At 41.7% G+C, this 144,179-nt stretch overlaps 1 long non-coding RNA gene across 2 annotated transcripts; it reads left to right on the top strand.

Moving 5' to 3' along the window:
* Nucleotides 1-40,683: 40,683 nt before the first annotated feature.
* LOC114558442 (uncharacterized) lies at nucleotides 40,684-131,757 on the top strand. 2 transcript variants are annotated; one of them, XR_003692963.1, is made up of 5 exons: nucleotides 40,684-40,739; nucleotides 122,379-122,485; nucleotides 129,313-129,684; nucleotides 130,010-130,144; nucleotides 130,538-131,757. It is a non-coding gene; the product is annotated as an uncharacterized LOC114558442 (long non-coding RNA). The 2 variants fall into 2 exon arrangements; XR_003692962.1 differs by lacking the exon at nucleotides 130,538-131,757 and having other exon boundaries at nucleotides 130,010-130,371.
* The last annotated feature ends 12,422 nt before the right edge of the window (nucleotides 131,758-144,179 follow it).

Raw genomic sequence — 144,179 nt, 5'->3', positions numbered from 1 at the left:
ACCACGCAGGAGGGTGCTGGAATACACAGAGGAGACTTTCTGGAGTGGAGATGTGTGGATACACACAGTTCCTACTCATGTGATTACTTTTGCCCTCATAACATCCTCAGCTCAAACTACATTTATGACAATTAATGATCATAACAGGCACACAGTCACACACACCTCATTCAGTTCACAAAGCAGCACCACAGCCCTGGTTCTCACTTGAAACAATCGGCACACTCATATTATAAACTAATGCATTCATTACTTTGTCAGCTATTAACACACTGACTTTTTTTAAAAACTGTTTTGTGTCTTTTTTGGGGGGGATTTGTTGTGCCTTTCTCACAGACAGTAAAGTGAAACAGGGAATGAAGGGGAGAGAGATACTACAAAGGTCCCTGGCTGAACTAGAACTGGGTTGTTGCAGTTCATGGTCGGCAGCCTAATTCCATTCGCAAAGGGGGCGACCCCACAAATTGAACATTAAAGCTGACATCTGTTACTTTATGCACATGTGTCACCTTCTGCAGCTGCAAGAAGTGATTCAAATTATACCAACTACAGCAGAGTTGGCAGATTTTTTGTGGAAGTCTTGAAAGAGCCACTACAACATTTGTAAAATGTGATACTGCTGAGCTTATTCTTAATTTTGATGTCTGGTCAACTTGGTGTGAAATGCGTTGCTTTTATTCAATTTCATTCCCCTAAATTGTTTTATTTATTGTCCTGAATATTTTATAAGCATGTGTATGTGCAGTTAAAATTCTGAATGTGTTTTATATATTGATATTTTTAAGAAGTTATTACAATGATCAAATTATTTGAAACCTGACTTTTTTTTTATACATTTGTAATTGTATATAAATGTTTCCATAATTTAATATTACGTGAGGTTTTATTTTTCAAACAATACCGTAAGTAATTATGTTTTTTAATTATTTAAAACATTTTGGCCATGTGTTCCCTATTTACGCAAATTAGCATTCATTTTGAGTTGTGTTTGTGTTTACCTGATGAATGTAAGTCCAATATTTGCTACCCTTTTAGCTTTTTTTTTGGATTCTATCACCTCCCCGAGTGAAATACCTGTCTCTTTGGCTGCTAAATGCTTCACTATGTTCACCAGCTAGATTCTGTTTTGTTCGCCTGCAGTTTATTGCTGGGCATGAAGCTCACAGTGGTTTTGACAGAGCTTTTTCGCTGAAAACAGCTGCGTTCTGCGGCTGGAAAAGAGGTTGATGAAAGCGGTGAAACATGGCCAGAGTAAGCTGGACAAATTTTGTAAAGACCGGTTTGCATTTGTTGTGAGGGCCGAAATGTGGTGCCAGTCTACAGTCTTGAATCAGTTTACACCATATAAAGATAGGTGACACGTCTCCACTTCCTCCCACTGTACAAAAGTGCAGCCAAAATATCCTGGATACAGAAGCTGCCTGTTTTTGGGACTACAGTCAGCGCAGTAGTAATCGGGTGGTGGAGCCGCGCTATCGAAGTCCCGCCCATACACCCGCAAGTCAGTCACAGCTGTCAATCATGTCAACGTTTCACCCTGTTTTTATAGCATCAAATAACTAATTAAAACCAAACTTGACAGAAAAATGAACACTTGAACATACATCAGCATAATAAAAACTACCTAAAATGATTTGACGTGTACTTTTATTTTTGTGTGTAGCCCATGTCCCCCGCTAACATAGAGGGGCAGGGTTTTTGACCTGTACTGCAGCCAGACATCAGGGGTGATGGAGATGTGTTGGCTTCACTTTTGAAGACCTGTCAAGCCGTTCATCTTTATTTACAGTCTATGGCTCACACCACCAGATATTCTGGGATGTCTCTTTGTTATGCTGTGGGCTTTATTGTCTCCTAATACCCTGCAACTATGTTTCCCAGGAGCTGGGTGTCTGTCCTTTACCTCTTCATAGGTCTCTCCCCTCTCTCTGCCAGCCTGTCTAGAGGACATGATGCCTACTAAATACAGACTGATTGATTGTCTGACCAATTGATTGATTGGTGTCTAAGAAGCCTCTTTTTCATTGCAAACTGTAATGATTAGCTTTTCTCTCATTCTCATTCGATCTTTATGACCTCCTACCTTTACGGAAGCATCGGTCTGTCTCTCGTCTTTTTCTATCTCTTTCTCATTCACACAAACGCACACTTTCTCCCTCCTCTTGGTCTGTTACTGATTGTCTTCTATAGGTAGGGGGCTCTCAGTCTGCCTGGCTCCTGAAGGACGAGAGCAGTAGACAGGTACTTTTTTTTAATCTCCTCTCCATCTCTCTGCTTTTTTACTCCATTCTCTGCTGAAACATTTCATATTCTAATCGGCTCCTATGTGCATCACATCCCCTGCAGCACCTCTTAATACCTTTCTATAGATCCATCAAACTCACCAACAATCTGTTAAGTTTATTTAATTTTTTCCCCCCTTTTGCTTTTTTGTCACCTTCCCCCTTCCTACCTTCCTACCCAACCACCATTTTGTCCCTCCCTCCCTCCCTCCCCCCTTACCTCCTTTCTTTCCTTCATTCTTTGCCTGGAGGTTAGCGCTAAACGTGCATCATTCAGCGAAAAACAAAAGAAGTGAATTGATTGGGTTATCAGCTGCTGCTCTGGTGGACCCTTTGATCAGAACTGAAAAGCAGCGCTACATGTCAAAATTCTGCTTCAGCAGCTCTTTCTGAGTTTTACAATTACTACACGCCGCGGTCACATCCAAAGTTTCCCCTCCCTCTCTCCACACAGTCTTAGGGTTATGGCCTGCGGCGATGAGCGTTATCACGGCTTGTTCTGCTTTCTCCCTGCTGAGAAATGAGCTGAGAGATTGTGTTATGGGAAATACGCTGCTGTGGTAAGCTGCATGGCCGCAGTAGCGATGGTGCTACTGTATTTAGTGTTGGAGTGTGCTCGTTTGACAAGGGTGTCACACTGTCGCCCACACAGGGCTACCACACGGTGACCTGTACTTTAAGTGTCTAGTTGCGGAGATTCCCACTGTGCTCTGAGATATGGACAACAGTACAAACAAGTTCATAAACCTTGAACCAAGATACAGGAACTGTAAGAAACTTGCCAGTTCATTAATAACTAAGCAATGCGAGGCGAGGTCAACAGGTCAACGCGGAGCAGTGCTGTTTGCTACGTTCTACTTTTCTCAGGCTCTGACATAACCCGCAAGGTCAATGACAACAATAGAGAGGGAGAATGGTTCTATTTTGACCTGATGAGAGGCAGGAGTTCACACATCAGATTAATGTGCTCTGTATTACAGTAAATGTACATTTGAGGAAACCACTTTGGTAGAACAATGAAACAGAGCCTGACAAAAAAAAAAAAAAAAATAGAGGAAGTTCACTGAAAAAATAAACGCTCAGGATTTCAGATGAAACACACACACACACACACACACACACACACACACACACACACACACACACACACACACACACACACACATACAGAGAGGCATGCACGCGCTACAACAATAGGCTAGTTAATTTCTTTTCTTAACAGAGAGCCTAAGGGTTTAGGCTCCTAAACAGTCACCTCGCTTCCTCAGTAATTGGCTGGCTGGTACTTAAGGCCAACAGCTTTTAATAAGCAATAGAGGCAGGAGCCAAACTGACAATAACTGCTGCCCTACATCAATTATTGGATACATATCCATCACTTTCTGACTTATACGTGACCCCAGGCACCTGCCAGCTGAGGTATTGACTGGCCAGCTCTCCCCAGTGCAAGTGACAAGTTCCATTTGCAATCACATTTATTAAACGGCTGTTAGAATGAGTGAAAGTCTGGGCCAGCCCACGTTGCTCCACCAGCTGTAGCTCTGATTAATCTGAAAGAATGGATAAATGTCTGAAGCGGATAGCTATGAAGAAGTGTGTGATGGAATGTTTGGTTTCTTACTGTCTGTCCTACCTGCATCTTCAGTGCAGCATCATAACCAATAGTTTATCCACTGGTTCCCACACACAAAGTGAACTGCAGTTGCTTTCTTTCATTAATGTTATCCTCTTTGTGTGTCTTTCTGCTTCTGCATTTACTTAGACCCTTAAGTTGAAATATGAATGATACTCAAATTGTCCAGCTTGTACACATACAGCCCATGCCTGTATGTTTATATAAATGCACATATCCACTCTACCTTTTCAGGTTTTGCTGCCTTTTCCTCCGGCAGTGTTAGTAAAAGTGGTGTACATTATAAGTTTTGGGCTGTAGCAGAGGTTCACTTTATTAGGATATAAGCTTGTGCGTAAGTGTGTGGGTTAGTGTGTGCATTTAAATGTATAACTGATGGCTTGTTAACATGAGCAATACCATTATGTTTAATGGCATTTGTAAAGCCTTGTTGTTTGTGCAAGACCAGCAGGTCTTCTTGGGGTAGTGCCTTGACAGAAAAAAAGGGCTGGGTTCACTGGCCAAGTATCCATCCAAAAATCAAAAGAGAGAGGAAGACCTGGAAGGCCAGATTCAATTAAAAGGGTATAGAAACTGAAGTGAATGCATTTCAGTGGCTTATCAAAAGCATTACTAGGCTATAGGGATTTTGCAGTTCATTGAATATCAAGTTTGGGTTCAGTTTTAATAAATATAAAAACCACAACTCCTTACCCTCTCTTCCCCATAATCTGTTTTTAGTTAAGCATTACTTTTGTATCAGTTATTATTTTTAGTTAAGTAAAATTAGTCTATCTCCTTAGATAGATTAGATGACTCCAGGCCCAGAATAATCAGAATCAAGTTGTAAAAGACTCTAAATCTGGTCGTCTGAGTGACTAAGTGCAGGAATGAGGTCAAAGCAGGAAAATGATGAAGGGCCTGCTGAAAAGCAGTGTCCTCTCTTCTTTTCTCTTTCCTCCTCCTTCGCACAGCCCTCCTACTCCCTTCATTCCCTGCCCCATTGAATTATGCCTCTCCTAATTGGCTTCAGTGGCGCTTAAAGCAAACAGTTTAAATAAGTAAAAGGCACTTGGATGAGGAAGCAGGACCTTGCAATTATTGGAACTACATCAGTCAGGGTGCTGCTCTGTGCTGGGGTTGTTCTTTCCTTCTCTCTCATTGTCTCTCTCTCTCTCTTTCTCTCTTCTCACTCTCACCTATTCTCTCCTGCATGTGGATTTTTTGGTGTGGAGTTAGCAGAATAAAAGAAGATACTGTGAAGTCATATGTGTGCTTATGTGTGTGTGTGTTTGCAGACTTAGTTAGCCAAGGCAGCGCTGAGCTGGCCTGACGGGGGAGTGATAGGCAGCCCACAGGTACAGGATCCATTATCTAATGACCGTGCCGTTTAATCACACGTCTCACTGACATGTTTATAAGGCTGAACTTTGCGGCGCTATTAGAGATGAAGACGAGAGAGGGTGGCAGCCCCAGCCTCGGGGCCCCCAGGGCAGGCCTGGCCCTTTACCTCCTCTCCCACACCTATTATATGCTAATTACAGCCATTCCTAAACCACGCTTACAAGGAGTTAATTTAGTGGGCCATTACACCAGTCTATATTTCAGGGTGCTGTGTGTAGGGCCCTTGTGGGGCTTTGGGAAAGATGTGGAAGTGAGGATGAGAAGCTGGAGGAAATGGATGAAGGGTGCTTTATGTCTCGCAAGGGAGAAGGGAACAGAGGAGGGAAGAGTCTACTGGCTGTACTATTTGTCTGACTGGAATGAAAGAGCTGGCACATACACTTTGGGTCAAACGCTCAGTGATAGAGGGAGGACTGCGGACTAAAGGAAGGCAAAGCTGTAGCTGACACAGTTGTGGTGTATCTGCACAGTTATGATATATCAACTATGTACTGGGTATTACTGTTAATTAGTGTACAGGATCATTATTCAGCAGGACTACGGGAAAACTATTGGCCTGATTTTCATGAAACTTGGTGGAAGGGTGTAGCATGGGCCAAGGAAGAACCCATTACATGTTGGAGTGGATCCGAATAATGTGATGGATACACAATATTTTTCACTTTTGTTAACATTGCATAGGGCGTTTGTGCTGCATTCATGTGGTGTCAGAATAATAGGAAAAATTTGTTCCCGACTGGGAAAATTCACACTGCATTAAAATTTTGAGATAGGGCATGCTTTGGCGGAGGTCTGTGCTCCCCAGGTGCCCTTCTAGTTTATCATGGTATCCTACAAAAATCTGGTGTCAAATGTAATGGTCCCAAGCAAATTGTAGTGAAAAACTAACATTTGTTCCGATTTTTGTTTAATCTATGAAAAGGTTTGTCTGACATAATATACAGTATACAATATATAGTGAAATACATTTAATTCCATTGAACATGATAATCTTTTGGGCTGTCAGTCGATTAAAATATTTAATTGCGGCCCAGCTCTAGTGTGCACATTCCAACAGATCACTCACATTTTTTATTCATGTATTCTGAATTCTTTCAGGTACTTTTAGACTACTTTGCGACATCTGAGGCAAAATGATTTGAGGATTTGCTGCTAGCTGATTCTCTGAGAAGAGGAGAGGTAGAAACAGGCACGGGGGGATATGCAGTATATGGGAGCTGGGGAGGTATGGAGCAATGGGGACATGAAATCAAAAGGCAAAAGTTGTAGTTAAATCTTAGGGGACAGGGGGCCCTGTGGAGTGGCAGAGAGGAGCAACGGGAGTGCAGGAAAAAAAAAGAAGATGGAACGATGTGGAGACAGCATAGAAGGGATACAGATAAATGTAATAGCAGAGACGGAGTGGTGATAGAAAAGCAGGTCCTTGCTCAGGGGGGTAATTAAAAGGGTTTCTTCTTATCTCTGTTAGTGACACTCTGGCACAGCATCACATGTACAAAGGACACACGTACATGTGTACATCCCATACACTGAAAGCTTGTGTCGGTATCTGTTCGTATGTCTGTGGGCATTAAAAGATAGCGGCGTGTGTGTGATGTCTGTTTATTTGAGGCTCTGCTGTGGCTCTACCTCCAGCAGGCAGGAGGCTATAACTCCATCACCTCCCCGCCTATCGACTCCCTCTAAGGGGAATCGATACTGGAATGATGGCCCTCCTATGTCTTCCCCATCCATCCACTGGGCCATTGAGTGTATGTTAATGTTATGAATTATTGAGAGAACAGTTACTATTGATTGGCCGAGGATTATTGGTGGGCTGCATAGCGGGATGGGGAGGGCGAGGCTGGGGAATGGCGGGCCAGAAGGGAAGGACAGGTCAAAATCCTGCAGAAAGGTTTAAGTATCTACTAAGACTCCTGACCCCTAAAGAGTCCAGGTCAGAGGTGGCCTGGAGGGCAAGGCTGACTGTTTGTTTTCAACCTCCATCCTCCCACACCCACCCAACATACACCACTGAGCCTGTTCAGAACACTCTTTTTTTTCCCCATTTTCTACTTAGACACACATTTTCTCAATCTCTCTCTCTGCCCAACAGTTTCCTGAGCCTATCGTGGCTCACTGTGTGATTGTTTACAGTAGCATACATTAGTCAGATTTGAGACACAAATACCTGAGACAGATTATTTATATAAAGGGAAGGGTCCTTAAGTTTTGGAAACACACAGGTTGTCCTTTATTATTCAGAAATAGTTTTCTCTCTTTTTGTCTCTCTGGTCCGTTTTAATATGAACGATGCATGACTTGGAGAGAGAGTTAAAGAGGGAATGAGATTAAAGCCTGTACACCTGATACTGTCAAAACATAGACCTCCGCCCTTCTGGGAGGCAAAAAACTCAGACATACATTCATAGGCGCACACACACACACACACACACACACACACACACACACACACACACAATCACGCTTGCATACACTCACAATCTCCAGTTTGTATTGTTTGGAATTGCCCTGAGTTCTTACGGAGCCCAGGGGAGAAGAAAAAATACTTTCCCAGGTTAAATGCCGAGCTTATTCAGCTCAGGGAAATTCTGCAGACTGAGAGAAGTAGTGCCACTGTGGTCTGGGAAGAGAAAAACACTGTTATTCCACAGGTGGCCATCACATGAGTTCTATTAAAAGTCCACTTGAAAGGTAAAGTATGTCGCAAAATATAACAGATACCCTCAGGTAACAGGTATTTTCTCTGTGGCCTTGCAGTTGGATTATTCAGTGGGTTACCGTATCACTGCAATGATACATGTCTTTTTCTGTGTGTAGCAAACACTATAACTGCCAGTTTGTGATATACTGTAGAGAACTTTTTTCATCCCATTCAGCAGAGCACAAGTACAAGAGAAAACATTGTGCTTCAATCAGCTGAACCTTAATTTGAAGCTGCATTTTAAACACAAATATGTTTTCCCTCAACACTGTAGGTACACTGTCCGCTGCGATTAGAAGTCCGCATTTCACTTAGTAATTATTATTATACAGGATACACAGGTCTCTCTGTTAACTACTCATTATAGTCATCTACAGGGGGTAGACAAAATAATGTGAACACCGCATGGAAAAAAAACGATTCTGGTGTAACTTCATCACAAACATTGTGGTAACAACGGAGAGTCATATTGGCTTATTAAGCAGCATTTGTCACCTGGGAGTCCTGTGTTATCAGCCTTACATCGTGTTTACACCAGCACGTGCATGCCCGGTATACCTGAATGGTCGATGATATGCATTTTCAAGCGTGTTAGTATGGAGATTAGTTCTGACACAGTTGTGTGCTTGCGAGGACGGAGAACATTTTTATTTTGAAACAACATGTTTTAAAATTAAACCGTAGTAGTGTGGATGGAGCCTAAATCAGCTGTGTGGCAGCATGTGTGTCCATCACACACCTTTTGGAGATCATTGCAACAAAGATACTAAAATCTCCACGATGCTTTCAATTATCTGGACTGCTATGATATTAGGGTGACTATTACCATACAATATAATATTATTACCATATATATACAGTACAGGCCAAAAGTTTGGACACACCTTCTCATTCAATGTGTTCCTTTTTATTTTCATGACTATTTACATTGTAGATTCTCACTGAAGGCATCAAAACTATGAATGAACACATATGGAATTATGTACCTAACAAAAAAGTGTGAAATAACTGAAAATATGTCTTATAATTTAGATTCTTCAAAGTAGCCACCCTTTGCTTTTTTATTAATAAGGGGGAAAATTCCACTAATTAACCCTGACAAAGCACACCTGTGTTATGGTTTTGGTGTTGTCTTAGTTTGTTAGTCTGTTTTCTGTGTTGTCTTTTTGTTTGGTTTCCTGTTTTATTTTGAAGTCTCTGGTTTTCTGTCTTGTCCACTTTACTTCCTGTCTTGTGTTTCCCTCCTTTTTGATTGCTTTGCCCAGCCTAATGTGTTTCACCTGTTTCCCAGCCTTGTGTCACCTGTCTTGTGTTATCTCATTACCCTCTGTATTTAGTCTTTGTGTGCCCCTTGTCCAGTGTCAGATCATTTTGTGTGTTTTGTGTCTCCCAGTGTCAGCGCTCCCGGTTATTCTTGTTTTTGGATTCCCTTGGTTTTTTGATACCTTTTGTTTTTGGAATCGGTTTTTGCCTACTGCCGTTAACAGGACTCCCTTGGTTTGTTTGTGTTATATTAATAAATCCCCCTCTTCAAACGTTCTCCTGCCTGCCTGCCTGCTCTCTGCATTTTGGGTCCGCCATTCCCTACTCCTCCCTGCTACACCTGACAACCTGTGAAGTGAAAACCATTTCAGGTGACTACCTCATGAAGCTCATTGAGAGAACACCAAGGGTTTGCAGCTCTATCAAAAAAGCAAAGGGTGGCTACTTTGAGGAATCTAAAATATAAGACAGGTTTTCAGTTATTTCACACTTTTTTGTTAAGTACATAATTCCATATGTGTTCATTCATAGTTTTGATGCCTTCAGTGAGAATCTACAATGTAAATAGTCATGAAAATAAAAAGGAACACATTGAATGAGAAGGTGTGTCCAAACTTTTGGCCTGTACTGTATATATATGGTAATAATATTATATTGTATGGTAATAGTCACCCTAATATCATAGCAGTCCAGATAATTGAAAGCATCGTGGAGATTTTAGTGTCTTTGTTGCAATGATCTCCAAAAGGTGTGTGATGGACACACATGCTGCCACACAGCTGATTTAGGCTATATATATATATATATATATACATACATACATACATACATACATACATACATACACCTACTGGTATTGCGAAAGGTAGCCCTACACACTGCTGTAAATTCTTAAAGTTCCCTAGTTGTAAAGCAGTATTAGGTGTGTGTGGGTGTTTGTATGAGTCAATTAGAGGATGGTATTTTTTATTCTTTTTATTTATTCATTTATAGGTAGTTGGGAGAAGCTAGTAGAGAAGCTAGCAGTTAAAGAACAAAGGAACCTGAGCTGATGATGTAGAGCTTTTTCTAATATTGTTCCTTTTTTATGGTTTACTTAAGGTATTTTTGTATTGCTCCTGTGTATTTTTGAGCCTCTTACCAACTTTTTAATTTTTTTTTATTTAGTACGTATGAGACTACTGTACACCTAGTGTCCAAGGCATGGATTGAATTGATGATGAAGCTAATGAATGGCGATAGAAAGCCTTAATGATGTGCTCATTGTCGGCTTCTGTGCTGGATAATGTTTCCAAGTTCCAACCCACAATCCCAAAGAATCAACAATCTTCACACTGAAGCATGTTTCATCCCAATGAGTAAGTCTGTCCATCTAGTGACGGATAACAAAGCAGCAGCCTAAGGTTATAAAACTGGCATCCACCTTCAAGTGTTTTAAGATCAGCAATGGGAAGGCCATGAGGCAGGTGGATAGAAAATAACATATTTTGCATATTTTAATGAACATTTTTCAGACCTTCCATTAGAAACAAGCAGCATAATTGTTTTGGGACACATCATAAACTGTAAGACTGTGATGCAATACTATAAAAATGAAAACTAAAAATGCATTGTGCAAGATGGCAGAGGACGGGGTTGCTGAAAGTATCTCTAAGGCATTTATGTCTAAAGCATTCCCTACTTTAAAGTGTTCACCACTCTGAGCCTATAGACATTTACTGGCAATTGATCCTGTGTCTAAGTGTTAGTCATAAATTAACACCTCTCTGCTCTCCACCTACGCCTGACTGTATTCTCATCTAGTCCATCCAATCACTAGGCTACACACACACACACACTACACTTTTGCCTGACCTAAGCTATGACTCATTCAGCTTCAGTTATACTATAATTGTTTTGACTAAGCAGGAAAATTGTATGTAATAAGGTAGTTCAAAGAAAGACCTATGAGTGTATGCAATTGGAAACAGGTGTGATGTTGGTAATGGGGAAGATGATGATGCTGGCAACTACTATAGCTATGAATGGCGGCTATAATATGACCAAAGGATTGAAGTGAAAAACTTGAGAATGAAAGAGAATGCACAAATGCCTTCAGAGTGGACCAGAGCCTGGGGGACTGCACTGAAGGCTGCTGAGATGAATAAATATAACAGCATTGATCTTTTCTAATAGCAAAGGCCTATAGTCCCGGCCATGTGGTGGGCCGGGGGCAGTGCGTAAAGGCCTTGCCCAGGCTTGGTTAACTGTCTCCTGGTTCAGAGGAGAGGAGTAGCGTGGCCCTCCTCCCCCACCTGTTCCTGGAAAGAGATCACTGCACAGCGCCACCAGTATTTACAATGAATATTTAAAGAGGCCTCCTGATTGCTGTGTGAGAGCGATAATAAGAAAGGCATTAGTAAATCAGTGCTGTTATGAGCCCATACCTGATAGGTATGTTAGTCTTTTCTTGCATGTTGGGCTGGAAGATATGGTAGAAATCAGTAAAATATCAATTAATACAAAATATGTTTTCGATATACAATATTGATATATATTGTTTAATAATTAATTTACTGTATGCAAAATCACACACAACTAATCAAACTGATGTTCACTGCAATGACATGTTTTCCACGGTTATAATATACATTACATGACACAAAACACTTCACATAAAATTCACACGTTCCTACCATCATGACTGAATTCCATTGAAACACGATAAACGATTAAATCTGAAAGTGTTTGATGATTAATCAGTCGATCGATAGAAAATTAATTTTTGTTTCACTTTTCAAATAAAAATGCCAAAAATTTGCTGGTACTAGCTTCTTAAACATGAGAATTTTCTGCTTTTTGTCTGTTTTACTTCATTGTAACATTATGGTTTCTGGGAAATTGTAATGTAATTGATAAGGAAATAACCTTGAGTTGCAGCCCTATAAACAATATGTCTTGTACATGATAAGATAAACAAAACTAAACAGACGTATGGAAAACAGCTCAAATAAGATATATACTCCTCTCTTTTAAAATTGTTTGCCAGTTGGCTTAGAGTCTAAGAAAAAAAGCTACAAAACAAGATAATGTGGGAAGTAGTCAAATTTAGTTAGTTCATTACATTTCCAATAAAATGTAACTAACCACCAGTAAATAACACCAAACCAGTCTTTTAATAAGTTCATAAATAGTGAGCCACAGGAGACGGGGGTTCAACAGGGGGCTCCTAAATAAAAGTTGCTGCGTGGAAGGGCATATATCAGGATCTGGCTATAAAGCCTGCCCTTTAGGGTGGGGAGTAGTGGGAGTAGTTGACTCCTGTCTGTTGATAGGGAGCCCTATATCACTCAGTCCTCGGCCCTGCCAGTCTCTCACACACGCTCACACCCTCGTAAATGTCACCTGTTAATCTGGCCTCAAGTGCTGCTCCGTGCACTCACCCATCAACTACTGTACCTGGGCTTTTGAGAGTGATGCTTGGAGCATCAAGAGATTCAACTGAATGAGAGAAAACATGTTAGTGAAAGACACATACTGTACATAGAACATAATGTGAAATAAAATACAGTAGATAAATACCGTATAAGGATTTAAGCACAGAAAAACACAATTTAACAATGTTCAAGCTTCTACAGTTAAGTTCATAGGTCAAACAATCAGACTGCCATTGACATCCAAGTTAGTATAGCATCTTGTTTGCATTTTAGCTCTTTCTGGCGGACCTGCACTTAATAGATATACATTCAATGATCCAATACAAAAACATTATACATTTGTTTGATATAATAGAAGCAGAACTAAACAAATTGGTTATTTCCTAATTTTGTATTTCAAATACTGAACAAGAAAAACCCTAATTCTTAGGTCCTTATCCTCTGCTCCACCAATACAATTTTAGCCAGGCCCGGTGTTTTCACTAAAATGCTGCTGAGTGGGTATTGTTTACATCAGTTCCCAGGTCAACCTTCCTTGTATTTTCAGCTGTTTTGTCATATGTCAATGTAAATAAAACAACACATGCCTTAAGTAACAGTTCAGCCTTCAACTAGGAGAAGGTAGGGGCTATTTGGTAGTAGGGCTGGGAGATATAGAAAAAATCAAATATCACGATATTCTTGACCAAATACCTCAATATTGATATTGCGACGATATTGTATGGCTGACTATTGGTACTTTAAATAAATTTTATTTACACAATAAGATTTTTGATAAATAATCACGAGAAATGACTTAGTGGGTAAAGGTAAATAATAGAACAGCTAGAACAGTCTTGTAAGTTCAGAAAATTACATCACTTTACTGTAATGCAGCCTGTAAAACCAGGAAAAGACAAAACTTTATTATTACGATATTACGATATCCAAAATCTAAGACGATATCTAGTCTCATATCGTGATATCGATATAATATCGATATATTGCCCAGCCCTAGTTGGTAGCATTAGCTACTAAAGCTAGCATTAAGTTGCCAATGTTTGCTGTAACTTTGGGGAACCAACATCCTCACATTCCCTCCCACTTCACTCTGCCAGCTGTGCACATTAAAACAATTATCGCATCTCGCTTGTCTCTATGACGGCCATCTTTTCATTCCGCCTTCCAGTATGGCTGTTCGAAACAACAATAAACACATTTGATTTTCAACATGGTTGGACAACCAGCTTACCTTACTAACCCTCTCTCTGTAACTCTGTCGCCTTCTTTGATACAGTGGGGGAAATAAGTATTTGACCCCTTGCTGATTTTGCAGGTTTGCCCACTTACAAAGAATGCAAAAATCTACAATTGTAATCATATGTACATTCTAACAGTGAAAGACAGAATCCCAAAGAAAATTCCAGAAAATCACATCATATGAATTTATTAAAATTGATAACCATCTGATGAGGAAAAACAAGTATTTGACCCCCTGGACAAACAGCAAGTATTCTGGCTCCTACAAGCCAGTTAGTCTTTCTTTAAGAAACAGCCCCAATCCGAACCAATTATCTACATCAAATACACCTGCCTCACCTCGTTACCTGTATAAAAGACACCTGTCAACACCCAAACAACTAGCATCCAACATCACCACCATGGGCAAAACCAAAGAGCTTTCTACGGACATCAGGGACAAGATTGTTGATCTGCACAAGGCTGGGATGGGCTACAAGAGAATCGGAAAGCAACTTGGAGAGAAAAGATCAACTGTCGGTGCAGTTATCAGGAAATGGAAGAAGCACCACACCACCGCCAACCTCCCTCGGTCTGGGCCTCCACACAAGATCTTGCCTCGTGGGGTGTCCCTGATCAAGCTTAACGGTGAGGAATCATCCCAAAACCACAAGGGGGGAACTGATGAATCAACTGAAGGCAGCTGGGACCACAGTTACAAAAAGAAACGGTTGGTAACACACTACGCCGTCATGGATTGAAATCCTGCAGCGCACGCAAGGTCCCCCTGCTCAAGAAGAAACATGTACAGGCCCGCATGAAGTTCACCATTCACCACCTGGACGACTCAGAAGAGGCCTGGAAGAAGGTGATGTGGTCAGATGAGACCAAAATAGAACTTTTTGGCCTCAACTCAACTCGTCATGTTTGGAGGGCAAAGAACACCGAGTACAACCCAAAGAACACCATCCCCACCGTCAAGCATGGTGGTGGCAACATCATGCTTTGGGGGTGCTTTTCAGCCAAGGGGACGGGACAACTCCATCGTATTGAGGGGAGGATGGACGGGGCCATGTATCGTGGAATTCTGGACCGACATCTCCTTCCCTCAGTGAGAGAGCTGAAGATGGGTTGAGGATGGGTGTTTCAGCACGACAACGACCCTAAGCACACCGCCAAAGCAACAAAAGAGTGGCTGAAGAAGAAGCACATCAAGGTTCTGGAGTGGCCTAGCCAGTCTCCAGACCTGAATCCGATTGAAAATCTTTGGAGGGAGCTTAAAATTGAGTTGCCAGGCGACCACCTCGGAACCTGAATGATTTGGAGGCTGTCTGCAGGGAGGAGTGGGCCAACATCCCTGCCGAAATGTGCACAAACCTTGTCACCAACTATAAAAACCGTTTGACATCTGTGCTGGCCAATAATGGCTTTTCTACAAAATATTAACATGCTGTTTGTCCAGGGGGTCAAATACTTGTTTTTCCTCATCAGATGGTTATCAATTTTAATAAATTCATATGATGTGATTTTCTGGAATTTTCTTTGGGATTCTGTCTTTCACTGTTAGAATGTACATATGATTAAAATTGTAGATTTTTGCATTCTTTGTAAGTGGGCAAACCTGCAAAATCAGCAAGGGGTCAAATACTTATTTCCCCCACTGTAAGTAGCACTTTGTGGTACTTTTGGCGTGTTTTATGTGACCCCTGCACATTTTGAAGACTGATAGGACAATGTAAATGTCAGGCAGCATTGTATGTAGTAGTCCATATTTCTTTTAATAAGGGAAAGTTGTGGATGGCTTGAAGGACACACACACACACACACACACACACACACACACACACGCACATGCACACACACACACACTTCATACAGAATTTGTGTTGAATCTGTGGTTCCTGTTGAAACCAGCTCTTTGTTAGTGTGGAGTTTACATGTGAACTTTGACCTGAAAAAAGCTAACCAAAAGAAATGCTGCTACGGCCATGTCGACCTTGCCAATTCAAATGGGAGTCTCTAACCAAGGCTGATACTGTGTTGCCAGATTTGTCTCTTGTTAAAACTTGAACATTTGATAGTAAATTTACTGATAACCCTTTGGTATCTTTTCATGTTTTATGGGTTTATATGAAACAGGTAATGCCCTCAGTGATCATGTAATGTAAATCTTAATATGATTGTTTTAGGGGATTTTATTAAGCTGCAAATAGGTTCTACAAAGCTTAATCCTGAGGCATTTTTCTAAATAAAAAAATAGATATATTCTTCTCCTCTTAACATTACAAATATCTGATATGACAGTTAGAGGCATGTTTCTAAAGGACAAACTGGCTATAACGAATAACAAAGTTATATAGCATTACAATGTATTATAACTCTTTTGTTCTTGAAGTTGGTTATCTTGTGTATACTTACCAAACATACAGATCCTTGCCTATAAGCCACAGTTGTATCCCAAGTCCACCAACAAATGATTGTTGTTTCATCATTTATTAAAAAATAACAATTTACAGTTTGAGTTAAATTATACATATGTGTGCTTATGTGTGTCTGGGTAGCTGGATGGGTGGTTTAGTTGAGGAGAACCTACTCAAATGCACATGGCGATATGCAGTCACTTTACACGTGTGTGCGTGTGGTGGAGTGGCTCCGGGACTGCTGTGAAGCAGCCCTTGTCTCATTAGCATGTCAATTGACTCCATCTGCTTTGCACATGAAAGGGCCAGGATGTGTAGGAGGACAGGAGAAAGAAAGAACGAGGGATGTGAAGGGGGGTCGGGGATGGTTGTGTATTTATCTGCACCTTGTAGGAATTTGTATCATACACCGAGTGCACTTCTTAAGTATCACAGTGCGGTGTGCTCTCTCTCTCTCTCTATCCCCCACACTTTCTCTAACACAAACAAACTCAGGTACACACTCATATTACATGCGTGAAGTCGGCCACATCATATACCTTTGGTAATTATATCTCATGGTTTGCTGGGAGATATCCAGATGCCACCACTTTTGGTGGCAATGTAAAACAATAACAGTATTGTGTAAAATATATCACCAGCATATGTGAGCTCACGCTCAACCTTATGTTCTCTATGTCTCATAACTGCAAAATACACCAGTGACAACACTTCTCTCTCTCTGTCTTCACAGCGATGATGAGTCCCATAGCCAGGTTTAAGAGTACAAACCCTATCCAGCTGTTGTGAAGTAAACACAGACAAACAAACAAACAAACACTTTCAGAAACGTACAGAGACACCGCACGGGCTGTTGCTACTGAGAAGAGGAGGGAGGGTGATGACAGGAAAAAAGGAGAGGGTGAGAGACACAGAAAGAGGCCTGAGGGGAGGGCAAACAGCAGGTTTGTTTTTGCCTGACGAGCAGATCACGCACACCATAACTGTTCTCTCATTCTATCTGCACCTGTTACAGCATAGAGTATAAAGCATGCTGCTCTCAGCCTCCTTTATTTAAATGGTCTTTATTCACAGTTAGTGCGTTTACCCACACTTAAGTAGCCGGGTTATTGTCAGTTTTCTGCAGTAACTGAATTTCTTAGGGCGCTTACACACTAACACAGACAGTTGGTTGTGCTGCAGAGCGTCTGTGACTGGTCGTTTGTACAGTGTGTCCGGTACAGTTAGCACGAGTCAGCCCTATACTGAATCTGTTCAAATAAAAATTCTGAAACCTTTGCACAATAATGGTCGGGTTATGCTCGGACAAAACGAGTTTGTAAGACGGTTTGTTATAGTTGTTCCGAACGGCCAAACTTGAAGGCAGATTGAAAATATCATTAAAACATGGGGGATAGCAACATTCATAGTGTGGCCTTTGTTTACCAAATCATACCAAACTACTAATAATTGTGTAACACATTACAACCGAGAGCTAGAGAGAGAAGTTCAAAACGTGCTTACTTTCTCGCCTCCCCACAGCTGGCCAATCACGGCGTGAAGTGGGTATGAATATCAGATTGTTGCTACTGTATATGTAATAAGCCATCCTAGTTTAAAAATATGGTTGAGAAAAATGTGATTACAACAGGACTTACGATTATCAGGTTATTGCAGTGCATTATAATACATTCTTTGATTTCTTGCCTTAACCTGGTTTATACCTCTACCCTGCTTTCTTGCGTACATCTAAACATCCACCTCCTAAATCCCAAATAATCCACTTGAACTGACTATTGCAATGTAAATGACACTGATCACAATACAATTCTATGCTAACTAAAATTCCTAAGTGAGTGTCTCTGTTCAGCTTCCCAGTTCCTCCAGGATTAATCTATTCAATCCAGTCCATTAGGAAGTGTCTCATGTCCCAGGGAGATTCTGTCATTGAGGAATCGTGGCACACTGGCCTTAATGCATTGGGGACACTTGGCAGATACAGGATGAGCTTTCTTATCCTGTCCACATGGATTCTTAGCAGTCTACAGAGAGCTGCTGTATCCAGCCTTCAGTGGGACTCGGGCAGGCTAGAGGGTAAAAGAGGCAATTAGAGAGAGTTAGAGGCATTGGGGGGGAGGAAGAAACGGGAAGAATGGTGGACAACCGGGATGTAAGATGCAGGGATTTACTCCCTAACCACCAACAAGGGGATGGGTAAAGAGAGAGCATAAGATAGGTTACACTGGAGGAAGACATGGACAAAGACGCACCAACATCAAAGACTTTTTTTTTCCATCTTTCTCTGTCCCATACTCCCTTCCTTCATACTGTATCTACTCTTGCGTGTGCAGGCTGTGTGGCAGCAAGTGTACAAAAGGAAAGGTACATTTACACAAGAAGCTCTTAAAATCTGTGTCTGAGATCTGAGGATCCCTCTCTTCCTCACTTTCTCTCTTTCCTCCTGTCTTTCTTTTTTTTCTGTGAATCTGTCTCCCTTTATTTCCCATTTCATCAACTTGGCCAAATTATTCATACAAATACTTGCATCATTCTTATTGGACAATACTGCAATTCTCTTAAAAGCGGCAAGAGATAAAACTTTAAGTGCAAACTGAAGCTCCTATTCTGCATTAAGTATGTTTTTAAATAGCTTCTTAAATGTTTGCTTGATAAATGACTTAAATAATGCATTGATTACCAACATTAATTTTCTGTCAACTAATCAATTAATTGACTAATTGTTTAGCACTACATGTCACCATGAGCTCCAAGAAAAAGAAAGCTGCAATGCAGGTGTATTGCCCCCCTTTGTCCTTGCTGTTAAGTGTTGGCTATAAGTGCTTATAAATGAAGGTACTGTGCCCACTACAGAATTGTTTGGTGTCTACCTGTGTATGTTAGTATAATATATAATTGTCTATGAGGAGTGGATCTCCCATCCTCCTTATTTTGTGCATATCCCTGCAAAATATGTTTATATGTATACGTGTGCATGCAAATGTAGACAGACAAATTGGGAGTATGTGCTGATATGTGCATGAGCCAGACAAACTGATTCCTAAAACCGATAAAAACACTGCAAATGTAAACATAGTCTATAGTACGTTAGATCAAGCAGATAATCTTTAAGCCTATGTTTACTTGTTTGTGTGTGTGTGTGTGTGTGTGTGTGTGTGTGTGTGTGTGTGTGTGTGTGTGTGTGTGTGTGCGCGGGGGTTAATTATTTGGACAAGATGAGCATGTGTGGGTGTAGTTTAAAGAGACCAGCAGGGTGAAACTCATCAAGCCCAAACTGGAAACATATGAATGCATCTCATCATACATTTGGATCACCAGTTTGATGAAAGAATGTAGCACTAGAGGGTGATATAGTGGGAATAGTCATATGTACTGTTGGGACCACTCATCTTTTACTCATGGTGTGTTTACATTGTCAGCCTTAGACTCATCCATTGTTATGCAAAGTCAAATTTGAAACAGAAAATTAGATTTGACATGGGGGAGTGTGCAGATTCAGTTCAGTCTGTCTGTAGACTCACTGCTTGCTTGTCTGTCTGTCTTGTTTCAGTCCTAAGTGTAACCATACTAGTTGCAAAAAGCTGTTTCCTGGACTGGGCTGTGGCTCTGCCTGGAAAGCCGCTGTCTTGCCCTAAGTGGGGATCTTTGACGGACTCATGCATGCTGGTCTGAGTTTGCTGGAGGCAGCTGGCGAGCTGTGTGCTGTTTTTCCTGGTCTGGTTTGGTATGGTTGGGCTTGGTTTGGTCTGTACTAGTATGTTGTGACCACATCAGTGGTGCTTACAGTTCTTACTGAGGAAATGAACAGATGTATAACTGACTCAGCAGCACTAAGTTCTGGTTATGATCTTCACAGAAACACACACACACACACACACACGCGCGCATACACACGCATACACACTATTCTGTCTTGGTTACATAGCGTACTGTACTTACTCATACGCAGATGCACACTCAACTCATGCAGGCTCAGTGTGTGTATTCTGCTACAAAATACACACCACAGACTAACACACTCAGCAACCCTCTCTCTTTCCCTCGTTCTCTTGTCTTTGATCTTGCTCATACTCCAAAAAGGGCACAGATCTCCATGCCAGTCAAGTTAATTCTCCGGCACCATGATGTAGTCGTCCTCCTACTCAGCATTAGATCTCACTCACGCAGGTGTGGGATCTGCTGACCCGGCTGTCTGCCCTGTCCCAGTGGACCTGCAGGCTATGACCTAATGGTCATCTGATCCCCCCACCGCCACCGCTGCCATCGCTCTCTTCCTCCTTTTTCACCTTTCTCTGTGTTTCTCCATCCCTCAGCCACCCACCCTCTCTATTTCTCTTTCTCGCCCTCTGAGCTCTGGTGTCTGGTTTGATATAACCAGAATAGTCATGGTGATGTCATCAGCGTGAGTCAACAGGTAGGAGCTGCAGCGTCCAGCTGAGTTGGCATTCTCCGTTCATGGCAGGCTGGGAGGCAGCTCCATGTGACCACGGCTAAAGCCATCACATCTGCGTTTCACTGAGCAGTGACCCAGCCTGCGTCAGCACATCTTGATTTGACTTTTACGGTGTAAAACGGACATAGCTGTTATTTTAAATCATTTTATTAAACCTGTGGTGTTTTAGCTTATTTGAAGTTAGTGATGGAGCTGCAGTTGCAGTTGATGGTTGCAGTGTGTTTGTTATTCTCTCTTTGGGGTCTTTCCAAGTTCACATTCCAGTAAATGAGTGTATGAGCTTTGGTAGTTATGTTGTAATTCTCAGTGTCATAAACACTGCCGAGTGTGTGTGTGTGTGTGTGTGTGTGTGTGTAAAAGTCAAGAAAGGTGGAGTGACAGGGAGGGTGTATGTATGTGTGTATTGACGGGGGTCTTTTGACTTACCACTGAATGTGGACAAAAACATGTTACGCCACTCGAAATTTCCCCTCTGCTGTGGCACTTTTCCATAAACAAACTTTATTTTCCCAGACAAAACATCCACCCCAGTCCGGAGAACATTCCACATAGCCTCCGGCCACGTCGAAGACATGGGGTTCAATTATTCAATATCATTATATAGTTGTTTGGTGTATTTCATGCCTTAATAAACTTTTTTTTTATGTACTTAACTAGTGAGAAAATTTGTTGTTTTGATTGATCAAAATTTTAGATGAAACAATTATAATTCATTATAAAAAGGTAAAATAGATATGAAACATAAGTAGTAAGACCCTTGATTAGGAGTAATTTTATATGCATATTATGTCATCTGAATTGATGGAAAGAAACGCTCAGGGTTATGAGCCCCAGATGACACAGTGACACTAAAAGCTGATTCAGAGGGAAAGATGAATCAACTGTAACATCTGGTTCAGTTCAGTGAATCTGATGTAAATTTACTAAATGATTTCAGCAGAAACATTTATCATAATATTTTCTAACTTGCCAAACCTGATCCTGACATGTTTGTGACATCAAGCTATTGAGATGAATCTTAGGTTGACAACAAGTGCAGGGTAATGTTTTCACATGTGGGGTTGAGCCAGAGGAGTAAGTGTGAGAAACCTAATCCTCTCTGGGGTCGCAGTTTATTTGTTCACTTTGCACTCATTTGCTGTCTGACTAAGAACTTCACTCTCTCTCCCTCTTTCATTCACATTTTTGTTGTCCAGTCCAAGCAATTTGTTCTTTCTTCTTCCCCTCTTCCTCCCCCCTCTCCAAAGTACAATATTAGTACCTCCAAAAGTGTTCCTAATTACGCTCATGATCTGACCATATGGCTGTGCACTATTAGTGTCTGTGTGAGTTTGTGTTTGTGCACGCTGTGTGAAAAGATCCACAAGAGTACATTAAGGGCATACAGACACAAACATGCTCTCACACACACTTCAATCACTGAATCACACACTCTGCCTACTTAATTCCGGGAGATCACAGACCTTGTGTTCGTTTTGTTGTGGTCTTTTTATTCGCCTGCTGGTGCATGTCCATATTACACATAAACACAATTTGATGTTTGTGTGTGTGTGTGTGTGTGTGTGTGTGTGTGTGTTTACAGCTGGTGAGTGGGTTTTTCAGCTGCTACCTATTCCCCCTGGTCAGAAACCTGAACATGCACACACACACACACACACACACACACACACACACACACACGCACAATTTAAAAATAGTAAAGCTTGTGTTATGGCCAGCAATTTTAATTATTAAAAGTTAAAAAATGTTTTTTTCCATCATGGCAAATGGCTTTGACTACTACCATAATGAGTCTCAGCTGATCTTGCTGTTGCTGTTGAAGGCAGAGCTATACATTCAGGAAGCCACATTCATGTGATTCGGAACCAAACAATGCATCATAGTTGTTAAATCCGTTCAATTAATCTTACGTTGGCCCAGAACTTAAAGATTAAGCTGCTATTTGTAAAATCGGGTTTCTACTGTAGCCCAATCCATACTGGAATTGAATATGGATACTAATATATATGAATATGTGTATTTCTTCAGAGTTTCAAAAAATCTTACAATTATGTATCGGCTGATGTCAATTTTTTTACGTAAACACATAACAAAATCAAGCATTTAGGGATTTACATGGAGATACTTGCTTAATATAATACTTGTTACATAATTGATTACTAAAGGTCCAGACAAAGTAGATAAAAAGCGACAGGTCTTCTTATTCTGTCACTCCATTGTCAGTCTTCTCTCTCCATCATCTCAATGCAGATCAGTGCCTCCCTATCTTTTTCTCTTACTAGCTCCCTCTCACTATATCTCTTGCCATTACCTGGGAATGTATTCTTTCTGTCCAGACGACACACAGAGGCACATACACACATAAAGCACATATATGCACATACACACAGCATAATAACCTCAGGCCACTGGTTATTAGAATATCACCCAAACCTGTCGTCCCCTCCGTCATGGAAGAAAGGGGGAAGCTTTCCCAGCTATATTAAAGGAGAGGTAGTAGCCTCTGTCCCAGCTTCCCTTCATCTCTCCCCCGTTTATTCTAATCACACAGCGGCTGTCTCCTCTCCTGCCTTTATTTTGCTCTATTTTTCCATCTCTTTGTTTTGTTTTTCGCCTGACAGTGACTGGGTCTCTTCTGCCCCAGGGGAACAGAGTTATGAGCCTGATGTCCTTTCATAGTCAGTTGTATAATGTGGTGTGTGTGTGTGTGTGTGTGTGTGTGTGTGTGTGTGTGTGTGTGTGTGTGTGTCTGACATTTTGAAAAGAATGAGGGGAGAAATGCTTGAGAGAAAGTAGTGTGTATGCACGGCACTGACAGTTAGTCGCCCACTGAAAGCTTATATGCCAGCGTGGGTGCGTATTGTTTACAGATCATGTCCTTCGTTGTGGTATTTTGGTTGGGTCCTTCCAGGATGCTGCTATCATGCTGACCTCCTCTCTGTCCTGTCACACACTACTGGAAGTGCTGTAATGATATGTGCAGCACAGTCCTCCTCTACGTGGACATCCTCTCCCCATAGGCCCTTCTAACACTATGTACAATGCCATTTACTAATCGTCATATAAATGTGGTAAAATCACTCTCTACTTTTACCGGTACTCTATGTACTAATACGTTCTGGGTGTGTATGTAGTATTTGTGTTTGTCAGGTGTTAGTTAGCACAACACTGTTACACAATCTTAGATAAGAGTGATGTGTCAGTGCTGCCTGGGGGCTGAATGTTCTCCAAACAAAGCCTCCCTGTGTCACATTCGGTCAGGGCAGTTGAAGGGTGGCTGATTCCGTATCTTCCCCAGATTCAGCCCCCCTCTCCTGGGCTGGGAAACGCAACCCGCCCCTTCACCTGCTCCTGAGCGGGAAGCCCATGGTCTGTGGGTTTTGTTTGGGTTCTGGGTGCTATATTCAGACAATCTAATCTTGCTTATTTTCTGGGAGTAGTGCGGACAAAAATTAGCACTACCAGGATGAGTGGACAGAGAGTTATAATGGGAAATGGTCAGTCATCGTTCTGACATGTGTTTACATTGTGGCCAGCTTCATTTTAGTCACAACTTAAGAAATAGGTACTTTCCCATGTAGCTGTTTCTGGCATCAGGTAATATATCACAGGGTGGTGTATGTGTGGTAGGTCTTTAAACGGTCTTGCGTTTTGAAGAATCAAAGTCAATACTGGTCTTAAAGGTGGTAAACATTGCTTTAGAGTCTTACATCATTTTTTGTCTTAAAACTGCTGCTTTTTGTGTGTGAAATGTTTTATCTGAGTAAGCTCTGGGATACTGTGTTTGTTCATTTCATATATTAACTTAGACTGCTTTTTCAGGCATGACACTTAACTTCAATTTAGATTAAAATTTGTCTGAAAGACATCTGAGCATTAGTACATCTTGAATTTAATCAGCAGAAATTGATCAGATGGTTATATTTTAGTGTGAAACTCTTGTGTTTACACAGACTGCTGATTGAATCACATGGTCAAGTTGACAATGTACAGAACTACTGCCACTTGCTCTATTTTACCACCCATAAATGTGGTTTGATTTTCAGCTGTGTGAGTGAATGTGAGATCCCCCAAGAGTTGTAAAGGAGGGAAGCTGGGAGAAGGTCAGATGTGTAATCTGGGTTTTACAGTATTGTTTATGATGGGAGTTTATCACGAAGGGTCCATGTGTTTGATATACAGCAGTTTAGATCTGTGATCACACCTGTAGTGCTGAATCACACCAGTCTCTGAGGGGTTTTTATTAGAGAACCAGTTCAGAAAGTAACCCAAAACTTTTGATCTAGTAAATACTGTAGTTTGTGGAGGTGTGCTTCATGTGATTATTAAGTTTTTGATGCATGTGTCATTAACTGTTTTTTTTTTTTACTTTTAACTTTGATAGTCATTATTAAAGTCAAACATTGCTTGATTCCATGGAAATATGACTACACATACCCTGCTATGTCACATTATAGTGCTCTGAGCCCCACACAGGGTGCTATAGCCTGACTGTGGCTGACTGGCGCTCTCCTTAGCTGGGCAGGGCAGTTCTGGAAAGTCCCTGGCTGAGGATGGGGCTGGCAGGCTGGGGGGGCTGGAGTCCTGGAATTGGGTATGTTTTCCTGGATCAGGAAGGAGGATGTGGTAGACAGAAGACACCCTTCAGCTCAACCTTTTAAAAAGCTCCATCACCCCCTACCACCCACACCCACACACTACCTCACCCCATAGTCAGTCTTAAGAGGTAAAGAGACTGGGAAACTTACTCTTCCAGTAAAAGGTACTTAGTCAGGAAAACAGATGAGGGGAAACAGGATAAAATGATGGGAGAAAAGTAGTGGGGGGTGCATAGAAAATGGCAAAAAAAAAAAGATAGGCTGTAATGAGAGAGGGTTAATTTCCACTGAAAAGTTTGCGTTAGGGCTGGGCAATATAGAGAAAATCAAATATCACAATATTCTTGACCAAATACCTTAATGTCAATATTGCGACAATATTGTATGGTTGACTATTGGTGCTTTAACTAAATTTTATTTACACAATGAAATTTATGATAAATAATCACTAGAAAAGATGTATTGACTTAGTTGGTAAAGGTAAATAATAGAACAGCTAGAACAGTCTTGTAAGTTCAGAAAATTACATCACTTTACTGTAATGCAGCCTGTAAAACCAGGAAAAGACAAAACTATATTATTATTACAATATTTAAAATCTAAGACAATATCTAGTCTCATATCGCGATATCGATATAACATACAGTGGGGGAAATAAGTATTTGACCCCTTGCTGATTTTGCAGGTTTGCCCACTTACAAAGAATGCAAAAATCTACAATTGTAATCATATGTACATTCTAACAGTGAAAGACAGAATCCCAAAGAAAATTCCAGAAAATCACATCATATGAATTTATTAAAATTGATAACCATCTGATGAGGAAAAACAAGTATTTGACCCCCTGGACAAACAGCATGTTAATATTTTGTAGAAAAGCCATTATTGGCCAGCACAGATGTCAAACGGTTTTTATAGTTGGTGACAAGGTTTGTGCACATTTCGGCAGGGATGTTGGCCCACCTCTCCTGCAGACAGCCTCCAAATCATTCAGGTTCCGAGGTTGTCGCCTGGCAACTCGAATTTTAAGCTCCCTCCAAAGATTGGATCGGATTCAGGTCTGGAGACTGGCTAGGCCACTCCAGAACCTTGATGTGCTTCTTCTTCAGCCACTCTTTTGTTGCTTTGGCGGTGTGCTTAGGGTCGTTGTCGTGCTGAAACACCCATCCTCGACCCATCTTCAGCTCTCTCACTGAGGGAAGGAGATGTCGGTCCAGAATTCCACGATACATGGCCCCGTCCATCCTCCCCTCAATACGATGGAGTTGTCCCGTCCCCTTGGCTGAAAAGCACCCCAAAGCATGATGTTGCCACCACCATGCTTGACGGTGGGGATGGTGTTCTTTGGGTTGTACTCTGTGTACTTTGCCCTCCAAACACGACGAGTTGAGTTGAGGCCAAAAGTTCTATTTTGGTCTCATCTGACCACATCACCTTCTTCCAGGCCTCTTCTGAGTCGTCCAGGTGGTGAATGGCGAACTTCATGCGGGCCTGTACATGTTTCTTCTTGAGCAGGGGGACCTTGCGTGCGCTGCAGGATTTCAATCCATGACGGCGTAGTGTGTTACCAACCGTTTCTTTTGTAACTGTGGTCCCAGCTGCCTTCAGTTGATTCATCAGTTCCCCCTTGTGGTTTTGGGATGATTCCTCACCGTTCGCATGATCAGGGACACCCCACGAGGCAAGATCTTGTGTGGAGGCCCAGACCGAGGGATGTTGGCGGTGGTGTGGTGCTTCTTCCATTTCCTGATAACTGCACCGACAGTTGATCTTTTCTCTCAAGTTGCTTTCCGATTCTCTTGTAGCCCATCCCAGCCTTGTGCAGATCAACAATCTTGTCCCTGATGTCCGTAGAAAGCTCTTTGGTCTTGCCCATGGTGGTGATGTTGGATGCTGGTTGTTTGGGTGTTGACAGGTGTCTTTTATACAGGTAACGAGGTGAGGCAGGTGTATTTGATGTAGATAATTGGTTCGGATTGGGGCTGTGTCTTAAAGAAAGACTAACTGGCTTGTAGGAGCCAGAATACTTGCTGTTTGTCCAGGGGGTCAAATACTTGTTTTTCCTCATCAGATGGTTATCAATTTTAATAAATTCATATGATGTGATTTTCTGGAATTTTCTTTGGGATTCTGTCTTTCACTGTTAGAATGTACATATGATTACAATTGTAGATTTTTGCATTCTTTGTAAGTGGGCAAACCTGCAAAATCAGCAAGGGGTCAAATACTTATTTCCCCCACTGTATATATATTGTATATATTGTGTTTACTAATAACACATCATAGTGCTGAACCCCATTGGCTATTATGCAAAATAAGTGAAAGATGGACTGAGTGGTGTATGTGTTGCCTGCATATGTGCATGTTCATGTGTGGGTTGTATGTGTAGGGTCTTATGTTATGTTGGCAAAAAATGGGCACACATCTGGGCTGCCTTGCCTCTTAACCCAATGTCTGGCTGCCATTTATCATAGAGGCACGTAAACCTGCATACACACACACGCACACGCAAACACTCACACACACACGCACGCACGCACGCACGCGCGCGCTAGAGAATACAGCTGCCGTATAACCACATCACACTAACACACATAAGTATGGTCCACATTATCCCACTCTATGAACACAGACTGAATGATATTTATAGCCTAATAGATTTTTTTCCTCACGAGATGGAGAATTACAGTAAAAGTGTGTGTGAATCTGCCACAGTTTTTTGTTGTTGTTGTTCTGGCTTTACTGTAATTGTGAGTGACTCAGATTCGTTTTTGTTTGTTTCTCCTTCATATCTTCAAATTTTTTCCACTGTGCTGTGTGCACATGTGCTCTGTCAGTCATACTCTATATGTATGTGTGTGTGTGTGTGTGTGTGTGTGTGTGTGTGTGTGTGTGTGTGTGTGTGTGTGTGTGTTGAGCTGAAGCTGTATGGCCCACTCAGGTTTCACCTTGGCACCAATGCTCTCACCCTGGCAGCAGATTCTACACACTCTTCGCTGCCAACTCTCTACTGCTTTCCACACCACCTGTAACATATGCTCACTTCTAACAAGGGTAACTAAAGTTTCCAAGACTGTATGGGCCACAAAGTATCATATGTCCCTCTGTTGCAGAGAAATTTACAGAAGATTCCATATCCATATTGTTTCTAGTATTTCTGAGGCTCAGAGAAAACCCAAACTTTACTGCACATATTGCAGTAAAGTTTAACGCCAGTCTATTAACCATTGTTGTGCCTCCAAGAGTAATTGAAATAATTTGGAATTCATTTGAAATAAAAAAGACAATCGATTGATCATGGTTATACTTTTTTTTTTTTTTTTTTTAACTGAGTCTGACAATGTTATAGGACTGCCATTTTAAATCATTCTTTTAAAGGATTAATTGATTATCATATTTGTTTTTGAATTTTTTGTTGATCATTCTATTATTGACACTGTTTTTCTACACTGAACTCAAATGCTACTGCCTTTGCAGCTATCTGAGGGCACAGACCGCACTACAGATGCAAAATTCGGTGCTTCTTTTACACTTAATGTGATAATTAGAATTTATTTATACTATTACATACTTTATGTATTATTATCAGTAAGAACAAATGAGGAAAGTTACTGATTCCCTGAATGAAAGAAAGGTTAAGGAGGAGGATCAAGGGGGGCAGACAGATGGAGGCCCAGTGGTGAAGGCGACGTTGCCTCCTCAAGAGTCTCCTCATGTGGGCACAACCTTGGCCCCCTCTCTGCTAATCTCCTACCCGCTTCATCACGCCCAGAGGGGCACCATGGCATCCTACAGGCTGGCAGCTGTTTTTGGGAGCCGTCCCCTTCTTTACCCTGCTTTTCCTCACCTTACATCTGAGGGATTGACACAGGGATCAGAACCCCATCTTGAACTTGTCTTTAGCGCCATCACTAATGCTACATTAAACAGTGGCGCAGTGAAGGACAAGCTCCCGCTGCACAGTAGAAACACTGCAGTGCCTAGAGTAAAGGGCATGGAGGACAAAAGATGGCTTGCCTGTGAGAGCTTGTGTGTGTGTGTGTGTGTGTGTGTGTGTGTGTGTGTGTGTGTGTGTGTGTGTGTGTGTGTGTGTGTGTAAAAGTCAAGAAAGGTGGAGTGACAGGGAGGGTGTATATATGTGTGTATTGACGGGTGTGTGTGTGTGTGTGTGTGTGTGTGTGTGTGTGTGTGTGTGTGTGTGTATGAACACACATTGCATATGAGTATATGAACTCGGAAATAGCTATAGACCCGTTTCCGCCATGTCAATACGGTATATCTGCTCAGGGATCTTGCATTAGCTCCGACCTCCCACCATGCACCTCTCACCGCGCAGCACTCGCAGTATAAATAACATTCACAGCCAAGTGTAAGAAACTCTGGGCTTCACCCAAACTGTGGCCTCGCTTTACCAGCTGTGGGAGGCCAGGGCATCAGGGTGTGGGGTGGTGAGTGTTTGCATGTGTGGTTGCTAGTGTGTATGAGGGGAGACTGCTTGTATGTGTGGGTGTGTGAAAGCAATGGAAATGATTGTTTCTTCATGTATGTATGTTTCTGTGGCTGGATTTGGGACTGGGAACTGAAGAGGCTAAAACACCCCAGTGAAATGTATGTGTTTTATTATGGTGAAGGTGATGGAGTGAAACCCCCGACTCTTACCAGTACATTAACAATAGGGCTCGGTGTTACTTGTTCAGATTTCCTGAAAAACATTTGACCTTTCTTTTTTGTAGTGTTTGTTTTAGCTACACTAGTGGCTGCAGGAATGGCAATGTCGGCCGTTCCACCACTTTGGTCCAGACTGAAATGTTTCAAAAACTATTCGATGGAGTGCTGTGAAATAAGATTGGTGTGAAAAAAGATTTGCTCACCCATTACTACATATGATCTAAAATCTCAACTTGATGACCTTTTGGCTTACAGCATCCTCACACAAATACACAATTTAACACTGCCACGCACACAAGATGATGAACCCTTCTGATATACCAAAGACCTTTTTTTCTGGGACCACCCTCAAATATTACATTTACTTCACAACTAATGCTGAATTTCATAAACACATTGTGGACCTCAACTCGTATCTATCTCACCTTGACAATGAGCATTGTCACCTCACTGCTGCTAGCATGGCTGTAGACTCTTAGTCCTGTTATACATATATCACATAACAAATACTGCACTCCACATTCTCCTATCAACTTAAATCACTAGCGCCCAGTCACACATATAGGTATGGTATGAACTTTTCTTTAGCACTTTATTTAGTTGGTTATTTCTTGAGTCAAGCAGATGGGCTTTGTGCCTCTGAATGCAGTGCTTCTCCTGGGCAAACTGCCCACTTCATCCCCAGGCTTGAACGGGGGCCTCCCTGGGGACAGTCACAATGCCATCAGGCCTGGTTATACCTCTGATTATGCGTTGCTAGGTCCGCTGTTCGATCGTGTTAATATAGTGACCAACACAGTATACGGCTATTAAATTATATTTTCCCTGCATTACAATAACGCTTATTCTGTGCATGGTCGCAAGGCAAAGTTTACTATGTCTCCTGCAGATCGATAGAAACTTAGATTTATAAAACAGATTAACATAGTGAATAACAATCAAGAGGAAAATGGGATCAATATCATTCACCAAAATAAGTTAGCTTCAGACAAAGCCTCTCTTGGGATTTCCAGCCACCTTAGCCTCTGACTCACTGCTGGGAGCAACAACAGTTACCCAGGGGATAGCAGGCTGAGAGGGGTAAGGGATGGGATTGTGAGGAGGAATTAAGAGTTTGAGATTTCTGTACATGGAAGAGTTGGAACAAGGGAGGACTATGGAGGCATTTGGAGGGAGGCTGATGGAATGAATAAAGGAATGAATGATGGAGAATGTAAAGGATTAGCAAGGATGATAAAAAAAAACGTAGAGGGGAAGTGAGGAGATAGAATTAGAAAGGATAAGAAAGACAAGATTTGAAAGAAAGGAAAATGGGAGCCTGAGATGATGGAAAGGATTGGACAAGAGAAAAAGGAGCAAGCATGGGGAGAGGGTGCTCGGTGGGGTAGTGGGGTGCTAATTCAGAGAATGGATGGGAATAGCAGCCAAGGCATTTTTGTATTAACATAATTAACAGATGGTGTTAGTGATTAGGTTACATGCAATTCAGGAAGCCAGGGTTGTTAGCTGAGTGTTAAGGCTGTACATTCTGTCAGCCAGAAAAAAAGATCGGAAAAGAACAATGTCAGTGGAGGGAATTAAATCAACAACACCTACATACATTTAAACACACAACTGTGGGGGGAAGTGGGGTACACTCACACACTTGCATATGCACAGATGCATGTCCGTAAACACACACCACACGCACACACACAGAGACGTACTGTACATAAACACACTCTCTGGCATGGATACACACACTCTTTACAGACACACATTATAAGCACAGTGACACACGCACTAGTCCAATTGTAGACTTAAAATGCATTGTTTCTGTGTTTTTTTTTTGTGTACCAGCGAGGGACATAAAGGCATTTTATGAGCAATGGCCCACTTTCATTGCTTTGTCTGCTATAAACGCAGCTTTGATATGAGAATAGTGACATGCTGCTGAGAGAAGACTCTTTGTGACTCAGTAAAGTATAAAAATAGTCCTGTTGGCTCACTAATGTGAACATGGTGATGCCTTTTGTTCTGCATGCTATTGTCTGTAACTATAGGCAGGAGTGTGTGTGTGTGTGTGTGTGTGTGAGAGAGAGAGAGAGAGAGAGAGAGAGAGAGAGAGAGAGAGAGAGAGAGAGAGAGAGAAAGAGATCACACCTGGCTTAGTCTCAAAGGTACCGCTGTGTTAATGCATTTGTATTTGTGTATGCTTTGTATTATTGCTTTAGTCTGGCCTATTGAGTTGCTTATACAGCACTGTTCCCACCAGTTGTCTTTCACCTGTTTGATATTATATTGTATTACTCACTTCATGTCTGCTGCCATGTGAATGTGTCTGTTTGTGTCTGTCTGTATCTCTGTCTGTCTATCTCGTCTGCCCATTGGTTTGTTTTTCCTGTATACTAACAGCAGTGAGTTGACTTGTCTGATAAGTCTGTGTACCATGTGAAAAGACAGACAGACAGACTATACAGTGGAAACAAATAATTTGCCTTGAAGCAATAGGTATGTGTGTGTGTGTGTGTGTGTGTGTGTGTGTGTGTGTGTGTGTGTGTGTGTGTGGGATCATGTGTGTGTTTGCGTGGTGTCTGTGTCTTCAAAGCAATCTGGTTTTAATGACCGTGGGATATTGTCCAGCATGTAATTCAGACAGGCAGGAATGTGTTTGGACGAATCTGTGTGTGTGTGTCAGGGTGTGTGCTGTATGTGTGTAGGTGCATTTGGCAGTTGGTCTGCATCCAGCTGGTCCTGGTCCTTGTCCAGTGGGGACTGGCGTGATTGTGACTGGCCCTCTGGTGGTTTGCAAATCAATCACAGGTCCTCAAACTCGGACCAAACCTCTGACAGTGACTACCAGTTTCCTGGAACAATCTGCTCCCCTAAATAACCTCACATGGTTTCAATGACTTCTGCTCTGTCATCAGGCAAGTTGGCGTGTGAGGATACTTGGTGAATCCATCCGCCAATGCTGCTTGGACAATATAAAATGGGTCATTTAGTCTCTTCGTCTTTTTGTTTGGCTCCATGATGTATTTGGTATAAGCTGGCAGTTTAAGGGGCTCATTAGTGGTTGATGGATAGATCCTCGCTGATGATTTTGTTCGAACCCAGCGCCAATATCAGGCACCAGTACCAGTCTGTAGTTTCAACATCAGCCTTACTATGTTACTGCTGTGTCTTGTCCTTAAGCCTAGGCTCATCACTTTCTGACTTGTTTTCTGAGAAACCTAATATACTTAGGTTAAGGTGCTTTTATTGTCATACTTCCCATTACAGACATGTAAAGAAAAGAACAAAATACGGTGCCTCCGAGGCCGTAGTGCAATTAACATAAAACATACATGTTAAAAGAAATAGCATCAATTTTAATCCTAAAAAGTAATAAAAGACAATCATGGAAATTGTAGCCTGTGTGTGCGAGAACATGAAGTAGGTCATTGGTCCATTGCATGACTAGTCCGACAAGTCCACTGAGTCTGGCTTTTCAGCATCCGGACAGCCTGGAGGAAGAAGCTGTTTTTGAGCCTGGTAGTGTTGGCACAGATGCGGCACAGCCTTCTGCAAGCTCTCTTTAGCCTCCTTAGGAAGTACAGGCATTGTTGAGCCTTCTTCACTAAGGTGGTGGTTCTTGCTCCATGAGAGGTTGTCAGTGATGTGCACCCCCAGGGGACATTAAGAGAGAGATTGTTGTCCCTGCACCATACTTCCAGCTGTTTTACCTATATGCCGATTTGTCATTGTTGAGCCCTATGACTGTGGTGTCATCAGTATATTTGATGATGTGATTGTCCTTATGCTTGGCTACAGAGTCATTGGTCAGCAGGGTACAGACTTAGTACACAGCCCTGGGCTGCTACAGTGTTCACAGTGCAAGTGTGAATTGTTTACCTTTGTCTGGGATTGCTCAGAAAGTCCATTCATCGTCATATGCTTATCTGGGGTCGGGTCGCGGGGGAAACAGCTCCAGCAGGGGACCCCAAACTTACCTTTCCCAGCTAGCAGGGCGAGCTAGCTACCAGCAGGATAGAGACAGGGTAGGTAAATTTAAACAGTGTCTGAGTTGAAAACGCATCTTGTTGTCATGTAAGGGCCCTGTTCATGTTGCACAGACATTTCAATTGCATTTTGTGTCTGTTAAGAGGCACAAAGGCACTCTAAAACTTGCCCCGACAACTGCCATTTTAGCTGAGTGGAAGCTTGTAGACATAGCTGCAGCTACTTTGTGTTGACCGATTTGGCTCATTTTCTTTTTCTATCGACTGTACTCGCATATTTATAGCGATCAAGATTAATATAAAAACTGGCTGGAATTCTCCTTTAAGTGCTAAGTATTTTACAGTGCGCAACAGGGAGGGATCCCTTGTTTTGTAGTAGGTAACTGATTATTACAGCAAAATAAATTATAATTTGTCTCAATCCTGTTACTGGAATTACTGAAAAAGAAAAATCTGCCACTGAATGACCTTTCAATGTTAATCTCTAATATTATTAATAATAGTAGGGATGTCCTGATCAAGTATTTCTGACCCCGTACCCAATCCAAGTCCTTTAATATTGAGTATCTGCAGATACTGAGTCCGATTCGATACTTACATTTACATAGTAGCAGAAGATATGCAATGTTGATTAAATATGTATCTGGCATATTGGATCAACAGTTGTAGCCTACTGACGTTGGCACACCTCATATTTTACAGGCTACCTAATCCATATACCAAAAGTTCTGGTTCAAAACTATGAAGTGGATCTGCTTAAATTACTGATATGAATGGAAGTTTACCTGGATGTGACTGACTACCGAAATTGACATGAAGCCATCTGCTAGAAAGAAGACACTTCACTCTGGTGGAGTTGTTGGAACTACAGAAACACTCCTAATTGAGCAGTGGTGTTAGCAGAGTGTAGGCTCTTCATTAACAAATGATCTTTGGCAGAGTACAAACACCGGCTGCAGAGAGCACTTTAACCAGACAACAGGCAAGTTTAATTTTGGCCTGTCATCAAGTTACTTGCAGAATTAACGTTAATTAGTGAGTGTTGTGGCTGATATGAGCTGTCACCGTTTGTTATTTTAACTCTCGAAAGTGATGCACACTGCAACCCTTCGCCAATGAGAAAAAGCAAGCTATTTTAAAGTGTTTAGCCAGTCTGTGTATATTGTTAACCTGGACACCGGTGCGCTCAAATGATTGTTATCATTCACACACTCTAATGTTCACTCACATATAGAGCTTAATGTCTCAAAGGAGTGCTGCACTGCAACACTAGCAGGCCAAGGTGAGCAAAACTCAGCAGAATACAGTAATGAAAGGATTTGCATTTGATCGGCTTTTATTTAGCTGATACCAATTTTTTTAAATCGGCCCGGACACCAATCCTTAGAATCGCTTGGTACATCTCTAAATAGTTAGAATTTAAACAACAAAAATACATGTATTATTTAGTTATCTTTGAATTTTTCTCTTGGGGCTTGCGCCCACTATTCTAGTTTTTACACCACCCTACCATAGCTGTAGCATCACAGCATAGCTCCAACTCTTGTTTTACAGTCATGTATCAGGAGCTCCTGTCTCATGCACACTTCCAGCCATACCCTGTTCTAAAGCTTAAACTTAAATTCACAGCAGTCCAGAGTGAGATCAATGCAGCGTTAGAGTGATGGTGTGCTGTGGCTGGGCTTGGGTCATTTTATGGTGTGGACATGGAAATAGAGAATCAATCAGAGCCATGATATCTTATTACTAACGTTAATTCACCCAGAGCAGTATGGATCCATGCATTAGCCTGGCTGAGCCTTGATTTAGAGCGGAGTAGAATTGAGTGTGTGTGTGTGTGTGTGTGTGTGTGTGTGTGTGTGTGTGTGTGTGTGTGTTTCTGAGATTGTCTGCATTTTTGTGTTTTTTCATGTGTTTGTGTCATTCATGTTTTCAGGAATACTAAACGTTTACCTAATTAGATAGATACCCTGCATGAGGTTGAACTATAACTGAAATCAGGGGGATGAAAAAGAACAACCCTGAACAATCGGGACAAACCTCTGCCAGACACAGCTTCACTCATGAAACAAAGCTCAAGTCTACTGGAGCTGGTCATCATTCACATGGGCCCTGTTGCTGGTGCCTCCTGGGAATATTTCCTGGTGTACAATATTTCTCAGGAGTGGGGCTCGCCAGAGAGGGGTCGCCCTGAAAACATGTTTTATGCATCGAGCATGTCACTCGGGATAGCTTGTTTTTGTTTTTGTTTAATTTTACTTCTGAAGACCGGCATGTGCATGAGTTTAGTTCCTACTGTATTTTGTTGTGTCTGTCTGCAGTTCCTCCTCTCTCTTGCTCTCTCTCTGTTTCTCTCTGCATGTATATATGTGTGTGTGTGTGTGTGTGTGTGTGTGAGAGTGAGAATATGTCTGTGCATGTGTTTGTGTGGGTGTTTCATCCCTGGAGAGATGAAAAGCCTAGGACCATATGTTATGCAGCAGTAGGCCACAACAGACAGCACTGTTGTAGAGTTCAACAATAAGGATTGCCCAATGGCCGAAGGCCAGTTGGAGGTACATTTGGACCAGTTGCCTGGTTACTTAGTTGCCAAATGAAGTTTTTTCCATACTGCTTCTCACTGGCTTTAAGCCTGTAGCTTTGTCTTTTACTGTGTTCTACAGTACTCTATTATTGGCCAACTCAGCCCAGTGTTATGATTTGACCAATCCGGAGCTTTCCTTGAAGAATGGAGCATTTTGGCATTGCACCATCATGCACTACTGTGGCACTATGATTGTACATCCAAAATATGATGTCAAAAATATTTTGAATATCGTAATATGGTGTTGTCTTTTCCTGGTTTTACAGGCTGCATTACAGTAAAGTGATGCAATTTTCTGAATTACAAGACTGTTCTATTATTTACCTTTACCCACTAAGTCATCTCATTGTGTAAATAAAATTTAGTTAAAGCACCAATAGTCAACCATACAATATCGTCGCAATATCGACATTGAGGTATTTGGTCAAGAATATTGTGATATTTGATTTTCTCTATATCGCCCAGCTCTACTTCGGAAGCAACAGTTTCCCTGGGCTGAGATTTTGAATAGAAGCCATCCTCTTACTAGGTTATTTTAAGTAAAACATGTACAGCTTGAACATTATTACCAATAATTACACCTTCCAGCATCGCACGATTGAAGCACACAACAACAGCTGGTGGCACATAGTCTTTATGTTGATAAAGCAGTTAGCTGACGAACCTTAAACACGTCCAATTAGTGCATTGGCTGGACAGATGAACTGGGAGAAAGTAATCATGATTTCACCTCTGTTTTCTTGTACTATAATACATTACATAGTAAATTCAGCACAATCTACTTTTCTAAAGCAATAGTTGCATTAGTACAACAATATGGTCATATGTCATTCTCACACCACTTTGTTGCCGAGTTATTCTTCTGAACTGTTGTCAGTCACTGATTAATATTGATTAATATAAATCATTTTACTATTCCAAGTTTTCTCTGTTAAGTTGCTGTAATGGAACTCAACTAGTATCTCTGCAGACGTGACATAATAAACGTCTTGTGTGAAAATATGATCAAATATATGTATATGTATAAAACAGTGGAGATGAGAAATAAAAGCCAGTCTTTAACAATAGTCAGTTTCAAATAAAAGCCAGGTTCTCCCGAAGATGCATCATATACAAATAATGTATTAAACGCTATTGGAATTTGGAATTAATAAAACATTGGAGCCCTTCTGCTTTCATGACAGCAGGAGACACCAGACCCAAACCACACAGGCCAGTATCATGATATGGGTTTGGATATCAAGCTAACAATTTAAAACCAATATCTGGGATTTATTTTGAATGGATTAATTACAGCATGTGTTCATAGATTCTCAAAGGGTAAAACGGATGATAGGGTAGAGAGACACTAATCCTGAAATGTTCCACTCACGCTGAAGCTCAAATTACAACCCAGTTTCCCCACAGTGGTTGCAAACAAAATAAAAACCTGACCTCACCACTTAATTTTCACAAATACTTTGAAAACCTAGATTTAAATGGTATGTACTGCAATGTACCAAATACTGACTGGATCAGTTTAAGAGAGAAATATTGATTTCAGTCCAACAGAATTTACATAATCAAAACCAGAGCTGAGTGGGACTAAAAAACTCAAGTGTGCACAGAGGAGACAAAAAGCAAATACCAACAGTGTACAAACATTTTCTCGCTAATTTTCCTGTGGCTTCATGCAGCATGCTCTAACGCAGAGGCAAATACAATAAAACAAACTTGACGCCACAGTGGTATTAGTGGGTCTTAGTAAATATTCTGTGGTGAAAGACTGATCTTTCAAATCATGGCAGAAAAAGAGCTTTTAGGGAGAGCATAAAAAAAAATCTCCTACAAGATCAAATACCCTGCAGTGATTCGTAGAATAATATTGTGTGTGATCAAAATAAAACTGTTAAACCTATTACATAACTATGATATTTTAAGAATTTAAACAAATTATATTTAATGTTAGTATGACTGTTATTGGTGATCCCGGAGGTTTTGTTGCATGTACACATTTGTAGGGAAGTGGATCTGCTGACACTTGCAGATTTAACTAAAAATGCCCTTATTTTAGATGTTATGTTTATGCATAACCACAGTGTTGTGGCTTTCTCCTTTGAATGTAACTATAGACTCTCACACGCTAACTTAATCCTAAAAGAAACAACACACACAAATGCAAACGTAAACAGCTGTACATTTATCTTCATCCGTGTGCTCCCCCATACACTTGTATTGGTCAAACTCAACAATAGATAAACATTTTGAATTACATCTTTTGTTTCCAACCCATGAACAGCATGCCGGCGTAAATATTTTAAATGCCAGAAGGCAGGCATATGACTAAAGTTTACGCAAAGACCTGTACACCACACACTCACACAGACATCTCTGTATCCTCTTGTGTAATAAGAGAGGGCAATCAATACTGTCACAGTGAAAAATCGGAACAAAGAAAGATACCAAAGTGAAATTGACAGACAGGTGGGGGAGTAACAGGTTTAAAGTTAATTTGTGGTCCCTCTCTCCTTCTTTCTCATATTGTCTCTGGAAGACTCTCCTCCCCATCATCTCATCTCACCCCCCTCTTTCTATTTTTCTCTTGCTTTCTTTCTCTATCTACACACACACCTTCCCTGTAGAGGTCATTTTAAAGACAAGGTTTGGGCCAATCAAACTGAAGTTGTATAGCCCTAGTTGTGGCTGCCTGATTGAGAGTGACATTGACACGATTACGACAGACAAACTAGATTAAGAACGACGTGGCACTCCCTCCCTTTCTCCGTCTACCCTCTGTTCCTCTCTGTCTACCCTGTTCTCCCTCCTTCATTCCTCTTTGTTCTTGTAGTCTTTGAGTTTCACACAGACTTTGCCCCCTTTGGCACTCTACAACTCATCTTTACTAATTTGTCTCCCCAACAAAAACTTGCATGCATGTCTAGCCAATCAGGATGAGCCCACTTCATGTATTTGGGCTGCCTCTATAGAATGGCAGTGCTGCCACTACATCTCATCCACCTTGCTTCAGCAACAACAGGCTTAGTTGCTCATAGTCACAGATTGCTCTGTGAGAAGACTGCACAAGTTTATGCTTTTCTTGCTCTGGCGGGGTTGTCACAATTGATCCACATTTGCTTTTGGGACCAAATGCACCGCTGCCAGAATCCACAACCAGTCGGAGAGTCCTTGTCAGCAGCAGTAAGCCTTTTACCAGCCGGCAATCTCTTCAAATCTTCTGACCTCACTGTAATGGAGGGTGGAGTGTAGTAGCATACCCTGCGCTATGCCTGCCACTCAAATGTCTTCCTCTGCAGGATGACAATAATTCTGTGTTGCAGAGATACAAAGATTGTCATCTTCTCTGGTGGTTTGTGTGCCATCCTTGTGGCCAGAATAGGAATCATGCTTAGCCTGGTGTGGGTGTATCTATCTTCTGTTCATCCCAGTGAAGGAAGAAGACCCAAGATGAGTATTGCCGAAACTCATTGTGCAAAATCATGCCTTCCTCCTAGCCAGCCTTATGACATCTGAGTCTGGAGTTGTCAGTGGGGGCAACCTGACTTGCAGCTTAGTTTGCCTGTAAGTGGGGGCTGAATATAGGTCCAGCCAAGGAGCAGGGGGTTCAGGGGACCCTGTTCCACTCTATATGAAGCTGTCCCATAATAACATCATAAAGAACTCAAAAGTGCTGTTTTTCTTCGTTCGGATTTGCTTTTAGTGGCATGCAGACAATTTGCTCATAGCCCCCCCTCCCCCATGTTCAATCTCCCACTTGGAGAGTTAAATGTTAGCAATGTACAAGCGGTCCCTCCTCTCCCTTGACTTGAGGGGGAGTATGGGCAGCACAGTAGCCACTGGCCTGTTCAAGTAACATGGAGAAATCCCCTGCTTGTTTTCTGACTCCCACCTTGGCAGAGGTGACTCCCTCTGAGAAAGGCTGACACAGGATGTGACTACCTATTAGCAGCCCTAGCTATGCCATACTGGCAGTGGTACCTCTTCTTCACATCCTCTCTTTAAAAATGTTATGAGTATGAAAATATTTCAGGATTAAACCTTTTAACTCTCACTCTTGTTGTCCCCTTCTCCACAGCCCTAGTGGTCAGATGGAGGAAGAGTGGAACCACCTGTTGGTGCCTTACCAGTGGGTGAGATCCTAGGGTAAGACGAGCAGAAACTGTGTCATACTTTCCCTCTCTGTTGACCTTAGGCACTGGTGTGTAGGATATGTTGTGGTGATAACGGCATCCTGGCTCGCTCTCTTCAGTGGTGAACAGGCACTGACTCCCAGGTGGGCATGGACAAAAACCTGTTTTTGTCCCCAGGCTGCACGAGACCAGAGGCCTGTACTACGAAGCAAGCTCAACATGCCCTGGATTTCTTTCAGTAATCCGGCTTCACTAACCCTAACAACTGTGGTCCCGGATAACCGGTGTCACAAAGGTGGTTATCAACTAGTTCAGTCAACCCAGGTTTGTCCAATCTAGAGACGCGCGCGTTCACATAAAAGAGGCGGTGTTTGTGCACCGCGACCAATCGCAAACATCTACCAGAGTCGCATGTTATATATAAGAAGAGCAAATTATAATTCTACATAAATATGAAGGACACAGACTCGGTTTTCCAGGGAAAACGCAATACAGTCGCTGCTTCCTAAAACAGGAAGGAAAGCTGGCAAAAAAAAAAAATAGCCAACGCTGTAGATGTTTAAATCACAACTCCAATATCACTTCCCCATCAGTCAGGACCAAGATCTGACCATAATTACACTTGGGCTTTCCATAAACTGTCGTTGCTTTAGCCTATTATTTTAGTTGCAACCCTGGCAGTGGAAGCGATCGTGAGAGCAAATAAAAAATATAAAAACATAATTTAAACCGATGTGCGCATTGGCGACACACGGCTCAAGAAGCCAATATGTAATTCCTCCCATTAAAATATATAGGCTATATTTCATAAAAATACCCATGTTAACGGGGTTGTTGGTCTCTAAACTTTTATGAGCGCACCCCTCTCTCCCCCTCTCTCTCTCTGCACCGAGCTCCGCCTGATCTTCTAAGAACGGTGACACCGTTATCAATCAAGTATTGATTGGTCAGTAGGCGGTGCTTTTACACCGGTTGATCTCTGATCTCCAACTTAACCTGCTCCCGACCAGGTTAGGTGTTCAGCATGAGTTACCACGGCGATTGAAGCCGATAACAACTGATCCACCTTCGTAGTACAGAAAATCCTGGGTTGAGCCTCAAGTTAGCTCGTTAACGTCAAATCCTGCTTCGTAGTACAGGCTAGGGCTGTCCTCGACTAAAGAAATTCTTTAGTTCTTTAGTCTCGACTAACACTTATACGATTTTGTCGACTAATCGATAAGTTGATTTAATTGACAGAGCTGTGCGCTTTGAGAGGTGGTTAAGACTAGAAAAGCACAATATAAATGTAGTTAATTAACCATCTGAGAACTGAGTTTCTCCACAATTAATCCTGCAAAAGCACCACTTTAAATCTTGTGTTTACCATAAATGTGCTCAGTAGTTTCTTGGAAATAAGTAATTAAGCATGAATAAGCATAAAAAATGACTAATCGACTAAAGAAATCTTAGTCGACTAAGACCAAAACGACCGATTAGTTGACTAATCGACTAAGAGGTGGCAGCCCTAGTACAAGCCTCAGGTCTGAGAGTATGGGGCTGCTCCAAACAAGGGCAGAGTAAGTCCTTGGGCTGTGTTGTTGCTCTCCTGCAACACAGTCCTGTTTAAAGCTGAAACAAATTAACAACAGACCAGCTGAAAATTAATTGGCAACAGTTTGGCCAATCAATGCAAAAATCCCCAAATTCTCTGGTTCCAGTTTCCTGAATTTGAGCAATTGCTGCTTTTTAATTTTACATATAATAGTAAACTGAAATTATTAGAATTTTGTAATTCGTTGGATGATAGACGCAATTGCATATATGTCACTGGGAAACAATAATTTATTGACTATTTTCTTAAATTTTTTATATTTAACAATGAATCGTGAAACAAAACAGATTGTTTATAGATAATAATAATAAGCAGAGGAATAAGATAATGAAAATATTATCAGTTTCAGCCATAGTCCTATTAATGTAACTATTTGGGTAGTAGATTTGTTTTAGGGCAATCTGTGACTGGTTTTCCTGCCTCCACTTGGCGATGTGAGGGAGTTAACTTTAGGCCTCCCAAGACAATATCACTGGTTATTTTTTACACAGTATTTAGTCTGTCTTGATTTCAACATGTTTTATTTAATCATTAATGGCTTATATATGTTTATTTTTTGTTGTTGCATGTATGTATGCGATTATGTATTTGATGCATAATGTACATATGATTCTTTTTTGTCAATCCCACGCTGTGTGTCTGTCTTTGTCTGAGCCTGTGTAACTGTGTGTATGTGTGCGTGTGTTTGAGTGAGCATTCTGCTATGAGCGGCGAAAGACAATTGCTTGGTCTGATCTAATAAGTGTTCATCTCATTTCTGAGCTTTCTCCTCACCTCCTCTTCTAAACTCTGTTAGTATCGGTGGCCAGATTAGCTTAATGAAGTCCCGGGGAAGTCACTTTCCCTTTAGATGTAGCTCCACTCCACACCTTCACTCTCTCAGCCGAGCAAATCCTGCACATTCTGCTGGGAGAGGAAGTCAGGAGGCAAAGACTCTCTTTTGGGCTTCTTAAAACATCAACCTATAAAAGTTCTCATATACATTAGATCAACTCAATGTAAGCCATAAAGTGTGTCTTTGAATGTTACACAGCTCTTTTGAGCGACATTGATCCCGTGGTGATTGACCTCTGATCTCTGACTCTTCTAGCTGGCCCTCAGGGACCAAACCAATATGCGCCATCAGCCTCTCCCAATCTAATCACTGTTTCTAATCACATAATACCACTGAGTGCTATTAACTTGCCATCAGGTTATGGACTAGCTTGTGACAAACCATACACACTGTATTGTACTGACATATCACACTGAGATAAATATAAACACGCTATTAAGGGTGCAGTTAAGTAGATATTTCCTCCTGTTTTAGAGGAGAAACAAAAGGCAGATGGCGAGAGAGATAAATGATGACACCTCAGTAATTATACAGGTACACTTTCCTTGGGGGTAACCCCCTTGATCATACATCAGGATTGCTCAGCAGAACATAACTCCAAAAGAGCTTTCATTGATTTGTCATAAGATAAGAGCAAAAGAACGCAAGTGTTGGCATCACCAATATAACTTCTTTCATTCCTGTGCTCATCCTAAACACCTATTTTTTTTTAATAGCCTAATTCTGAGTTGGTAATCTCTCTCAATGTTCTGAAGTGTCTCCATTAGTAATTGCATCAATGGAGTGGTTTTAGTTCCCCTTGAGGGACAGAGTGGAAGGACCCCATTCTGTATCTTCTCAGTGATCCATCTGCGACTGGTCAATACAGAATAATTCACCATGTATGTGCTGTATATACAGTACATGCTGCTGTTTTTTTATGTATCATAAGGTACAATAAGACTCTATCTTGTAAGATCGTATATGGGGTTCATATTTTTGCTTTTCAGAATTGTGTGTGTGTGTGTGTGTGTGTGTGTGTGTGTGTGTGTGTGTGTGTGTGTGTGTATGTAGTGCTAAGGTCTCTTTCATCCTGGCCTATCCCTAGGGACAGGAGTCATAGTGGGCATGCACCCTACTCCAGACCCTTCTTTGATAATCTTCCCTAATTGGTCTGAGTCGCAGTCTCATGAGAAAGCTAATTAAAACAAGGTGTTGAAGGGGAAAATAACAAAATAATTGTGGTTGTGTGCATGTATTAGTTGTGTGTGTGTGTGTGTGTGTGTGTGTGTGTGTGTGTGTGTGTGTGTGTGTGCGCGCGCACACTCATGCAGATATCTGTGTGTATTCATGTGAGACCATGTTTCAGTGAAGTCGTATTTGTTTACAAAAACGTGACTTGCTGTTTGCTTGCGAGTGAATCATCATGTGTTTATAAGCAAAAGTGCAATTGCATCTTTTTGAGCAAAACTAATGCTAATAATTATTAATTTCTATTGTATTGTATTTGTTTGAGTGTGATGCATTTTCATATATGCATGTTAATGTAATCATGTATGGGGGTGATTTATTTGAGTTGATTCAAATTAGCCTTTCATGGAGTTGCATTTTTTTTGTATGAGATAAGAGTGCATCCAGTCAAACTTGAGGTAAATCTTCAGTGTTTTAGCTACCCTTCCTTTCCTCCCTCCCCCCATATATCTATTGTCTGTCTATTCTTAGTTTACTCTCTGCTCATATGACTTTTATTTACTTTGATGTGGTTGTTGTTATTTAAAGTTGAAAAAGCTTGATTCCTGTTTGAGATATCTGCGCCCCACATTTATTTTTTTCTCTAATATTTGTTACTTGATTTTCACCGATGCTCTGTGTTGTTGATTCAACTTTACATGAACCCATTCATATTACAGAAGAAGAGCAGTTGGGGAATGTTGGGATTGTTTCAGGGAGTCAATGATTCAAAGAAATAAAGAAAAGGGGAGGGAGAGTCATCGCTTTAGAGAGAGATAGCGAGGAAGAGAGTCAGAGCATCCGACTGAGGCACATTGGTGCTGCACCTTTTTGTCATGACAGCCTGTTCAATTTGTTCTTCTATTTCTTCCCCTCCCTCATTTCCTTTTTCCATCACTGGCCATCTCCATTTACTTATTGAGCTGTTCTGTCATTGATCTGTCCATCGACTGGCCCTCTGATCCATCCTCCATCTGTCTACCACTGACAGACTTTTAATTGATGAGAGAGCAGGTCAAATTAAGCAATTAGGCCAAGTGGCGGAAAAAGAGACAGAGCGGCATGTCTTTTTTCAGGTAGACAGGGGGCAAGGAGGGGTGGTGGTAGAGGAGGAGGAGCAGGGGCTGAGAGTGGGAAAAAGAGGGAGGGAGTGAGGATGTTGTGAAGGATAATGAATGCGGGAGGCATAGGCAGATGTGGAATGTTTACGCTTTTTCATTTTGGAATTTGAATGAATTTTTCATAGCTATTCATAAAAAATCCATCAATATTTCACCTGGGGAGAGTGAAGGAGAAAGAGAGGGAGAGAAAAAAGGACCCTTACGGAGTGAGTTGTCATGAAAGTCCATTGAAGCAAACAGAGTCGCTGGAGAAGAAGAAAAAATAGGGAAGGAGGAGGGATGGAGGGGTGTTTATGCCGAGGACACAAACACCTAGATAGGGGAAGCGGTGCAGGAGGAGGGGGAGTGAGAGGAAGGGATGAGGAGGGGGGCGCACAATGTAAATGTCTGGGTGAGAATGAGAACGACGGCTTGCATGGTATCTGTCGGAAGGTGTGTGTGTATGTGTGTGAAGCATAGTCTGAGACAAAGTCATATCAACCACCCCCTCTTACAGTAACAGCAGGAGTGGGGTTGTGTTAATTTTCACTTTGTCAAACCCCATTATGTGAGAAGAGCGTCTGATCCTTCCCATTATCATACAGTGGGCCCAGACACCTGCGATAGGACTTATTGCTTTCTTCCTTGAGAGCACGAGAGTCACGAGATTTGAGGTGCAAAATCAACCAGTGGCTTTCCTTTTCCTGCTTGCTCTCTATTCCTATAAAATGTAGACACATAAAGGCTCATTTTTTGTTTGCAGGCAATTACCAAGTAACCCTAGTTCATAAAAAAAGATATCCCTTAACGGGCTTTAACTTACACTCCAGTTTACTACACTGTTAATGCAGACAAGTTGACTTTACTTTAAAGATTTACTTTAAAAATTGAAGACAAGTGATTGCCGTAATAAATGTTTTTAAGTAATCCATAATGCATAAGCTCATTTCTTTACTTGAGTGTTAATAGATTGGATGTAACAAGTTCAATACACTAAAACATTTATTTATTTATTAATATTATTTTTTTTTTAAATGTGATAAAAGCAATAAAATACACATTGTTGTTGACATATACATACAAAACATTTGATTTAATACATTTTGTCAGGCCAGGCCAGCCCCACACTTAAAAGCTATTTCTTAGGATGTTAAATTTGTTGAATATTGAATGGAGTTGAAATTTTTTTGATGCACTTTGGGTGCTCCAGGTGTAGTTCAAACATCGGGCCAGGGGGGAGCCTTCGTTAAGGTAGGATTTAATGCAGGACTGTTGTATTAGACTGCATTAGTTTTAGCTGGGTGTACCTAATAAAAGGACAACTGAGTGTAGATCCCTGTTCAAGCTAAGTGTAGTATTCAGAACTGATCCGCTGGACAAGTCACAGAGCAGTGATCAGTGACTAGGTGTGTCCCCCTGAGCCTCTTGTTGAACTCTGTCCTCACCAGACTGTACCATTAAATCTACCTTGGGGGAGGTTATGTGTCATTTGCATGAATATATGCCAGCATCTGTCTACAGGTAGTCAATTAAATATATAATTAAGTGGGGAGGAGTTTGAATAATGTAGAGGTATTGACTGGCCTGGTTGGCTGGAAGGGAGTGATGTTGGCTGTGTCTAAATCAGTGCAGCAGACAGAAGGGTGAAGTTAGCCAGTGAATATTCATCATGCTGTAGAAGCACATTGTACACTCGTGTAATGTGGGAAAGGAATCCTTTTGTTGCAATACTTTAACTCACATTATACTGTATTTCCAAGATCTTGGATCAAAAACATTTGAAAATTATCCAGATTTGTTTTGGTTAGTTGCCACCATTAAAATTATTTTATACACAGAATCTAGGCCAGGATACAAATGAAACAAGTCTACAGTGAAACTGGAACTGGTTCAGTGCCCTTGACTGGAAGGGTACTAGGAAAAATTTGTCTGGCTGAGTAGGTTGTGGTTAAACCTGCAGTTTGGTTCACTTGGTCCAGACCAAAAGCAAAAATTATTCTATATTAGATTTTAGGTGAAGCCCTTTTAGTGCTCACACTGGCTTATTACAAAAGACCCAAGAGTTGTAAACAAGAAGTCTTACTGACAGATAGGTAACTCATTAATTGGACAGTTTTGGTGAACTGTCAACCTGCATTATCAGCATTGCACAGCAATGTCATGCGGGCGAAAGTCGCTGCACTTTACTGCACAGGGGTTAAGTAGATGCTTTGCATCTACAAACAATTAATTACCAAGTCAACAAGTCTTTAAAAACTTACAAGGCTGCCAACAAATACCACAGTAAGCAAATACCACAGTACATTGCAAGCCTGTTTATGTGCAACCCACATTTTGTGCTACTTCGTTGCTCTCAAGCAATGGTGTGTTATTATATTACCGCTTTTCTGTAATTGCCTTTTATCTGCCTTTTATCTATCTTACACAATGGTTTCTACCCAAAGGCTTATTTTGAGCCATGTCATGAAGATCTTACATGAGCTACTTGTTGACGGATTGAATGAAAAACAAAATGTGAATCAAAGTTTATGTGGGATCCTGTCCTTTTGTTTGTGTGTTTGCCCATGTAAAAGAATTACAGGCAGACTAAGTCTGCACGCACATACAATATTTAGACAAACCATGTATAAATACAGCTGTTAAAGAGCCGTAATTAAATCTACATAATATCTCATAACAACTCTACCTCTCTTTGTCTCTCTTTGAGAAATTATATTTGTGTAAACCCTTTCACCTAACTGCCTTCTGTAACTTCAGTTAGTTATGTGTAAAACAACAACAGTAGCAGCCACAGTAATGCTAACATGGTTCCCTGAACAGGTGCCTGAAAACATATTGTGCATGTGTTTTTATGTAGGTTGGCAGGGCTAAATTTGAATGTGGGTGCTTGGCTCAGTGCCAGTGTGATTGCTTGATTCTGCTCTAAAGTGACCATGACCGCAGATATGTCTTTGTTTATGTTTATGTTGCGTCATAGTGGTTTAAACCCAACTATGCTGTTGTGATGGTAGTGAAACCACAGATGGACACTGATACAAGCTGAGATAAAAGACGATATAAGATTATTGCCCTTTGCACACAACACACAGAAAGGCAACAGAATTCCATGTGGGTCCCTTGTCCATGGAGGTTTCTCAGTGTAAAGGCGTTGTTTTTCAAAAAATGTTGGCCATGGAAAATAAATAGATAGGAATCAGCACTGAGCAGCACATAATCATCTGACCCAGCTGTAGAGAGGGTGACAACGCCCTCAGTTCAATCAGTCTCACAGCGTAGAGTGAAGTCAAAAATGAGATATTTTAACTTCCCTTTTTCAAAGCATAATAGAACCTGATAGGACCCAATGAATTCACTTAAGGCGGATCACATTTCTCATTTGTTTTGGTAGCTGTCAATAAAAAAAGAAAAAAAATCATGACCTTTTGGGGAAACTATCCAGTCTATATTTCTCACATATACAGATAATGTATACATAATAGATAATACAATAAAGCAGGTATATGTTTGGCACCCATGGGCCTTATTTACCTGCTGACTGTCAAAAACACCAATGTTTATTTTTTAAATGTCTTCTAACAAGAATATATATCCAATAGTCAATACTTCCTTTTAAAACAAAACCTATTAAAAATGGCAGATAGTAATGGGTAACACTTTACTTGAAGGTATCTACATAAGAGTGACATGACACGGTCATGAACACATGACACTGTCATGACACAGTCATGACACATGAACCCTATCCCTAACCCTAACTTGTCATGACCACAGCCGAATGACACTTACTCAAAGAAGCGTTATGTCATAAACGTTTATGACTTGTTTATAATGTTTATGACACGTTCATGACAGTGTCATGTCACTGTTCTTATGCAGTGTTTGGAATAACGCCGTTTAAAAGAACGGCGTTAGGTAACGGCGTTATTTTTTCAATAACGGGGTAATCTAACTAATTACTTTTCCCGTCGTTACAACGCCGTTAATGTTACTGGACGTTAAATGCGGTGCGTTACTATGCATTGATTGAATAAACTGTGTAATCCGAACGCATCCCTTGCTAACAGCTACTGAGGAGGTGGGTTAATAACGAGGTAAGCGTTTATGATTGGCTAAGGCAGAGTCGTGTTTCATGGTAGCCAATCAGAGCCAGTGTTTTTACACACATGCCAGCACACGCGCCACACACACAACAGCTAAACAGATTAGGCAGAGATGGCGAGTCAGGAGCAATCAAGGGGGTAAGTCGCTTCAGAACTCGAGCCATCATGGCGCCATTTTGTTGCTAACTGGCCATCACCTCCTGTTAGCATTCCGCTGACCGCCATTTTTTTTTTACGTCACTTGACTACGAATAACTTTACATCTGAAGCGTTTAAAGACTCTATTTGTCCGTTGTTTAGTTCCAAAGAAACACGACAATGTATAAAAGGCTCCATTACCTTGTACCTCACGTTATGGCTCCGTAGCAGACGTTTTTGTAAAAATAGGCTAACGATTGTGTCATAACCAAGTGACTTACTGTCGCATAGTAGAGGAATTACCGTATAGTACAGGAGAAGCTCGCAGGCAGTTTCGACTTACATGAGATGTTTAGGTTTAATTAGTAATGTTAACTAGCATGTTAGTGATCAATAATTAGCCTGTGCCCATGTTATCTCCTTACATACACCTACAGTCTCCGTATCTGTAAGATTGGAAATGATTGAGATTTCTCTTGGCACAGCTACCAGAAGACTTACAACTTTCAGACACGTTGCTCACGTCACATTCTCTCAGTTGGAGGCTGCGCAGTAAAGCTGGCCATCACCGGAAAAGTGCTTCTAATAGCCTTCACTGGTCTCCGTCCAGAGCAACGGGGTCTATTGGTCCATTATATACTGTCTATGGGAGCAATCCGATAAAAAGTTGGCATTTTCAAGGTGGAGATATGCACTACTTCAAATTAACTGTGGTCAAAGGCAAGAACGTGCATGTGTACATTATGTTCAGGAGCAAAGTCCTCCAAGCAGCAAAAGCTAGATCTTTCTGCCTCACAACAAAAACCTATGACACAAGCTGAAGTCAACCGTATTAAAAGTTAAAAGTATATGTGTTATATAAGTTCATATGGTGTAACTGTTTACTTTTCTTACAAAGATAATACTTGAAGTGCAGGATAAATCTCTTGCTGTCTGTCGACGTGCAATAAATATCGAAAGTTATGTACGTTAAACACCTGTCTGTTCTACTCATTTCAACTGACTTGTGAAAACTGCTAAAAAAAAATCCAAATTCTTTGACATATAGCAACTTTTTTTTTTTTTTTAACGCAAATAGTTACTTTCCCTGGTAACGAGTTACTTTTATTATAGAGTAATTCAGTTACTAACTCAGATACTTTTTTGAACAAGTAGTGAGTAACTATAACTAATTACTTTTTTAAAGTAACATTCCCAACACTGCTCTTATGTAGATACCTTCAAGTAAAGTGTACCCAACTAATGTTTGGTTCAGTTCAGGCCCATGTCAGATGGAGAATGCACAAAATCCATTAACCTGCTGCACACTATGTGGAAACAACTGTGTGTTTAAAGTGTTAATGTTTGCTTTGTGTTTTGGGGCAGACTGTCTTACTGATGTGCATATGGGGAGCATGGTGACTGCCTCTGACATGACACATAGGACGTGGCCTGAGGGAGATGAGTGGAGAGTCCCGCATTCCTCCCAGTGTGTTTATAGTCTCCAGGTTTGTTGTTTTGTTTGGTCTTACTTTTCTATTAGAGTTGATCAGACCCAATGAATCAGGATTACTCCTACTTCCGTCCTCTTCTGCCCCTCCTGCTCTTTCGTATTTCATCTGCTCCCCCCTCCCCTTTTGTTTTTCACCCCCCTCCCCCTGGCTCCCTCCAGATGTGTTAATCAGTACTCCCTGTTAACACATGATTCACCCCATATGTTTTCTGCACAAGGCCTCCACTTGGGAGCTGAGATTGTGCGTATGTGTGTGTGTGTTCACATGAGTGAGTGCAACTTTGATGTGTCTTGTCCCTTATTCTCTCTCTTTATTTTTGTGCGTGTGCACACGTGTGTGTGCATATGTGTGTGTGTGCTTGAAAATCCACCAGGCTTGCCCAGGCTTTCTCCAAAGGGCTGCTGCTGTCGGCTCAAATCAACCTCCTCTCCCCATGAGTGAGCACACTAATCCATTTGTGTATCTGAGTACATGTTGTGTGTGCGTGTGAATGTAAGCATGCTAATCCAGGGGAGGGCCCTGCCTAACACCCCATGAAAACACTCCATTCACCAGCAATTAGAGGCAGGGGCCCTGGGCCCTGCACTACACTTCCACTGGGGGAGAGGGAGACAAAGGAGGGGAGGAGAGAAGGGAGGAGATGAGGAAGATAGGAGGCTACCACAGGGATGAGGGGCACAGCTCTGAATGTTTGTGTCTTTGCCACAAGGACTGGGCGGAATTCATATGTATGAAAGTGGAAAAGGACACATTTTCCTCCTCAGATTGTCCTCAAGCCAAGTGTTAAAGTACACGTCTGTCAACAAGACAGAAAGACAGAGAAACTGACCAATAAATCATTTCTGTCTTCTTTTTTTCTGGAGAACCATCATTAATGGATAATTGATATCTATCATGAATCCAGACTGATTGTTATCCAAGGGGAGGGAAACACAGAGTTGGATAGAATCACTGTTATGAGTTAACAGTCTGGAGATGATCTCTGTAGAACACAACATCTTTCCTTCATTAGAGTCCGCTGAGAGACAGGATTCATCTCTGCCTCACTGTCTCTTTTTTTTTTAAGTACCTATCTGTCTGTCTGTGTGTATGTGTGTCTGTCTGTCTCTCTCTGTGTGTGTGTGTGTGTGTGTGTGTGTTGTTGAAGTTGTTGTCGCCCATGTAACCCACAGTGAACAGCGAACATTCATGTAAAACACTAAATGTACCAACAGGAAACACCAGCACTGGGCATCCAACAACGACAAAAACAATTGCTTACTCTTTTTTTGCTTGTACAGGGGTTTCTGAAGTTATCTGCTACAAAGCAAAAAATTGTGGGGGATTTATGTTTTGCTTGCACTTACCATTGATGCACTACTGAAAATCATATTAGGGGAAAACATTCAAACTTGTGTTTGGACCTTTCTGTGTCTGGTAAGCGTGGTCACAATCAAATAAACAATGAAACCAATCTTGGTCACAATCAATAAATAAATAAGGCTTTAAGCCCTATTCGCACGGGACTAGTATTACCAGGGGACCTCATGTGATTTAGAAATCACTCCCCCCATCTCTGTGTTCCGTGGGATGCAATTGCAGAGAATAAGTCTGTATTTTACTAGAATTTATTGACATCCCCCGGATATGATGTCAGTGCTCTGTCAAAACCTCCATATAATCATAATAATAATAATAATAATTAAAGCAGCAAGCAGCATTGGACGGGCCCTCGCGCCTCTGCGCGCGTCAGGGTTACTGGCGGACGCCGCTCCTTGCAACCGTGCATTTGCGCGGCACTCAGACACTGCAAATCGTCACCAATGAAAAGGGAACTCCCTGCTGAGTTCAATGATACCTCACACAAGACTCTACGTCATACAGTTCATTAGCTGTGAAAGGGGGCGTGGTGAAAGCATAGTGGTAGGGGCAAACCTTTACCAATAAAAAAGGAAGTCTCTGCTGAGTTCATTGATACCTCACATAAGACTACCTTAAATGGGTCACCAGTTATGAAAGGGGGCGTGGCTTAAGCATATGGGGTGCGCCAAACCATCAACAATGAAGAAGGAACTCTCTGCTGAGTTCAATGACACCTGATCGGATGAAATCTCTAGGAGGAGTTTGTTAATGTACGACATGTGGAAATTGCCAAAATCGCACTAATTTCAAACTTTCAATTCAAAATGGCGGACTTCCTGTTGGGTTTAGGGTATGGCTCCAATCAGCTTTTTTGTACGTCTCGACATGCTACATATGTGTATCAAGTTTCGCTAGTTTACGTTAAACGTACTGCAGGGGCTGAATTTCTTTAACTTTCTAGGGGGCGCTAGCGAGCCATTTTTGTGCGCCTATTCCCGAACCCCTTAAAATACGTACATTTTCACCAGACTTGATGCGACCGCCAACTTTGGTGAGTTTTTGAATATGTTAAGCCCCTCAAAAAGGCAATTAATTTGCTGTAATAATAATAATTCCTTCAGTTTCAATAGGGCCTTCGCCGTTGTCAGTGCTCGGGCCCTAATAATAATAATAATAATAATAATAATAATAATAATACATTTTATTTATATAACGCTTTTCAAAGAACTCAAATACACTTTACAATAAAACCAGTACATTAAGCACATTAAAAACAAGTGAAGCAATAATACTGTTACGTTACAAAATAATAATTGTCAACACAGTCATTACGACCCCAAATCACCAAAAGGCCGATTCGCACAGGACTTATACTATCACATGACCTCTGTGTTTGGCATAATATGGTAGGTAACTTGTGGTGGAATTTGTTGACAAATTATAGACATGGCAGATTGCATAGGATTAAGATCAAAGACAACTTCCACAATTATTTCAAATTACTAGATGTCCCTACGTATTACTAGTCTTGTGCAGATATACATTTTATTATTATATATTTAGCTCCTTGCCACTCGTTGGTTAAATTAAGACAGTTGGCCAAAATGTGGCACTAGAATGCATGTTCAAAGCTAGCATCAAGCTATAAGCAGTAGGCAATTTGTTTAATTTTAACAATGGGGAGCACCCTAGCGATGAGAAGACTGGTTCTTTTAAGTAACCCTCTATTAGCAATCTCAGACGAAAATGACAGAAAGATGTCTGCTACTTCAGCACCATGGACAGCGCCATGGATTTATCAATACACAGCACAGTGGGCACCGGGGTAGCTCACCTGGTGGAGCGGGCGCCCATATACAGGGGTTTGCTCCTCGGTGCAGCGGCCGCGGGTTTGGCTCTGACCTGTGGCCCTTTGCTGCAGGTCATTCCCCCTCTCTCTCCCCTTTCAAGTCTAAGCTGTCCTATACAAATAAAGGCCTTAAATGCAGAAAAAAAATATGAATACACAGCACAGTAAGGCTACTGGTATATCAGAGCCATGGTCGGGCCATAGATTCTAACTTGCACAAACCTCAGTCAGATTAAGTATCGATGAGTCTTGGTCTTTTTTGCAAGCAAGGGGAATGGCATCTCTCCTCAAATCACCTACTGGCTATAAGTATATCTAATGGTAATTTGGTAATTGGTTGTTGTTTTGAACTACCATCTTGGACAAGTGAAACATTTGACCTGCTAGATGAAAGGTCAATTATGTATATTCCCATATTACTGCAGATAGACCACTTACGTATGTTTAACAGTTGGCCACAGCTATTGTGGGCTGAAAGCATTTTTCTTGATTTTGTCCAAACAAGTCCCATATGCTTGTTGATAAAAGGGCTACAGTCACTCATTAGGCTGTTTTACCTTTTCCATTGCTCGGTGGTTTGAGTGACCTGCTCCTTACTCCTTACACTGTTTATTACATGTTAAGTGTTTTTGGCAGAAAATGACAAAATGTCAAGATTGAGCTATGGATAATGAAGATAAAGAAGAAATAATGTAATAACCTATTATCACAGTGACATAAATTTGACTTATGAAATGGTTAAGAGCAGGAGTTGAATGCAGTGAAAAAGTAAAGGGAGGTTAAAGGACAGAGAGTGTGTGTAAAGTGCTGTTAAAGAAGACCAATATAAATGATATAAAGCAGAAAAGTGCAGAATAGATTAGCCAACACATACAACATACACAGCACATGCTCTATGTTGGTCTGAGCGTGACTGCACAATTCACCTTAAGTGCTAATGCATGAAACAAAGCTTTCTGCAAAACATACAGTACTGCTGCATGAATATGCACACTCGACTGTTTTCATTAACGTGTTGTGGGCAGACACGCAACTGTCCATGCATAACCAGTGGTGCAGCAGAGCAAGTGGTGCCTTCAAATCATTGTCATGGGCCATAACCTTGAAAACTCGAGTTGAAAAAATTTCCCCCACTTCTTTATCACTATTTATGTTGACAGCGCCTTGGCTGCTCAGAACGCTCAATCTATCAAAGCATTTGTGCCCGTTTATAAACTGCTTCAGTGGCTCTTAGAGAAACAAAAAAGTGCCTTTTAAACATGAATGAAACAGTATTGCTTTTGAACTCTCAGGTCCATTGCAGTACCTTCCTCCCTCCTCTTCTCTACCCGTCCTTTCTCCTGCCTCCTGTCTTTTCTGCCAGCTTTAATTTTTAATGCTCGTTCCTGAATAGGTTTGTAATAAAGAATAGGTACAGTAAGTAGCATAAAATATTGATTTTGTACATTTCCTTATGAATTTTTATTCTGTGGTATGATTAAATTTTTCATATTTTCTGCACTTGGGAGATTTCTGATGAATTCATCTCTGTTTATTGTGTGTGAGCACACAACTGGTGTTCCCAATTTGGGGGAATGAATAATGCAGCCGGTGTCCTGTGTGTGTGTCTGTGAGTGTGTATGTGTGTTTGTGTTTACATACTGATGGGTTCAGGTGTATCCAGTTAGCTCAGATGGGTAAGACATAAGTGTGTGTTCGAGTTTAGCAATGGGATCTTTTCTCCCCTAGACAAAATAAATCTGAGGTTGGTTGACAGCCAAGGAGGATACAGTGAGTGTGTGTAAATATGGGCATCTATGAGAGAAAGACTGTGTGTCTGTGTGTGTGCATGTGCTGTTGTGAATGTCTTTGCTTGGGGCTAGTTGTGAAGCGATAATTAACACAATGGTATGATTAACCATGCAGACGAGCAGCCACGGGCTCCCCAAAGAGACAGAGGGGGAATGAAGAGAAAAAAAAAAAGCAGAGATTTCTTTCTCTCTGTTTCTACCGCCTGCTACTGTACTTAGACTGGATTTCTCTACACTCTTCAGTTCATTTTAAAGCGCAGCTTTAAATCAATTTACCCCTGCCTGGAGACAGCTCAGTGTTATAACTTCCAGTACACACATGCCAAAGCTGTCTCACTTGTATGCACCCACATGCACATATACAACCCATGCACAACTCCACAATGCAGAACACAAATATGGTGTAACAGAGCTAAGAAATGCAGATGAGCTGCATGCTGTTAGTTCTACTCTAAGCTCTAAAATATAGACTCCAACAGATAAATGTGAGTATGATAAAATATGATAAAGCAAACACAAGATATTCCTTCTCACTATACCAAACAACTTTATTTCTGACTTCTAAAGGTAAAACTAATATTATAGAGTGACACATCTCATATAAAGCCTGGACTCGATAGCAAACATCAACTTTTATTGGTTTCAGCGAGAACAGTAATTGCACAATGGTAAAAAGATCAAAAATAATCTCTTCGATGAAACGCCAGAGGGGGGGAAGGACTTCATTTGTAAGTGAATTGTGAGGTGAGTGCGTTTTGAGGGGACCTTGAGCGTGAATTTGAACGGGATCGATGTGCGTTTGGGAAAGCCAATGGTGATCAATGAGAATGGATTTAGTGAGAGGGCGGGAGCGTCGCAGCACTACAGCAACTGAAGCTGCTGAAATAGACTTTATGAATATTAAACAGCAGGGGGTCGATACCGGGACAGGGCTGCTACAGTCAACACAGGGACACGCTGTGGTGGGTTTGTACATAGGTGGGTGCATAGAGAAATATTTTTTTCTTTTTGCTGGATATCCAGATATCTCAAATTCAAACTGGTATTCAAACAAAGTAATTGACTCTCGTAATGAATATTTTGCCTTGAAAAATGAAGTTGGTCTTGAGTTATCCATCACCCAAAGTGTTTCCAAACTGCCGACACAAACATTGCCCATGCCCAGACCACCTCCCCTCCAGCCCACTATTGCTGACAAGCTGAGTGGTGTGATGGGAGAGCGTAGTAAATAAATGAATAAGCAGACAAAGCGTGTTTACAGTACAATGTGACCTCTCTCCTAATATCAACCAGGCTTTCTCTGCACCCCCAACAGATGAACTTGAGGCCTGCTCAAGGGTATACTTGTATAATGATAAGCCTAGTGTATGTGTATATATGTGTGTGTGTGTGTGTGTGTGTGTGGGTGAATGAGTGACTGAGTGAATAATATACCAGCTATTAGGGAAACAAATTGGCCTGGCGTTACCTTGCTTGAGTTGAGTGTGGGGTGCTGCCACTAATATGTTCTGACATGGTCCCCCAAGACCTGGGTAGGAGTGTGTGTGTGTGTTTGTGTATGTATACATGCACACACATGCTTGCATTGATTGTACACCTCTCACCAGGGCTGGGAGTGGTTTGGATTTTGTGTGTACTACTGGCTCCTGATACTACTAATACTTTTTTCATACCTTATTTTGAGAAATATTAAATATGATGCTGCTTTATTTTTTATTTAACTGAAGAAGCCAACAATCAAATATAAAGTAAAACACACACACACACACACACACACACACACACGCGCTAACACTCTCTACTGTGCCACTCAGTGATGAGTTAATGTTGTCAGTGTTTGCCCTGGCCTCTGCCCCTTTGGGCTGTAGTCCCAGAGTGGGGAGTCCAGGGAGCTGAGACTCCAATGTCCTCCCTGAAAATTCCCTAAAGTTGTATATATATATATATATATATAAGTATATATATATAAGTTGGATACGGGGCATCCAGCCAACTCATAATCTAAGGCATGCAATCCATTAGCTTGAAAAATCACAGTGACGAGCAATGCTGTGTGTGTATGGACACACGTTGCATCCCCATTCCCCTTAGCCTCACTGCTGCAAATCTCAGTCAATCTCTATCGGAATTAGCAGTCAAAGATCATATTGTTGGCTAGTCACGCCAACCACTACAGTAAACACACATCTCTTGTAGCCATACACAGCTGCTTGACATTAACTGTCACTCTGCACGTGTCTTTGTATATACTCTAGTTTCATGTACCTGTGTCTTTGTGTTGTGCATGTTTGCCCTGTTGTCAGTCATTGTACATGGAAGCATTCTTATTGACCTGTCAACAATGCTGCAAGCACTTTTCGGCACAACAGATGTCAATACAAACACACACACACACACACACACACACACACACACACACACACACACACACACACACACACACACACACACACACACACACTACATTGATTACTTGTAGCATCTTCTTCCAAATGGTCTACCCAGCAGAGGAGACCTGAAGACTCCCCAGGGAGCAGAAGCAAGGATTGAAGGAGTTAAGAAAGAAAACAGAGTGGAGGATATTAAACCCTTGATGCAAAGGGGAAAGTATTAGTCTGAAATTTGAGTAATTTGGTTGCTTTAACCAAGGCACACCATAGTTGTATATTAGTTTACAGGTGAAATGCTTATGCTCCCAAATCTTTACTCTGTACTTAAAAGTGCTGGCTGGCCGTGTGGACCTGTGAGGCGGTCTGAACCTGCTTGGTTTGTGTAGTCTCTTTTCCCTGAAAGTGTGTGTGTGTGTGTGTGTGTGTGTGTGAGTGACTATCTGAGAAGTCCAAGGCCGCCTGTGCGTGGTGTGGAGATCAATGTAACCGTTCTAGCTTTGAGATGGAGGGAGCTGTCAGACCTGAATTAGATGTTAAATCTTTTGGACAAAATGTATTGTGCTCAGAATTTATCATGTGCTGTTTCCAGCCCACTGATGTATGTTGTATTAGGGTTGTGTGTGTGTGTGTGTGTGTGTGTGTGTGTGTGTGTGTTTGAGTGCACATGTGTGTGATGCTGCAAAGGTCCAGTCAATGTACTGTCTCAGGGCTAAAGTGGCTGTCTGGGAAAACATGATAGATTCTCGTCATGGTTCTTTCACTGCTGTAACTTTCTACATTCCTTTTTTTCTCCCTCTTTGCTTTCTTTTGACATCTTTCTGTCCTTCTCAAATCAACCACATAGTTGAGCTAGCTTCATTCGTCCTTGCTGTTTCCATGTTTTCCTCTGTGCATGTCTCTCTCCCAGGCAATCCTCCAAGGCAATCATGTTTCATATATCTGTCTTCCTTCAAACTGTATATCTTAGACCAAACGTATAACCCATTAATCTCTGCTCTTGTGGCCAAGGCTCCCCACCATTTCTCCCTCTTTATCCATCACTTTTCACCCCATCACTCCCACTCCTGCTCTGTGTGCTCACGCGCCAGTATGTCTGTCTACTGATTATGGAGCTGAGTGTCTGGCTAACTGCAATTTATCTGCTAACTACAATACCAGCAATGTTTTTTCCTCCAAAAGTTAACTGTGAACTGTCTCTTTTCCCCCCGTCTTCTGCTTATTTGTTGAATCTTTTGTTCAGATAATGACAGATGGGAGCTGTGGCTTGTAGTCAAGAACTCTAAATCATTGTCCAAAAGTTGTTTGTTGTCCTCTTTATTTTACTGTCTCACATATGACTGTTGATCTGTAGTCATCAAAATATACCTTCGACAGGACCACACTATTTAACTAATAATGCAGAACCCAGCCAAATTTGTTTTTTTATTTCAATTTATATTCTGTAAACAAATATTCAAATTAAGCTTGGGGTTTTTTGTGGGGCCCAAGGAAAGCTGCCCGCTTTCCCCAGTCAATAATCCAGACTTGCCTTTAACCCTCTGGCTCACGTTCTTGGTATTTTAGGCTGCTGCTCTCTTGAGTAGAAACTAACAAACGTTTTAGTGCACATGTAAGATAACATACAATATAGCCAGATTGATACTGGCTTTTTTAGGCTGATACAGATATCAGATGGCAGTTTAAAAGCAACGTATTTGTAAATAGTACATAGATAAATGCATAGCATAAACCACAATCTTGATAGTTTTGTTGGATTTTTGAACAATTGTGACTAATAAATATTGAGTGGGACATTTTTGTTGAACAAACAATGGAGACACTGTTTCTAAATGATCTCAAGCCTAATTTCTTGTTACTAATTGGCCCACATATAAACCTGAACCCAATATATCTGCAATAAGCTAACATGGCCGATATATTAGCCTGGTTGATTGATGGATCTAATAAACAATATAATACAATAAGTGGTGTGTCTGAGATTACTCCCTATTTGCTACCCAGTGTACTGATTTTTACATTCCACCATAATTTGACTTTTCAAAATTCCGAGTAAGCATATGCAGTACCCATAATGCAATGCATTGCGTTTAATAGATGTGTAAATGATTAAATTGCAGTTCTGAACTCTCAATGCACTACTCACTATAGAGCACACATTATTATTTATTATGTAGTCGTGAATGTTGAATAAGACTGAGGGGGTCTTTTAGGACACAGCCTTTCAGGATCACCACTTTTGACGCACAAAAACCCAAAGCTGCAACTTTGCACGTGTGACTACTCTGTCCCTGATTATAGCTGTAAGCATGTCAGCAGTTTAATCAAACACGTTTTGAATATAACCTTTCCATCCCTACACCTCAATCCTACCTCAACACACACACACACACACACACACACACACACACACACACTCTCACACACACACACACACACACACACACACACACACACACACACACACACACACACACACACACACACAGACACACACACACACACACAGACACACACACACACACACACACACACACACACACACACACACAATGCTCCACATGCATCCTCCGGTGGTACAATACAGTGCGAGCGGAGGCTTTCATTGGGCACAGTGGTCCCAGTGAGAAGTCGACCGCAGCAATTAACAGAGAGATGAAAGACACCAGGCTGCCTGCTGAATAATTAAGACTGGTTTGATGAGCAGGGAGGGGCTCGACAGGGAGGTCGGGTGTAAGTCCTTACTAGATGAGTGTCCAGTGAAATAAAATGTGCTACTTGGACATGAGTAAATTATTTTGTGCTTGTGTGATGATTGATTGGCTTTCAAAACAAGATGGAAGAGTGTAGCTGGACTTCACAACTTTGGCAAAAATGACATTTCAGACCTCATTGAGGCACAGCAGATAAAATTTGATTATGCAGTCCTCAGGGAAGTTATGTTATTTTGTGGTGGTAGGCTGAGAGCAGGCCCAGACGTGGTGGCAGATTTTCAGCCATAGTGGTCTACCATTATGCAAACTACACAGCAGGGTCAATAGGCACATTGATCAAGCAGTTTCTAGTGAGAACATAAAGGAGAGAACAAAACACCAGGGGCCCGTTTCAGGAAGGTTTAACAAACTCTGAGTCTAACCCTGAACTCTGAGTTAATTTACCCTGAGATGGGAAACTCCAGAACAGCTGATTTGAGTTGGTTCAATTAACTCAGAATTAAAGGAATACACCACCGTTTGTTGAAATAGGGTTAGATGGCTTTTGTTGGGTCACTTTTTCTCACAACATGCTATCCGGCAACAAAGGATTCCATTCACTACGCTAAGCTAAGCTAGCGGCGGCGGTGCCGCACTAAGACAATGCATGCACTGAGACAAAAATGCGTTTGCCCACCTATATAAATATAGAGGAGACAGTGATTAACCCTATTTCAACAAATGGTGGCATATTCCTTTAAGCACGTGCACCACCACTTTAAAAAGGCAGCATGAATGGAGCCATGATACTACGATTCACCACGGCAACAACCACAAACAAATCGGTCTCTCATCTCAGGGTTAACAAACTCTGAGTTTTCACTAAACCTGCTTTCTGAAACGGGCCCCAGTGCATGAAGGGAAGAGTTTTATTGGTAAATGTGCAGGCAGTGTGAGATACAAGCAGGGAGAATAAAGGGAGCAAGAGATTGAGGCAGACACAGCAAACAGGAATTCTCCCAGGAGTGTTTCAGCCAAATGTATTTAAATGTATTCTGCTAATTACAAAACTTTAAACACATACACGCTGATGCAAACGCTGTCTGGCATTTTGTAGCACCGTTGTTCTGAGGTAATTACATGCGTCTGCTTTACACACGGTGTGTGTTTTTGTGTGTGCTTCTGTATGCACGTATGTATGTGAGTGTTTTCTTAAGTGCATTTCTCTGTCTGCGCGGGTGTCTGAGGGAGAGAGGAGAAGATAAAAACAGACTTACATGCGGTAGACATGATAAGGAGAGCTTTTTCCACAAAGATTAAGTAGTATGGATTAAAGCAGAACATGCGGGTGGTTGGCTGTGCTTTCTCCCAACTGAAGATGAATCAAGACACTATTATATCTCAAACAAAAACATTAACTGTAGTGTCTTGGGGAATCCTATATCTACATTCACACCCAACTACTGAAAAATCTGAAACCTCTGTAGAGACTTTTAGAGCATTCATTCCACAACATTTCACTGACAGCATAGTGTAAAGGACACACTGTAGTTGGTTAAGTGGTTAGGTGACAGGTAGGGGGAACAAAAAGGAAGACACAGTGACAGTGAAAGCATGGGGTGTAGTTTTCTTTCATTCTGGTTCTAATCTAGCCGATCAGATGAAGAGCAGCTCTCAATAGCTACTCTCTAACCACCTGCTTGTGTGACCTCTTCATTGATTTATTGACCAGCGTTTGTCTGGACATTGGCTGTACACACATCTCTTACTTACCCTATCCCCCTCTACTTTTTTCACCTCCATCCATTTCACTCTGCCCACTTATGTGGCTGTCTAGCTCACAATCATTTGTCCATCCAAGGTAAGGATGTAGGAGGTGGCTGTTGATGGCGGTGGGGGGTAGGGGGGTAGGTATTATAGACCTAGTTTTAGCTAAGTGTACCTAATAAAAGTGCAACTGAGTGTATTTGCAATATGCTAATATCTATCTCTCTGCTGTATGTGATACCCAAGGCTGGGCAATAATGATAATGTCAACAATGTAGTCATGAAAGTTTTCTTGGAGATACAAAAGATGACATGTTTGTCACTTACACTGGTCATATTTTAAACTGTTACAACAGAGGTCATTGTTTGTTTCAAGATTTTGGAAGATGCAAGTTCATGTTGCATCTTATTTTAATATCATTATTTTGCCTTTATTAGTTTGTAGGGGTGGTACGCTTCACAAAACCCACGGTTCGGTTCGTATCATGGTTTTAGGGTCACAGTTTTCGGTTCTGTACGGTTCTTGTTGTTATTTTTTCTTTAATCTTTAACACTCCAGAAATATATTTCAGCATATGATATATAGCTTAATTATCCACAATGTAGGACACGGTATTAAAACATAGTACTATCTTGTAATCATGCACAAAGAATTTGACTTTAAGCACATTATTGGGACCATCTCTGAGGAAAGCTAGGTGAGATTTTGACTATTACAGAATAACAATTGAAATAACTTGCATTTATCAAACTAACAACTTCAGTGTAGCTCTTACAAAAATACAGGTGACGTGACCTGCACCGCTCCACACGTGTGAGGAGCGGTCGGCTCGCCGCCTCTCAAAATCTGACGAAAATCTTTTAAACTGACCTTTGTCGATCTGAAATGAAGACAGATTCAGCAACTGCATGGTCTATTTCTCGCTTAAAATGTTTTCAGAAACACGTTTCGGTGAACTATTTTCGTAAAATATGAGATTGTATTCACAACGAGACGCCATTAGAGTTTTGAAATTCGAGAGCAGCCAGCCCCACGTGACGCGTTCGTCCAATCATCTGCCATGTGTTGCGTTTGTCACGCTCATCCTGCTCGTCATTTCCGGTAAGTGTTTTAACATAGGTGTTGAAAGAGGGCACAACGGCAGTAAGTGGTTTGTGCGCATTAGAAGTGTATTGACAAACCACGCTACGCACACACGTTCCGAACCGAGACAAGCGAACCGTACGGTTCGGATGTTTTTTCATGAACCGTACCACCCCTATTAGTTTGTATTGTCTCTGCCCTGAACACTGTTCTCAATTCAATTCAATTTCAATTCAATTTTATTTATAGTATCAAATCATAACAAAAGTTATCTCGAGACACTTTACAGATATAGTAGGTCTAGACCACACTCTATAAATTCCAAAACCCCAACAATTACAGTATTTCCCTCAAGAGCAAGCATTAGCAGTGGCTATTGCGACAGTGGCAAGAAAAAACTCCCTTTTAGGAAGAAACCTCGGCAGACCCAGACTCTTGGTAGGCGGTGTCTGACGGGCCGGTTGGGGGCGTGATGAACAGTGGTGATAATAGTCACATTAGAAGTCACAGTGACTTCGAAGGTTATCGTGGAACTATACGTGTTCTAACTATGGTTTGTACATTGTGTGTCCTCGGTTGCACCAATACCCTGCCAAAGTGTTTGTCAGCGAGTCTGTGAATAAGAGTGCCAGCTCTATGACTAAAACATTAAACCTTCACTGTTTTTCATTTTATAATCTTAAATAATAGGGCTGGGCAGTATATTGACTTTTTAAGGTATATCTATATATTTTCAAACGAGATATGTGATGAGACAATACTGTTTTTATTGATATAGTTTGATGTTGTGTTACATAACCTTTTTCTTCCATAAAGCACTGCCTGTGTTTGCATCCCTCCACTCAGTCTCTCCTGGCAACCCCACCCCAACTCACTCACAGGCTCTCCTTCAAAATGGGGGGACAGTACGCGGCTGACATTTGTCAACTTTCTTTATTATTTGCACAGCTGTATATTTTGTTAAGCAGGAGATAAAAAAAAAAACTGTAGTTGTACCAGTGTTTCTGCTGGTAACTTTCTGTTGTGGTGGCCACCATGGCGAAAAACACTGAAGAACAATAATTACTTGATGTAATTAATTTGAGTACTATGAGTAAGAGCGCATAAGACAGCACATGGATGCGGGTGAGAGATGTGACCCATGACCAGATCATATCATAGTTCATAAAAATGCGGAGCAGTGATGATACAGACATTTTATACACAAGATGCGCGGGACCCGTTTGTATGAGTCAGCCGTCACTCTGTGAGTAGAGAAACCAGTCGTCTGCGGTGTAGTTTATACACTTGACTAATAAACCACAGAACTATACAGTAACAATCGGCTTCACGATCAAAACAAGTTTTTGTATAATACACTTCAGTCCATCACACGCTTCCTCTCTCTCGTCTATGAGCTCTCTTTCTCTTTTAATCAGTCGGTTGTTAAAAACATTCTCAAGCATTCTCAGAGCTATTCTGTATTCTTTTTTATTTATTATAGGCTATTTATTTTAGATAACGAGATATATATACAGTATATTGTGTATCACCATTCAGCCGAAAACTAGCGAGATATGATTTTTGGTCCATGTCACTATGACTTAGACCAGCATCTGGCTAAAACAGGGATGTGTAATTTGAACTAAATTGCAAAGAGATGCCTACTTCTCCTGAAAGAACAGTGGGAAAATGAGGGGAAGAGAGCGAGAAGAGAAAGAAAGACATGTCTCCAGGGATGCATTTTAATTCACTCAATTGCCCTATATTCCCCTGCAGTTTTTGTTTTGATGATAGTGACGCTTTGCATATCTTTACCCTCCAAGCATAGAGGATGTGCACAGGAGGGGGACCTGTGTGTGTGTGTGTGTGTGTGTGTGTGTGTGTGTGTGTGTGTGTGTGTGTGTGTGTGTGTGTGTGTGTGTGTGTGAGAGAGAGAGAGAGAGTGCGTGCGTGCGTGTGTGTGTGCATGCTTTCTGTCTTCTAGCATCATCAGGTTGGGATTGTGACGACATTTATTAGAGACACAGAGAGAGGAGGAGGGGGAGATTGCATGTCAGTGTTATAGCAGGTAGAAATGGGAATATCATGGTTCAGCTGACTGTAGTGGCTCAGCACGTGTTAGTTGTTCCATGTTTTTCTCTGATATGTTTAAAAGGCAATTTCTTGTAAATGTTCTGAAGACTTTTTATGTAGAAATGGCTGTAAATGTTAATTTGTTGACAAAGTAATTGTTCATTCCTTTCCTCTTTATACAAAGGCAACATGAAGATTGGTTGAAATGATGTTTTCTTAAATTACCAGTATAAAGTCAATCAAAGAGCTGGGTCATGAAAATGTAACTGCACCTGCTTTGTGTGTCATAACCGTTAGATTCAAGTCCTTCCTCACTTTTTTCCCCGCATATATACAACTATTTTGATGTACACAAGAATAGAGAAGCTTGTGTGCTGTGCTGAAGCTTCAGTGCTTGTGCTAGTTAAGATCATTAAATCAAAGTAACCAGTGGATCTGGAATGGGTAATCATAGTTTGACCATGTGCATCACTCAAATGAGAGTGCTGATTGAACACATACAGTACCTGCCATCTTCAGATGGCTATACAGGGAGTTAATTAATTGTCAGAGAAGGCGGTCATACTTGTAAGCTGTTGTGGATGAGGGATGCTAATAATACTCTGCCTTGTTGAAATGATTGCCCTAATCAATATACAACCGTAATTTAGATGTCTCTAATGGTTAAAAATGGGCAATGAAATTGTAACAGACAAGACTCGTGAGATGCAGTGCTCTTTTGACCTGCTGTGATACACACCCCTCTGCGCCTCCCCCCTTTGGTGTCTGGAGAGTCGAGTGCTTCGGCTGTAGCCCACTTCCACCCAATATAGTCCCAAGTCAAAATCTACCTACGAAATTGTCTAGTCTTAATCTGCATTGCTATTTTTACTTGTTGTGAATATGCAGGCCACAAGAAGTAATTAGGTTTTGTTTTTGTTGTTGTTACGTCACTTTTACTCACGACATGCTAACGGCAACAAAGGATTCCATTCATTACGCTAAACTAAGCTAGCAGACAGTGTGTGTGTGTGTGTGTGTGTGTGTGTGTGTGTGTGTGTGTGTGTGTGTTTGCATCGTGCTGGGAAGAGCAGTTGAACAAAGATTTATTTATAGTTAGTTTTATGGCCACAGTGAAACTCCAGGCCTGTCCTGGCACCATGCCCACCCACCTTTAGTCCAGATGTTACCATGGTGAAACTTATGGGTGGTATCCCAGCAACCAGACAGCGGTTTGGGAGCTGGAGACGACTGTTGTATGAGAGTGATGGATAGATTACTAGAGAGAGAGAGAATTGAATAGTCTCTGCTCTTTCTGTGTTGTTTTTCCCCCTCCAGAGGCCAAGGTCTGGTGTTGATTTAAGCCCTGTCTTAATGTGATTATCACCCCAACGTTAAGGGCTCTGCTCATTCCCTCTGCTACATTGATTTCCATTTAAAACTGTAATTGAGAGGAAACAAACATTGGTATTAGCTATTCTCACCCTCCATCGCTCTCTTGTTCCCTTTTTTACAGCATAGACGGCTTAGTTTTTTGGGAGTTCACAGAGGGAGAATTTGGTTGGCTGGAGTCCAGGAACAAGGCTGGTTACTGGGAGCAGAGAGGAGGAAACTGGGATTTTGCCAAAGGCTGTTAACTGCTGGGTATATGATGGACTGGAGCAACACACTGTTGCACATTGTCTCACAGTGACACAGCTATGGTGATGCTGACCTGTATACAATGACTATAGGTTTGTTTTGAGGCTTATGGTCTGCATTGAAAACCCCATATGGCGAGCTCTGGTTTGGCGTCTATCCAAAGCAATGTTAACTCTTTGAGACAGATATGGAGGCAAAGGAGCAGATTAACCTTTAGAGCACAGACAAAGAGGGAGATGAGGGAGAAAGTCTACCCAGAGAAGCAGGGACTTGTTGGAAAATGAGACATAAAGATAGACTTGGCTTGTAACCAGTTCATTTTTAGAGCTGGAAGGACACTTTAGCACTTGTTGATATCATAAACTTATTTTGAAAATAATTACATTCATTAATTTGCATTAATAGCAAATGTCGATGTAAAAATGTAGTAAATGCAGTCCCATGGTCCTGGTTAGGTATAGAGCATTCTCCTCATTGCATTCTCCTTCTTGGATCAATAACTCTTCTTACCTGCATTTATATGCAGTGATGCTGTGGAGAAGAGAAGAGAGGGAGTAAGAATGAGCAGGTGAGGAGTATATGATGAATATTTTGATGAAAAAGACTGAGACAAAGAAATAAACATGAGAGAAAGAGAGAGAGAGTAAGGATGAGGGGTACAGACAAATTTCAACAGGATAGAAAGCGAGGGGAAAGAGAAATAATAGCAGATGACGGGTTGTCTTTATGCTGTGGAAAGAAATTATGATGAATTGGCTAATTAGTTGAGGACAAATCATGGAGGGGTTTCTTATTGGCTAGACAGATCGATGCACATTTCTTTCATTTGCATAATTATCCTCATCATCGAAATAAATACTCACACTGGGAGAGAAACTCAGAGTTCAGAGCGAGAGATGGCAATTATACAAAGCAAGGGACAACTTATCGGTGGAAAGTGTTAACTGTGTAGCACTGTTTCTTCATTACCACCCATCAACTGTAACACAAAGCATGTGACATGCATGACATAAAACTTGCAGCTGTTACCTTTTGACAACAATGGACTACATTTGGTCTGCGTCATTACTGCGGCGACACACATGCCACCCACTTTCTTCAAGTCTTTTCAGAGTGCACCTGAGTGTGTGCACTTACAGAGGAGGATTCAAGGGCACAGCTAAGTGATATTCTACGAGGGAGTGTGAATGTGGAGGGGAGAGCACAAAGGAAGAGAGAGGGAGGAAGAGGAGGGTGAAGAGAAGGAGACAGCAGCAGTAGATGCTGCGAAGATAGTGGCATTGTTGGGGACCTTTTTTGTTGTTTGGTGTTTTTGTTCCCCTCATCATTCCCCCACATCCTCCAAGTACAAAAGAGAAAAGAGAGTTGACATTCAGCACTGGTGTGGGGAAGCCAGGCAAATGAGAACGCAACACACCCTACCACTGCTGTCACCTGTGTGTGTGTGTGTGGGTATGTGTGTGTGTGTGTGTGTGTGTGTGTGTGTGTGAGAATAACCTTGGGTACCAGACATTTTCTAGTCAAGGACAAACTCACTGAAGACCCTTACGGTCCTCTCACCTTTCCCAGTCATGATTGTAGCCCATGTTTCTCTTATTTTTGACATTTACTGACAGCATTTATATAATATTTTGTACTGTGTTCTCATTCATATGCTCAAAAAAAACACTTGTTTTCAATTGTGACTGGACTATATTGATTTACATCTCGTCCTTAATCTTTTTTGTTTTTGTAAAGATGATTTTTTTGGGGGCATTTTGGGCCTTATTTTCATAGGACAGATGAAGACTTGAAAGGGAGAGAGAGGGGGAATGACATGTAGCAAAGGGCCGCAGGTTGAAGTCGAACCTGCGGCCGTTGCGTTGAGGAGCAAACCTCTATATGTGGGCGCGTGCTCTACCAGGTGAGCTACGCAGGCCCCCTCCCGTCCTTTAACTTGTTGCGAAGTAGCGATGCGACCAGTCCTGCAGGATGGTTGGTGTCGGGGTGTTGCTGGCGTGTTGTCTCTGGAGCTGGAGGCCCCATTGAAATGCCAGCTGAGTGTCTAAAAGAGAGACAACCTCACTGATCAATCAGGAATCTCCTCATTCATTATTCACAGTGAGCCCATCCAATCGCTCTGAGCCCAGGGCCACCACATTCTGTCATCAATGCCGCCATTGATTATCAGGCCTCATCAGCGTTTGTTTGGCTTGTCAAATCAATGCTTTCTTAACGGCATGCTGTCCCTGCAGGAGACCGCAGATGAATATTTTATATCCACTCTGATCCAATCATAATTCAAAGCATATCACGCCGCTAACGCTCCTGTTGTTGTGAGAAACACTTTGTTTTTTATTATTATTGTCCAATAGTTTTTCCAGTGCTACATACTCAGTATTTAGATGTACAAATCAGAGGAGAGAAACAGGAAAAAAAAGTATACAAGGTTTTATCAAAGGTTTGTCCCCATCAATAGCGTGGGCTCTCTCCACTGATTACTGTGAATTAGGAAGTATTCTTATGAATGGACCGCTGCTATGTAGATTGTCAGGTAGTCATGTATACCTTTTTGTTTAACACTAACGCACCTCCAGTAACAGGTTTTGTCATCTGCTTGCCTGTTTGCTAACTTTACAGTATAAAATGTCACATTATGTACTCAGCTGTCACAGTATGCAGCCTGAGCTATAGCAGCAGTGCAATAATATACTAGTTTTAGATTTGGCTGAGTTGTTTTCATTACAGTTTTTTCCGATTGCTAAACAACAGTGGGCACAACTGGAGTCACATGTGCAAAACTCTAACTACAGTCTGCACTACCAACAGTCACCTGAGCTAAACAGTTCACATCACCTGCAAAACAGGCTCAGTGCAGCCAAACACTATGCACAAGTCTCACTGAGATAACACACACTGTCACTCAGAACACACTGAGAGTAAAAACACTAGCATCAAACACCAATACACAAATTACAAACTTTCTCATCTTTACAGTTTGAACAATTTGAGTGACTTGACACTACTCAATAGTTTATTTAAGGAAAAGATATATTTTGTATAATATACCAATTTGATGTAAAGTAAACAAGAATAATGAATATCAGCAGTTTTCTTCAATATAGAATTTTGTCTCTAGTTATTTATGGAATTACTGGGAAAAAAACTAAAGGTACATACGTAACAGTAACAAAGAATAGTGTGACTAATCCTGCTGTTTTCTTCATCACATTGGATGTCTGCATCATCTCTAAATACTAATGAATGTGATGTTTCTATTGCTTTCACCTCCATTACTTTCTGAAAAACAGTAAGAATGCAGTTTTACTATTGTAAAGATATAGTGTTTTTCACTTTTTTTATAGCTGTGTACATAACCTCAGACATCTTACCTGGACATATTGGTATCTTTGCTCTTTTACCTGTTTCTCTCAAACGGTACAGGGTATAATTGTTTTATTCTTATTTGGTCTTACAAAAAAGGCTTTCTGAGCTTTCTTTATAGAAAATACCATATATGTTCACTAACTAGTCTAAAACAAGACACCTACTTAGGCTTTCAGCTAAAATTGCAATCAGCAGTGTTTGATAGGCACCAGACTGAAATCTATTCTGTTTTGAATGTGTGGTTTACAGTTTTGACAGCAGTGTGTTAGCATTTGAACAAAGTGCTGTAAATCTACAGTGTTGTGCACGTTGTGGTTAAAGTCATGGGATAAGTGTGTAGAGTTTTGAAAACTGTGTTCAAGCAATGAAAAACGAACTAGAGTTTGGTCCACATGAAGTGCTGCTGTGCAGACTGTAGTTAGAGTTTTGCACATGTGACTCCAGTTGTGCCCACTGTCGTTTAGCAATCAAAAAAAACTCTAAGCTTCATGAATTTACAGACTTTGTTGATTCCTGGTAAGACTACACAGGATGATAATTTCTACAAATTATGTGAGGAGCTGTGATTAATCTAAAAGCTGGCAAAAGTTTGAGGGGATTTCTTTAATGAGTAAAAGATGTGCAGTCTACTTCAGGCTTGGCCTGACAGAGCTGATGGGAAATGAGAAGCTAAATTAAACATTGAGCATGTTTAGCATTATTGCTAAAAGCAAATTTGACTGCATGTCTTTAAATTGTCCTTGTGACTTTTGGGTTTACCAGTTGAAGTCATTTCAGGGTTAAATATTTCTTCTTATTCCTGACTTGACTTCCACTTCACCCCTGATCCACCTGTTTGTGTAGTGGTTATGACAGGTCAGTGTAGAAAAACGATTGCTGACAGGCATAGCTTTGCTGGGAAATAGAGAAAGAGCACTACCCTCTCTGTACACAGTGTGTGTGTGTGTGTGTGTGTGTGTGTGTGTGTGTGTGTGTGTGTGTGTGTGTGTGTGTGTGTGTGTGTGTGTGTGTGTGTGTGTGTGTGTGTGTGTGTGTGTGTGTGTGTGTGTGTGTGTGTGTGTGTGTGTGTGTGTGTGTGTGTGTGTGTGTGTGTGTGTAAATCCCCATGACAGGAAGTCAGCAGGAAATGGAGGGACTTCCACAGCAGTGTTTACTTTTACATTTCAACAAAAAATATCTGGCTTTATTCTAAACAGATAGATGGCATATGAACAAAGGCCGAAAGCACATATGCCCCTGAATAGGAAATAACGAATGTAAATATTAAGAAACAGACTAATATTTTTGTTTGTGGTTTGCTTTTCAAGGGTATGATGATGTATGCAAATGTCACAGTTTTTAGGATGTATGGACACTGGCTGTGTGCATGCGTGTTTGAGTGGTGAAATATCCTGCAACATGTAGAGGCACTACAACAGAGAATAAGATCTGGTATCCCCTTGTACATGATGAATACAGCTATGTTCCTGGCCCTTTTGTGTCTTGATAAGAATCAGCTGCAACAACGTATATACACTCCAAAATAGCTCTTTGTCAACTACCTGGATTATCTGGATGGATTAATGATGTGGACAGAGGATGTGCTTGCTAAACAAAAAGTTTTTGATGCTATGAAACCACAAACATAAACATACACGTGTCCTACAAATACCCCAGACCCATGTAACTGACTTACAGTGACTTAGTTGCTGTAATCAGAATCTTAAACCAACACAAGTCATCACTTTGGTATCCTTAGCTGCTCCCTCTGTTGTTCACCTCTGTAATTTCTCTTCTCCTTTCATCTCTTTATCTCTAACTCACTCTCTCTCTCCTCTGATTGTTTGACAGGAGCTGAGAGGATTAGTTAGATAGGGGAGCTCTTAGGTCTCTGTTTACTGTAAAGCACATTCGTGAGACATCTCCCCCTTTTCTGAGGTGTGTGAGAGAGAAACAAGAGAGAGAAACCAATCCTTGATTCAAAAGTGTCTAACACAATGTGTGTCCCTTCATTACGTCTTCTCGCTTAATCCCGTTGCTTTCTCACACTCCCTCGTCCTTCCTTTCCCCAATGGAGATCTTCCCCTGTTTCTCAAAGGCATTTCAGTGTTGGCTCCAGGCGCATCTTTTGTTCTTTTGTTCTGTACCCCTCCTGTTAACACCCTAACCACAGTGACTGTGCCCCTAGCCAGGAAACACAGGCTGGCCTGAAGCTCTGTTTGGGGCAATAGCACCGGGTGCAGACAGACACACTAACAGACACATTAGGATGTAGAGAGACACACACACACACACACACACACACACACACACACACACACACACACACACACTTGGACTCAATGTCTGCTCCCTACCTGGGGCTATGAATCGATGAAAGCAAGCTCTGAAGTGTTTGACCTCTGAGTCTGGCTGTTGTGCGTCAGCAGGTATTTTTACTCATAATATCGCCACCAGGGAAGACACACACACACACGCACGCACACACATGCACACACACACACACACACACACACACACACTCACACTGAAATACACCGATGAACATGACCTAGCACTTAAGGAAATAGCTAAAAGAGAAATGGTGAATTCATTTTTTTTTCTGAATCAATTTAAACTTGAACAAAATCAATGAACAAAATTCTTGACCTGATAGTAGATTCTACTTTCTTTTAAATCCCTTGGGCTTGAATTTGGTCAGAGTTGCATAAGTTTAGTCATGTTTGCATAATCGTAATAGATTAAAATTTTTTGTGTTTGATTGTTCTAAATTTAGGCCTTTTAGTTCCATTTTATAAATTGATTGACTTATTGATAAACTATTATGTTACAGCAGTGTGCAGTTAACAGATCCAACAGTTAAAGAGAAAAGGTTAAAGGAATAGTTTGACATTTTGGAAAATGTATTTGTTTCCTTGCAGATAGTTGTGAGAAGATCGATTCCACTCTTATGTATGTATGTATGTATGTATGCTAGATATGAAGCTACAGCCAACTGACTGTTGGCTTAGCAGGGAAATGGTGGGAAACAGCTAGCTCTGTCCGTTACATTTTTTTGCCTACCAGCCCCTCTAAAGCTCACCAATTAAGATGTTATATTTGTTTGTTTACTGTAATCTGTGCTAAAACAGAGGTGTAAAAACAACAAGTGATGATGAGCTGATCTATTTCTTGGCCTGGTCTGTTGTGAGCTTGTGTATATTCAATTCACTTCAATTACATTTTATTTATAGTATCAAATCATAACAAGAGTTATCTTGAGACACTTATAGAGTAGGTCTAGACCACACTCTCTAATTTACAAAGACCCAACAACTCCAGCAAATTCCCATATATAGTGAGTATGTAGGTTTTTGTGTATGTGTGTGTGTGTGTGTGTGTGTGTGTGTGTGTGTGTGTGTGTGTGTGTGTGTGTGTGTGTGTGTGTGTGTGTGTGTGTGTGTGTGTGTGTGTGTGTGTGTGTGAGAGAGAGAGAGAGAGATTGTCTGAGAGGGAGAGTGTGTTTAGTTCTCCCTGAGTGGGTTAGATCTGATAAGGCTGACAGCCACAGGTTGATATTCCTGAGAGCAGCCAGCCTCTCCCCTTCACAACACATGGCTGTCCCACAGACCTACAGAAAGGAATAAGATTTATGTCCCTCTGTAGGATGTTTTAAAATATAAAACAGGGTGACATCTTTTGGGTATATTTTCCACAGGCATGCACAAACCCATGTTGGGCAATTGCAGATGTATAGCATGGATCTTTTCATGCATTAGCAGCTTTCTATTGTAATACTCAATGCCATTACAGAATTAAGCAGACTTGGGAATCAGCCAGCAGACACTTTGCCATGCAAATGCTCCAATGGGGAAAAAGTCTGTGTGTCATTGTGATAGTCACTCTAATATACACAACACCTCAAAGGCAACGTCTTCTCTCCGAGGCCTAACTTCAAACAACCCCAGGCTGTCTGTGTGTGCTCTGGTCATGTATTCCTATCTGCTTGCATTTTTCACTCTGCTTCTGATTTGTCTCCCACAGGACCTAAAGAGAATGACAGTACCCACCAAACAACACATCTACCTCTTTATGTGCATAGATTTTATCTGTCTAATTTCCCATATCGCTCAGGAATACAAATACACGCTGGTGATCCCACATAGAGTACAATAGACCATATTCCCATCATTTATATATTATGGCAAAACAAATACCTATAACTGCACACAGACACGCGCACACACCCATGCAAAGCGCTCTCCATTGCTTTATTTTGCGTATGATGCGGGCCCTTGAAGAGGGCAAAGCAGTAGCATAATGACATTGAAGAGAATCACAGAGTCCTGTGAATATAGAATGAAAGAAGAGAGAAGGAGATAGGAGAGAAAAGGCTGTACCCTTATTCAATTAGTGGCACTGGCCCGGAGTAATTACTTCTACTCTCCCTAATTCACATGTAAATTTGCGACGAGCACTGCACTATTTTAATACAATTTAGCGCCACTTTGACTGTATGCCAATGTTGTGCACGTGGAAGTGTGTGTGTGTGTGTGTGTGTGTGTGTGTGTGTGTGTGTGTGTGTGTGTGTGTGTGTGTGTGTGTGTGTGTGTGTGGGTGTCTGTGTGTGCGTGGGTGTCTGTGTGTGCGTGCGTTTGTGTCAGGGACATAACTGAAGAAGAAAGATGAATCCTTTGGGTGATTCTGCCGTAGAGAAAGGGAGTGGGAGAGTAAACAGAGAGAGGAGTAGGGCAGTAGAAGGAGAGAAGGTCTATAGTGTTGACATGATGATCAGATAACATCTGCAGTGGGACTTGACTCACTCGGCCTGTCCTGTGGGAACAGCTGCTCTGACTCTTTCCTACAAATATGCTGTCACCTCTCTCCTCTCTCTGCCTGCGACACACACACACACACACACACACACACACACAAATTACAACTCAACATCTCCACAAAATAAAGAGGAACTTGTTGGAGAGGAAAATGTGCCAGATTAAAAATTAAAGGATTATAGGTTTTATTTTGGGCTCATTGGCTTAACGAAACTATGAGTGTGTAACCTTCAGAGCATCTCTTAGCTTCAAGTGCAGTTGAGGTAATAAAAGTGAATCCTAATCTCTGCAGCTCTCTTTTCCCAGTATTGATTTTCCCCAGCCAATAGATCGTCTGCTTAGATAATTGTCTAATTAGCCTACTAATTGGTCTGTATAATTAGCCATTTTAGAATATTGTTCGGGATGAATAAAATCGGTTTGTGTCAAACACTGCCTGATAGTCATTCTCACACTGCACATCTCTCTGCCCACCACAGACACATGGGATCGATACCCAGCCTTTGTGTCTCTGCTGTCTCAAACAGGTGAATGGGTTAGGGTTAGACATTTCGACTTAAAAGAAAAACTCGTGCACGGGTAGATGAGTAGTTGGGTTATTTGGGACATATGAAACTTACATTTCTTTCACATTTAGGAAATGCTTTGCATTACACAATGTTTTTGTGTCTTACTTGTTAATATGATGACTGGATGAAAAGGTTAACACAGGGACATAACTGACAACACACTGGATGTTTTCCTGCTGACTCCTGGTATGCTAATTAATAAGACATGTCATTAAGTTAGGCTGAGCTTGCATGATCCAATATAATAACATAATGCACTATCCATTAAATACATATATGCATTGAAATACACCAAAAGCTCAGGTAAAAGATATTTGAGAAATGCAACAATTTTCAACAATTGAAAAATATATGTTGTTAAATTCATACATATTGATCATGCATATTAAGTAACCCCACATGCGTTGAGCACCTCTGCTTTGATTTAATGTTTTGAAATTACCTTGTCATTTTGTCTCACCATAAATCCAGCGTTGTGCCTTCTGTAATCTCCAAACATGTTTTGATAGAATTGGTGCAGCTTTAGTTCAGGGAAGTTAATTAAAAAAAACTCCTCGCACTTAAAAACAATGAAATCTTACTATCAGACCTGAGCCTTAGTGCCAAGCCTAAGATGGGGAATTTCCCATCCAAGGCATCTGTGGGGCTTGTCAGAATGACCAAATATGGTATTACTTGGCCTGATAATCACGCAGTGTGTCTTACTCCTAATTTTTGCGAGAACAGACAAACTGAGAGACAGGTAAGACAGTAGGACAGTCTCAAAGCTCTGCATGTCACTTTAAAGGAAAGAAGAAACACAATGTGTTTGAAACTCAAGAAGTGATACAGGAAGAGGGGCCAAGCTATGTTTGGTGCTAAGCTAGGATGTTGTTTATTGATTTGTGTACAGTCTCTCTGAACTTTATTTGAGGTGAAAACAGGCCATGCAAGGCCAACTCAACTGTGTATATGGGTAAGCAAAGCACAACGCTAAATATTCAGGGGTGGGGACTGTGTGTGTGTGTGTGTGTGTGTGTGTGTGTGTGTGTGTGTGTGTGTGTGTGTTTGTAAATACATTAGCAGGTGTGTCTCAGCTGTTGAGTTGATTTAGTGATTTGAGGCAAGTGCCCTTTGACACTTTAACCCTTGTGTTGTCTTCCCGTTGACCGTGCAACTTTTTTTCTGGGTTGAAATTTGAAATTCCAACTGATGTTTTTGTTGATTTTGTTTTCTGTGATTTTTTTGTGTGTTTTTCCCCCAAATTTTGTCATTTTTTCAACCTTCTTTTATCGGTTATTTTTCAAATGCTATCAAATTGAAAAAAACACCCAAATTCAATGAAAGCAGAAAACTGATCATTTATTTTACTTATGAAGAGCGTTGTACGGAACCATCCATGTTATTTTTTGGTTGATCAATTTGTTTGAAAGAAACCCAAATTTCTGATATAGAAACTTTTTGACAATGGATCAGATTTGACCCGAGGACAATAGGAGGGTTAATGACCTCTGACTAATTTCATCCCATTTTCTCTATGTCTTCCTCTCTCATTTCTCTCATATATAATATAAGAGGTTCTTTTTACCTGTCCTATATTTGGAGGTTTTACTGCACACACAGCAGCTGTACGTAGCTGTGCTGTACATAGATTTGTATGGGAGCTGGGCAGATGTCACCTGTTTTTCTCAGTGTGGAAATCCCCAGCTCCCCAGGCCCTGCTGGGCAGCGCAATGACTCACATAATCTCCAGTGTGTTTGTCTGTGTGTGGTGTGCGTTTCTGTGCGAGTGTGAGTATGCACTAGTGCAGGGATTGTGAGTATGCTTGTATTCTTATGCTTGCATAATGTGTGTGTGGGGGTGTGTGTGCGTGCACATACATGTTACGAGTGTGGATATGCCTCTGTGTGTGTGTATTTGATGTATTCTAATTTTCAGGACACTTTGTTTTAGGCAATTAGGACACATACAAACTCGCAGCAACTTTTAAACAAGTCTCATTTTTCATAAATGCTTTGTTAGGCCTAGAAACAAGCTAACCACCAGAAATAAATAATCACAGTCCTATAATAGGGCTTTTCTGTGCTAGAGTATATCCGTGTATTAGTGTGTATGGTGATGTGCAGGTCTGTGTCGGTCTATATGTGTCTGGTGACCTTTGACACTTACAGTTGGTCCCCTTTGATCTTATTAACGTCTTGCTCTCACCAGACCTAAAAGACTTTTTCCCCTGTTTGTATTCAGCACAGTGCCTCTGCTCCTCCTCAGACTGAATGTGGATCACTACATTTGCTTTGAGTTATCACAGTATTCAAAGCAATTTCTGCTGTGGCATAAAACAACATTTTCATCTTTGCTTTCGTAACATTCAAATTAACGTCTTGTCCCTCACTCCCCTCTTCATGATCATTCCATCTTTCTGTCCCACTTTGGCCTGCATTTGTGCTCTGTACTTTTCTAACACAAACTCTTGCTCTCTCTCTCTCTCTCTCTCTCTCTCTCTCTCTCTCTCTCTCTCTCTCTCTCTCTCTCTCTCTCTCTCTCCCTTTCACATTCCTTTTCTATTATAAGCAGCACTTTGTCTGTCTGTAAGTGGGAGGCGTATTCGTACACAAGTTTTGAGCCATTTTCACTTATTGAATTCAGTTGCCTCAATTCAGACGCCTAATGACGAATAGAATTTAATAAGATATTTACAATAAGCCAAATGCCCCGGCAAGCTGTCTGTACATGCAGAAAGAAAAAAAGGTGACTGTTGTTCAATAGCCAAGGACACACTTTCTCCTTTTCTCCGTTTCTCTTTCACTGTGGGTTTGACATAATGGCAGTGACATGCGGTTATGCACACTTGAGCAAGCGCACACACACACACACACACACACACACACACACACACACACACACACACACACACACACACTAGGCTACGGTATAACTACAAATACGCACACACATGCTCACATATCCAGGTACAGACAAAGACACATATGCTTAGGCCATTGACACAGACACACACAATCCCTTTTTCTCTCTCTATCTGTCTATCTGTCTATCTATCTATCTATCTATCTATCTATCTATCTATCTATCTATCTATCTATCTATCTCACACATATGCTGGATAATATACACAAGTTGCTGGCACTCTGATATGTGCTGCTAGATTGATCCAACTCTTTTATCTGCTAAATAACTTACCATCGATTGGAAGGGGGAAGGAAGAGGTGGAGGAGTAGAGGGAGACATGGATGTGCAGAGAGGATTAAAGCTTACCAATATCCAGGAGCTGTCCGCACTGCCTGAACAAGTCACCATGTCACCCACAGCAGAGATAGAAGAGCATGATAAAAAAAGATGCAAGTCAAAAAGAGCCTCTGTAGACCTGAATCAGAAAAGGGTTTAGTTTTTGTCCAAGTATCCCTATGAATTAATCCAAGTATAGATTTCATTCTTTCACATACTTCCTAGAGCCCTCCAGCACCTTGTCGTTATAAGTCTGGACTCTAACAGGTATTATCTATTTCTAATAATTTGAGGGAGCCTGAGGAAAAGTGTTATAGTGGCCTTCTCCTCAGCCTCAGGGGAGCCCGCTCTACACCCATAGTGGGTTCAGAGGCTAATTGGATATATCACTGCGAAAAACATTTAAAATCCCAAATCAATACCTGCCTCTTTAATGCTTTTCCTGAATAAGTGCTCCTCTCTATTGCAGCAGCCCCCCCCCCCTCTCTCTCTCTCCCCACTCAGACCCTGTCTCCTGTACAATCCCTCACCGCCTATAGGGTCCAAGGGATACGTGCAGGGGTCAATGAGCTAAGGAGCTACTGGGGGCCAAAACAGAGTGAGCCCCCGGGGGGTCTTAGAATTGAATGGTGGCTGGTGATGTTAATGTAAAAGCTTAAAGGAAACATCACTAGAAATAACATCTAACTTTACATTTCTACCAGACAAAATAGTGCATACAACAGCACATAAAGGGAAGAACAGCAGCAACAGGCAGAATATGTTGTAATTAGCTACATGTCAAGTTCTGTGCATGCTAGCTGAAATTCTTACAAGAACTGCTTTGACGTTGCATGAAGTGTTTATGTGCTTGTGCATGTTGGTGGTAGTTATTGTGGATGGATCAGAGACTCTCAGAGAAGTTGGAATGCAATGGCTGTGTGTGTGTGTGTGTGTGTGTGTGTGTGTGTGTGTGTGTGTGTGTGTGTGTGTGTGTGTGTGTGTGTGTGGGTGTGTGTGTGTGTGTGTGGGGGGGGGTCAGAGTAAGACTGTATAAAAACAAACAGATGTCCATAGTAACACATCTTCTGCTGAGTAGTGCATAAGGTTTCGGGTTAGAGTACTACTACCTTTCCACTTTTGGTCCAGGATTAACTGTCATCTGTCCACACATTTGGGCTGCAACTAACCATTATTTTCATTATCAATTAATCTCTTATTTAACTGATCAATAATTTGGTTTTGAAACGGTCACATTATTATTATCCATCATCGTCATAATTTATCCAACCAACAGTAAATCACAAAGATATTCAGTTTACTGTCATATAAGACTAAGAAAACCAGCAAATATTCACAAATCAAAGGTTGAACGTAGTAAATGCTTGGTATTTTTTTAAATTGATGATTAATTGGTTATCAAAATAGGTGTAGTTAATTTTCTGTTGATTAGCTATTCAAGTAATTGAGTAATTGTTCCAGCTCTGTTTAATTTGCAAAAATATATCTCACATTCTTTTATATTACTCATTTTGCTTGGAGCCTTTTTTAAAGCTCTGTCATACCCTGTCTTTACTCAGTTGGTTCTCTTCAGAGGTGCAACATTTATCCTCAGCTACATTTTTTATTTTGGGGCCCTGGAGTGCTGTGTTCCCAAATTGAGTCACAAAAAGTTCTGTTTTGTCTGTTTAAAACTCTGCAAACTCTCTCTGTTACAGCCTCACTGCTGCTTGGACTGGAGGCTAAAAGAAGTGATGGCAAGCTGTTGCTAAACATTCCAGTAGTGAACGGTAGCAGGTTTGTAAAGAGGAGGATTCATAGATAATATCACTATTTGCATGTCATGGTTGTATTTTTGCTGCCAGTGATTAAATCTCTGATTGAATCCAGGATGGAGCACGGTTAGGAGAACCCCTGTTTTAAAATCTGTGTGTGCACGGATTTGGATTTGGTACGAGCTTTAGGCATCAGTTTCTAACTGCCAGTGTTTCGTACTGCCAGTATTATTGCCTTTGACATAGTTTCATTTCCAGAAAAACAGGAAGCAGAGATGGTTGTCTTGCACTGTCCCAGCGGCTGCAGTTAAAGTGACCCTGAATGTGCATTGATCTACTTGTGTGCTGTGTGTGAGTTTAATTGTGCATAATGTATGTGGTTGGTGTGTGCACAAGGAGGGACATGCATGATACAGTAGGTCAGCCCTCTTGGTGTGTTAGCATCTGTAATTGCCGATCTGTTCTGTGAAAAGACAATGTTAGTGATACTTCAATGTTTATCCTTTTTTGTTTTTGCTCTATGATCTCCTTCTGCCTTTGTACAACTGTGATTGGGGTTGTGAACCAGAGTGTCCAGTCACTCATGGTCAAGAAGTGGAAGTGGGTCATTATAAGCAGTCCCCGCTCTGCACAAACGTGTTACATCTCACACTCTGTTTTCATTGGAGTCCGTCCGCGCTCGGCTCACAGCTTCACCCCCTCATCCCTTCTCCCATTCCCCGCCAACTTCCCTCCTCCACTTTCTCCCTCCCCCCTTCCCACTCCTTCCTTCCTCTGTTTGCTTTTGCTCCCTTGATTCACTTTCAGTGCCAACTTCTACCCTTTCTTTTTAAAATTACTCCCTCACTCTCTTTACTGTGTCTCCTTGACTGCAAAAGAGAGGCTGGGGAGAGGAAAGCAAGGGAGGGAAAAAAACATCATGTTGACTAGCAACTAAGTGGCATTTTCACTAGCTGCAAGGTTGTGTGCCTTTCTGCAACTAAACACAGCAATGAATGTTGTTGAGTTGTGATTTAACTTTAAGCTGGAGCACCTGGTTATAGCCAATGCTGCTCTACTGCTAAACATTGTGTCTCTGAAGAATAAGCATGTGTTATGGCTGCCTCAAACACCAAACATAACAATGGAAACAATACTGGGAGAGACGTATACTGCATGTAAGCTTATTGAAATAAATGCATGAATAATTTAAAACCAGATACCAAGCACCACAAAGGAAGGGGGCTGAAGAAAAGGTCCTGCCTATATAGGCTCAGCCCACTAGTCGGCACAGGTGCCTGCCAATCAGATGATCAACCTAGAGGGGTCAACAAAAAACACCAAAGTAAAACACGATGTAACACATGGAATAAAAGTTTACTTCTTTTCACCAATTCATGTTCATGTTTGCCAGAGATGGTTGGAATTTGTGCTACTGAGCCAATTACAGCTCAGCCAGCTTCATGTTTGCTTGTGACGTCAGAGGCGAGAGCTGTGTGCAGCCATTCCTGACCCAGACTCTGAATGTCAACCAAACTCTGGTGAGAGCCGGGTGGAGAGATGATTTTTGTAGTGGGATGTAGATTTAGCCTGAGTCTCCTCAGGAAGAACAATCTGCACCGTCCCTTCCTGACGAGGGCTTCAATGTTGTGTGTCCTGTCCAGTTTATTGATTCGGACCCCAAGGTACTTGTTTGAGTCCAGTCCACCCTCTCCGCTCACTCTTCCTGATTGACCAACAAGGGAGCCTCCTGTTCCTCTGGTATTCCACCTCATTGGTTTTGCTGATATTAAGCTTCAGGTGATGTGTTTGCACCATGTGAGGAAGCTCTCTAGCACTTCTCTGTAATGTACTGTAAAAATAGTCTCTAAGTTAAGACAGCAAGTTTCTCACTGGAAATTATTCCATGGAATCTAGCATGTCAATATAGTGATAACTTCCATTCCAGCAGTTCTGAACTCTGTTGTGTTACTTTGAGCTAGACTCCGTTATGATGGCTAATACCAAATTTAAATGCCAGCAAATACATGTATCAGCCACGTAGCCTTCAGCGTAAACAAGAGACAGAAGGTCAGGACTTCACTGTGCACTGTGCACCATATGGCTTGAGTTTGTCCAGCTTAGTTTCTTCATACTGGTAACACGTGTGAAAAAAATAAATTCACATTCAAACTACAGGAATTAAACAGCTATATGTAGACAAACAAAATAAAGCATACATTTAAGAGAAATAGGGACTTTCTCCATAGAGGAACCATCAAAATAGATTCTTAACTTCCCTAAATACTGTTCATCCACAATAACTTGTGCTTTTTTCTTTGTATTTTGAGTTGTGTCTCCAGGACAAAGCAGTTGTCCCAGATGCACTTGTTTGCATCTCTGTCATTTGTTATGATATGTCTACTGCTAAAATACTTCAGAAACAGTTGTCAGACCGCTTTGCATTTTTATGCAAATAATGAACAGTTGTCTTCATGTTTAAAACCTGATCTGATGTGTCTTTTTAAAGAAAGTCATACAAAGTAATAATGTTCTTAACTTTCAAGAAAAGTGGTTTTGCAGATTAAATCTCATTTGCTGTAAATTCCCTGATAAATATTACAGGATAGAAGTCTTGAACAGTGATCACTATACCCACAAAGATGCACACATATGGTGGAATACCAGGCAGCTTCATCTATTGGGTGTACATGTAGTCTATGTTATGGCACAAAAGACAGCTGGCTACACAATGACAAGTAGATAAAAAAACTCCCTATTAAGATTGCATTACGTTAGGCCACCAGCATTCTTATACTATCCGTCTCTCTGACAGACAGGCACACAAATAAACACACACATGCACAATACACACACACACACACACACACACATACACACATACACACTTATTTTGCAACTGCTCCAGCCCTCCTCCATTTCAAGTCATCTGCCAGATGCCCCCACTTCAACTGCTGTTAATCATATTATCTGGAATCCCTAGCACTTAAATCCATAACTGCTGTGTGTATTAATCGCAGGGAATCTCGTTATCATGTCTATATTAATTAAAGCCATCTGCCAGGGATGGGGTGAGTGTGAGGGTAAGGGGGAGACAGAGCAGTGGGGTAGGGGCAAGTCAAGCTGTTTCTGTTTGAAGGCATTCGAGTTGATGTTTGGGAAAATGTCAGTTTGCTATTTCAGGTAATTTTGTGCTGTAGCTGAAACTTAAAACTTTCCTGCACCTGATTATGGGTGACGATCGAGGCAACGCTAAAAGTGATCTACAGTGAGTTCGTGGCTGGGAGTTGTAACATGACTTGACAAGCACTTCCTGGTTCAGTGTCACAGCAATCCTCTTTAGCTGATGATCATATATCCATCTGTCTCTACTGTCAGAATACATTATTCATTCATGGCATGAACACATGCACATGTAGGCTTTAACTTTCTGTCTGTAGTCCTGCGAAGGCGAATGGAATCAGACATTTAGAGAAAGAGGGGAACTGAAGTATTCAGCTTGCTGTGTTTCAATCACGAGCTCTCACCACACAGGAGGCTGTTTGACTGCCCGTAAATGATGGTGCTAAAGCAGCTTGTCTCTCCTCATGAAGGGGTTGCCCTGGAGGAGGGAAGAAGCAAGCGCAGGAGTGAAGTTCAAAACAAAATAATCTTGAACTCAGCATTATTCAGAAAAGGAAATGCCGTTAAGTTTTGATATGTTGCCTTTTCCACAGTAAGGTATGGCTCCGAGGCAGACAGATAGTCAAAGAGACGGGTTGAGTTATGCCGGGTAGATAGACGATGGGAAAGGCATGTTAGATGGAAGAATAAAGGAACAGAGCAGTGTACTGTACATAGCCTCCCACATCCATCCATCTATCGCCTTTTCCAGCCCCTCCCTCCCTCTGTTCACACCCTTCCTTCATCTCTCAAACTTCAAGGCACTGTGGAGGGAAAACATGTCAGTGACTGGGGGCGTAATCCTGGGCGGCCAGTGCGTCTCACTCAAACATGCACAACAAATACACGCTTACACACACACAGGGCCTCGTCTGAATGACAGCTGATCAGGAGTGCCTGCCAGCGCCCTCCTCTTCTGCTCCGCACTCCCTCCTCTCATCTCAGCTCTCATCTGATTTGATCCATTAGCATTCTTTTCTCTGTGTTGTTCCTGCTACTGTCAGGCTCAGTGGCACAGCCTAGGTCTGAAGCAGTTGAACTGTCGCCTGGGGGGCCTCACCTTAGAGGGCTGACAGCTGCCTGCATAATCAGCCCCTCTGCCTGGATCCTGATAGACCCAGACCAGAGTGCAGGTGGGGGGGTGGCTTTACAATTTGAGATTGGGTTTGTTTCAAAGATGCACATTAGAAATGGAAGTGGGGGAGAAATGGAAGTGGTGGTGGTGTGTAGGTGGGGGACTATGAACGATGTATAGGGAAGAGGAGCAACAAGGGGGACAGGAAGTGGGAAGGAAGCGGGATGTTGAGTTGTGATCATCTGTGAAATCAAAGCTGATGACTAATGAAACATTGTAAAATGAACCACCAGGAGTTAACACATTCTCGCACTGGTATTAACTTCCCAAACATTTAGATTATTTCGAGAGTAGCACACGCCTGATTACAGGAAGTACGCTTTGTACTTTCGGTTTTTCTGAATAAAAAAAAACTGAAAAACATTGAAATACTGGAATATTGAGAAACATTGAAAGGATGATGAAGATCATTACATTGAAAATGCAACAGAAAGAACAATGCAAAAGAAAGAAGATATGTGCCTTTTAATTTCATACACTGCTCTGTCACTAATTACCAAAATAACTCTTGGTCTTTTGATAAAGCAACACAGTTTGAGTAGACATGTTCATAATGTGCATAGATCATGATGACATTTTCCATTTGGACTGTGAGCAGTTAGTTTGCAGGAAATCACAAAGCTCCTTTTTCCTCTCTTGAATCGTCTTCTGGAATTAAAACCCGGAACACACACGGGCATACAAAATAATCAAAGCTGATGACTAATGAAACATTGTAAAATGAACCACCAGGAGTTAACACATTCTCACACTAATATTAACTTCCCAAACATTTAGGTTATTTCGAGAGTAGCACACGCCTGATTACAGGAAGTACGTTTTGTACTTTCGGTTTTTCTGAATAAAAAAAAACTACTGGAAGTACTGGAATATTGAGAAACAATGAAAGGATGATGAAGATCATTACATTGAAAATGCAACAGAAAGAACAATGTGAAAGAAAGAAGATATGTGCATTTTAATTTCATACACTGCTCTGTCAGTAATTACCAAAATAACTCTTGGTCTTTTTTTTTTTTTTTTTTTTTTTTAGATTATTTTTTGGGGCATTTTTAGGCCTTTATTGACAGGACAGATGAAGACATGAAAGGGGAGAGAGAGGGGGGAATGACATGCAGCAAAGGGTTGCAGGTCAGAGTCGAACCTGGGCCCACTGCGTCGAGGAGTAAACCTCTATATATGGGCACCCGCTCTACCAACTGAGCTATCCGGGTGCCCATAACTCTTGGTCTTTTGATAAAGCAACACAGTTTGAGTAGACATGTTCATAATGTGCATAGATAATGATGACATTTTCCATTTTGGCTGTGAGCAGTTAGTTTGCAGGAAATCACAAAGCTCCTTTTTCCTCTCTTGAATCGTCTTCTGGAATTAAAACCTGGAACACACACGGGCATACAAATTAAATTACAGTCCAGTCAAACCTCCAGTTCAACTAATCCACTTCAATTGGTGCTTTAGATTCTGCTGTCCTGCCCTTGACCCCTGACCCTGACACCTGGTTCTGAGCAGGGAAGGGCTCCTGTGCTGGAGCCCTAAAATAGATCTGTCACATTTTACATCCTGGTGTTGCTGTCCCCTCCCCTGGCCCACCCTGACCCAGACAACAGCCCCTCTGTTAGCCTCTGTTTGCTCTGGAGAGAGAGCCCTGCACCTCACAACCCTCAGCCCAGTCCCACTCAAACCTTCTCTATTTCTGCAGAAGCTCTGCCTCTGTCCACTTCTCTCCAACTTCACAGCTTGTCTCTTTTTCTCTGCCCCTGCCTGTACGACTCCTTATATTTTTCTTATTTCTCCTCATCTTCGTGATTTCTTATGGTTTTTTTTTTCTGTTCATCCCTCAGTGCTTCCAATCCATACCTTCCTTCATAGCTTTTACTCCACTATTACTCATCCTCCCGTGAGATCAATTTACCTGTGCATGGCCAAATCTTTTTCCTCACACAGGACTCCTCTGTATGCTACTATTATGAAGTCTTCTCCTCCTCTGTCTTCTCTCCTGTCATTCATCGGCTCTTCATCTTTAGCACTTTCTGTCTCCCGACTCATTTCAAATTCAATTAAACCTCCAGAGATTCAACTAACTTTTAAAAGGATAGGGGCATATCTCTCTGTCTCCTTCATTCACTGTAACTTTATGGGTTCCTCCCACTCGTTTTCTTTCTTCCCATCAATCCCTGATTCCTCTTTCTACTACTTTCGTTCTTTCATTGCGTGCCACACGCAACCTTCAATCGTCCATTTTTCTTTTTTGTACCTCAGCCTTCACTCGCCCCCTCCCTGCAGCTGTGTAAATGGTCAGTGTTGTCCAGGTACATGTTATTCTTGGTGGAGGACAGAAGTAGGCCATGGAGCGGTACTCTCTGGGAACGGGACTTAACAAACCTTTCCAAGAGAGGGGAGTGGAAATCTCCAATACAAACCTCATCAGTCTTCTACCAATCTTTTCTTAACCAAACCAGAGGTGGTATTACCTAACTCATGTCGCAATCCACATCACAGTATATCCTATCATGCAAATCACATTACTGGGCTGTAGACGTTCAATAAATCCAAGGTAAATACAGGTGATTTAGGTTTAGGCCTGTGTATGCCTTTGGCCAGGACTTACAGAGCCAGCCCAGGCCAGGTGTCTGGCTGTGGGCAAAGCAAAAGTATACAAGGGCTTGCTATGAAACAAAACCTATTCTCTTATTGCTTTGCAGTGGTTAGAGACCCACTTTATGCTCTTTTGTTTTACTTTCATTTCAGAAAAAGACATTTGGAAGACCGCAACGCGTCCATGCGACATTGTGGCGTTGCACTTTACAGCCATCACCGGCCACAAACGTTTGATAGATTGTCTAGTAGATCTCTTCTTCCTGTTTCTCATCTGTAATTGGAGGATTAGAAATGACTTGTTTGTATGGCCGTAATGAGGTTGTGGTGGGCAAATGAGGACATATGTTTTTGTTTTCAGTCAGAGCCAAGCTGTAAAAACACAAACATTGTTACAGTTTAATGGCTGCTAAGTGACTTGGCCCATGATTGATGTGTAACTGTAATGCCAGTATATGGCCCGTATAAAGAGAATTGGAATACATTTTATAGTGTTTAATTCAAATACAATACCATAGAGTTGGCCATAAAACGACACTGAATATGCAAATGCACGGACTGATAATGAAGACTTAATTGGTTGAATTATTTATCTAGTTTATAAAATCCGGCTAACGCTCACATGAAAACATGTTTCATTTACAAATTCAAGCAGTTTATCTTCACATCAACTTTCTTTTGTAAATTGTTATATTCTACCTTGGTGTTTTAGATCTGTGCGTGTGTGTGAGTGAAACTATATGAGTTTCCGTGCCACTGTGTGAATCTCTGGGTCGTGTCCCAGCTTGCATCGCTGCACAGTAAATCACAGCCAGAGTTTTTAACGTCTTCTCCAGTGTGCCTGGGAGAGTCATTAACACACACTAGAATTACAGAACACTCCTCAGCAACCATACTTAATATGTGTGTGTACATGCCCTCTAGTGTGTACATGTATGTTTCTTTGACTCGGCGATTGTATGTTCAGGTGCTGCCAACTGTTTTAGTTAAAACACTGTTATAAAGCCAAAACCTCTGACTTTCACTCATCCCGATACTAGTCACACCACATTTAAGCATCCAGTGTTTAACATACATTTGACTGCCATTTAATTCTGTGCTGGACTATCATTTCCATAGTTTCATATCCATACACTATTATTAGTCTGGACTCTCAAGGGATTACTCCAGAGGTTACCCTCTGGTAAAGGTGGGAGGGCAATAGCCCTGCCTTCAAGCTGACATGGTTATTGGAGCAGCTATTGCACCTTGGGGATCTATCTTACAGGAAGCAGAGAGGAGAGGAGGACCAACATCTTTCGCAGTCAGATCCCACAACTGCTGCAGATAAGGTCAAGCTATCTGTCACCGCACCCATCATACTTAACACACTTTACACCAGCTCTCAATGGCCTTACATCCCATCTCCATCTATGCTGTCTGTGTCATGTTCCAAGTTACTGTATGTCATTACGTGCTGATGGTCCATGTGTGTTTCTGTGTGTAGACATACTCTGTCTTCTTTGTTCACCAGCTAGAAGTGTGCTACAGGGGCACACACTGACATCATATAACAAATATTGACTGTCCTGCATGTTCATAAAGAGGAGATCTTTGCAGAGACATGCGTGTGTGTAAGAGAGACAAAAAGAGGGGAGGTGAGGAGGCGGTAAAGATAAAGAACTATTAATATATCAGTACAATGCAGAAAGCTTGAATACAGTTGGCAAAGTTCAAGGTTCAAAGGTCGCTGGTGTCAGTTGGCATCAAGAATGACAAGAGGTTAATGAGTGAATTGCCATCATGGTCACATAAATCTTGTCATAAAAACCTATTTCTCTATTGTTGAATTCAGCAGTAGCGCTGTAACTGCTAGGGAAGACCTCCTAAAGAGTTAAACAGCCAACTGTACTGAACGTTAAAGCAACAGCTCGCTTGAAAAGTAGCTTTGGCTTTTATGGGAATGATTGTTTGTGGCATTTACTTGTAGACATTTGGATAACAAACTTAAGAGGGTTGACCTGAAGAGTCAAGCTTTGAGATACTGAGCCGATGTTTCTTTTTGGGGTTAAATTGGAGCAGTACATGCTCCTGAAGGGTTAAGTGATACCGTGCTGGGGCCGTGCAGACCTAAGGCTGGGCGTAGGGCCAGCTCCACTCATAGACATGCAGAGCTTCAAGTGTGTGTGTGCGTGCATTGATCTGCGTGTGTCTGTCTGTGCCAGGGACAGCCCAGTGACTCACAGAGTACAACCCTGCCCCCTTGGCAAAAGAAGAGCAATGTTTTAAAGAGACACGAGCAATCTCAGAAGAGAGAGAGAGTGAGAGAGAGAGAGTAATAAAAATTGAAGCACGAAAGGAGGCGCTGTAGAGTGTGTTTTTCCTCTCAGCTCAAAGTTCAGATGGATGATCACAGAGTTCTCATATCCTGTGGAAAGATGTCAGTCCTCTGCCACAAGCCCTGCTGGGAAACTAAGGGGCCGCTGTGTGTCACACTTATACACACACACTTGAATATTCACTCACTTCTAGCGGAATTTAACCTGAGCAGCCATGCGAAAATATGTTTTAAAAAGCAAGAAGGGACATATGTGTGTTATGTCAATTTTTCCTTTTACTGTATTAGTAGCAAACAAAATTAAAAGTCATATCCAACAAGGTCACCAACAGATGTGTTATAACCCTGACCCCTACATGCACACACATGCACAAATTCAAAAACACATACGCACTCTTAACCTCTCTTCAAACTTTTTTCTTTTCTGTCTCTATCTTACAGACTCTCTTGTCCAGTGTCTTTCTCTTTTACACACACTCACTCAGCCATTTTCTCTTTCTCTCTCTCTCTCTCTCTCTCTCTCTCTCTCTCCTTACACACACACTCACGCAAACAGGCATTGGGCCAGCTGATTCACGTCTAAATGGCGTCGAGTGTGATTGCAGCTCACACTTACATAACCTCTGTCTCCACACCACTGTCATTAAAGCAGCTCATCAAAATGGGCGAAAACAATTCTTTTTAGTACTCTGCAGACCGGAGAGCCTCAGGACTCACCTTTTCAGTGGCCTGAGTGTATGGGTTTGTGTGCATATGTGTGTATGTGTGTGTGCTTGTGTGTTTGAGCACTAGTTATCTGAGCGAGTAATGAGGGAGTTAAGTTCCTCTGCTCCTCTCTGGACAGAGGGAGTCGACATTCTGGCAGCGTGGTGTGTGTGTCTCTGTGTGTGTGTGTGTGTGTGTGTGTGTGTGTGTGTGTGTGTGTTTGTGTGTGTGTATGGAGAGCGAGCCTACATTTTGGCAGGCTCCAGTTTATACAGATGGAGCAGCTCTCGTTGGATAAACCACAGAAAATTCCTCCCACTGTCCAAGTTAGCACTTCTTAGGGAGAGAACCGTGCACCCTCTCCTCCGTCCCCCGTTGCAACCTTCTACACCTAGTCTCTCCTCCCTCCCACTGCCCCTTGTGAACCCCTTTAACGTCTCTCCCCCATCTCCCTATACCACACCACCACATTGGCAGTCCCAGGAGGAAAGTAGAGCAGGCTCAGCTAGTCGAGTCTGGATAGGCCCGATCAGTTTCCCCGGCCCTTCCTGTACCAGATGAGCCAGACCAGACCAATCAAACTGGGAAGCAATCGGTGGACCGCTTGGCACTCTCCTCTCCTCTCCTCTCCTCTCCTCTCCTATGAACCTTGACTTATGTTCCATCTATCAAACACTCTACTTCTAATAATGACAAGTCTCTCTGAAATCTGGAGAAGTGATTATGTTAACACTTGATCTTCACTACATAGTGACCAGAATCATGACAAATGTTTTTTGGAGTAATGACACATCCTCTGCTTTTCCGTTTAACCTCAGTTACCTCTGTACCAGGCCAACTTCTTACCTCATGCGGCTGGTGTCATGGCTCATTCACTGCGTACATATGCCGCTGTGAAATGTAATATCATGATATCCCTGATAGCTTTACACTGGATGCAGGGTCCAAATCTGCAGCATGAATAGCTAGGGACAGTAGTGTTAGTAGGAAACTTGTTTTTTAACCCTTCTATTGAATGTAACAGACTATTTACAATGAATTAGTTCCAAAACTAAAGTGATTTCAGTTTCCCTGTAATAAACAGAAAAGGGATTTGATTTAGACATGTCTAAGCTAACAGACTGTTGAGGTAAACTAATGTCAAGGAAAACAAATGTTTAGTAGGGGAGAGTTTGTTTTCACATAACACACACACACACACACACACACACACACACACACACACACACACACACACACACACACACACACACACACACACACACACACAGCCAAAAATGATTTCAAGGCAATGCTGCTCTCATGCTTATCACAAATTACCAAATTCCTTGCCAGCAGTGTTTTCACTGAGCTCCAGCATGTGTTTACCAGTGGCAGACTGCCTCCCCATTAAAGCTGCCATTCCCCTGAGGCCGCAGCACGCATTATTAAGACACAGGATATGGCCTCTGACCATGGCGTCCTACCTCTGCCTGTAGCCACATGGTTCCTACCTGTAAACCGTCTTATATACACCCATTTGTCTGTCTGCCTGGCTGCTTGCCTTCTTTCTGCATACTACTGTCTGCTTTTTTCCTTACTTCTGTTCTTTCTTTTTCTTTCTTTCTTACTTTCTTAGTGCATTTACATTTAGGCCACCTGCTATTTTCATTACTAGGACTGTTGATCAGTATTTCTAACTGTATATTTGATACGTTGAAGCACATGAATGATTGCCGCAGGACTGTATAGAAAAAGGGGAGAGCTAAACTGAGGGTAGAGGGATGTCTGAATTCACCTAAAAGCACCACCTCCATCATACACTAATGAATAGCTGCCATCATTACAGGAATAGTAGGAGGACCTACAGGTTAACCGCTCACTCATCTCAGAAGCACACAAAGTTGGGTTGCAATAAAGTGGGCTGGGCAAACTGAACTATACAAGGATTATAAGAAACAATTAACTCCAACAAAAAAACAACCTGAAATAAATAATGGAAAAAGGAAACCATTACAATGTTGCACCGCTTTAGCATTTGCTGAAACAACACCAGAGGGAGAAAGCATTCAACACCCTGCTGCAATATGCTATCTGGAAAGTGTTGCCCGATAAGACACTAAAGAAGTATAATGTTCTCATAATGAATGCAGTTAAAGAAATCCCCCACCCAGCCTGGATGCTTTTTCTGGCTCCCCCACTCACCACCCTCCTACCCCGAGGCCAAAGCTCCCCAGCTCCCCAGAATGGAGTCATTAGCCGGCTGCTAATGGTTTCAGACTTTCTAATTGAATGGGAACCCATTGATCTGTAGGTAGAGAGAAATGGTTCTTTTCATTGCCTCAATATGGGCCTTCACAGCATTTGTCTCCATTCAAAATTAAAGGCCATACATGTTAGAGATGTAAGGTAGAAGTAGGCGTGCACACACATGGAGGTGCAGCATCTGCACACAAACACACACGTATGTACAGAAACAAAAATCACAGAAAGTGGGAGCTTGTACGTCAACCCACACACACACACACACACACACACACACACACACACACACACACACACACACACACACACACACAAATGTAGAACTGCTCTCCCCTGTGTAGCCTTAAGGGCTCCCGTTGTGAGACTAGCAGACTTTTAATCTGTGTTCGCTACTAGAGTCCTGGTGGGAGACTGTGCTCCTCACATCTTTTCAAACACTGCAACAACAAGGGGTTGCCTTGGGCAACTGGGGTCAGGGAGGCAGCTTAGTAGAGATGTCAACTGCCGAGCAGTCTATGTACGTGTTGGAGGTTGAAGTGCATAGGCCTGCAAACTATTGTATTGATGAAGCAATGTGGGAGATACTCAATTATCCTCCATTTACATCGAGACACTTGAGTCTTTTATCTAATGTTACTGATAACTGCCGGGTGTGTGTGTGTGAGTGTGAGTGTGAGTGTGTGTGTGTGTGTGTGTGTGTGTGTGTGTGTGTGTGTGTGTGTGTGTGTGTGTGTGTGTGTGTGTGTGTGTGTGTGTGTGTGTGTGTGTGTGTGTGTGTGTGTGTGTGTGTGTCATCTGGTAACTTTCCTCCTTTGAGATAACCAGGATTATTCAGATGAACACACAAAAAGAAGTGGAACAATTTCTGAAATGGCCAATAACAACCAAAAAGTGTGACTGGTGGTTAGTCATCTTTAGCATTGTAACAATAAAAATCAAAAAACAAAGTAAACTGAATATGTATGTGAGTAGGAAATTAATTTGTGTTTTTCCAACAAGTAATATAAGTTAGACTTGTTTGAGCTGCAAATAAGCAATGACAATCACCGTTATTGCAAATGGTTGTGCAATAATGGATGTTATTAATTGTGTGTCTGTATTTCTAATTATTTTTGTGGATGTATACCGTGTACATGAGCTGCAGTATACAACACTGATGTTACTATTATTTGCACCTATTAGTCATTATGTGACCCACAGTAGGTTTTCTATTCACATTTCAATATCATATTCTCACAAACAACTGTTTATGCTAAGGATTGGTAGTTCTGTGTGTGTGTGTGTGTGTGTGTGTGTGTGTGTGTGTGTGTGTGTGTGTGAGAGAGACAAAAGCCAACTGGTTCTGGTTATCAAGCTGGAATTCACTGTAAAAATTACAAAAAAAATTTCTACTTTCCCCCCCCCCAGTCCTTTACCCTAAACCACACACACACACACACACACACCCCATAATTATCCAGCTCCATTGCCTCGCCATGAGGAGTCCCTTGCTGTAGCTACTTCTGGAGAATATGTATTTTACTGCTAGACACAAAAACAAATAGATTCACACTCACCCTGATGTCTAACATCAATGAACGTTGAACCTAATTCAAAACATTGTCTATGAATTTATGGACAGCTCTATCTACATAATGAAAAATGTAAAACAATTGTATGTCAAGAGCCTTAGCGTGTGTCAGGTTTAAAGACACTTCTTGCTGAGTGACCTCACGTCTGGCAGGGACCTATAATAACATATCTCTCTCTCTGCAGATTATCTCTAGATAAGTTGTTTGTGTGTGTGAGAGAGAGAGAGCATGTGTACAATATCCTATGAAAATGTGCCTGTGTGCATACTTCTGTTTATCTTAGGGTGTTTTCACACATGGTCCGGACTTTCGGACTTTTTAGTTTGATCCGAACCAAAATTACAGGTGTGAAACCTCCCCCGGACCGCAGTCCGGATCAAAAGACCAAATTTTGGTCCGATAAAAAGAGGTGGTCTCGGTCCGGACCAAACTGAACCATGGTGGGGTTCGTTTATAGTGTGAAAGCATTTTTTGGATGGTTCGGACTTTTGGACCAAATACAAGAAGCTCTGGCAGGCTCTCCTTGTGTTACAAGACCGGGGAAGCTCCTTTAAGGTGCTTAGTGAGAGAGAGTGGCGGTGAATGCGTTCAGAGAAGACAGCTGTCGGCTATCAGAGCAGAGAATACATCAGCAGTTTATTTGTTAAGTGGTAAATGTACAGCGTAGGTTTCAGTTTGTCTCTGAATAAATGCTCCAGAAAGAAAGTTCCCGTGTCTTGCTTCTCAACATCACAACAAAACAAAAAGGGCCGCGGCAGTAGGGGGAGCAGCAGTCAGTAGGGGGAGAGCAGCAGTCAGTAGGGGGGAGCAGCAGTCAGTAGGGGGAGAGCAGCAGTCAGTAGGGGGGTGAGCAGCAGTCAGTAGGGGGAGAGCAGCAGTCAGTTGGAAAAACTCCGACACAGAGAGAGGATATGAGAGGACGAGGAAGCCCTTCAACAAACCAATCAGTTAGAAGTATCTGGAGACGTAGCTCACGTATGTGATGACGGCAGGACGTAGGTTTGTCACGTATAGATCTTTAGTGCGCTTGCAAAACTGCAGTGTGAAACCACAACTTACCGGATCAAATGTATACAATGTAACAAAAACATGAACCTTGGTCCGGACCTTGGTTCGGATTTTCATGTGTGAAAACGCCCTTAGTAATATTTACTGTACTGTATGTCTGTTTATGTTCAATGATAACTGAGGTGTCATTAATGAGGTGGTGGTGTTCCATGAGGTGAGCACAGATTGGAGAAGTTAGTCAGTAGCAGAAATACTAAAGGTCTCGTCTAGACTTCCTAATGAAACGGTTGTTTCGGCTGCAAAAATGAATGCAGTGAGTGTATGTTCTTAAAAGGGTTTGCTTCTTAATCTCATTACAATCCGATCAGTTCTGTTTATATCTGTACCCAGACATAAAATAAACTTAGTACAAAAAGTAAGGAAATTTGTATTTGGTAGATTATTTCTCTGTGGTAGCAATGTTTTTGACAAGAAATCTGATCCCGTTGGAAAGCCTGTTTAGTTCCCTTTCAAATAGTGCCCCATTTGTGAGGAACATGCATTTGTCGGATGAGCAGCAGCGCAGTGGGCAGAGTATATGGGCTGTGCCCATGAAAAATTTGCCAAATCTTCTCTGCCAATGCCAAACAGCTTTCTCTGCCATTGACTCGTTTGGTATTTGGTGGATTGGATGATTGAAGTTTGAAGAAACAAGACATATTGGCAATTTAACAATTTATTCATTTCACAAACAGGAGCCTCAGTATCGTGTGGAAGAACCATACACAGCCACAACAGCCTGGCACCTCCTCCTCATGCTGGTCACCAGCCTGGTCACACACTGCTGTGGGATGGCATCCCATTCTTCAACCAGCATTTGTCGCAAGTCAGCCAACGTGGTTGTGTTGGTCACACTGGCACGAACAGCTCGCCCAAACTGATCCCACAAGTGTTCAGTGGGGTTGAGGTCAGGACTGCTGGCAGGCCATTCCATCCTCTCCACTCCCACATTCTGGAGGTAGTCTCTGATAAACCCTGCAGTGTGGGGGCGAGCGTTGTCATCTTGGAGCATAGAGTTCAGTCCCAGACTGTGGAGATATGGGATTGCCACTGGTTGCAGAATCTCATCTCTATATCTCTCTGCATTGAGCTTGCCTCCAATGATGACAAGCCTCAAAACAAGTGTCAAAGGCAACAGCAAAATAACCTGTTTGGCTATGGCAGAGAAGATTTGGCAAATTTTTCATGGGCGAAACCCATATACCCAGCGCTGCTGCTCATCCTACAAATGCATGTTCCTTACAAATGGGGCACCATTTGAAAGGGAACTAAACAGGCTTTCCAACGGTATAAGATTTATTGCCAAAAAGCATTGTTACCACAGAGTGTACTGTATATTGAGGTTGATCATAAGTAGCAATACATCACTGTCTTCTTAAGAGCTTTCAAGAAACCTTTCAATTCAATTTTATTTTGTATCAAATCATAACAGGAGTTATTTCGAGACACTTTACAGATAGAATAGGTCTAGACCACACTCTATAATTTACAAAGACCCGACAATTCCAGTAATTCCCACAAGAGCCAGCATTTAGTGTCAAGGCAGACAGTGGCAAGGAAAAACTCCTTTTAGGCAGAAACCTTGAGTGGTGAGAAAAACTTCCTTTTAGGGAGAAACCTCGGACAGACCCAAGCTCTTGGTGGTTGGTTGTCTGCCGGTGCTGGTTGGAAGTATGATGAACAGTGGCAATTATAGTTACAATAAAGATAATGGAACTATGACTAGAAATAGTAGTTTTTGTAGTAGTTCATGGCGTAGCAGGGCACTGCAGGGTTTTACAGGGTATAGCAGGGCAATGCAGCGCATAGCAGGGTGTAGCAGGGCACCTAGCAGGACTACGGCGACAGCTGCAACCATGATTTAGGTGCCACCTTAATCCAGGGAAAACTACGGGGCAAGAAAGGCTCTGGTGGAACAAGCTCCCCAGAGCTAGGTTAGTAAAAAGCATTTGCCCACAGATGAAAAGAGAGAGGAGAGAGGAGCTCATAAGAGGTTTCTCTGTGGCCAACTTTCACCTATGCCAGCGTCTTTCATCTGGTAGCTATTTTGTGCCAACAGCAGTTTCCAGAGAGCTAAACCACAGTGGCAGAAGGTGGAGAAACAGCAATAGCCCACCCAGGGGTCGATAACCCACAACAGCCCTGTTTGTCACAAACTACTTATAAATATATTTAATCACTGCAGTTCTCTATACTGACAACACATGTATACATTAAAACCCTCTCCAATGGCTATAATACAGGAATTTAAGTCAAACAAGACCCATGTTAAATGTAGTGAGAGCATACATCTGATTAGAGTAGCAGCTGTAAGACACACATGGCTGTTGCCTGTCATTTCCTCCTGCATTTTCTCTGGATCACTTTATTACCCTGCAATAGCCAGAGGCAGCACCAGCCTATGATCCAAGTGTGAGTTTATGTGTGTGTTGGCGCAGCATGCCTTCATCTCTCTCCACCCTCCAAAGTCCACTGTCAATAGCCTCCTTGGACTTTGCCAGGCCGTTTGCACTGGGAGTCAAACACGAGTGCCTGCACACTCTGAAGCCATCAGGAGAAACACCCTCACATCGTGTAACAAGCACACTGTATCGTACTGAACAATGGCATAGGGACAGGACGTGCTGATCACCGTTATAGTTTGAAGCCATTCACATTAAAGTAGCATGTTGACTGAACGTGAGCCAAGTTGCCTTGTCAATGGAGTGAGCGTACACAGGCTGCTTCACATAAGGGGGCAACATATGACGAAGGCCATTAAGTAGCATTTTAAGGACTCTCAAAGGTAGTTTTCACTGAAGCAAAACTGATTCGATGCATAATAAAAATCAAAAATATACGCATAAGTTTAGCTCCCGGGATTGTCATTGGTTTAACCTTGCTTCGATGTTGTAGAGGCATGAAATAGACTCTTTCAAAGAATAACCACAATATCGCCTTGGCCTGTGCAGGACATTCTTTCAGAGGCAATAACCATTGGGTCAAAGTAGAGAAGTCTGGAAAAATGAGAAAGAAACTGAGAGTACGAAACACAAGATATTTGAAAGGTGATGAGAGACAGGAATAAGAAAGCAAGAAGAAGAAGAAAAAAAGAGAGATGACATAAACAGAGATACAGAGCAGTTGAAGGTGAACTGCAGCACTGGTCTGGCTCTGGGCCTTGCCTCTGTTCTGGAGTCTCTCTCCCATCCACAGTGACATGTGGTTTCACGGCCATTACCACACCACATTATAGTGCTATGTGCCATAATGTGAGGCGTCCATATGTACTCCACTCTCTGCTGGCTCCATAAAACACACAGACCCAACTGTTATTGCTGGTGTCAATGTGTGCGATTGAATCTAATTTAACTCTTGTTTTGTCCTCATTTCATCGAGTGCAAATCTGAGTCAAACATCCAAAGTTAAAAAACGGCTGAATACAGAATCAGCAGATGACAACACCTACTCTATGTGATAAATTACATTTGTATTTTTCAATTGTTTTTCAACCAAACTGTCATTCCTGATATTTCATATTGTTCAGATCAGATCTGTCATTATCTTTTACAGAGGTCACCATCTGCACATTATTTAGTAAACCAGTCCATTATGAATGTCAAACTTTAAGCAAACCCTGAAATGACAAATAAAAATGCTTTGTGTTAGTGAGATTTGAAGAGCCAAAGAGAAGTACAGTCGCAATAAAACCTGCTTTCGATTCTTGATTGTTTAGTTTTTTTATCTCTCTGTGACTGTGACTTTGTGTGTGTGTGTGTGTGTGTGTGTGTTTTTCTGTGCATGTTTGTGTGTGTGTCCTGGGTTGAGGAACAGAAGGTCTCTGCAGGGCTTGCCTGTGTGGGTGGACTCAGGGATTCACCGTGAAAACAACCAAAAAGCCAAGGACATTTCCTAAATAGGAGCTCACACCACATATAACAGGGTTTGGTCACCTGGTCAGTGCTGTATTTGTATGTGTCTGTGTTTTAATTTAAGGTGAAAAACAGTGTGAGAGTTTTTGCACGTGCATATACAGTATAATGTCTATCGCCGTGTGTGTGTGGTCATATAGCGTGTCTACTGTGTTTTGTTTATAGCAAATGTTTGCTTGTGGCACAGTGCTTTTAATGCACACAGAGAAAGCAGCTTACTTCTGGCAATTTCAGCTTCCTATAAAGGCATCTGTGTGGGTGTGTAAAAATCGACTCATCTGTCTCGACTCAGATGATTTTTCTTGTCCGTGCAGAGAGGGTGACAATGAGCCTTCACACAGAGAGCAAGATTGTGTCCTTAGGTCTGATAGTTAGACAGTAGCTGTTGAAACACTATGCTCCGCAGCCTGAGCTGTAGCCAGATAAGTGAAAGACAAAGACACTATTATATTGTAACACGTGACCCAGAGACATTACAACTCTACACAATGCCATTTTGCTGCAGGCTGCTGTGGCTTGGGCCTGGATAAGATCTAGTTGCAGAACCATGCATGTACAATGACCCTGTTTAACTCTACATTATCTGTCACTGACATCCTGTGATTTATGGGCATGTTTTTAGAGTTGTGGATGTATTTCTCTGGTTGTGAGTCCAAGTTTCAGGTGCTGTTGTCAAAGCACTTGATATAGACAACCTGATATTCTGGCCATGTGTAACATTGTCCTTGGTCTCTCTAGCAGGCTTAAAGGGGAACTCCACCTACTTTATACATCAAAGTCTGTTGTGGCTAAAGACTACAAGTTTAAAAATGAAAAAAATCTGGGGGTTTTAAAAAGAAATTAGCTTACCAGACCTCTGTAGTCTGCTCCTCATTTCTGCTATAGGCTAGCGGCTCAAGGCTACATTAGTCCCTACTAGCATATCTCTAACCGAACTGTTGGCGGTTGAGTTACAATGTGGGTAATGTGGGCACATTTTGACAAGGGAGAAGAATGTGTAGAAAATAACAAAGAGGAGTGAAACGTGGGATATACTCGCTGCTGCCGACCTGTCGAGCGCCAGTGTGAGGTCATGGGAGAGCCGTAACTGTTTATACTTGAGCGTGTGACACTAGTTGCAGTCTTCTCCTGAACAGAGGTGTCGCTAATGAGGAAAGGCTACCGATTTTGCTATTTCTATGGACTAGAAGAAGAAGAAAAGGGTAAACAACGGCAGAACTCATCTTAACCCAGTAAGTTTACAAGAGAGACTTCCAGTTACTCTGAGAGTCCTGGCATCCGGTTACCCTCGAGCTGGTTCAGGCTTCCTGTTTCCACTTTGTCGTGCGCCGCTGAAAAAAATAGAGTGGTGCACGACCTCTGGACGCGCACTCAAAATCCTGGCAAGGCAGCGAGATCTACGTCATTTTCACATCACATTGGCGTGTGCCAGCTCGGCTATGGTGACTGTAAAACGGCCTTGAGCAGTACTCTTTTTAGTAGCATACATGTCTTCCTCTGTCCACATAAACCACTTGCTTTTTTCAATCCTCAATCAACTATTCATCTTTTCTTTGTCTTCAGGAGAGAAATGTGGGTTTTTTGGTGTGTGATGAGCTAGGCTTTACTCTGAAACCTTTGCAAAACAGTAGCTAGAGTTTATTTGTACAGAGCTGATGTCCACAAGATGGCTCGACTCACTGGACCTGGTACTTGTGCTGTTCCCATGGCAACCTCTCTGGACCATTGGACAGTAATGGACCTCTTTTAGCTGGGTCGTCTTAGGTCAGGCACAGGTCAAAAGACTATCCACAGTATAAATGCTACTGCAGGTTTACTTGACTGTTCCTTCTCTCTGATTGATTTGCAAACATTTTTTTTAAATGCTTCTGTTGACTGAAAGAGCCTAGTTAGCTGTAATTGCCTTGCACAGAAAGTGTGACGTCTTGAAGAAAGAAAAGCAACAAAGCAAAAGGGTTATCTGTCATATTTTTGACATTAAGGGTGGAAAATGTCTAATGTCACTGCCCAAGAATAGACTGATATGACATGATTTAGAGGTAAATGTGTTTCTGGATATGAGCTGAATATAAGCAGAGGGGAAATAGAGGTATAATACTGGTGGTGATCAGGGCCTGGTAGAATGGCCCATGATGGAGAGCTATAAATAGCTTCACTTGGACACTCATCTTGGCTCCTGCCCCATCCTCCTGCACCACCCTCTGCTCTGCTGTCCCACACCTCCATCCTCTCCCTGTCCTTCCCCAATTCCACCCCCTCCCTGCATGTCTCCATCCCTCCCTCGTTCCCATATACAGTAGCACCTGCTCCGACACCTCCTCTGCCAACTGGCTGATGTCATGCTTTGGTACCGGACAGACGTCCTCACGCTTAATTCTGTCCTGCTAAATGGCAGCCAGTGCAGAGATGACCAGGCTTACCCATACACCCTCCGCTGCCTCCTCCGGCATGTGCTAATCTCACGACACACTGACTGTTGTCAATTCAATCGGAATGTTTAAGAAATGTCCCGGGGTGTTTAGGATCTTTAAAACACATTCAAAAATCAAACCACCTGGGATTGCCACAAAGGCTTCAGTTAACGATTAGTTTCACCATTGATTTGATCTGTCAGTTATTGTTTTATTTAATCCATTAATTGTTTAGTCTATTAAATGTATGAAATTGTGTCTGTGGTCCAAAACCTCAAAATATTCAATTTCAGAACCTGATACAATTAAATGTTGCAGAAACAGAGGAGAGATGACAGGAAACGAGGGAGAGAAAGATGCAGCAAAGGTCCCCATCTGGATTCAAGCTGGGGACGTTGTTGTTCATGGTCGCCGTTCATTGTAGCCACGCCGGCCCCTCTGGCATTTTTTACTTGATAAACATCAATAGATCATTACAGTAGTTCTGTCTGTCAACCGACGTATTGAACAGTTGACTAATTGTTGAGCATTTCTTGTTGCAGCATTTGTGACCCTTTATATGTGTCAAAAGATAACACTATCCCTAGACAGTAATTCATTTTTTCTTAAACTGTATTTGTTTTCTTTTCTTCAACAATGTCCAGCCACTGCCCTAGAGTAGGGGGATCCACTTTGTGTTAAAAACTGCAGAGTCTTAATCTTAACTTAGCTGCTGAACAGATATGTGTCAATGTGCATCATCAGCCTTTCAGGAGCTTTTTCTCTTGATCGCAGACATCCTGTGTGACCTGTGATCATTTGTGGCACTGACCCATGACTTTGTTATTGCCACACAGGGGTCTGTCTCCTCTAAACACACTTTGCATACCCACTGTCTGTGTGTATTTCCTGTCTGCATCATCTCTGCTTCCTGTGCTCTTAAACTCGCCTGTCCTCCATTGGAGAACTGGGCACAAGAACCTTTCCACTCCACGTCCACTTCACTCTCTCAGGGATTAAAGTGGAGACAGCTCGACTCGACGTAGCCTTTCTCCCTTTCTACATGCTCATACAAACACAGACAAAGCTGCAGGGCTCCAAAGTACCTTCATAAAAGTTCCCATTCTACCCCACTCCATCACATTCTGCCATTCTATTTCTCTGCTCTCCATTGTCACTTTCCCTTTATTTTTATGTGCTTTTTTATTTGCTCTCGGGAAAGGCAGCACGGTTTGATTTACAGCAAAGCCAGGTTCTGGTTGAAATGAGAAGGGAAGGAGCTAAAGCTTAGTTGTAATCTTTTCTCTTTCTAACAATATCTTTCCTGTTCATCGGCCATCTTTTCTCTCTCTCTTTCTCAGGATTCCTCACCTCCTCCCGTCACTCATATCTCTGTCTGCTCTTGTCTCTTCAATCTCACATTAAGTGCACTGATATTTCATATGTCTGTGTCTCCAGCCCTGTTCTGTTAATAATGACTTATGCTCAGTTTAACTGGTTGTATTATAACCCATGCTAACATAGTACAGATCAAATGAAGTTAGGGTTTAAAATGGATTTGTCAAACTTGTAAGAAAAAGATTTCTTTTTCTTCCTCATAGCAGTGACTATAATTCAAAGCCTTTTTCAGGAGCACTTAATCTCTGTTTGTATGTTTTCCAGCTGTGAGGTCATGCAGGCCAGATCGCTCTGCGTACCGAAGTAATTAATGTATTTATAAGCCAGCAGGGGAGGAGTTGAGTCAACGACAATGAGGAGCAGAGTAAACTGAGGCCCTCTAGGTTGTGGAGCCGCTGAGGCGTCCGTGCCTGGAGCCTGCTAGTAAAACATTTTGACCCCCTCATTATGGTCCATTTAAAGGATCAGGAGTCCCTAAAACAACTTGTCTACATTTCTTTACATGACGTTTGCATGGAGTCATGAGGTCGCAGCCTGGAACCAGGTCTGTCTGGTTGAATCTGGAGCCGGTTGCCACTTCCATCCTCTGTCATCATACGGCTGTGACGAGGGCTTGCAACATCATCTACGGCTGAGGCTTCGGTTTGGGAGGAGGAACCGTAAATCACAGCACATCTCCTCTCTGTCTGTTTGTCTCTCTCTGTCTCCCTGCTTTTATCTGTGTCTCTCCCTCACAGAGAACATCCACATGCGCACATTCACATTAACTTGCGGCCAGGCATGGTCTAAAATTCCTTTAAAACCACAGTCATCACCCACCCCACCCTAATAGCCCCTCACAGACTGACTTGTGCACGCAGACATACATGCACGCACCCACATGTGCACGCACACATTCTAAAGACCCTGTTTATTTGAAGGAACTGAAAGAAGACCTTCCTCGTCTACCCTCCTGTTCTTTTTTCAAAGGAGGGAACCTTGTATGCATGTGAAAGTGTTTGCATGTGTAAGGTTTGGGGGTAAATCCTCTCCTATGTGAAGAAGAATTATCATAAACTTTTTGTTGAAGTACACAATCAAAATTTTGATGAATATATCTGACTTATTTAGCATTTTACAAATGCAGTTTGTTTAAGTATGGTTCTGTGACGTAGTGTGTGTGTGTAGCTGTTATTATGTTGAAACTTGGCCAGGACACTATTGAAAACAATTCTTTTAATCACAAATGGGCTTTCTTGCTTATATTAAGGATAAATAAATTAAATAAAATATAAATGTTGCAAAATTATCTTTGCCATGAGAATTATGCAAATATAATTTTAATTTGCACATACACACACACAAATGCATAACTGTACACATGAACAAATACATTGGTGCACACCAGCGTGTCAGATGTACGCCAATTATCGTATCATTTACGATAATGTTTTCCTCTGTATGATGTGCAATCAATAATGCCAAAAGTGCCATATTGCACGATAATTGACTATTTTGTGAAGCTTACAATTAGTAGTTGGTTTTAGTCTGGCCTTACCCACATTTCAATTCATTTTAATTCATTTCCCAACATGATCAGAATAGCAAAATATGGATCCTACGTCTGTGTTTACGCATCTCTTCTTGATCGATAATTGTAAGCCTCTGGTATGAAAGTTTTACATTTCCCATTTGGCAACTCTGGGGAACACAAGTATCTCTTTGTCTCACACACACACACACACACACACACACACACACACACACACACACACACACACACACACACACACACACACACACACACAAGTCTATTTCTTCACATCCTCCATAGTGATGGGTAATATAGCTGCGATATTGGTGGAACACAAGAAAGACAACATAAGTCTGTAAGGGATAACCCAGTAATCGTATCGGGATGTAATATTTCTGCTCATTTGTTGGCTATTTTAGATTTTCTAAATTGGCTGATTTGTCACTTTTTGTTTATTTTTTAACACCGTTTGCATCAGCAGAGTTCCTCGTAATGATCTATGTAGGCTATACACTGCATATGTGGACAAAGAGATACTGTGGGTTTATTAATGCAAAAAACATTGCAACATTTTCACTGATGTTATTTAAGGTCCTTTAGAACTGGTTGGGGCCAGATTGTACCAAGCCACCTTCTTCCTGCTGTTTATTTATAAGTTGGTCACTCTACTGACCTCTCGTCCAGCTCTCTTTTCCTCTTCTCTGCTTCACTCATTATAGTATTAATGCTTGGTCATTCTTTCCATTAGTTCACACACTTCTTTCCTGTTCGGGTTCTAACAACGTGACTGTTCGCCCTGTCCTGGCCTGTGCGAGCCGGCTAGAACAAAAGTGCTGAGTGAATTTCTCTAAATCTTTCCACTGAAACCATGATGTGAGGGCCACCAGCATCAAGTTTCGATGTTGTAATATTCGTTAACTGTCCCTCAGTCTCGAAGTGAGTCAGGGTCAGAAAGAGGAAGAGGTTAGCAAGAGAGATGAAAAGGAAGACAAACAGAGACACGGTCCTCCCTCCTTTCAGTTCCGATAAATGGCAACTTAGTGTGTCACGTTGAGGGTTGCAGGTTAACCGTTCATTTGATTTATAATGGATTGAATAAAAGAAATCTCAACACAAGACGATGATAAGGAAATGGAAAATTAACATAACTTGAAATATCACATTTGTTGTACAAACTAATTGGTGGAAAGACAAACTATTTAGAATCACAGTCAGTTGACACAACAGTAATGTTTTATGTAATGTAAATGTCATGGCTAAGGTTTGGACAGTACCCCAGAATTATTCCCCCCAAAAAACTATGAAATTATTTGAAGTGGTCTTCTGTGCCAACTTTGAGGAGATACACTTATAATTTTCCACCGTATCACTTCATATGCAATCGTAGTTTTTTTCTTTTTGGCCTGAATGGTTCACATCTGACTCTGACTGAAATAATTCATTTCAAATCCTCAATGGGTAATTATTTTTATGTGTGTGTATATAGTTAAATCTAGTGTTTAAGTGTGTGTGCAGTCCCATGTTCACGCCTGAGTGACCACATGTTTTGCACTGTTTAATCTTATCAGATGGAGGATTAGTCTCCTCGACACTCACACAGTACAGAAGTACTTGTAAAAGACTTGTAAAAGTGTTAGTATGCATACTGCACTAATGTATGTGATGACATCACCTCTCAGCACCTGAGGGACAGGACATCTTGGTGTGGTAAATCATTACCTCACTGGCTCTCTTATCATAGTTACTACTGCCAAGATTACACACAGCACACTAGTGTCCACATTATTTAGTTTTAAATATTAAATGTGAATCCAGTAACCTTCAGGAATTTGGCTGGTTAAAAGATCTAATGTCATTTTAACTGCAAAATCCTTACAATAAAGTAATAATCTTGAAGATTTTCATTAAAACAAAATCACATTGATACGATTTTTCCAGCAACTGCCATTTGATGTATTTAAAGGTATAATATGTAGGATTTTTCTTTAAAAAATATATAGACTAATGCAACAGTAATCCCTCTAAATCATTACTTATGACCAACTAGAAGTGTTTGGCAGTGTCTGTATCTGCAGAGACCCTGCCCTGTATTTTGTCTTTTCTTCTTATTTTTGTGAGTGTGGGACGTTAATGGGCGTTTAAAAACAGTTAGCATTACTCACTTAATGTGAATACAGCGTAATTACCTCTTTATATAGTCATTTTCAATGTTAGTGGCAGAGTCCGCCATTCCCACATAGATTTCAAACTGCCTTTACACCCACGATGGATTTACAGGAAACGATGCATGTATGTAATCTAGCATAAATGTCTGTTATATATGCTAAATTGATGAAGTACTCTTTTAAGTTACTGCTAATGTAAACCAAACAAGTGCTGCTAGTTTGCATTAAGAGCATTCTACTGGCAAAACGTGGAGTAGCTTCTATTGTGAAGCAGTCCAAGAAAATGTAATGTTAGCAGAACAAGATGTGGTCATTTTCGGTGGATCAGTTTTAAATATTAACGGAACAAGATGGAGCCGCCACAGTGAGATGTTTAGATGAAGAGCTGCAATTACAACTCCTGTGTCTTGCTGTAGTGGTGAAAACCATTCACACCGTGTGCAGCATTATACACATAGATCTGACAAAAATAGAAGAATGCTGGAAAAGCTTTCTTGAAATAATATTTTCTGGCTAATATGTGGAGGTCAGCAAACAACCTTTTGCCCTCCGGTTGTGATGAGCTTCAGCACTATAGCATTCCAGGCTTTAGCTTAGTCACGATCCGAGTAAGTGCACATGTACAGTAGCTTTTCCACTGTGTAATGCTTTCGATGTGCTGAATCAATCCAAAGTTAAGAGTTGCGTTTCCAGCTTTCCCCTTTTTTATGTTATTTAGAGCTTAACTGAGCCCAAGTCACAGTCACGTTGTTTTAAGGAAAGTTCATCAACAGGATGCAGCCGATGCAGAAGTAAAGAAGGAGATGTGTTTCACAACCCTTCAGATTATTGTAGCTGCTGGGCAACTTCCCATCTAAGACAGCTGGAGAGGAAAGTGTTTAACTCAACTATCATCTAAAAAAACAGATCTTTATTCAATAATATTGAATTACAATCTGTTTAGTACCCTCCTCTGTGTTTCAATAAATCTGTCTTCCTGTCTCACTTTCTCTCTCTCTGTCTTTCTGAGAATACAGTACAGCAGAGGGTGGGTAATTACTTTCCGCTCCAACCCTAAAATAACACGACTGGCCCAATTATAGTCTGGGCCTCATTACACAGCCTCACAGAACACAGGGAGAAATACTAGACCAATCAAAACAAAGAGGGAAAGCGGAGATGCAAGGAAGGACACAATTTAGACGGCAGGTGTTGATTTAACTTGTCTATGAAGGGAGTGTCCAGGTGGCACAGTGGAGCAGGGTACATGCCATGTCCTGTCCTGGCTTGAAAGTGTTATGGGTTCAAACTCTGGCATTTCTTCCCTCCTCTTCTCTCTGTTTTTTGTTACCGCCTTGTATCCAGTATAATGGACAAACACCATTGGCTGATGCTCATCTCATCACACATTCAAATCTTTAGCTCCATGCATTTTCCCGAAACAATCACCGTCACTCATACACATACAGTTTCCCTTTTGACCCATGGCCTCTAGTGCGGTCGGGGTTGGGTAAGGTTGGTTCCATGCCAGAGGAGCCTGTTTATGTAAGACTCTTCAAAGAGAGCTAGTGAAAGAGCATACTATACAAGGGTAGGGAAGTGTAAATACCAGCCTGATGTTGGTATAACACATGGTTGCACCATACATCAATTACATATGGGTTGGGAAAAATCTTATAAATACACATATATATTTTACACATCTTAAAATATAGACAAAGACCTCTGGCATTTTGAATGGTTGAAGACGTGATCACATTCAGCCTCTGCTTCAAAAAACGTTGTTACATCTTAAATTCCTAGAATCTAGAATGTTCTGGTATAGATGTGATGTTGTTTGACTTGCTGTTATGGATAGGCACTGTATCCCAAATTAGAATTACCCTTCTTTTTCTCCTGACTGACCACAGCTTGACAGGAAAGCCTGCCAGTGCTTTCTGTGTATACGGTATGTTTGCATATCTGCCCCTGCGTTCATGTTGTTGTATATGTGCACATGCTTGAGTGTATTTCTATACACCTGTACAAGTGTAAACTTTATTGCTGGATACTGAATAAATGTTTTTGTAACTCTTTATTTAATTTTTACTTGCAACCATTTTATAACTGCAAATTGTGTCATGTGGCGGTAAAAGAGGAGGTTTGACAGCCCTGCTGATCAGACAAGACAGAACATGGTTCTCACACTTACTCTCACACACACACACACACACACACACACACACACACACAAACACACACACACAAACACACCTGACTGACTGACTGGGACCTGGCAGAGGGCAAAAGGAAATTTCTTGGGGAACTTTGAAAATGCATCATTAATATATTTTAATATGTGTATGTGTGTCAACCTGTTGACCCCACTTTCAAAGGAAGTTGGGGTAGAGGTAGGATGAAAACAGTATAAGGGCTTGTCGTAGAAACAATATCTGAAAAGTTAAGTGTGTAAGGAGAGCAGAGGGGTCTTGTTTGAAGGAGTTGGATAGCAGCGAAGGGGGCGCTGTGTGTCTGTTTCAGTGCCTGGCACAGCTTGGCCTGGTTAGGCTCCGGGCCTCTCTAGGGGAGCCAAGTCTTCTCCCCAGGCACTGCCAACTCCCTGTGGTGTTCAATTATGCTCTGGAGTCTGCCTGTCTTTACCTATACCTCATAGGAAAACACTCCTAGCCTCTGTGTATGTGTGTCAGTGTTTGTGTGCCGAGAAGGCGAGTAATGAAGAGATCACCAGAATGCGGTTTTAAGGACAGGAGAATTCATGCGAGTTAAGGCTTCATCTCAAATGAAAACGATCCTTGATTGCAGTGGCTCCTGCTGTTTTGTTTCAGTACAAACTATTTATGTTTTTCCTATAGGACTATATGGAATTTTAGAAAGTATATGTTGATATAGTCATTGAATACAGTATCATAATACGAAAATAAACAGTTCTTCATATGCTGTCATAGTTTCCAGAAAAATGAAATCGCCCTGTTGGAGTGTTCATATTATGTGGCAGTGCAGTATACACAGTATGTAGGTATGTGAGTACATACAAATCAAGACGGCAGCATCAGTCCTGCATCTTCCATAATCTGAAAAATCTTCAAAATTTCATGTCTTCCCCTCGCATGTCTGCCACAGTGCAGAAATGCACACGTGGAAATTTTCATTAAACTGGGATGCATGTGTTTATGTGTGTGCATGTGCACATGCCTGCAGGAGTGTGGATGCATTCCTGTGGGTATGTAAGTGTGTGCACATGTGTGCCGGCGTGCTTGCTTGTGTATCTGGAGGCATCCTTAAGGGGAGGGGGAGCAATTATCACTGCCAATAAAACAACAACAAACAAACAATCATTGTTCTGGGCCTCACCTTGTTGTACCACACCCCTCCATAAACCTTATTTCACCAGGACGACTGACAGAAAATGTGCTGCGCTGTGCTGCATAAGCACTCTCCCTAAATAGCATTTATGTAGTCGGCACGCTGCTCCCACGTGTACCTGTGTGTGGGTGTGCTAATGTCAGATACATACATGCACACATACTGTATACAGGGGACTCCATGTAAAAGCACGTGCATGTACATTACACACACACACACACACACACACACACACACACACACACACACACACACACACACATCCCCCGAGTTGTGATTTCAATCAACACCACAGGGGTAACTTTGCCTTTTATACATCCTATCTTCTGGCCTCAGCACAAAAAGGCAGAGTGCATTTAGAATTGATTTGGGGAGAGTGTGTATCCCTGTGTGTTTAGGTGATGCAATGACAGAGATGGAGAAATTCACACATTTGTGTGAGCAGTTTTTTTCTCTTTGGTCCAGTTCCCAGTAACTCAGTTGTTAATCTATGTGACCAAGTGTTAAACTATGTGTTTAGTATTCCATTGGCCTGACATAACTGTCTCTTAGGGATAATTTGCTAAGCCAATGGTTCAACCCTCGTTTATAGCCGAGAGTTGCGCTTGAAAGTTTGTGTTGAACAAAGCTTACAAATGTCTGAACTTCCAGCCCTTTTAAGTGCTTGATCCTCCTTAAGGCCGGTGTATGCTTGCACTTTTGTACAACGTGGCAAAAGTGTTTATAGCTGTTCACCAATGGTCACACTTAAAGGCCTGCAAAGCCGGCTCTCACAGAGAGGGCGGGGGGCAGGAACAATGATCATTTAATTATAGTGACAACGCTACATATTTTCAGACATAATTGTGCACTTGTTTGTACACACGAATAGTGACAGAAATAGTTGTGAAATGAAACAAATGAAAAAGAGGGCTTAAGGGAGAAGTTCAGCACTTCTTCCGACACATACCGCCTACTGTATAACTCAAGCGCTAATACTGGTATAAATAAAAATGAGGCTTAAGTCCAGGTTGCTGTCATCTACTCGTTCCCTAATCATCTTCATTTTGTACCCTCTCCTCCATCTGTTTTTTAATTCCTCCATTTGTGTCTCGCTCCATTTTCCAATTTAGCTAATTTGTTAAAAGTTCATGTGTGATCCCAAGAGATTACAAATGTGCACCCTGCTGGAGTTTTTTTTTTTTAAAGCATAATGGCAAAAGTTCCTTTGGAGTGGAGTGTGGCTGTCTGTATGTGTTTTTGAAACATAAACACAATGTATTTGTGCAACATGCCTGCATATCGTGCCTTACATACATGTATGCCTGTTGGTGTATATGTGTACGCATGTGTTACATGTGGAATATCCCTGTAGACAACTGTTTTGTTTACGTCTTATTAACCAGCAAGCCCAGTCACTGGGGAGTTACATATGTAAACATCATGCCTGCATCGTGTGTGTGTGTGTGCGAGCATGTGCATGTACATGCGTGTGTGTGTGTGTGTGGTGTGCGGTGTGCGTGGGTGTGTGCAAAACAAAACATCTCAAGAGGTTATTTCACTTGGTTTAACAGCTTTAACAACATTTACAAGTAATGTGTTACAGAGAAATAGTGTGTATTTGACTGCCTTCAAGCTAAGTGTTTAGAAAGTAAACAAATATATTGAAAATATATCAGATGTGATTTTATGCGGCAGGAAACATCATTAAAGCTCCTCTGAGACCTGCAATATGAATGTTGAGTTAGTGAAACATACTTAATTGGTCTTAAAAAGGTTTATTGATTACTTCTAATAATTTGAGTCAACACTTCTTATGTTATGGTAGAGATCAACATAGACATTTTAATTTTCTTAGACTGACAGGAAAGTGACTGTAAATCCCTTTGGATCAGTGCGATCTGTTCAGCTGATTTACAATGAATTATGAAATGCACCAACTTGTGCCAGCGAGGTTTCCTCTGTCTTTGCGTGCTCAAAGTGTTGAACTGGGCTCCTGCCGGTTTGTTTGGAGCTGACCAATCAGGCGTGTGGGATATGGACACAAACTGACATCAAAGACATGACACTGCCACCATTCAGAGTCATGGCCTACTTATATCTCTCTCTCTCTCGTTCTTGCTCTCTCTTTCTCGCTCTCTCTCTCTCTCTCTGTCCGTTTGTCTCTCTTTCAGTCTATCTCTTTAACAAACAAAAAACACAGTAGTATCAACCCATTGTACTATACATTAAGGCAGCTTAAATGTATATCGCCACAGTTTAACACAAGATGATTCTTGATGGAAAGAAAGTTTCCCTGACTTTATTGTCTGTGTGACCCATGTAACTGGGCAAACTTTGTGATAAGGAGCATTGACTTTTTCCACTGATGAACCGGTCTGTCTTCAGCATAGATGCTCCTTGTTTAAATGCTTTCGCGAATTTTTAAGTTGCATGCTGTACTATGTTATAACTTGTTTGTCCTGCAAAGCTATTAGTGCAGACACTTGTCGTCACATTTAAATGCTGGGAGATTTCTAGACTATTATAGTCATCTTCTACTAGCCCAGTATAGCACACTTTAGCCAGGCCACACTGTAATCATATATATGATATCATATATCAGTATTAGATTCAGAGTTCTTGCTCTTACTTGTTTTAGGATCTGCCCCCTCTGTCGTAGCTACTGTCACTTGCTTTCTAAAGTTACTGCTTCCTCTGCTACTGCTTCATCTTGTTAAGCAGTTGCTGTTTCTCCTGTTTTTTCCTGCTTCCAATTAAAAGCTTTTCCGATGGCGAACCACTGAACGGCTTTTCATTGTCAAGCAGCTACAGGAAGTGCAGCCTTATTTGTCATTGACTTATCAGGGTTGGTGACTGACTTCTTGTTGAATTAAAAATTGGTCTATAAAGCAAGTGATGGATATTTTCACACATTTGTTTTTGTCACAGGATCATTTGTAAATGTTGCAGGGGTAAATAAAAATAACATAAAAGCAGCCACAGCAAACTGGTTGGATGAAGAGCTGCAGGCGACAGGTGCTTATTGCAGTTTGGTTAAACTCAAATCTGTAACGCATCATCAAGGTGGGCCACACCTTTTTCCATGCTGACACATGTAAAACATCTTGTGCCATTCCCACATCACAGGCTCTGATAACGGTTGCTCACAGTAGAGCGCAATCCGGGTATCTCAGATGTACATACTTTAGAAAGGTGAGAAGAATAAAACAACTCTAGAAATGAGGGATGACAAAATGACCATAAAAAATGTGAAGAAGCAGAGTCGTTCCTCCGTCCTCTGCAGGACTGCGAAGAAGGAAAACTGGGCAAGAAACGGTTAATGGCTTTTACAACGTTCAACAAATGATCTGTCTCACCCTCTCCTCTCCTCTCCTTTACTGCCTGTCTCTCCCTGTCTGTCTGTGTCTATCAGCCCACAAAGGAGTCATGCAGCTTGCAGGCCGTGACACTCTGACCAGCATTAGTGCAGGTGTGCAGAGCAACACACACACACACACACACTCCCAGATCCTTCTGACTTTTCCCACAGTAGGGCAGACACCAGGCTGTTTATTTAACCATTAGGCTGGGGGAGGGGAGGCCAAGCAGGGTGAGCAGAGGGGGGACGGATCGTTTTTAGTAAGACTCCATTGTACACACATACATCATATCCAGCCGATTTTTTATGAAAAAAGAAAAGCATCAGCTAATGCCACTAATTTCCTGTGCAGCTTTGCTTCTCACACATTTCATACAAATGAATGTTAATAAGTTATGATTACTGCACTAGAAATAAGAAAATGATACAAATGACAATGATATGAGAAAAATACTACAAGTTGAAATTATTAAATGCCATTATGTTTTATTTATTTAGATTAGACACTGCAATAACTGATTTTTGACTGACAGTTTTCTGCGGCCGAAAACGGCGCTATGAGAGTGGTCAGAGTAAACCAAAACAGTAAAGTCTAACGGCTAAAAAAAAGTTGAGGCAAGCAGCAGAATCGGTGATAATTCTCTGTAAATTCATCACAACAAATCCTTTCACATTGTCGTTTTATACATTGCTTTAACTAAAAATATATTGAGTATAGCTGCTTTGATAATGTACTCAGTAATGGATTGAATTATTGAGATTTAAATACTGAATTGCACACACTGATTTTCATACACATATTTCCATATTTAAATTCCATTTATGTTAGCTGATGCAGCAATAGAGTAAGTTTTATGCTATCAGACTAACCAACACCGCAGCTGCCCTACGGAGGTGTGTGTTTGCGATGAAGAATTGATTCAGATTGATTAGAATACATTTCAAGAGTCATGGCGACATCACTCCCCCAGCTGACATACCAAACATTACAATAAATACTGTAGAGGGATTCTATAGTGCTTTTGGTGCTTGCAAGTAAATAAGAGCTAAGAGAGACGTTACTGTATGGACAGACTCCGAAGACAAGAGGGAGCTGCAATGTGATTCAGGTCAGAGAGAGAGAGAGAGAGAGATGGGTTTTCACTTTAAGATAGTATGAGGTGAGGAGTGACTGATGGGGTGGGAATGCCATTTTATTATCCCAACGCGCACGCACACACCCACGCACGCACGCACACAGACACACAAACACACACACACACAGTGCGTCTCACTATCTTTGTGGGGACCCGTCATTGAAATAATGCATTCCCTAGCCCCTTACCCTAACCTTAACCATCACAACTAAATGCCTAACCTTAACCCTTACCCTTACCCTAACCATAACCTAATTCTATCCCTAATCCTAAAACCAAGTCTTAACCCTCAAACAGCCCTTTAATGTTGTGGGGTCCAGCATTTTGGCCCCACAAAGCTGTCCGGACCCCACAAGTATACTTTATTCCCGGTTTTTGGACACCACAAATGTAGTTAAACGAGAACACACACACACACACACACACACACACACACACACACACACACACACACACACACACACACACACAGAAAGAGAAGTTGATTCAGACACAAAGAGAAAACTGTACTTAACGGAGCTCCTCCACCCTGTAATCCTTTCCAACCAAACCAAGCCTGAACACCTGCAGAGAGAGAGCTATGACAAGTGCTCTGGCTGCAAATCCATCCAACGTGGTTTGTACGTCACAGACACTCCTAATGGAGTACTGCTTATATGTTTTCTCAGGTCAGGTCACGATCTCTTTTCAAGAATCACTACTCTCAGCATCAGTTCTGGCAAGAATATGTTATGGATCTCTGTGAGGCCTGCATAAAAAAACTGCTGCTCATGGAGTCATGTGTAGATTTTGGTGTGTGACTGGGCACATACTGCATGTGTTGTGCATGGTTGTTTTTTTGTGTAAAGGATACTGCGTCTCAACTTTGACAACTGAGTTTCTGTGAGCTTTTGAGGAAGAGAGCAGAAAATGGGAGGAGGGGAGCGTATGGCGTATAATCACACAGACTGGATAACATTGAAAAGCCTCGGGCCAACACTGACAAACACAGCTGCTTACTAACACTGTAAATCTACTAGATGACTCTCTGCCCTTCTCTGCCTGCCTTCAAACACACACACACATACAAGCACACACACACTTGAAAGTGAGCATGTTTGAGGGTTTGAGCGGTGCCACTGGGCTGTCTCAGGTTGGATAATAACTCTTGGCCTGTCAGAGCAGAGTGCAAGCTGTCCAAAAAGCTGTCAACATCCCACTTACCCTAAAACCAGCACGACTATGGCCTGTGCTTACGGGATCTTTGCCGGCAGTCTTCCCGACACACTTTAGCTGACACACGCTATTATAGCTCCTGGAGTCACACACAGTCTCTCTTTACTGTAACTGAGGTTAAAAAACATAGTTTGCGCCATTGTTTTTGTGTAAGTTCATGTAGGTCAGTGGAGCTGGTGCTGTTCAGAGTAAGACATTTCTTGAAGAAATTTGCAGAATTTTCCAAGCATTCTTGGAGAGAGGATTGTTAGTAAAATTCTTACCACTAAAGTCCCTTTTCGACTGGAGGGATTTTTGCAGTTCCTAGAACATAACATTCCTAGTACCCTTTTTTTCTCGTGTTCAGACTGGACCAATTTGGGGATTATTAAGTTCCTCTGACCGCAGTTCCTGTAACTCTTTCAGCTCCTACTTCAGGGCAGGGTCTTTTCCCTTTTCCGCATAGGAACCCTTAGTGACCTAGCAACGTCTGAAACACAAACAGTACATATTCTTCACTGTCTGTTGCAATTCGCCTACGTATGCTAACTCATAAGACAAACATCACGCATTCAACCAGCTAATTGTTAATGCTAATTAAACTTACCCGTTGTTTCGTTTGCCTGTTGCGCTCTGCTCTTCTATCTTCTTCCATCATATTAATTAGAATCATATTACGCTGGAGCCTTCGTCTTCTGTGTTTCTCTGTTAAGTACTCCAGCCTAGTCTTTAAAAGGCTGCCGTTCGAACTCCGTTATGAGGATCTCGGCAAGGCACAACAGGAACATTCCAATGGCCTCCTCCATGCTGGTTGGTTGTTGTATGTGGCGCTAAAGTCAAGTGACGACGCTATAAAGACCGTTGCCATGCTTGTGTCACTCCCTTACCCCTCCAGCCAGTTCCTATCGCCACTTGGCAAGTGCAAATGCAAATGGAAAAACTGGTTTTGGGGGAGCGTAGTTAGTAGAACTGTTTAGAAGTGGACTGTTCCTATAACTATGTTCCTGTAACTACTTGGTCGGAAAGAGGCTTATGACTGGAGATAACAGTGACAACTGCATTTTAATAGTCCTTTTTTTACATTTCTCAGAACTATGGAACCAGAGGTACTTAACTATAAGTTCCTTTTGCGCATTCCTGTTTGAGTTTCCATCGCATCTGAAGAACTACACTATAAAGATCAGGCAGTTTATACCAATAATGGATAAAAAATGACTGCTGCGGCTGAAACACAATTTTGATGAATGGGTAAACAGCAAGACAGTCATCCAGTTATTTGTATTTACTGTGACTCTGATGTATAAATGGATGTAGAGGAGACACGCAGATGTGACTCCAAAGTACTGTAGATGACCTGCTGTGTTTATTTTATTTTTGTTTAAGAATGTAACCCAGATTAATTAGTTTGCAAGTACAGTTTAATTTCTCTCATTCACTCAATTTGCTCTCATTGCCACTCCGGTGTTCACACGTCAACTCTCTCAATCTGTCTCTCTTAAAATCCCTCTTTTTTTAAAGTAGTTAGGAGCGAACAATATAACATTGTTTGTAAAGTTAAGTAACATCAAGAAATATCCCCCTGGTCCTGATAGTCACAAGTTAATTTCAGACACAGAGATGCTGCTTCTGCAAAGAAAGACGAGGCGCACTAAATATAACGGAGCGGGCGAAAGTGATGCACTTTAGCTGTAACGGACATGCCAGGACACGCCAGCTAGAATGGCAGCAGATTGTCTCTGGTAGCCGCCATGTAGCTGATCCTGTGTACATTTTCCGTAATACTAGTTGTGTCCAGTACTTCCTTGGTTTTTGAATGAAGCAGTACACAAGTTGTAGTTGCCCCTGGTGTATGTGTTTTACAGTCAGAACCATCCGAAAGTTCTACCCGTGGAACAGGGATTATAGGACCTTGAAATATCGTACCCACTGGGAAAGTTCCTACTGTGGAAACGCCCTGTAAGGTACTTAACTTTCAGACTAAACTTTGCTCCAGAGTAGGTGTTACAACTCCAGTCATGTAGCAATGAAAAGGTAAAAGAGAGGAGTATGACTCCACACTCTTCTTCCCTAATCCATCTGGTCATTTTTGCACTGCTTTATTACTGATGACGGAGGTGTGCGCTTGGAACTCGTAACTGTGTCACATTTCATATAAAGTAATTGAGTTGCCTAATGGTTGTAAGAACTCATGCTATTCTCTTTTCTGTGTTTGTGTATACACTTGTGTGTGTATGAGTTAGTCATTAAATGATGTAACATCATTATGTCTTTTCCAAGCCTGCCCCCTCCCCCTCTCTGTATTTTCTTCCTTCACCAAACCTCCCTGTGGCCGCAGTTAGGCCCAGATGAAAATATGAACTCGGAGAAAGAAATGAATCTCCCACACAAATGCAGAGCGGAGGCTGTAACTCATAACAGCCTGCTTTGTGGGAGGCCAACTTGTCCTTATCTCGGAGAATTAATACAAGTTGTCCACTTATGAGGAATGAGATTAAAATGTAGTTGGCTCTTATTAAACCCCAGAATGAACACAGAGGCATAAAGGATCTCAGCATTTGAGTCTTGAGTCTGAGAGGGTTAGAAGGTGCAAATGTGTGTGTGTGCAGGGCGGGGGCTTGAGATTCCAAAGCAGGCCTTATTGGAGATGATTACTCTCATAAAACCTCTGCTCTCTAAATTGCCCCCCCCTCCTTCCATCTGCAGTTTAAACACACTTAATCAAGTGCAGGTGTGTCCTGATTCATTTACACACGCCTCGCTGACAGACAATTTTCTTCAGCAAAACAAGACAGTAGAGGAGACAGGAGACGTTTGGCCATCTTTTCATCTTCTTTACGTTGTGGTCAAAGGCGGCATATGACAGATATGAATGAAAATATGAATGAGAACAAATGTATCAGATATTGGTTTTCTTTTACTTTGTTTCTTAATTTTTCTCCTCGCCTCTCCTCTCCATCATTCCCCTTTCTTCCTTTCCCTTGGTCCTGTGTCTTAATTCACTGCTGGATCAGCCAGTGTTGGGGATCTGTGGGTTAATACGGTTACCGGGATAACAATCTCCTCCTGTATCGCTCCATGATAGATGGGCACTGTGTGTGTGTGTGTGTGTGTGTGTGTGTGTGTGTTGATTGAGCAAGTGGGTGAGTGAGTGAGAGATAAAGTAAGCGGTGGCTGTGTAAAAATGTGTGTGTGTGTGTGTGTGTGTGTGTGGGGTCGGTCTGCAAGCGAGAGTGTGGAAGCAGAGGGGGCCGTGGTATCCGTCAGAGGAGAACAATGGCTTTTAAATGAATCTGGGAGGTCGTAAATCACACAAAGAGAGAGCCCAAATGCAGCGCTGATTGCCTGGACGTCAGAGTCAGCGGACGACAGGAAGGAACGAGAGAATGAACGAGAGCCCCAGCGAGACACCTTGTTAACGCCTGAACAAAACGCCTCCATTAGGAACCAATGGCCTACTTATGCAAATTAATCCACATACGCACACTTTCTCTCCTGTAAGTTCTGTCCTTGGGAGGCACATGCAGTCAGTCAGTCAAGACAAATGTAAATAAATCAAAGGACAAACACTTTTCCATTTCACATTTGTCGGCCTGATGCAAAGCTCAAAGAGAACTTACAGTAGGCCTTTGCAGTTATACCTGTGCTGGCATAACACTGTTGCCTAATACTGTTGATCTCTTCAAATATTGAAAAATGTTGAGCTCTATAAACATTTAAGTGGAAGACAAAAGTCTTGCCTAAAATGCATTTCATCGAATATATGCTTTTCTTAATCCCATATAATTTGAGTTGGCTTGATAAAGATATCATTTCACTGTCACTGGTAATGCCTGTAGCTGTTACTGCACGTGTTAATACTAAGCAGTAGTAAATCATTAGAGCCATGCTTCATTATGGTTAGCGTGAGCATTGCCTCAGAGAGAGAGATGAGTGGTAGGCAGTGTGTAATAACAGGTATGTGGGGAGAAAACATGCAATTACAAATGTAGAGGAGGCATTTTGCACACTTTTTCAGCTGGTGTGTTGTGGAAGCTTGTTTAGCGCTCCTCTTCACAGTAGTGGAAAGTAACATATCAAGTTAATTTACTCACGTACTGTACTTAAAGTACATTGTTGAGGTTCTTATACTTGATTTTATTATTTTCATTTTATGCTACTTTATACTTCTACTCCATATTCTGGAGGGAAATATCTTACTTTTCGCTCCACTACATGTATTTGACCTCTATAGTTTATATATTAAACCAGCAGCTCCCAACCTTAGTGACTTGTGACTCTACAAAAAAGCTGTGTCTAGTTGGGTCCCTTGTCACATTTCAGATGTATAGGAGTTGTTAGAGCAAGCAAATTGATATTTTCTCTTCTAAACTTCTCTGATGGTTTCATTTAAATACCTGTTTACCTCTCCCCAGATGTATTGTGTAACCCTAAGAAGGGGGCCCTCAGTTTGGAACTACTGGACTAAATTTTATTTGTTTTTTATACAGTAGTATAGTAGTTAATACTAGCTTTAGCTGCTAAATGCTCCAATATGTTCACCTACTGCTACTGTAACTGTGTCAGTCTGTCGTTTAATGCTGGTCAGGTAATGTACAGTATGTTTCTTAGAGCTTTATCAGATAAAACAGTTGCCTCCCCTGAAAGTGGCAATATGAGAGCGGTGAGAGTGAACCTAAACAGTAAAGTTGAGGGTGGGCAGAAAAACAATGCGCTGAAACTCACTATAAAGCTCCTTAAACAGATTTACTGTAGGTGATAATACTCAAGAAGTTCACCATTATGAACAACCCATTTCACATTTTTGATTGTTCGAAACCATTTATCGATCATAGCCTCTTTAAGTAGGATTTTGCACTCAGGATTTGTACTTATCTAAAATGGAGTATTTCTACATTAATGAATTGGTACTTTTACTTAAGTCACTTATACTTGGGTACGTCTTCCATTGGTCGTCTTCTCTGTCTCTTTCCCGGGCTTGTTGTGTACTGTTGCAGTCAAATAACAACTGGCAGTGACCCGGGGTCACTGATACGGTTGAGGTCAGGTCAGTTCATTTGGCCACCCGGAGCAGCCCAGCTGATGATCCAAGGTCAGAGATGAGAGGTCAAGGGTCAGGGCCTCCTGGCTAGTGCTTCTAGTCTCACCTGTCTGTTCACAGGGAAAGGAAACAACAGAAACAGAGGAGAGAAAAGGAGTGTGAGAAAGTGAAGACACAAAAGTTAACAGGTGTTAAATAATGGGCTTTTTCTTCATCTCTGTCTCACATGACATGACATACAACATGCCAAGAAAAAAATTAATGAAACTATCAACTGTGCAACAGTTGCACAAACTGAATTATCTTTTTCTTTCTTCTTTCTTTCTTTCTTTCTTTCTTTCTTGATCTTTCTCTTGCTCTCTTCCTCACCCTCTCCCTCCCTCACTGTAACCATAATAGTGTGTAATGTGCTGGCTGATTAGGACTTTGACAGCAAGGTTCAGACCAGCCACCCAGACACTGAGGTTAGTTAGTCTGGGTTTTGTGGCCAGACTGTTTGGCTGGGAATACCCTTCTGTTAGTTAAACCTTGCTTGGCCGCAAGTCACATTCCCACACATGTACGTTGTATGGACACACACCTACTGTAATTCAAATAAACGACGACGCAACAAGCTTACAGAACAAACTGGAGCATGCATTTCTACGTTTTTTCCCTTTCTGAGAGTTATCAGTTATTTTAATTGCATATTTTTACATTTTCTTTAGGTCTTGTCTGGCGGTGAGGGGTCCCAAGGGAGCGAGACACATAGAAAACCAGCTAGAAAAAAAAGGACAGTCACTCCTCGATGGCAAGTGTGACCCCTGAAACAGAGGTATGTGACAGCTGCTCTTTTCTTACCAGGACTAAAGAGAAGGAAAAGTACAAGGTTAATAAAGAGACAGTGCTTCAACTGAATGTGACCACCACTGAGCGTAAAAAGACAGGTGGGCATCTGCAGTGCGGCTTGACGTTGTTTTTTTTGTTTTTTTTAAACCTTTATTTATCCAGGTAAGCTGTTTGAGAACAACTTCTCATTTACAAACATGACCTGGCCACGTTGTATCTGACGTTGTACAGTGGGGAATGGAACCGATCAGGAGAACATACAGAACAGTTGGTTCCCGCAAAGTCCACGTTCTCTGTACTTTTCTCTGACGCATACAGCACACATAAACACACAGAGATACACAAACACACACACAATATTTACAATACTTAGAGTATTTGGTGACGGGTTAGAGGAGGCGTGACTTACCTCCTCAGTCATAATTAAGAGCCTAGGAGAGCAGAGCCTTTAGGCCAGCCAGGGCCCCTGCCCAGACACACTCCCTCAGACTGCACTGTTTATGTTTCATTAGAGCACAATTATATGTCGCATCCCTCTCTCTCGCCACCTCTCACACTCTCTCAGACTTTCTCTGACTCTTTAATGTGTGTTTGTGCATTTGCACATATTGCTCTGAAAAGGATCTGAACAGTGTGTGCTCGTCTCCACTGAGCAACAACATTTGCCCCCCCCAATCCTTATCACAGGTCAAACATGCTGCTGAGAGGCCCTTCACTCTGCTATACATACAGAGAACAGAAGGGAGAGGGTGAGAGACGGGGAAAAGGAGCAGGAGGGACGAGAGTAGAATATTATGAAAAAATAATATTATAAAAGGGTTACAGATGAAAGAATGTAGCAGGGGCTGTTGGAGAAGGGACAACGTCGTACTGTATGACAGGGGGAGAGAGGAGGAGGAGTAAGAAGTGGACAGCTCTTACCCTCAGTATCACTACAACACCACAAAGGAAATGACTCAACATAGCAGGGAGTAGAGGTACAAAGACAGAGGAGACCAACCTGTACCGTTAATGTAGAACCTGTGACCCACATTCAAATATTTACACACTACTACACTACTAGTATACTCTCACTTTCAGTTTAAGGTATTGCGACTTGAGCTCAGCCAACAACCAAAGAAGTCTTAACCAACCTGAACAGATGTTAAATTGTACACAGCTGCAATTAAATGCATGGCTCAACAGTTTGGGAAATACGCAAATAAGATTGATACCAATCTCATATTTGTATGTGTAATATGAAGCTAGAGACAGCAGGTGATGTGCTTACCTTAGCATAAATACTGGAACCAGGGGGAGAAACAGCTAGCCTGGCTGTCCACAGGTTAAAAAAACAGTCTGCCTAACAGCACCTGTAAAGCTTACAAACTCACATGTTAAATCTTGTACGGTATTACGGTTCAGTCTCTACAAAATCTAAAACGTTGTTATGTGCTGCAATTTTTTTGGGCAGTAACTCAGTGGAGGCTTACCTGGTTGTCTGGTAACCTCCCGGTGACCAGGGTTAGGGTTGAAGTGAAATACATTTTTGACCAGATAGCTGCATTCTTACCTGCCGCGGGACTCTGGTACAGGTGTAAGAGTGGAAAGAGTGTAACGTTGCTGCTAGAAATGTAAAAGAAATGCTGACTTATTAGAACTGCTTTACAGTATATCCACACTAAAATATGTTTGAATCTTTGTCAATTATCCAGTGAGAAACACACATAAGAGTGCAGCATCTAAAATATGCTGCACTAAAGGAGGAAAGTGGACGAGAGGAAAACTGATGGCAAAATAAAAGAATTAGATAGAACAAGAGGTCATTAAAACGTTAGAAAACTTGTTTTTCACTACTGGTTTCTTTATCTGAGGAAACGGAGGAGTAATTAGCAGCTTTAAATCAATATTTAGTGGTTCAGTGTTGTTTACAGGTCCAGACAGACAGCCAGGACAGACAAAGTGTTAACCACATTCATGACCAGAGGGCACACACAACACACTACAGACCCACCCAAACTCACCACAGTGGCAACACAACATGGCACTGCAACAGGAAAACACTATAGGTAAAATGGTGGGAAAGGTCGAGACATTTCCCATGAAGAGACCGCAGTCCACACTGAGCTTTTGCCTGTGAGTCAACAACCACAGGAGGCCAAATGCAAAATGCTATCATAATCACTGTTATGATACCCCGTAGGTTTGCATCAGTCTAATCTGTGATCTAACTTGCAGCGGGGAGTGTGGAAAAGAGAAGATTGTCGCTGTTTTGTGGCTCATCTGAACAGCAGGACAGATGTTTCCATGAGCATCCATTAACTTTTCTTTAACGTTTAACGTTTATTTTCATTTTGCTTTCCCCATTCCTGTTCCTGGTTTCCCCCTCTTTTACCATTTCCTTTGAGAACAGGAAAGCCCCTCCAGACAAACAGCCCTGGTCTGTCCATTTAATACACACTCTCACACACACTCACTCTCTCTTTCTCTCTCTCTCTCTCTCTCTCGCTCTCTCTCTCTCTCTCTCTCCCTCTCTTCATCTTGGTTCAGCAGACTATGTAAACACATTGGGTGAACTACAGCTGGCGTAGAAAGAGAGCAGTGGGACAAAGTTTGTGTGTGTGTGTGTATACATATTTAAGTGAGAGCATGCAGGCAAATGCATGGTAGAATTAAGAGTGAGGAGACGTTGACCAAATGAAGGAATAGTGTGATTGTGTGTGTACATGCGTGACTGAGTTTATCTGGACCGGGGGGTGTTACAGGCATGAGATCCCGGGTGACTTGGACACTGGCTAGGAAGCTAACAAAATCTGGAGCTTGTGGGGGTATTGGATGCCTCATTAAGTTGTGTTTGTGTGTGTGTGTGTGTGTGTGTGTTTTAGCATACAGCTGTGGACGACAGACACTGTTGCACAGGAAAACGGGAGTTGGCCCGAGACCTACACAATCAAAGAATGCATTAAATCAAAGTTGTAATGTTGACCACTTATGTGTATTTTTAGCATGATATGTTGAATTTTGTGTGTGTGGGTGTATGTGTGTGTGTCGGCACACCTCTCTCTGTACAGTCCCACAAAGTTTGTGTTTTCAGAAGGAAATACCTTGACAGGTTTTTGGAGCACCCGCCTGGGTACCCCCCTCTCCATCTCCCACTTTCCTCCCACTTTTTTTTTTTCTCCATCTCCTTCTCTTCCTTTGGTGTAGTTTTTGGTGTTATTTTACACTCACACGCCCTTCCTCTGGCTTAGAGCAACACACTCCCTTCCCATCACTGGCGTTGCATAACTGCCATTTGGTGATCAGAAAACTTAACATTAGGAAGATGAAGTGAGAAATGATTGAAAATCTCATTCTGTGATACTACCGATGGTCTTACATCACTGGTTCTGTCACTAGCACATCCTGAAATAAATAAAAATTTCCCTAAATGTTTCCTAAAGGTATACCTACAGGGATCTTTGGCATTATTAGTGAAATTCATTTTGAAAATCTCTAGTATGCAAGTATGCAAATATTGATGAAAAGTGTCCTTATTGGTTGCAAACTCATTCCTCTACCCACACCCTTTTTGTCACTTTTCTCACTTTCTCCCCTACCTCTATTTTTTTCTCTTTTTCGCACAATCAGTGTTGACAGTTTAACAGAGGAGAGAAACGCTCTCACATTTTTCTGTGACAGATGTGTCAATGTCCCGTAATGATGAAAAGTGACATTCCACACAACTCACAGAGACAGGAAGCGCTGCTCAAAGGCCACAGGAAACAGGAAGTAACCAAGGATGAGCTGTGCAAGTCACATACTTACGGTTACTCATGATAAGACTTAGGAAGTCGTCAGAAGATGAGGTTTGAGGATGTATGCAATTGCAGAAATGAAAAAGAAAAAATCTGATTGAAATCCTAGGCTAGATGAAGATGAGGAGTGTGTGTGTTGACAAGCAGCATAACAGGTGTGGAGAGAGAGAGAGAGAGAGAGAGAGAGAGAGAGAGAGAGAGAGAGAGAGAGAAAGAGGAGCAGCTGAGAAAGAGTCTATAACTAGTTTTGTGTTGAAAGGTCAAAGTCAGGCCTTGGATTTTAAATTGAAATGAAGTGTTGGTTTGGCACCTTTCCCACTTCAGTACTCTATGGAAAGAGTGTGTTTGCATGTGTGTGCACACGTGTGTGTAGTACAACACCACCTGTGTACACATTTATGTCCCATTTCCCACAGTTTTAGATATTGTGTGTTTAGATTTTTGGTATATCCAACTATAAATCAAGGAATCACTGTGTATGTGTCTGTCTTCCGCATGTGCATTACAGCAGCGGGGGCGGGGAGTTGCTACATCCCTAAACAGAACTGAAAGCGGCATGTCTTTGCAGTGGGCTTCCGGGTTGACCGGCCAAAAAGTGATCATCGCCCAGAAACTGATTGCTGTCTACCCTAAATGTAAATTATGAAATTAATCATACGCAAACACACGTTAGATGAACACCCAGTCTGATGGGCTTTCCAGCACGTTGTTTTGTTGCCGGCGGTTGCACACATTTCTCCCACCGTTCTGCGTGCTGTAGCTTTCCCAGCTGGCTGAGCTGGGCTCCCTGCTCCCCCTGCCCAGGCCACATCGCTATCTGGATGTGTGACAGCTAGATGAGAAAAAAGGGACTAGCCAAATCTCTAGATAAGCCACAGCCACGCTTGATTGAACCGCGTGTTACGAGACTATCATAAGTTGTGGCGCGTTCCAAGCAACCCGTAACTCCTGTTTTCACAACTTCTACCCGTGAAAGTGCCCTGGAACGGCAGTCACACCCCTAACTTACTACCCGTGAACTTGTGCCAGATCGTTGTACTCCCAGTTACAGTTTTTGACGTCACACACACATAAACAACAATGGCGACCTCTATTGATGCTGATTAACAATGAAAAATAGAAATAAATAGACATAAATAGGCAACGTAACGTCGTTCTGCACATTGTAATTAAAACAATACACATACGATTGTGTGTACTAAAGAATTCAGCTTGTTCCGAACAGGCACATACTCCAAACGGGAATCGCACTAGTTGTGTAAACCAAAAATAAGTTATGTACAGTTTGTTGTATATTTTACTTGATTAGGGCAGTGTTTCTATCACTCTCAAATGATCCACTAGCCTATTACTATTTCTGTTTTGGAGAATTCACGTTACACAAGTGCTGTAAGGCGGTTGATACTTCGACATATGAATGGCCTAAAAATAATAAACCGAGTCTTTGATTTTTGTTGGACCTAATGGCTTAAGTTGTACAATAATAATGCAAAGAAGCATTTTGGAGTTTTTGTGACTAATGTATTCATTTTTTGATCACCTTCTCTTTGGGTCTTTGTAATCAAAAGATATTGCATCCAGCACCTTCTTGTTTTGTGGTAATGTAGCTTTGGAAAAAATCTTTTTGGGCCCATGCACGTCATGTGACCTGCATTTCCGACCGTGGCCACTATGCCAAGATCCCCACACAGCCTAGCACTGTTGCTAAGTTCTTACTTCTCATTGCACCAAAACTCTGCCAGAAGTAGCATATTATAGGCTACAGTTTATAAACAAAGAAAGCATTGTTGGAAACTAAACATACAGTACAGATCAACGTATAATATGTAGAACATGCATCAGGAGGCAATTTGATAAGTTCTTTTGTAATTGTCATAAGTTTTGACACTTATTTATTCCAAGCTGACTACACCTGTAGTCCTCTACAAAGGAGCAAGCTACAAACTTTTAACAGCCACCTCTCAAGCCTTCAAGAGGTGAGTATTATATGATACTTAAAAAAACGTAGAATACCAAGGTTAACCGTACTTTTGAATCAAGTCATCTTTCAGGGCAAAGCCAGTTATCAATACTGAAAGATGAAAGGCCACATGTAGAGTGCTTTTTAATTGAATACGTTTTCAAAGCTTCTATATGTAAGCCTGGCACGATATGTCCTTATTTAACCTCTTGTGGTTGCGCAGGAATTATTATAAAACAGTTTGTTTTGAGCAAAAGTTACTTTTTTTGGCAAGCTTATGCTGACATAGTTATAACATCAAGTAATGGCACATTAGCTAGCTGTTTGTCACTGAAAAATACAATGTTAAGGTTTTAACACTTCATTTGATGAATGTCAAGCTAAGAACGGTTATACATCTATTTCTTTAGTACAGCATTTGTAAATGTAGCCGAAGGATCAGTGGATGTGATGTTTGACAGACTCCAGAAGGCCATATTCACATGAGAGTTGATAAGTCATGTGCATGTGATACAGTATGTCCACTGATAATGGAGCAAATGTAAACATCATCTACCAATAACAATAATAACCCCAAGAAACTGATTTGTAAAGATTATAAGCAGATGATATGGCTCTTTAATCAGGAATTAATGTTGTATTTTATAAAAGTGTAATAATTTTGTCTGACTTTAGCAGAGAGTTTTCATCTGAAGCAGAGAGGACTATCGCTGCTATACTGCGCTGAAGTAAACTGTGAGCAAAAGGTGCATAGGCTGCTTCAAAACGTTTCAGTAAATATCCTCGACTGTTTGAGACTAGACAGTTGAAACGCATTCGAAATCAACATCATTCTCACTGTACGTTAAGAGTTTTTTTCTTTGTGTCAAGTTGTATCACCTGGTACTTGAAAGGCCGTCTCAATCTTCTTCCACCCGTTCTCCTTGATGATGCTGTGTCATTCATGCAGACAGAGATAAAGAGCATATAACTACAAAATGAGGATGATTTCCATAAAACGAATTTACACAAACACATTTCACACCAGAAATTGACAATTACTCACCCATAACATTTCTCAATTATTAAATCTTTCAGTGGGCCTCTGTGAATGATAGCGCTGCTGACAACTCTGGGACTGACAGAGAGGGACGACCGAGGGAGGCTGAGGTGCTGTTGAGCAGTGGATGGATAACACAGGGTGAAGCAGGAGAATGGCTGCCTGCCAGAGCCCAGCACCAGGTGCAGAATGTAGGGTATAGAGAAGTGTCCTTCCTCAGCTCCCCCTTGGAGGGCACCAGCCCATACTGAACATCCACTGTCCCAGTACCCTCTACTGCTGCTAGGCCATTTTCCCTCCCTACTCACCTCAGCTGTTTCTCCATCTCGCCCTCAAATGCTCCCTGTTTGTCCTCCCAGTAGAAAACAACTCTGCGCCAAACAGAAGAAGGAGATTATGTCAATTAAATGGTATGTGCTGTATGCCACAAATCACACACACATGTTCTGCACTCACCCCCCCTCTCTCTCTCTCTCTCTCTCTCTCTCTCTCTCTCTATACGTTAGCCGGAGCCACAGAGTTTTATGGCTCATGTGTGTTGTGACAGTGTGAAAGGCACAGGAAGGAAAGGCTGTGCTTCCTCTGATGCTCCTGCTGCTGTGGGCCAGAGGAGATAAGAACACACACACAAACATGCACACACATGGATGCACACATAACCATGAACAAACAATCACAACATAGATCCATGTTGCCTGCACTCTAACACCCCCTCCCTTTCCACCTCCCCTGCAGATCAGCTTCCACGTGGTTCCTGCACACCCACTCCACCTCCACCTCACACATTTTGGTTTGTTCTCATCCAGCTCGAAGTGTTTGAATTGGCTATGCGAGACGAACGCTGGAGGCTGTTAAAGTAGTTTCAAATAGGTAAATAATCATCGCTCAAATTAACACTGAACTATTCCGGTTAGTGATACAAAGCAATTATCCTGGCTGCTCTGCCATAACATACCAGCTGTGCATGTATGGAAGAAAGACACTTCCTTCAGAAGTAAGTGAAGAACTTCCTGGAAAGTGTACATGCTATGCTTTTCAGGGTAAGACTGCTGCTGTGAGTGTGTATATGTGTTGTTTTCTTTCTGTGTGTGTGTGTGTGTGTGTGTGTGTGTGTGTGTGTGTGTGTGTGTGTGTGTGTGTGTGTGTGTGTGTGTGTGTGTGTGTGTGTGTGTGTGTGTGTGTGTGTGTGTGTGCGCGCGCGCGCGCGCGCGTGCCCGCTGACGTAAGCCCCTCTATCTGATGATGCCCTTCTAATCCCCACAGTGATGTGTCATGAATATGGAGTTTAAGACTCAAATCCCCAGGGATACACAGGCTATAGATAGCTTGCTCCTACTACACACACATATGCACAAAAGGCACACACCTTCAGCACCCGTCCCACTCCAGTCAGCGTGCACAGCGCTGCTGACCCTTGTGACGTTGAAGGGGCAGAACAGGGAGAAGCCAGAAAGAGGTGATTAAGATGAAAGTAACAGAGTCAGAAGAATTTCAATGGACAGAGGAAAAAACTGAGAAATGCAGAAAAGTCTTATTTTTCTAGCTTCAGCCATCATTCCTATTGAGAATAATAACAATGTAGTCACAAGTTCTGGGAACACCAATACTGTCTCCTAGTAAATACTTCTATATATATCTAAATTGTTTTCCCAATTAAGTTGTGATGAAAAACGTAATCGCTGCCTGGATTATGTTCAGAGGCAACATTTGTTTTTTTTTAAAGGGATGATGAGCAACATTTATGAGTTGTGAGGGAGGTGATCCAGATGAAAGGTTCAAGACTTTGACACCAGAGACCAGAGTTTGCATCCACACTTTCCGTCTGTGGTTTGGTTTAGGCAACAAAAGCACTTTGGTTAAGGCTGAGGAAAGATCATGTTTTTTGTCAAATCTTGATAAACACGTGTCTTATTGCATTAAACCTGACAACAATCCTTTTCCTACCTTAACCAAGTGCTGCCAGTGCCTAAACATAACCATAAATGTTTAAAGGCTCAATATGTAATACTGACAGCGTTTAAAATGGTTACTGCAGTCCAAATTCAAAATACTGAAAAGAGTCGTACCCCCCGCCCCTCCTCCCCAGCATCAAAGTTCACGGGGGTTGCCAGGTTGAGAATGCTAAACCCAACGTCACACAATGTCAATGTTAGCTTGATGCTAGTCTCGCATTGCCAGACATTACTCCACAGCGGAGTTGCTAGATGCTGCTATGTTGACGGTTATAAAAGCCTGAGCTCTCGCGGAGCTCTGTACCTGCCTGACAGTCACCTTTTATTAACTAACTGTAACAACAACAACCGTTAAAAAGACCTTGTGGTGCTTTGTGCCCAACTGACAGCGTGTCCCAATCCAACTATTCAGGCTATGGGGTGTTTTGCCAAAGTTAAATTGCATGTTTTCATTAAGAGGAAGTCAAACTTGCGGTTTCTGGCATATGTCGGCGTTAGCACCAGTCAGGATCACTTCACTGGCTGTCTACATTTTTTTGTGAGTACCTAACTATATATATATATATATATATATATATATATATATATATATATATATATACATAATGTATTGCGAGCACATGAATGTTGAAATGAATGAAAATGACTATCCCTACGTTAGCCGTGATATAAATGAATGAAGATTAACGCTTACCTGCTCTGGAGGAAATTAGTCAACTTGGTGTCCTTTGAGGCTCTAAGCTGTCTCTATTGTTTAAATGCATCTCCAATATTTACCCATGTTTGACCTCGTCTCTGGTTATGCCACTGTTTAGAAATATTTTTTTGGGGCGGTTAGAATGAATCTATCTGTTGTATATAAATATAATTTGTACGGTTAGGGAATAAGGCAACATCGCTAAAATGAAGTCCAATGGCAACAAGCACGGGTAATCGGATGATCAGAAAGGTGTTAAACACATCTCTAGGTTTGCTAAACCTACTTAGAATCAATCCAGATACAGACATACAACTAAAGAAATATAAGCAAACTTAAACATATATCATAGCACAGAGACGGCACTGGTGAAAATTACTAACGACCTTTTAACTGCTGCAGACAAAGGACTTGTTTTTCTAGATCTTAGTGCTGCATTTGACACTATTGACCATTCAATCCTGTTACAGAGATTGGAACACTTGGTTGGCATTAAAGGAATTGCTCTAAGCTGGTTTAAGTCCTATTTCTCTGATCGATCTCAATTTGTTAATGTTAATGATAAATCCTCCAAGTACGCTAAGTTAGCCATGGGGTTCCTCAAGGCTCAGTGCTTGGACCAATTCTATTCTCCTTATATATGCTTCCTCTAGGCAATATTATTAGGAAACACTCAATTAACTTTCACTGTTATGCGGATGACACCCAATTATACTTGTCAATCAAACCAGACGAAACCAGTCAGCTAGCTAAATTTCAAGCGTGCATTAAAGATATAAAATCCTGGATGACCTATAATTTTCTGATGTTAAACCCTAACAAAACTGAAGTTATTGTAATGGGACCTAAACACCTCAGAACCTCATTATCTAAAGACATAGCTACTCTGGATGGTATTGCCCTGGCCTCCAGCACTACTGTCAGAAATTTAGGAGTTATTTTTGATCAGGATATATCCTTTAATGCCAATCTAAAACAAACCTCAAGAACAGCCTTTTTTCATCTTCGTAACATTGCCAAACTTAGGAATATCCTGTCTCAAAACGACGCTGAAAAACTAGTCCATGCATTTGTTACGTCCAGGCTGGACTATTGTAATTCCCTACTGTCAGGTTGCTCAAATAAGTCCCTTAAGACTCTCCAGCTGATCCAGAATGCTGGAGCGCGTGTTCTCACAAGAACTAAGAAAAGAGATCATATTTCTCCTGTATTAGCTTCTCTGCACTGGATTCCTGTTGAATCCCGGATTGAGTTTAAAATCCTTCTCTTGGCCTACAAAGCTCTAAATGGTCTAGCACCATCATATCTAGAAGAGCTCCTAATACCCTATTGTCCCACTAGAGCACTGCGCTCCCAGAATGCAGAGTTACTGGTGGTACCTAGAGTCTCTAAAAGTAGAATGGGAGCAAGAGCCTTCAGTTATCAGGCTCCTCTCCTATGGAACCAGCTCCCGATCTGGGTTCGGGGGACAGAAACTGTAATCGCTTTCAAGAATGAACTTAAAACTCTTCTATTTGATAAAGCTTATAGTTAGGGAGTGAGGAGTTGCAGTGTTCACCTAACTGGCCCACCTGCTTCTCTTCATAATTGTTAGATTAATAATACATAAAGTAGAGGGAGGCAGGCCAGCCAAGCCCGATCCGGCAGGGGGAGAGTTCTAAGCCCGAGAAAGCTACCTCTCCTTATGACCTGTCTCTCTTAGTTACGCTGTTAGAGTTACGCTGTTATAGTTCTAGACTGCCGGGGGACTTCCTTCCTTCCTTTGACACACTGAGCTGCTCTCTCCTCTCCCTTTCTATTACTATTACTATTACTATTTGTGTGTATCCCGTCCCAGAAATGCTTGTTACTAATCCTAGCTTCTGGGGAGTTTACTCCCCGGAGTCCTTATGTTTTTCCCCCCAGCGTATTTCCTTGGAGAACGTTGGCACCAAGATCCTGGTTCCAGCTGTCGCCGTGGTCCTGCTGCACTCCCTGCTGAGCTCAGCGGTGCCCTGCAATGTCATGCTGCTTCCTGCTGAACCCTGCTGCGTCCTGCTGAACCCTGCAGCTTCCCACTACATCCAGTCACTGTTCCATTATTAATTTGACTATTATCGCCACTGTTCATCACACCCCCAACCGGCCCGTCAGACACCGCCTACCAAGAGCCTGGGTCTGTCCGAGGTTTCTTCCCAAGAGGGAGTTTTTACTCGCCACTGTCGCACTGCTTGCTCTTGAGGGAATTACTGTAATTGTTGGAATTGTTGGGGCTTTGTAAATTATAGAGTGTGGTCTAGACCTACTCTATCTGTAAAGTGTCTCGAGATAACCTATTTTATGATTTGATACTATAAATAAAATTGAATTGAATATCTACTACATACAGGACAACAAATGTTACTATGTTACTTAATGTAGTTGTGAACGCTCACAGAGGGATTATTACTGCCTTTTAGGTGCACTCGCTTTGGATTTTACCTGCACATAAAGTAGTTGACCTAATCTGGCTAAACCGTTTGCTTTCTGTTTTTTGTCCGACCATTTGTGTTTTTTTTTCCCTCATTGGATGTCACCGCATTCCCACAACTCAGCAATTACTTTTGTGGGTACAATGTTATCATAACCGATATAAATAATGACCACAGCTATGAAAATTGCACTCATGATGCAATACTGTAAGCCTGAACTATCCTCAAATATCAAATGGAGCCGTATCAAAACGACAACTGCACGGTACCTTCCATCATGTGATTACAATTAAATTGCAATCAATTAATGTCACAAATAACTGGAATTACCAACTTGTGTAAATTTGCTTGTGTGTGCATGTGTATGAATGTGCGGTATAAATTGGTATGTAGGCTAAGAGGTACTGGAAGCTACTTATCTTTTATTGAAAGCAATAATCTGGAAGTGTGGTTTCTCTGGTTATTGTTGCCTGGAACACACACATACAGATGCGTATTGTAGGTGATAAAAGACATAATGTAAGTATATTCACACTCTCTGCCTTACCCTGAGACACACACACACACACACAAATGTATCCTAACACGCCCCAAAAGCTTGCCAACCCATATGGCTTAGGGATAATAAACCAAACAGCCAGCAACACGTCTCCTGTGCTCCCGAGCCAGGCCAGCCAAAGGAATGCACATGTCTTCAGTTCACTCCCACCATTTATCTGTGTCTTTCTCTTTTTTTTCCTCCTCTGTCTGTTTGTCATTCTCTGTCTTTTCCTGCTCGAGGCGTTGAGTAAAGGACCCTCTTTTAAGGTGAAGGGGTATGTGTCTGAGTGTAAGTTGGTGTTTTTGTGTGTAAGTGTGTGTTTGTGTGTTCGAGGTGTGCCAAAGAAACCAGTCCGACGAGTCTGCAAGGAGCTTGCCTTTAGGATGGAGGGAAGAGAGGGGAAGTGAGATGGAAAAAGGGAGGGAGTGTGAGGATGAAATGAAAGGGAAAATAAACAGTTATGTGAAGGAGAGAGGGGAAAAGGGAGAGATGATCGGTGAGGAAGGGGAGAGCTGGATTTAGAGAAAGTTTGCAGCATCTCCCTGATAATCTCTCAAAAACATATTTGACCAAACACACCTCTTACCCCCCAACTCCCTTGTTTCTTCCTCTGTCATTTCCCCCCTTGCTTTCCTCTTCCCAGGCCCCCCACCTTTCTGTTTCTCTGTGGTGCAGTGGGACAATCAGCAAGGCCTGCGGCAGGAGTGTTAAGCCTGGGCCTGGATTTAGAGCATGGCTGCTCTCGGTTGAGCGGGATCCAGGCCCCCTGAGGGATGAGGGGTGGGAGTGGAGGGTGCAGGGTAGAGGGGTGGGGGTAGGTGGAGGTAGGGAGGAGAGCAGAGGCAGCGAGCAGTACAGTTCTGGATCACCTTCAAAGAGCTCCAATCCCAACGGAGAGACTGGATTCCTCTGCGGAGAGAGGGAGAGAAAAAGGGGAGTGTACGGAGGGAGAGAGAGAGAGAGAGAGAGAGGGAAAGACATGGGAGACATGAGACAAGGGGAAAGTGTGAAAAGAGAAAGGAAAGAAGTGGTTTGGGTTTTAACTTCTTTCCCACTCTTTGACTCTCTCCCTCCCTCTTTTTCTCTCTCTGCATGGCGTGCATGCACTTGCCCTTCATTCAGCAGACTGCTGAGATGATCTATCTGTTTGCTGGAGCAGGGAGACATGGGAAATCTGCCCCGCAAAAAGGCGTCGTTGTGCCTCCCTGGAGCTTCCTTTAGGGGCCGGCATGTGTGTATGTATGCCTGTGTTTGTGTGTGACAAGGATGAGTAGGAGTTTAACTTCTAAGGCCCCCACACCCTCCAGAAGGTACACACACACACTCCCAAATGTACCTAAAAAAAAAACCAAGGACATTGCCACCTAGGTGTGTCATTCTTGTGCATGCAATGGATGACTTTTAAGCTCTGCACTTATAAGCCTCTTATAGAACATAAAAAAGTGTGTGTGACAATTTAGGAAACCTTGGATTTGTTCAGCTGGAGTTGAGCATTTTCACGTTTTGTGAATTTGGGGCAAATAGTTTATTTTATGGTTTGTGTACCAGTGTGTGTTTCTGCGTGTGCATCAGTGACAGACCTTCATCCTGAGTCTGGGTCAGCAGTTTGTTTAGCATCAATTAGAGGCTCTGTGTTCCTCAACGCAAGCGTGAAGGGAGAATTAACGTGCAGTGGCGCATTCCCACCAGCGCATTATAACACATGGCACCTCAGCTGGAACAGTCCTAGTGCGTGTTTGTGCATGTGCATGTCTTTATGTGTCTGTGCACACACATATGAGTGTGTAGGTACATAGGTAAATGATTCAAATTCTGAAAGTGCTCTACTTTTCAATTTTTTTTGTCCTCCTCTGTGTTCTTACTTTCCTCTCCTCCTGTCTTTCAAGGACTATGGTTTGACCACAGCTATTTCCCTTAGCCCCTGCTTTGGCTAGCAACACACAGCACATGCATTTAATGGGAGAGAAGATATATAGATTCTGGAGAAAGTCTCTTTAAGACAACTGGGTCTAAAGATTTCCTGCTCGGCTCACAGACAAAGTCTGAAAAACACATGTTCAGTGGCTTTAGTGCAGACTTTTCTCTTAAAGACATGTTGTGGAACTAACTAAGACTATACATGGCATGGAAGCTGAAACAGGGCTAATATCCTGACAGCAACATTAAGGGTATGGTTATGATAAATGAAACACCAACATAATTACTTTGCCTTGTGGTGGTGGGTTATGTTTTTATTGTTATGGTTTTGGTCCAGTCTTTACACAAAGAGTAATCATTGCTGAACAGAATAATTCAAAGTGATTATAATTTGAACCATCCATCCTTCTGGAGCTAGTAAAGAGCTCATGGAAGTACTGCATTGGCTTAAACATTTGGCCATAGTCTGACCCGGCCTAATTCTGGCTGGAGTCCAGACTGGCCCGACAACTAAAAACTTTTTCTGTCTGAAGCCAATATTTTAATGTCTTTAAATTTTAATGGTCTTTTTCTCTATTGAAGTCAGAGGTCACTTTTCCTTGTCGTGACAAAAGCACAGATAGAAAGAATGTTCGAAAGTGTTCTCAAATGCAGATTACTACCATTGGTGGAAGTTCTGCCTTACCCATTTTTTTTTTATATTTTATATAACTATCTGTGCAATACAGTCAAACAAGCGAGCAAGTTGCAACCTGTTGATTTGCTGTTAGCCTACTCGTAGCGTGTGTGTGACAAGACAAGGACCCAATTATCTGTGTGCATTGTATTTAGTCTATCATTGGAGTTTTAACCCATATTTAGTAACATTGCATGTTCACTGGTACTATTTCTATTTGTGGCGGATAATAAACTCTGCCCAAATGCCCTCAGGTTCTGTTGGCCTTGGGCCAGGCTGCAGATCTTAAATACCTTCATGTACAGTATGTTTAGATAGGATCATATATTGGTATTATATTATTATGTTATTAACAACCCTTTCTAAAGTCAGTGTCATGCTCCTCAAATCATTTTAAAGCATCAACCCATGTTAATAGAGACATTGTTTTCTTTGAAATACCGCTTCTGAGAAAGATATGCATCATTCATGATCATTCAGCATTATTAAGTTAGAAGTGATTAGAACATGCCTAACCCTCTTAGGGATTATTGGATTGAATTCATGCCAGAAAAATGTACCACACACAGGCACAACATTGCCCAAATCCTTCGGTTTGGCAGTTTTTATGTTGCTTTTTTCTTTACTTTGATTACACCCTCTGCATAAATATGGAATATAGTTTCATTTCTTTTGTGCACTTTTTGTGTTCTTTGATCGGGTATAGGATGTCAGTGGGCCTCTGCCAGGAGGAAGGTATTCTGGCTTTGCCAAGGTATGCCCTCCTCCCTCTCTCTCATGTGGAGCGAGGCTCTATACTTGCTTGTTAATAGTTAGATAAGTGTGGTTTACCCGTAGCTAGGGTGTAAGGTGCATTCAGCACCGCCCTGACATGTCTGTGCCAAAGCCCAACAGGGGTGTGATTACCTGAGACTGGGTCAGCACTTTATCCTGGGTAAAAATACCTGCCTACTTATAGAAGGGGAATAGAGAGGGCAACTCCATGCAATGGGGAGCCTGTCGTCACACATCCAGCCAACTGCTCCTCTATGTTGGGCAATGCTCTCGTAGTTTTTCCACTACTCTTTTAGAAGAGTCATATAACATTACTTAGCAATCTGTCATGGGGACTCCCAGACAAAACCTTTCCATCTTCCTCTCCTGCTCTACATGGCTGCGACGGACTGACCTACAAAACACTTTTACACGCGTCCAATATTCCACTCTCTGCAGCCGACTTTCAGTCCAGTACCTTTCCGCACTCCCTGTATTCCTCTACTCCGCCCCTTTCACACCACATCTGTCTCTCTGCCCTCCGAGTCAAGGACAGAGAGAGCCAAGCAGACATGCAGAGGACAGCTCTGCACCAATCAGGAGGCAGAGAGAGCTTGTGTCAATTAAATGGTATGTGCTTATGCCGCAAATCACAGACACATGTTCTCTTCTCCCCTCCCACCCCACCCTGTGGCTGTTGCCTCTTTTCTCCACCACCTAATGCAGCATAATCATCCTCATTACCTAATGAGACTCTACTGTACACACAAACTCTCCATTCTCTCTCTCTCTCCCCTCTTACACGTTTGTAAAGAGCCGCCACATGCTGACACAAACTGGTATAGTAAATGCAATACACAACCATCTGAACCTGTACCACACTATCAACAGAGCCACAACACTGTAAAGCCTCTAATGCCACAGTAATACTATTGTAGTGTGTATTATCAACAGGACAGTGAGCACTGAATTAGGTTGGCAGCTGGGGAGGGGAGAAACCCCTCATTAGCTCCCTTCAATGTATCTACTTCCCCTAATCTCTTACAATAACATAATCTCTTTAAAAGTGCTGCAGTTTAAATCCAATCTGCCTAAAACCTGACACGTGATTGAGGTCAATCCTCAGTAAACCCCAAACTGTGGGGTCCCAAGAACTCCACACACCACCCCCACCCATCTAAACTACAGTACAGTATGTGCAGGTATTACATTTATTACATGTTTCACAGAATATATACGTATACTGTATGTGTTTCCCTGATTCAGACACTTATCTGAATTAATTTATGCTTTCAGTCAGATGGAGTCCGGCCTGCCGGCTGCATGTGCCTCTGATCGCAGATCAGTTTGTAGCCTCTGTTTTATCTAACCCTGGTAGTAGAGCGCTCTTCTGCGCTTTTTATTTTTTGATGTTTTTCCATAGTGTCTCTTGCCTCCAAACCACTTACAGATGTTGGCAGTGGGGAGCATTGTGGCAACTCCAAACGAGGAAATCTAAATAGAGATCAGGCTGTAAAATAAAAAACGAAGGCCCGGAGAAAGAGAAAACAAGGGGAAAGCAAGAGAGCAAATGCGAGAATGGGTTGAATGGGTGAGAGCAAGCAGAAAGCAGTCAGTGAGCATTAGTGTAGTATTAGTAGAGAGGAAAAAAAGATATTTCTGGGCATGTAAGAGCAGTAATGTGATTTAAGTGCAGCTTTTTTTGTAAGTAGAACTTTAAAACTCTTCAATTGGTGTTTCACTCCAGAGTTGCATCCTTTGATTTGTTTCCCAAACAACGGACAAATATAGGCAGAAATAAATACATATGATGTCTGTGATCTTGAGGAGGAAGACAAAGTTAGAATGAAATCATCTGCAGCCAAAAAGGCATCTACTGTAACAGCAAAGTACAGCAGCTTTTCAATAGCTGATAATTAACCCTCTTTAAATTCTATATGGTTCAAAACCACAACTTTATTTTCGCTTTTGAAGTTATTGCTCCCTTGGCAGGTTTTTATATTAAATAGCAGGCTACAGCATATTGAGTAACACCCACCAACTGGAATTCACCAAGGCCTACTGGAAACGTTTGGCTGGGTCGAAGGTAGACTTGGCCTGCCTCTTTGGTAGTCGCTCTATGTTACCTCCCTCCACCTGTTTTACAGGAATTAGCCATGTCCCGGTGGATCATAGAGGAAATGTGTTGAAATGCCACATCCTGCTCTAAGCTCAGAGTCAGAGTTCACTACAGCTAATGCCTATTATGTCCAGAAACCTCCTATGGAGAGAAAGAGCACAGAGAGAGAGAGAGAGAGAGAAGTGGCAGTGTGTTTGCAGTCATGCCACTCCCTGCGCGGTGATTGTAAAGATGAGTGACCTGTCTCTCCCATCTCTCCTCTCCCTCCCTCTTCTTCCTCTATCCCCTGCACTTTATTTATTAATGGATCCATTCAATTATTTACTTCACATCCTAGGGCGACAACAGGCCAACAGAGTAGAGAGGGAGGAGATGATACAGCACACCAACAGTGCTCATGCAAGACAGTCCACGTACTCGGTAGAGTTAATTGATTGGTGTGATATGCATCTATAGTGTATTGGTTAATAGAACATATGTCTTTGTAGACGTTTTAGCCGAGATGATTGGATTTGGAATTTGTTAATTTCATGAATTACGGATTTTTTGGGGGGATTTATAGTTTAGTCTATTACGTGGCAAAAACAATGTTGTCAGAGACTATTGGAAATGTCCAAGGTGACATATTCAAATTGCAACAGTCAAAAACACAAAGATATTCAATTTTAAAATTAAATAAAACAGAGAAATGAACCAAAATCCTCAGCTAATCTTTCACATTTTGGTTCACAATAAATTGATTATCAAAATCATGTTGTCAATTAATTATCTCTAACAGATTAATTTTTTCTGCACTAACTGGATCATATTCATGCTTTGTGCAAGATGATTCTGCATTAATTTACTCTGCGATTCATCTGAGCCCATCTATAATATTTTCAGCAGTGGTGGAATGTAACTAAGTACATTTACTGCAGTTATGTTCTTATGTATGAATTTGAGGTACTTGTACTTTTCTTGCGTTTTTCCATTTTGTGTTACTTTATACTTAGATATTGTACTTTTGCCCCACTACATTTATTTAACTTAGTTACTTGCTACTTTCCAAATCAAGTTTTTACTTACATCACATATATACAATTGTGATTCATGTCTCGTTCACCGATAAGCAAACACCTAACATTATAATACCGAATGTTTAAAACAAACACGACTACTGTTAGCAATGCGGCGACGACGCACATTGAGCTCAGGCTTGTACACAGGAGGGGTAGAGTACGCGCAGCGAGGCAAGGGGGCATTTCATTGGTTCTTTCCAAGCGGACTGCGAGGCAGTGATTGGTGGGCGTTTTTACAGGATTACAGCAGCTACAGATGACAGATCTTTATCGCTCCTTTTTCAGATCTCATAAGTTATTTATTGCTGTCCGGGCATAAAGACCCTTTCAAACATTATATAAAAAATGTAGAGTATATTGGAAATAGCTACCAACTCTGCCTTTAAGTAACTTTAAGTACTTTAATTAGCTAATATTGCTACTTTTACTTAAATCTACTTATAGTCTAAATCTGAATACTTCCTTCACCACTGATTTTCAGTGACAGTCAGTAGTGCTTAAACGGCAGCAAGCGTCTTTCACATGTCCTGATGAAATATGGTCTATATACCTTTAAAAGTCTGGAGGGTGAGGGGGACATTATAACGTCCTGTTTGCAGTAGAGGTTGATGGTTCAAACGTATCATTGACTGCTCGGTGTCTGCTCTTATCTTCTCCCCCCTGGCCTTATCCTCGCAGCGGCCAGACATGGATCAATCCCACCCGGAATTGGGTTTCACATCCCGGAAGCAGAGATGTACACATGGGTCACTTTCATCGACTCACTGCGGCCATGGCCATAGGTATCCATCATACAGACCATTGACTGGTTGTGACCATGAAGGTACAAATTCATCACAAAGAGAGGCTGCGGTGGACGTGGTCAGCGGAAAGCAGCGGCTACTTCTCGTCAGCAGCCATGGGGAAATGGAGCCTTTTGAGATATTTTCATTATTGATGATGTAATTACAGTATAACACGAACGTACAGTTAGAAAAAGTTTTCTTAGTAGAGTTACTAGCATTTTTATGCGGAAAATCATATTTTACGATATGGTTTGATTTCCCACATCAAAATTTAGTATGCAAAACAAAATAATGAACCACAAACTTTAAATTAAAGTACAGGTCAGTGTGTTTTTGTTTATATGCGTGTGTATCTGTGTGTATAGCAGCATGTAATGACCACAACAAGAAGATTTGATTTGTGTGCAATTGTTTAAGAGAGTGCATCTGTGTGTTTTTGTATTTGTGTGTGTGTGTGTGTGTGTGTGTGTATGTATGTGTGTTTGTAACCGAAACCTGAAGATAAATAACAGACGTAGTGATGCCATCTTGATCTGAACACCAGACAGGGCTGGGCTCGGCGGAATATTGAAGGAGAGAAGATGAAGGGAAGGATGGAGAGTGAGATGAGGGAGAGATGAGGACAAGAAGATGGTGAAGATTGATTGCCATTGACTCGGGTCCAGCGTCTTGACAACTGTGAGATTCCAAAAGCCAGCCTGAAACACATGCACACACACCTCTGAGATATGGTAAGTAGTTGGAAAACATAAGCAAACTTTTACTGACAATTGAGCAGTATAAAGTAAAAATGCAAATAGACAAAGACTAATTAGAGCAACATATTTCTTTCATCTCCTATTCTCATTGTGTTTGCATTGGTAGGTGAACACACACAAAACACACACTGTGAGAACCCCTCTCAGTAACAGGTTAATGTTCTGTGTGTGTGTGTGTGTGTGTGTGTGTGTGTGTGTGTGTGTGTGTGTGTGTGTGTGTGTGTGTGTGTGTGTGTGTGTGTGTGTGTCCCCATCCGTCCCTTGGGGAAAGCCTGCTTTAATTCCCTGGGAAATCATTGTGATTTAGAGTAGCAGGGAAGTCACTTCCAATGAAAGTCAATAGACCGCTGGTGTGGCAGTGGACTGGACTACTTGTATGTGTGCATGTGTGCGTGTATCTCATCTGTGAGTGAGTGTGTGTGTGTGTGTGTGTGTGTGTGTGTGTGTGTGCGTGCAATATACCTAAATGGAATTGTATCTGAATGTAATTAAATCAACATGATAACACAGACGGAGTTTAAGCTGCATATAAACTGGTGGTTAATTAAAATAACCATATATGGCCCTGTGAATGGAGTAAATACAGTAGTATAAGCAAAAAAGAATCACCTCACTCTTTTACAAATTTTGCAAGATGCAAATTGTGTTTCAGGTCTGAATATATAGAGCATTCAAGAAACTTGAAAGGCTTTCAAATATATATTGAAATACCTGCAGCAGGGCTGAGACTAACGCTCGGAGAGTTTCTATAAGCCGTTGACCTGCTGTAGCTGAGAGCAGCTTAAAAACAATGGTCCAGTGCGATGAACAGAAGCAGGCCAGGTTTTGGGCTGCCGAGCCTGGGCTCTTCGCTGCTGCTGCTGCAAAGAGCTGGAGGTGGAGGCTGGCAGAGCAGGCTGAATGCAGATAGGATCTCTGTGGGGGGGCGTGAATGTGTGATCGGAGACTAAAATCATTACAGTACGCCTGGTCATTGTGTCCTTGGCTCTTCCGCTGAGCTGAGGCTGACGTTTTCCCCTACTTTCCTCCACTGCCTTTTCTCCTCTTCTTCCTATGTCCCATTTATTTATTCATTTTATTTTATTACTTCTTTATTTTTTTTTATTTTCTTTTACAATTTTCCACCATCCGTTTCTCTATGAAGCACTACACATTATTGGCTCATAAAAAAAACATGCTATTCCTCACACCAGCATTTT

Source organism: Perca flavescens, chromosome 7 (assembly GCF_004354835.1).
Source record: "Perca flavescens isolate YP-PL-M2 chromosome 7, PFLA_1.0, whole genome shotgun sequence".
Classification (NCBI taxonomy): Eukaryota; Metazoa; Chordata; class Actinopteri; order Perciformes; family Percidae; genus Perca; species Perca flavescens.
This window is presented reverse-complemented; position numbering and strand designations above follow the sequence as displayed.